General features: G+C 38.7%; 2 protein-coding genes across 2 annotated transcripts; one reads left to right on the top strand and one right to left on the bottom strand.

Moving 5' to 3' along the window:
* Window positions 1–33,092: 33,092 nt before the first annotated feature.
* On the top strand, window positions 33,093–35,038 carry serf2 (small EDRK-rich factor 2). The gene is made up of 3 exons (XM_041788570.1): window positions 33,093–33,245; window positions 34,060–34,168; window positions 34,608–35,038. The coding sequence occupies exons 1-3, from the start codon at window positions 33,239–33,241 to the stop codon at window positions 34,678–34,680; spliced, it is 189 nt and encodes a 62-aa protein (XP_041644504.1). The 5' UTR covers window positions 33,093–33,238; the 3' UTR covers window positions 34,681–35,038.
* Window positions 35,039–49,009: 13,971 nt separating this feature from the next.
* On the bottom strand, window positions 49,010–113,977 carry sema4bb (sema domain, immunoglobulin domain (Ig), transmembrane domain (TM) and short cytoplasmic domain, (semaphorin) 4Bb). Its single transcript, XM_041783332.1, has 15 exons — window positions 113,758–113,977; window positions 91,926–92,359; window positions 70,805–70,965; window positions 70,476–70,538; window positions 69,835–69,933; window positions 66,295–66,406; window positions 65,717–65,833; window positions 65,219–65,376; window positions 59,501–59,682; window positions 58,806–58,956; window positions 58,056–58,266; window positions 57,774–57,889; window positions 56,812–56,969; window positions 56,029–56,120; window positions 49,010–53,760 (listed from the first exon to the last, which is right to left on the bottom strand). Exons 2-15 carry the CDS (start codon window positions 92,044–92,046, stop codon window positions 52,988–52,990), a joined length of 2,514 nt encoding a protein of 837 aa, XP_041639266.1. The 5' UTR covers window positions 92,047–92,359; window positions 113,758–113,977; the 3' UTR covers window positions 49,010–52,987.
* Between the last annotated feature and the right edge of the window lie 4,186 nt (window positions 113,978–118,163).

Raw genomic sequence — 118,163 nt, 5'->3', positions numbered from 1 at the left:
TATTTTAACTTCTTTAGTTGGAGCGTGTCTTTGAACTACATATTAACATCAACCAGCTAACTGGCTCGCAGTCACAGCTGGTGGTGTCCAGTAGATACTGTACTGTATTTCCAGCTAACATTTGAAATTTAGTGAAGTGGCCACCTCAGGTGTTGAAAATGAAGCCAATGAGGAAGTGTAAAAATCTGCAGTGCCTTGAGTGTCCACTTGAGACCGGCTGCAACAGCTGCTGAATTCTGACTAACACTTACATTTATTACATTGTCCATTTTCACAGCAGAGAAAAGCATGTTTACTGTCTGAAAATGGTTTTAATCTGAATAGCTCATATATTAAATAATCAACACTGTGCACAGGCGACTTTTTCCTCATAACTCATCACTTTTTAAAACTTTTATTAAGGCTAAGTTTCATGTCGGATAAGAGGCACAGCTGTGTTGACCAACATGCTGTAGCTGTTAGCAAGGAGTCTATAGGCTTTCATTAGCTCCAGCTCTTTGTCTGTTCTTACGCTGACCAAAAGTTAAGGCCATTGCACAAAGAATTCAATTTTTTTGGTCAGATTTTGAATCCATAAACATCACTAACAGAAACCTTGCACAAGGAGTCAGATGTGTTTATTCATGAAAAAAAATTTACAGCGTGAGATAAAATTGAACTATCACTGATGACAACGATTTTGTGGTTCTTTTACTCCTCAAAAAAAAGAGAAAGAGAACACAATATAAAAATGAATGTGAGGGCCAAAGGAGTAGCAAGGAGCCCTGAATGTTTTCTCCAAAGCACTGAATCTTTAGGTTTATCGAAAGTCTGTTGCTTGTGAATGTTAAATGCAAAAAGAAATAAGCGATAAACAATTACATGCTGATCATGACATGGAAATATAATTCTTCAAGCCAAACTTAATAGTAGAAAAAAAAAATTTGGTCCTTTTTACCATTAATAACTCATACACTCACCGAACTATAAAAGTACTTTCAACATTGTTTAAAAATTAAAAATAACAGCATGCTTTTAAATAAATCAATACCTGTAACCCTACCCATGAGTTTATGTTCTTAAACAGTGCATGGTTGTAATTCTAAACTTTACACAACATTTAAATCCAAACCTATGCAATATAACTAAATAAAAGTAAAAATACAACATTTTTTAGGGCAGAAATAAAAATGATTGAACTTCAACACGGTGCATTATGATTTAAGAATGATAAAGACATTTTGAGTTTGAAAAGATTTTAAATATTGATGTAAGCGCTTAAGGACTTGCATGATTTTTGCCCAAAGGATGCATAGATTTTTGATGCTATTGAAACTGCTCAAAATTGTGCATACGTTTACATGGTAAGCACAAAAATTCCAGGGAAGTGAGCCTATGGACCCTCCTTTCTTTAAGCTTAGCTCCAAATAATTAACTCATCTGACTCCACGCCTGATGGGGGACCAACATAAAATAGTGGAATAGTTAGCTTCCTTTCAATTTAAGGGTCCCAACTTAAGACTTTGTGTTGCAATTTCTTTGACATAACATGCTTATAGCTAAAAATGTTGAGTTAGCAGATTTTTTTTCCCAATAGATATACGTATATATTTCAGCTGGATCAACTAAGTAGTTGCGCCAACTATCTAAGTTGCGCCCGCTGAAAATGTTGGCTCAACTTAAATCTATATGTTTGCTTGGTAAATACCTTACATAATTTAAGAAACTAAATCTCAAACTCAACTATTCAAGTTATCAAAAGTGCACCCAATACTTCATAATTTGTTCACTTAACATCAATTAAGTTGGATTGTTCACAGTGCACTTGGTCCATCCGCTCCTGTCAGAGTCCTTCATATATTCAAGATGTTTGTACAGGCTTGTACATCACAGAACTGTGCCAAGCTGGAAAGATAGATGGACATATCTTTTCAATGCAAGTGTTTTTTTTTTTTTTTTTATGGCTGTGAGTAGAAATTTCATCCTTATTGTGTTATCGTCCATGGCTGGAATCATGATGTCAAAGTGAAGTTTCAGTGCAAGGGAGAGAGAGAGAAAGGGAGCTGCAGCTGCTGCTCTGAAAAGTAGGTATGGTTCACACAAATGTAAAAAAACAATCAAATTTAATCTCTTCTGTAAAAAAAAAAAAAGAAAAAAAGTCAAAACTATCTATTTCTTTGCAAGTATGTGGCAATTTCAGACAAATAAAGGGACTTGGAGTGTTAAGGACTTTTCTGTGAGACAGCATTTCCAGTATGGCGCCATTTACCACCATCACTGGGCAGAGACCAAAGGGTCATATCCCCTTTAGTAAATACATTTTGAATGACAAATAAGACATAAGAGAGAAATAAAAGAACATGTTATTTTAACCAAGGTTGGGTCATCAACCAAAGAACTAGCCTTCGTTTAACTCCTGCCTTCATGATGCAGAAGATAAACAGTCTGGGCATCACCAAAGGCATTATGATTCTCTTGATGCAAACCTGGTATGCATGTATGAGAATTTCAATCCACTCAGATCATTTTGGGATGACAGAGGAAAAAAAAGAGGACTGTAAGTATGTGGAAGCACTGAAAACTCTAGGATAGAAAACCAGCATTACACCTGTTTTATTACTAATGCTCACTCAGTGCCCAGTCAAAGTAACGCAATGACAAGTAGAACTTTTTGTTATTAATGTCCAACAGTTGGTCTCCTGTTGACTCCATGATAGAGCTGTCAATATGCAAAACCTGTGAGCAAAGTCTGTAAGGTGAGACAGTTTATTCTTTATGAGCTTGTGTGTATTTTAGGCCAACCCATGAAGCTGTTCCCTTTGAAGCTTGATTAAAGTCATCGGCTTGTCAAGAGCTGTATTATACCACGGGAAGGTAATCACACTTGAAAGTCAAAGGACTAGACACATTCAAAGAGCTGCACAGTGTCTTGTTCCAGAGTTTAATGCTTCTCTCTTTATTGGAACAGCTTCATCCCTGCGTTAAGGATGTCAGTGGATGTGGGAGGGGGTCTTACTTGATGAGTGACTCAAGACCAGACGTCATCTTATTCAGCGCCTTCAAACTGCCTCAGGGGTGAAAAAGAGAAAGGGAAAAAATGCTGGGTTCATTGATAAAGGATGGAAAATCAAAAAAAACAACAAAAAAAAAAACAAATAGATGTGCTTTAAATCCATTTTTCTGTTAATGAGCCATGTGCCACCAAAAATGCTAAACATCATGTAGCAACTAAATAATGAGCTCTCATCCTGATCAAGGGTGAGATGAACTTTCTTCTGTTGTGACTGTAATGTCTATGGGCCATGCCAGGACCTGCAACAAACATTTTCTGTCTTTAAAGCTGATTAGATTAGAGTCAAGCCCAGAAGGTAAGTGTTAGCCAGGAGGCTAGTGCTTATGCCTCTGATCCAGCGTAAAGGTATTGCTTATTGCTGTACATGTTATTAAATGGCATGTGGAGTGGACTTATTTATTTGGCCTTTAAGGGGCCCATCTTTTTATATGGGCAGGCCTTGTCCTTTAGGCACCAACTATTGGTTAATTTTCTTTTTTTAATTACAAGAAATTGCAGGCATACCCATGTGTACTTTATTGCACAAATACAATGACACTATCCAGTATCAATTATTGGTAATGTATTTTTTGCAATTTAGACACTGCTCTGTCTCCTTTTCTTGCTGCAGCTTTTGGTTAAAATATGACAGCAGATCTGCAGCGTTTTAAAGCTTCAGTTCTAAAACAACATGATACAATTGGTATCAAAATTCATCAGAGTTTAAAAAAAGCTGAGAAGCTTACTAACAGGTGGATAACCACAGCATTACGATGCATGTCATTCTTTATCATTTATATTGCTAGTCTTGTTCGGGGTCACAGGGGTTTGGAGCCAATCCCAGCTGTCAATGGGAGAGTCAGGGTACACCATGAACATGTAACAATAAAAATTAAATGTGATGACATATCAGTGTTGTGCTCAGAGCTTGGAGATCATAGTTTCAAAATGAAGTTTCCATTTTCTGCCTTTTTTAAGTAACATTTCACACCAAGTGTGCTTTGGGTACCCTTTAGGTTATTACTGTCATGTTTCTAATCTGCTTGGAAGACATGGTTATGGTTGAAATGGCTCTAAAATAATCCTGTAATGACTCTCACAAGCACAGACTGTGTTAAGTATCCATCATTTTACAGGCTTTTATAGCCTCAGCACCATGGGAGCAGGAGAAACACTAAAGGCACAAAGTACATCTAAACTCAGCCTTCACAATATTTGTCTCTATCTACCCTCCCAGGGAAAAGGCACTGTGGATATTTGTTACACCTCAGTAATGGGCTGCACTGTACTGAGACAGTCCTCTCTGCTGAGGTCTCTGGAGCCCCATGTGGAGATGGGCGAGGGGCTCCCCTGTGTCCTGCCACTCAGCTAATTGAGGCCTGGTAAAGAGAGGTTGCCATGGAGGAGATAGTCGCATATGGGGAGCTACTTTTAGTACCAATCTCTTGGGAACATTTGTAAGTTGGTTTTGAACATTTTAAATATAAATGTTTATTATTTGTGCTTTTTTTTTAATCTTTTATTCTGTTTTACTGCTGGTATGACATGCCATGACTGGTATGCTGGCATAATATACTTTTTAAGTGTACAGGTCAGCTCACGAGTCTTCTGACCTTCACTGTGCAGATATCTTATATCAAAGTGTCCTTTTCTCTTCCTGTGAGAAACTCTTTATCTTTTCCCTCCTCGCAGATTAATTGGAAAACCCCTCCTCCAGAGGAAAAGTAAAGATAATGCAGCAAGGTTTGACGTTTCATGAGTGCCTGTATTGTTTGAACAGAAGGATCTCTGTTTTCAGTTTTTTTTTTCTCTCACTGCTAGCAGGAGAGGAGAAATGAATCTGTACATGTCTGAAGGTTAGGTTAGATAGAAATTCAAAAAACACGCACTTTAATTTCAAATCTCAAAGAAAACATCCAATAACTGTCACTTTACTATTAAATACTGGCTACTCATTACAACCTACTGCTACTGGAGCGGTAAAGTAACACTGTCAGTAGCCTTTGTGACTTTAGAAATGGCACTGTCAGAGCTTTTTGCAGCAATGTCAGGCTGCTGTGTGCTCCTTTGATAGCCCACAAATAAATATTTGATCCAACATTTAACACATTGTCAGAGCCTTTTGCCACTCACCATGTGTTGTACAGTATCTGCAGTGAATTCTGAAGTTTGAGATAAAATATTTGTTGTGAGGGATTCATTAATGAGCTCAGTGCAGTCAGTACCAGCTCATACATACAGAGTGTTTTCAGTGAGTCGGCTCTGCACCTCCTCTGGCACTCTAGGAGATGAAATAATTCTCAGTACTTTAAATGCAGAGCGGAGAGCAGTTGGTTGGATTGTTTGTCGCTGGAACCGACTGAAGATGAGTCAGCCAGGAGACAGTGATGAGCAGGAGGACAAAGAAGAGGAGATGAAAACACAGACATCATTCGTAAATAATGGGATGTTTGTTGAAATAAAAGAGGACGTGGCCCATATTTAGACACTTGAGGATGTCTGTTTGCAAGTATGCTATTTCCAAAAACAATTTGATGGCTGAGCAGGCGAGTCTCTCAGAGACACTTGGTATGATCCTGCACGCTGTCCACTGTTATCCACTCCTCTTTTTATTGTGGTCATCATGCATTTGGTGCAAAATGGCTGTTACCCTGGCAACAATTCCAAAACACATGGTTTGGACAATGTCATTTCATTGTATTACAATGAAGAATATCCTGATGAAAGCTCATGTTGTTCATCTTACTGGGAATGAAAATCCCAAAGCTGTCCCTCTGTGCTTCCCCTCCACCCCCTGAAATGCAGACCTGATTCAGTTCTTTCCTCTTCTGAATACTTTGGACCAAAAAAGTACTTTATTCAAGCTTGGAAAGTCTGTTGCATCTCCTTGAATTAACTCCAACATTATGCCTTCACAAAGACATCCCTGAGTGGTCAGGACTGTCTGTCATCATGTGGCAGCAGAACTCAAAGATGTAGAGGGTCTGGATGCAGACCATACATGTCTTACAGCCACTCTCACAGACTGCACATCTGAGATGCCATATATCTCATAAAGGAAGTGCTGTAATTTCTTAATTTAACTCTTAATTTCTTTAACAGTTTTTATGCAGTTGATGCTGTGAATATTATTCTGCACTCTATTCATTTTGGATCATTACGCATCCACAACCCTCCTCACAGAGATCAGCTGTTGCAGCCTAACCACTGAATGGTGAGCAACACATTTCAAATCATAAATTGTGCATTAAATGTACTGTTAAATAATACTGATATAAGATCAGGAACTTGTAAGAGGAAGAGCTGTGTGTATGAAGAGAGCAGTGGTGTGTGCATGCTCATTTGGACATGAGAGTTTAAATAAATGAGTAAAACAAAGCCATTTTTACACATAAGCTGAAATTAATTGAAAGCAAAGCACTACAGCACCATTAAACCTACATGTGTCAAAATTTTACTAACAATGTTCTTGAAAACCTTTATTGTTTTTTTTTCATCAAAAAAAGAAGCAGAAAAAGCCAAACAGGCTGTAAAAAACAGAATCACCACCTAAATTACAGAGATGACTATTCGTATAGGATCAGAATTACTCGTGCTAAAATATGGTTGGTAATTTTCATCCATCCATTTTACATACTTTTTGCCCCACAAATTCCAGTCATGGTCGAAGTCCTGTGAGATTATTACAAATTACCAGAGGTCCCTAGGTATTACTAGTCTTGTGTGAATAGGACATAAGAAACACTTCAGAAATAAAACAGAGAAAAAGACCAGAGGCCTGATCTAAGATTAAATTATGTATAAACCCTGTTTTGGAAGTACACAAACACTGGCTCGCTTTATCTTTGTTAGTTTTAGCTAAAGCTACCATAACTACAATAGCTACCTAAGTAATGTTACTACATAAGCCAATGTACCTAAGTTACCTTAAGCAACAAGAGCTTTACCCACCGTAAATAAAGCTCATGTGACTATGTAGATAACATACTAACATGACTGCTTTGTGAGCCTTGGCTTAGCTCCATTAGCTCTGTAGCTCAAATAACATGGATACGTAGCTGCTTTGTGATCTTAGCTTTGGCTGCATTAGCTACTTCATTCTGTTAGCTACATAGCTCTATTATCTATGTAGCTACATTATCTACATAGCTATTTTATTTAGGTAGCTTACAAGGCTAATAGTGCCACGTGAGCCACATTGGCAGCATTAGAATGTTTTCATAGAGGATGAGCTTTTTCCTGTTTACACAGCTTGATTCAATGTAATCAGGTTTTGCAGGTCAGGTTTTTGACTTTTAACCTTTGGTATCCTAACTCTTACATTAACCTTTCTCCTAACCCTAAATTGAAGTTTAATACAATTTATTTTTTTCAAAAGTTTTAGCATGTATTTTGTCTCAGTCAAGCTGAAAGAAAGTGCTATCCTGTCAGTATGAAAACTACGGTGGCCGAGAGGTCTCAGACGAATGCAAATTCAAAACGCTTTGCAAAAAGAAAGAACATGACGACATTTGAGAAAAACACAAAAACAAAAGTTCACAACACAAATACAAAAACTTGCTGCAGCGCATGAAAACAAACTCTCAGCGCCACGCATGGATACATAAACTCTGCACAGCGCAGAGGCAAACAGATTCCACAACAGCACAAAAATATAAAAACTTGGTGCAGCAGATGCAAATAAAAAGCCACAACACAATGGAAGTGGGGCCGTTTTTAGGGACGGACCTGCTAGCCTGCTAACGGCTCCATTAGCAATAAAGTTATGTACAACACCACTTCTTAAAATAATTTCCGTACTCACAGTATGTAATTTGTAGTGTGTTTTTCGTGATTTTTAATAACTGTAACCTCCTGTACAGTTTAATATGTATGTAAACAACTATCTAAATCAAATTGATCGAGTCCATTCATTCATTTGACAGCTTACGTCATACATATCAGACCCCAAACGTAGCTGTCCGCGCTGTTTGCTGGTTAAATTACTTATAAAACTTATTGATTACAAAATAAAATGTGCAACAAGTCGAGCTGACGAACGAACAGTGTTTACTTACTTTAATTACTTGATCCAAACGTGTCTTCAGTTAGTTTGCGTTGTGGTACATAACTTAATTGCTAATGGAGCTGTTAGCAGCTTAGCAGGTCCGTCCCTAATAACGGCCCCATTTCTGTTGTGTTGCGACTTGTTATTTGCATCTGCTGCGCCAAGTTGTTGTATTTTTATGCTGTTGTGGAATCTGTTTGCCTCCGTGCTCTGCTGAGTTTATGTATCCATGCGCAGTGCTGAGTGTTTGTATTCATGCGCTGCAGCAAGTTTTTATATTTGTGTTGTGAACTTTTGTTTTTGTGTTTTTCTCAAATGTCGTCGTGTTTTTTCATTTTGCAAAGCGTTTTGTATTTGCATTCGTGTGAGACCTCTCGGCCACCATAGAAAACAGAGCCGATGATAACAAACTCAGAAGAAGCTTAATGACTCTCTTTATAGAAAAGTAGATATTTGATATCTGTTTTATTATTGTTTCAGTTTTACATAGCATAGCTTTAGACATCAACCTCATTTTCTGATGCTTGTGCTCTGGGCGTTTGCTGCTGTTACAGTCCTTGATTGACTTTCAACAGCAGAATTTTACTTATTTATTTCTAAACCTTTAAAAATAACACTGAAGTTTGGATGAAATTTTGGTGCCATGCTCCATAGAGGAACATTCAAATAAGCTCTACATAAGCATCATATTTAGCTTCACATTTCAGTTTAGTTGTCTCAAATCTGCAGACTTTCTTCAGGGAAACTAGATGTGAACCAAATCTGTAGATATGGTTTAATTTATTTATATATATACTTGAACATTGATGTGGATTTCTCTGGAAAAAATGCAACAAGGCTCTTTGTGCATACTCTTGTTCACTTTGAACTTGACCTGTTAACAGCCAACATGACCCATGCATGAACTGATGTAACACTTGTGATAACAAATCCTAAAAGACATTATTTAAAGTGACTAGATCTTCAGTACATCTGAAGATCGACTTGGTTTTGATTAAAGTATATCAGATCCACGACTTCTGCCAGTGTGATTTTTGCATTCTTGTGTTTTCCTGAGAAATCAACATCTCATATTGTTCAACCAATGTCGAAGCTCTCTTGTTGGCATTGTTTTTGTGGGAACGCTGACTCAGAATAACTTTGCAAAGCAGGAGGACTGGCCAGATTCCACGTTCGTCATCAGGCGGATCCATCTTGCAAGGCTTCAGCTTGAATCAAGACCAAACAAGAGAGTGACCAGAACAATCAGCATAGAGGAGAAAGACGTTGTAGCAGTGTGTGTGGTTTAATTGAAGTTACTGTTAACATGGCTGCTGTTGAAGAGGCAAGCATAGATGCAGCTATAGCAGTAGTTTTATCCAAACTGGACAACATTTAAAATATGCTCTAGATTGGTGCTTTCACTCTTTTTCCAGCCAACTTCAGGAAGCGTTTAGTTTTCCTACTGGCTCCACGGTTTGTAAACAATGATAACATCTGCTTGTAGAATTACAAACGATGCACATCCAGTACATCTGTTATGTTTTGTTGCTCTAATGACTGTGACAAACAGATCCAAGCATGTCTTTTTTTTGTTTTTTTAAAATGTCCTGCCATTCCCAAACCCTGTCTATGCCGTTGATATGTGAAACACTCTATCTGGCATGTCAGGTTAGACTCAAAAGAATAAGGTCAAGATTCACACGGACTTCTAAAATTGTCGTTTCTGTCAAAATGAAGAACAGATGTGGGCCTGCTTAAGCAAGTATCAGTGTGACTGATTCACACTGAAGTCACTTTACTACATTCTTGTCAGTGTTGAAACTGGACAAGACCACATATCTTTAACCACCTATGATGCCAGAGACTTTTTACAGGCACCTCTTCAGGTATTTTATAAGATCTGTTTTACCTGACCTGACCCATATAAAATCCAGAATTTATCTCAGTGCTTCCAAAACCTAGGTCCATGGTCCTGTCAGTGAAATTCAACCCTGCCCAATCTCCACCCCTGCTGGATTGTTTTCCATGTTTCCAGTGCAAAGGTTCAACAGGTGCAACATCTGCACTCCAGGAGACTTTATCTTGACACCCACGTGCCTTTTGTCCCCAGATAACTTTAAATCAAGTCATTTCCCTCAGGCAAGGCTGATAAACCTCAGATAAAGGGTGAAACAATCTAAAAAGGCCTTTAAATAAGATGAGACAGGTATAGAATCACTAAAACAGAAAGTCAAAATGTCAATCCAACTATCCACGTTTTTAGTCTGAGCAAGAAAACAGGCACACAATACTGTTCTGTGGGACCAGAGTTTAACATTTTTAACTGATTATTTTGAAATTAAGAACAGAGATTTTTTTCTCTTGTAAGAGAAGAAAAGGAAAGGACTGAGCTTTATGATACCTAAAAACCACATCACAGGATTCTACATGAAGTTAAAGACATGATCGCTATCAGACAATAACATCACAGTCAGGAACCTGCTTGCTTTAGGCTGTGCATCCTGCAACAACTGATCTCTATCTTGTTAAGAATGTCCCTTATTTTGTCAGAGAAGCCAACACCATGTCCTACTTTCCCCATGCAACACATTAACCTATTTTCATGCCCCTTTTCCTGTAAACCGTATTTGTATTGTTGAAGGCTTTTTGTTCAGAGCTGGGTAGGACAAAAGTACAGGTGAAATGAATCACTGCATTGCATAATGTGGAGAACAATCCTCTTGAGAGGTGCAAGTATAGTTCTGTCTATGGCCTTCAATGCGATTTTAAAAAACTTGACAAAATTCAAATTATACAGCATTCTCACTTAACGCAGGGATGTCCAAATTTTTTTTTACCGAGAGCCACATTAAGAAAACTCATTAAGATAAGTGGGCCATTTTGATATTTCTCATCTCTAGTGTATTATAACCAATCTGGTGTAGTTTAATACAGTGCTGATAAAAAGTATTCACCCCCTTGGTTGTTTGGATGGCCAATACAATTTGGCTTTTTTGGACAAAAAAATTTATAAAAATGTTGTAGCTCTCTTCTGCAGACTGAATAAGAGTGTCCTCCAGGATGATCCTTTATTTTGCCACATTCATTTTACCCTCTAACTTTACAAAGCCTTCCAGGGCTGACTGCTGAGAAGCATTCCCCAAACATGATGTTGCCACCACCGTGCTTCACAGTGTGGATCGTGTGTTTGTGGTGATGTGCAGTCTTCGTGTACGCTAAACATAGCACCAAAAAACACAGTTTTTGTCTCATCAAACTAAAAAACTTTCTTCTGGGTGACTGTGAGTCTCCCACATGAATTTTGGCAAACTCTAGTCAAGATTTAATCAGATTTTTCATCAACAGTGGCTTTCTCTTTGCCACTCTTCCATGAAGCTTTGACTGGTGAAGAACCCAGACAACGGTTGTTGTCTCTCCCATCTTAGCTGCTGAAGCTTGTAACTCCTTCAGAGTAGTCATAGTTGTCTTGGTGGACTCTCTCTAGCCTCCTTCTTGCCCAGCCACTCAGTTGAGGATGGCCTGATCTAGGCAGATTTACACGTGACATATTCCTTCCATTTCTTGGTGATGGATTTAACTGAGCTCCAGGGGATGTTCAGTCAGTGCCTTGGAATTGTTTTGTATCCATCCCCTGACTTGTTAACCTTGCAAACCAGATGGATGCGTCCGTTTCCATGTTTCTCACTGGCGAATCCATCTTGCAAAGCTCCCATCTGAACTGTTTGAGCCCGGTTAGAAAGTGATAGGACCAATCAGCGACGAGGGGCGGTATTTTCGGGGGCAGCGGAGTCGTGACGTTTGCAAGCAACAACAAGAGGCAGGTGTAATTATGGCAGAAGACATTAGCGTGGATGCTGCTAAAGTGCCAGTTTTATCAGAACTTGACAACATTTCTTTGTTAAAAGAAGAACAAATAACAGCAGTGAGTTGTTTTCTTTTCAAAAACGACAAAAGTCGTGTACTGACATGTCCACAGTCTCCATGTTTTGCGTTAAGCGGTTATGGAGATCACTCCTTTGGTAGGGGCGCAGCTCGATAGCGGCGACATCCCGTGTTATATTGCTCTGATTGGCCCAGAAAGATGTGACAGACAGAACATTCATCCAATCACCTTCCGAGTTTTTTTTTCAAAAGTTCTGCCCTTTCCCAAACACTGTGTATGAGTGTTTTACCAGATGGATTGTGAAACACATCCATCTGGCATGCCAGCTTACTGACATACTTTTCAATAACCTTTTCTCTGAGTTGCTTGGAGTGTTCTTTTGTCTTCGTGGTGTAATGGTAGTCTTGAATACTGATTAACCAGTGACTGGACCTTTCAGACAGGGGTCTTAATACTACAATCATTTGAGATGCATTCACTGCACTCAGGTGATCACTACAAGCACCAATTGGTTGAACCTCTGTTGAATTAGGCCAATCACTTAAAAGGGGTGAGTATTAATGCAAACACTTATTTTAATTTACATATTTTTGTTTGATCAACATTACTTTTAGTAATGTAAACTATTTTCCTTTTGACATTACAGAGGGTTCTTTCAAAGAAGTTTGTATTTTTTGGTCAAAGCTAAATTATATTGACCATGATTGATTCATAAAATCAATCCAAGTGTAAGACATCCAAGGTGGTGAAAACTTTTTATAGGCACTTCATATGCTTAGTAATTTGATTTGTTTAAAGAATAAAAACATAACATTGCATTTCTTCAAATAGGTAATTAATGGTAAGGACTTTGGGGTGGCCAATCAGATTTCAGGAGGCCCCTGCTACCACTGGAAACAACACTTCATGTAGCAGAAAGAGAAGATGCTGAGAGCTCATCTCTGTTCAGACAAATTACAACTGAACGCAGCTGCCAAACTTTAAATGTGTTTTGGTGCTTGAAGATACTTGGCAAAGTGTACTTTTTAAACTGAACTATAGATTGGAGTAAATTGAGAAAATGAGTGTCATTTGTGATGCTCTTGTCTTTGTTCATTGGGTTATGAATCAATTATTGTTTTGGTTGTCAAAATAATTTTATCAATGAAATGTTCTGTCTTTCTGTTATGCATACATAAGCCATACTTTTTTGGATGGAAATGACTATTATGAATAACAACCTTACACAGCTGCTTGTGGGCCATATTTCAAGTGAACAACTTCTTTACTCAGATGTTTTTCTGTCAGGAAAAAGCTGACATAAACATTCTGCCACTTAGATGATGATATAATTTGCTAAAAAGTAATATTTAATGTTGTAATATGAGACATAAAGATGAAGGGAGACTCCCTTTAAAGTGATGATAGAAGGGAGTCTCCCTTCATCTAAATTGATGTAGGAAGTGCCAGCACTGGCTGTAATTTAAAGTAATAAAGTGTTATTTTAGGTCTGTCAATGTAAAAGCATTACCATATGTGATTCATCTAGAGACCCTGAGGCACTAATCGGAAACTTTCTCACTTTATATGCAAATTTATAATGAACAGCCTTACAAAGGGCTGCACTTGCAATGATGAGCTGGTCATTATGGAACAAAGTGATGGTGTGATAGAAAACTCTGTTTGATTATGAAGCGTGAAGTTCTTTACAGTGCTGCTGATTACCAGTGAAATCTAAAACTTCCCAGCCCTACCTTAAATGGTTAAATCTTGAGAATGCGGCCCCAGGCAATTGTTTACCTATCAACACAAAATGAAAATTTTTCAAAGTGGCTTTAATGATTATTGTATAACGGTAGTCATTTATCATTATTTGATAATGGTATATCCTATAGCAGATGTATTCATCTGCAGATTAAGATTAAAAGGATCCATTGTAATCCAGTAGTTTGGACTGTTTAGTAAATAACCATCTATCAGACATCTGAACCCCCAAAATTTATAATATTGTGATTTATAACCTACTTAGTTAAAATAATAAATCAACAGAAGGAAACAAACAAATCTCAATTTAAACCAAATCTCTTGTTTTTGACACAGTACTTCCTTAACTGTCACACTGATGCTTACACATGCTGCAGGTTAAACTGTTTACTTGCATGTGATCATGTAAAAGGGCGTCTGTCACCAAGTACTTTATATGGAAAAGCGCTAAGAGGTAATGAGAGGACAGGGACTCTTACTGCTAATATAAAATCCCCTTGTTAAATTTAGTTTGAAATTTCCAAATTCCTCCAAATTTATACCATCTGCTGAAAATCTTTTTAACTAAAAAAAAAGTTTGCAAATGGCAAACATTTTGTTTTCTATTTTTGTGTGTGTTTCATGAAACGTTTTTCACTCTGTTAAAAAAAACAAACAAACTGTTTTTGCAATCATAAAATATTTGTGCAGTTGACCTTCAGGGCCACCATACATCACAGATATATTTCTGAAAAAAAGTGAGTATATTACAAGTTTACATGTTACAGTTTGCACAAATATCATTATTTTCAACAGTTCCTGTTTTTTTTTTTTTTTGTCCTGTAAAGAGAATAAAACACATGTTCGTTGGTATGAAATTCAGCATGCATAACATAATAATTTCATCGACTCATGTCAAAATTAGCTCCAACACGAGGGACATTAAGGCAACGCGGAAGATGGAATGAGCAAGTCCCATCAATCATTGCCGACAGCAGGCAGGGCTGTGGCAGCATGATGGATGACAGCGGTGAAATAAGACAGCGAGGAATGCACCATACGTCCAGCTTGTCACACTAAGTTTATACAGCCACACATCAGTGCGCTTACCACTTCATGATCGGCGTTAGCAAAGACGGCTATAAACAGAGCAGTGTAGGCTGTGTGTGGAGATAGGGAGGCAGAAATGAATGGTGATAGCCTTATATTCATATCATATATACACCCACAAACTTTTTGAATAACAAAAAGACTGTTTTACATTATAGGGCAAACAGATGGAGCAGAAAAAAATCCAGATAATACTGGCACAAGAAAATATCAATGGCAAAAGGTAAAATATTAAAGTTTTCAGCAGGTTATGAAATGGACTGATATGTTCACTATATGAGATATTAAAGCAAAGAACATCAGCATTTAAATATGAACATTTCAAAATTTTTATTTTTCGATTTAAAACAAAAACAGTAGGATGCAGCTTTTTCCAAAGAAGGCACCAAGCAGGGGCAGTTTTAGTCATGTGGAAGCCCCAGGCACAGACCAATATAAGGCCCTACCCCATTCAGCCAAAAGAAACCATAGCAAGTCAAATTATTTGAAGGCATCTCCTTTTAGGTGACAAAACCAGAGAACTACAGGACATACCTTAATCTGGGCTGGGTAAACATGGGCCAAAACTCATACCTTGGTTTGTTTGTTTTTGCTATATCGCAAAGCGTACAAATTAAAAATAAATGACTGTCAAAATACCAGAAATACAAACTTTATGACTCCAGTAAATCAAATAATATCAAACCTGTTTGATACTATTGTAACAAATGTAAACGTCCTGGACACCTAATATCGGTAAATCTTTAACTATCAATAATCACAGACTAAAGGTCTTTTACACACTGGGTCTATTATTTTTGGATGCTTTTTTGGGGGGGGGTGGGGCAACTTTTTAATTCTGTCTCTGTTATGACCTGTAAGTAGGCTACAAACAGATGCCTTTATCTGTTATATTCACATGGCTGACATCTACATAATAAATGAACAAACTTTGGTGTTTAAAGTGAGGATCGGTGCAAAAGAGGGATAGAGGAGGAGCCAGGCTGGGGTGAGCGAGCAAGGAGGAAGCATTGGACTGAATCATCAGTTACCCATTTAAAAGACTTGGACTGATGCAAAATTTCACATAAAATCAAACCTGTTCCGAAAAACAAATTATGACAGACAAAAATTTCGGCATCAGTGTGCAAACATGATAAGAACGACATGAGCTTGATTTTCTTTATTTAACGTGAAAAATTTGGACGAAAAACGGATCAAGTGTGCAGAGGCCTTCACCCTTAAATATTGTCTTAATTGTGCAAAAACGTTGGCGACATTTTGATTGATCAAATCTCTATTATTTTCATGATCGACTGCATTAAAAAGTACATAAAATTCCTTTATATTTTTGACTTAGAGAGACAGCATTATCTAAATTACACAGATATGTTGGCAACATTTGGAAAAGTAGGTGGAACTGGTGAAGAGTTAGGGGAAACCCTCACCTTTTGTCAATTCCACCAGCTTTGTGAGGAAGTTTTTCTTAAATTAAAAACAATGAATTTCCCTATGCCCTCTTCAGAAATATATTAATTTGCTTAAAAACTTGATGTATTTCCCAGCCCTATCTCAAATGATTTAATCTTGAGCATGCAGCCCCAGGCAACTGTTTATCAACACAAAATGAAATTTTCTTCAAGTAGCTTTAATGATTATTGTATAAAGGTAATCATTTATCATTATTTGATAATGGTATGTCCTATAGCAGATATATTCATCTGCAGATTAAGATTTGAAGGATCCATTGTAATCCAGTAGTGAAAGTGAAAAATTCTATCAGACATCTTAGTGTCTGAACCCCAAAACTTTGATATTGTCAGTGACATATAACCTTTGTAGTTGAAATAATAAATCAACAGAAGAAAACAAACAAATCTCAACATAAACCAAATCTCTTGTTTTTTTACACAGTACTTCCTCAACTGTCAAACTGATGCTCACACATGCTGCAGGTTAAACTGTTTACTTGCATGTGATCATGTAAAAGGGCGTCTGTCACCAAGTACTTTATATGGAAAAGCGCTGAGAGGTAATGAGAGGACAGGGACTCTTACTGCTAATATAAAATCCCCTTGTTAAATTTAGTTTGAAATGACTGGAAAACAAATTTTTTCTCTCCATCGTGTCCATTTGATTGAGCTGAAGACGTGACATTCAGGCTGCAGCAGCAGTCACACAAGGACAGCACTAACATTTGAGGTTTTGTAAAAGCAGAGGGAGTCCACATTGTCAAAATTACCAGGTGGTGATAATTGCACTGTGAGACTAAAATAGTTTGCGTAAAGCAGGATGCTATCACTGAAAGCAGCTGTGGGGGGAAAACAAGTCTGAGGGAGACATCCTGGGCTGTCCGTGTCGCCACCAGCCCAATAAACTGACCACAGTGTTTGACATGCTGTTCGACACGCTGGTAAAGTCTTCAGGCTGCAGCACGCAACAGTCAGGAAAAAGACAATGCTCTCATCCACTCAGCCCTCTGCAAGTCTAATTTCTCTATTAGATTTACAAGTTTTCAGATGCTGATTATAAGATCTTCATCTACAGAGCCCCATTTTCAGAGAACCACTAAAAAAGAGTTCTGGATACAAGGATGCAAAACCAGATCCTCCCTTTATGTTTATGTCACAAACATTTTTTAATGTCAAGACAATTTTACTACATGTACAACAGACTGAATGGAGATCAGGCCTAACCAGACCCTCTTATGAGTGCCTGAAAATTCAATTTGATACATCAATTTCATGTCATTTATGTGCATGAGTTATTGTTGAATCCATATTAAGATAGACAGACCAACAGCTGCCTGTAAGTGAAGCCAAAAGACTAAGAGCCCTCCCACCAGCTGACCAGCTGTCCTACATATATAAGCCCCGTCTCCTTCATGGAAAATGGGTCAAACCATACATTGTCAAAAATACTTATTAAACCTGAATTCTGTCATGATAGTCCATTCTTACCATACTGATTTATGTCCAATAGCATGCTCATGGTGCGTTACTCTTTTTACATCATGACCGCCCTACCTGACAGGGATATTCTTAATTTCCTGAAAAATGTCTGACCTTGCAAAGCAGATGGATACACCCATTTCCGTGTTTCTCACTGGCGAATCCATCTTGCAAAGCTCCCGTCTGAACAGTTTGGGCCCAGTTAGAAAGTGACAGGACCAATTAGCAACAAGGTGCAGTACTTTCAGGCGCGGCGGAGTCGTGACGTAAGCAAGCAGCAACAAGAGACCAGTGCAATTATGGTGGAAGACATAAGCATGGATGCTGCTAAAGCGCCAGTTTTACTAGAACTTGACAACATTTCTTTGATAAAAGAAGAGCAAAGAACAGCAGTGAGTTTTTTCTTTTCAAAAACAACAAAAGTCGTGTACTGACATGAAGTGCTGCGAACTTTTCTGTAAGGAAAGTAGCTATTGGCTGTCCTAAAAGTCGCTAGAAGTTGCTAAATGATGTCATCACCTAATTTGCATAATCATGGGTATGCATTTAATTATAACGGACGCTGTAGGAGAGAGGAAAAACATCATGAGAGAGACACAAAGTGAGTAAAAAGACCCTTAATATGTGTAGAACTACAAATGAACTTGCTTCTGTCGATTCTTGTTTTTATAATGTCACAATTCCAACCCTCCTCCTTTATCTGGGCTTGGGACTGGCAAAAAAATGACTTGAGAGATACTCTGGCAGAGTTACTTTAATTTTTATTTTTAGTTTATTATTCTATTTATTATTCTATTTTTCTTAGAAGTTTAGCTTTCTTACTTTTAGTTTAGTTTTAAACCTTAAGGTCCACTTAAAAGCCTACACCAAATTCCAGTGAAACGTGAACATTTTTAACCATAACATTTATAATATATATTGTATACAGTCTTCATTAACAATTTCAAATCGACCAAAAAGACACAATAGAAAAAACTGTCAAGGCGTCTTCACAGTGTGGTTAATTTGCAGTCTGACATGGAGGCATGAGCATCTCCTGCTCGACTGCAGCTGAGACAGACTGCTGCACGAGGACTGGGCTGTCTGTGAGTGCTTTGGGATGGGGAGGGGCCCACGGCAGCACCCACTGCTCACTGAAAGGAGTAACAACGATATGTGCTTTCCCATCAGAGTCTCGCTTTTATGAAACAGAGTCACTAGAGGGGTCTGAAAACTTGCTAAATATAGCAACAAAGTTGCTAAGTTAGCAACACTGCTGACATGTCTATAGTTGCCATGGCTTGTGTCATTCCTCGGTAGCTGCGCATGCGCACCTCGGTTGTGGCTATGTCATGTGTTTTGTTGCTCTGATTAGCCCATAAAGATGTGACAGACAGAACATTCATCCAATCACACTCCAAGTTTTTTTCAAAGCCTCTGCCCTTTCCAAAATCCTCAGTATTGAAGGTTTTTAAGATGTATGAGCAAAACAAATCCATCCGGTGTGTCAGGTTAGGAGTTCATATGAAAAAAGTTCCAATGTATATCTTGTAATTTTGTTATGATTTGTTGATCTAAAAACTAGAGATGCAAAGCCATTATTGACAGCTAGTAAACATGGTTCACAGCTTTCCCAACTGGATTGTCAGAATAGATGAGAGACAAGAGAAGACATAACTAAAATAACTCCATGCATGTAGTTTTTCATTAACCTTGAGTTTCTGCACTAAATCAACACAGGAGTCTGTTCTGCTGTTGACTATACCAACCTGAGGAATTTGGCTTTTTTTTTTTAGATCAGCCATCTGCCTTTTGCTCACGTTTTTGATCCAAATTGTTTTTGTGTCATTTCTGATTTTCTGCTGTCTTTAACTAGGGGTAATTGACTTCCTGTTTAGATACAGACCTACTTTTATTGGTAGATCAAAGATTTTAACATTAAGTTAGCTGTGGATAAAGGAACTTGCCATGATTCAAAAAGACATAAACATCAAAAAGGTTCAGATAACTTTGAGTTGTCCACTGAGCTGTCTCTAAATGTTCTTATATTAAGTCAAATGAGACATTAAGGAGTAGTGGTGGACATCACCGTGGCTGCAGAGAGAGGCTGACATGCCTTAACCAAAGTGTGGGACAATAAAGCATGTGATTAAATAAAAAATTGTGGACCATAATTAATCACAATTTTGACAGCCTTAAAAAGCATACAATTTTTGTACACTGGATGTTAGCATTCAGCTCAGAGCTACAAGTCCTAAAAAACAGATTACAAGGGTCCTTTCTCATTGCCTTTTCGAATGACACTACTGCTTTCCACAATTTAGGAAACCTCTGTCAAAATATGATCTTCTCAAATAAGCACAGAAGGTGCTTGGAGCTAAAATTATTGGTTCTCAGGATGTTGAGCTATGGTCTCTCACTGATGAAGAGTAACAAATAATGCTGACTTGTGAATTTTTTTCTGTGGACTATGAGTTTTCCAAATTATGTTAAGATTTTGTGTCGTTGTAAATCTTAATTTAAGCCTAGAATGGCTAAAAAAATAGTTCATATGACTGCCCAGTAGGGATAAAGTGTACAGGGAAGTCATTCCCCCAAACCCCCTCTAAATGCTGAGCCCTGAATATCTGGATATTAGCCCCTCCTAGCTTAGCCACTGGCTGCTAGTCCTCCACTGCATTCCTTCCTTTTGTCAGCAGTGTGAGCTGAACCCTCTTTATTTGTAGCCTAGAGTTTAAGTCATCACAGGAATACGGGTTTATGGTAACTACCCATTTGTGCATTATTGCTGTTAGTGGCGAGTGACCACCTGTAAAGGCTAAGTGAATACTCTTAACTTGAAACTGACACGAAACTTGGACCTCTTTCATGACATTAAAAAGAGATTTCCCTACTTTTTCAAACTTTTAGCCTAAATCATTATCCATACATCTTAAAGATATATGGAGGGCAGCAAACCAGAGCAAATTTAAGACATATAATTCAACTCCACGAAGACCTTCTTCACCTAAATAGACTGCTGGCGAGACATTCACAGCAGTAGTTTGACAGCTCATTGTGTTCAAACAGTAATTATATCCTTAAAATACTGTATTTGTCTTTCAGAGAGAAACCCAGCCCTGTCTTTTTTCTACTCCAACAAGCTCACTTCCACTGCCATACTTACACTTTAAAATTTCCTTTCACCATAAATGATGTGGATGTAAAGTTATTATTATTATCTTGACACCATGACATGTAAAGTTTATAAAATATGAGTTTTTTAAAATATCCTAAAGCAGTTGCCTTACTTTGGTATTATATAAAGCTCAGATCTTGCAGGTTTAGCAGAAATTTGTCCTATTCAGTGTGCCGTCTCAGTGAGTGTGTTCAGTTTTGGGCAGACATGACTCAGTTATTCAGTTTATTCAACTGCCAGACAGTCAATAAAATCACTTTACCAAATCTGCAAGGAAAATATGATGGGACTGTTATTGTATAATCTAAATAAAACTCTTATAAACTATTACACAAATTTAACTTACACTCTAAACCACAGCAGGGCAGAAATTTCACATTATCAGAGGATTCATTCTGTTTTAAAGTCTGACTTAAAAAATGTGTTGATTTACTTTGATGGTTACTTGCTATTTCTGATTTATAATGCTAAAAGCAGTCCCTGTAGTTTGTATTACATATTTAATTTGCCGGATGTACAACAGAACTAGTTTAAATTTATCAGTCAGCTTGCATTTCTAAATTATACATTAGCATAGTCTGCCACCTGCTGGCTATTCCCATACTTGGCTCTGAGTTTGGGACTGTTATCAATAGAACTGTCAAAATAACATAACCTACTAGTTTGCCTTGTTGTCGTTTTTTTGCTACTTAAGGTTCAGACAGGTTTTTAACAAAACAAAGTCCTGTTCGTGTACCTGAATGTGTCATGATCCAGGTTTTGATTTATTATGTTTCTGAGTTTTCCTATGGTTATCCTTTGTGAATTCTGTGATTTCTAGTTTGATCTTGTATTAAATTTTGAGTTTATTAGGAGTTTTCTTTAGCCCTTGTGTTTCTTGTGTAGTATTTTCCTGTTTCTAGTATTTAGTTACTTCTTGTGTTTTATGTTTTATCACTCCTTGTAGTTCATGTCTAGTTATTCTCTGTTGCTTCATGTTTAGGTTTCCCTGTGTTTTATGTTTAGTTACTCCTTGTATTTTATGTCTAGTTATTCCTTGTTTCATGTCTAGTTTTACTCCTCGTGTTTCATGTTTAGTAATTCCCTGCTTCATGTTAGTTTTACATTCCCTGTGTTTCATGTTTGGTTAATTCGTGTTTCTCATGTTTTAGTTTTACTCCCTGTGTTTGAGTTTCACTCCTTGGTTCTTTGTATCCTCCTGTGTTTTCAGTGTTTCTGTAGTTTAGCTTCCTGTGTCCAGTTTTCAGTCCTTGTGTGCTTCTTGTGTTAGGTCCCATGTTTCCTGTTTTATTTTGTAGTTGCCTTCCCTTGTGTGTGATTCCAGTTTTGCTTCCTGCCTGAGTTTCCCTCCACTTTGATTATCCTTCACCAGTTTCACCTGTGTCTGATTGTCCACACCTGTCTGCCATTGTTAATCACTCCCTGTGTATATAAGCTCTGTGTCTCCCTGTGTCTGTGTCGGTTCATTATTGCAAATGTCTTCCTCGTGTCAGTTACTCCTCGTGCTTCCTTGTGCTTCTTTTGGATTTTGTTTAGTTGATTTTGATTCCAGTGTTTTTGTTCAAGTAAGTTCTTTTGTTTCATTAAATCCTTTTTATCTGCATTTGGGTCCTCCATTTTGGGTTTTTCCTGAAATCCGTGACAGAATGGCCCTTACCTGCATATGGTTAAGCTCAGTGGCAGCTGAGTGGCTGTGTGATACTGTAATAGGAGCTGCAGGTAATGTCTGTTTACAGATTTAGTTGTTCTGTAAACAACATGAAAAACAATGAGATGGACAACAAGTGTGTCCTTTCGTTTCTGCCATAGGTGTATTTCTGCTGCACTTACAATCCATCCAACAGGGTGCAGATGGCCTAGTGGTTTAAGGCGCAATGTACACGGGCGGCCCAGGTTTGAATCTGGCCTGCAGCCCTTTCCTACATGTCTCTCCCCAACTCCATCCATTTTATACTGCTTATCCCATTGGGGGTTGCAGGGGGGCTGGAGCCTATCCCAGCTGTCACTGGGCAAGAGGTGGGGTACAGCCATGCTAGTCAATTGCAGGGCTCACATTCACACCTACGGCCAATTTAGAGTGATCAGTTAACCTAATGAGCATGTCTTTGGTTGTGGGAGGAAGCCAGAGTTCCCGGGGAGAACCCACACATGCAAAGGGAGAACAGAAAAGCCCTGACCAGGAAGCGAACCGGGAACCTTCTTTCCGTGAGGCAACAGCGCTAACCCCTGCGTGGTACATCCCCCGAATTAAAAATGCATCTTATTACCTCTGCCAAGAAGGTTATGTGTTCAGCAGGGTTTGTTAGTTAGTTTGTTAGCAACATAACTCAAAAACTTATGGACAGATTTTTATGAAATTTTCAGGAAATGTCAGAAATGGCATAAGGAAGAACTGATTAGATTTTGGGACTGATCTGGGTCACCGTCTGGATCCTGGAATTTTTTAAAGGATTCTTTACTATTGGGATATGGGGCTAATGGTGGAGGTCTTCGCTCTCCGCGTGCTTTTCTAGTTCATTCATTTTTTCTAAATACATTTTTTTTCCCTCTCAGAAACAACTAAACAAACCCATCTGCAAAGTTTTGCAACAGTAAAAATAAAAGTCTTTAGGATCTGCTAACAGAAAAAATAATGAGAAACAATGAAAACATGAAAAGCAATGTTGATAGAGTTGACATAAAACTTCTCAAAACAAAAATAAATACCAAATAAAAAAAATTAACAGTTAATATGAACTTTTAAGCTATGTGAAAGGAGCCTTAAAAAGTTAACAAAAAGCAAAGGTGCTCTAAAACAAGGAACAGTGACCATAAAGTGCTGCTCTAAGTAGCATGCTAGGCTAATACTCATTAGCATCTTGGAACATGGACATTACAACAGGGCTGCAAACTTTCCAGAAAAGTTAGAAGTGAGATTTTAGAGAGAACTGCATGCGCAGAGCTTGCCAAATTCTTTTTGGAGTGTGCCAGTGCATACATCTGTTTATTTGTTCATTTATTAATTTATTTAGCTTGTAAAAAAATCCCCAAATACCAACCTAACACAAAGAGAGCATGGCACAGGGCAGAGCATGGCTCGTTTTGAGCATAATTGTGTTGATTGAAGACGGAAGTTTGAGACAAACTTCCTTTTTGGCAGCTGTCTTGTTTATTAGCTAAAACCCTTGCTCTAGTGCAGGACACATAGGTGTTCAGAGTAAACCCATTAATTACTAAGTCTCGAGTATACTTCCTAATTCTGATGCCATCATGCAGATTTTTGCTGCATTTTGTTCGTAGGATTCCCTGGTTGTTCTGGTGAGAATTTAAAGGAAGGTCAGTCACAGGTCAAATAAAGTGGGTCACACCTTGTAGTCCTATGGCACAGGTGTCAAACTCAAGGCCCAGGGGCCAAATCCGGCCCACAAGATGATCTCATATTTCAGTTATAACTGGCCCATCACTTTGAGGTCTGCAGATTAAAGTATAAATATGTGAACTTGTCCTTGATAATTTAAGATACCCTTGTTAAGTCATAAAATCTGAAAAAGTAAGGAGTAAAAATATTTAGATAAGAAGTCAGGAATGTGGGTAAAGAAATAATTTTTCTTTTAATTTCACATTTTCAATTAAGCATCTCACAACTGGGACTCAAACTAAGGATTTTGACTTTTATTTTCATACTTTGAGCATTTCAACTCATAATTTTGACATCTCATATAATATTTTGAGCTTTAAGATTCATTATTCTAATATTTAAGTGATATTTTGACCTTTTTAACCAATTATTTTGTATTTTACCTCTCATTTTCAACTCCAAACTTTGACTTCATAATCCATAGTTTGACCTTGTAGACTCACAACTTAAAATTTTGAATCATATTTTGACTTTTAATTTCATGATTTTGACTTTCCTTATATATATGTCTTTCAAATAAACATTATTTTTCAATTTCAATGTCATGTTTTGACCTTTTTGAACTAATAAATGTACTTTTCTCAGATTGTCAGCCTTTAAACTTATCTTTTTAACTTTTTAAATGTCAAATTGTTTATCATCAGTGCTACCTTTTTTTTTTCATATTCTATTACTGGTGAAACAAGGTTGATAGTTTATGGTTAAAAAGGTGACCCTATTAGGCCCTCAGGTTAGTCCTGAATCCAGAATCTGGCCCCTGCTGTGATTGAGTTCGACACCCCTGTCCTATGGGATATATAGCAATGGAAAAAGAGCTGGCTGTGCTACATTCTATCAGCTTGATTCCCTCATCAGAATTTCACATTGACCCTTACTCCTCAAAGTCAAGCAGCAGAAGCTGCATGAGCAGTCAATACAAACTGTTTATCCCTTTCTGGATTACTACACTCATTACAAATATATGCTACATAAATCAAGAGCATGCCCACTTCTGCATGCATCACTACACCGCAGTCTTGAACTAACACAAGGGTTGAAATGTTCTCCCAAAAGCAACAAACTGATTGAAATGGATAAATGATGGATTAAATAAATATCACAAACATTACTGTCTCCAAACAATTCATTAAAAATATAACTGAATTATTAACTAGGCCATTTTCTAAGACTCGAGCTTAAAAATAACACACCCAGGAATAAACAGGAATAAACCTGGTATCAAAGTAAAAACATCTTACACATACCAGGATTTATCTACAAAAGTGAGGCAGGGCAAAGTTCCAGAGGTTTTTGTATTGGCACCATGTTTGTCATTTCATATTACTCAGAAACCAGACTGTAAATCTTTTTGAATTCATGCATTTTCGACTATATGATCCCTCTCCATACGTCTCTACCTCTGTATTTAAAAAATTAATAAATCAAGTGTTTGCTTGTTTTCCTGTCAAAAGAAAACTAACACAGCCTATTAGGTTGGCTCCACATGGAGCAGATTTATATCAAATTCCATAAACAGTATAAGATAATTCAGTGTGAGAAATAAAAGAGTACAAATACAAAAAAAGATCCCATAAAAGTCAACTAATATAAACTAGTGGATTGCATGTCAATTATTGTTTGGTAGTAGGGTTGGTTTAAGTGTCTGATTAACAAACCTTTCTCTCCTCTGACATTCAGCACAGTTTTGATCCTCATGGTTTAACAGGGTTTCTTAACCTTTTCAGCCCAGGACCCCCAAAATAAAGGTGCAAGAGACTGGGGACCCCACTGTACCTGAAGGTGGCTGAACACAGCTACAAGACAGTCGGATTTAATTTTTCTCCAATAAAGACAGTGAAATGACGGCTTTGGAGATTCCTGAAAAAGTTTGTATGAGGAATATCAAAGTCATTTTTGATTTGCCCAAATGTCTTAAAGGAGTGAGTGATCAACAGGCTGGTAAAATCTGACGGACCTTTACAGCAGGGGTTTTCAACCTTTTCGGGACTCCCCAAATTGGCCTAAATAATAATCACTCCCTTTAAAGAAATACATATGTCTTTCTTTTCATTTGTGTAGTAAATACTCCTCTAAAAATGAAAATAACTTTTGTTAAACACATATTTAAAATAGGTGAAAAATTGCTTAAATTAGTGAATAATCGCAAAAATTGGTGGAAAAGACATTGAAATTGGATTTTTAAAGAACTTTAATTGGTTATAAGTGGCAAAAATTAGATAAAAGTGGCAAGAATTGGCACAAAAAAGTGGTAAAGGTGGATTGCAAATCATCTGAAATTGCTTTTAAGTGCAAAAAACTGAGGGAAATGAATTGGACTAGGATGGAAAACTGATAAAAACTGGCAAAAATGGGATAACTGGTTAAACTGGGCAAAAAGGGGTGTAAAAAGTGGTTAATAGAGACAATAATGAGGCAAAAAGTGGCAAAAATTGGTTTAGAAGTGGCAAAAACAGGCAGAAAAAAGTGATGGAACAGGTTTAAAATGGACAAAAATGGGTTTTAAGTGGCAAAAATGGATTAAAGTTGGCAAGATTGGTGTTAAAAATTTCTGAAAAAGGGTTACATTTTGGTTAATTTGGTGTGAAGTGGCAACAATGTAATTTAGAAAATTTTCTTAGTTTAGTTTAGTTTAAGGCATCTGGTGACTCCCTCTCAGTGTCTCGCGACCCCCACTGGGGTCCCGACCCCAAGATTGAGAACCACTGGTTTAACAGACAGTCTGGATCTTTATGGTTTAACAGACCTCTTACTGATTGATTAAATTTTGTTATTATGTCACGCATAAACAATATGCCCAGCCCAAATAGACTTACAAGACACCATTATCTTTACAGAAAGACCAGAAACCAAAAGTAGCTGCTCAATAATATAGTAGACTAGTTAAACAAACCATCCTGCCACTTCTTCCAGGCTTTTGCAACGAAAGAGGCCAACATATAAATATTAAAAGTAAAAAAAACATTCGATCCTGTCATCATCATAGCTCCAGAATATTTCAGGATTTTTTTACAGACATTTCAGTCATCAAAGGTAATCTTAAATCATCATAGAAAGGACAGTACAAAAGAAAATGGGATTCATTCTCGACTTCTCCTAAATCACAGAGTTCACACAGTCTCTGCTCCTCAGGGATGTTTTTAAACCTGCCAACTTTGAGAGCCAGAGGGAGGATTTCTGCTTTAAGCTGGGCCACCTGAAGATTTCTGACTTCTTGTTAAGTAAGCTTTAACATAAAATTCAGTAGCATAATCATGCTTGATTTGAATATATGTCCTCAGATTAGGTTTTTCCAAGACATGGTTTAACCATTTATATTCAAATCTAGATAGTAGCTTCTCTCTAACTGTATTAATGCTGCATGGTAAATTATTTCTATACACATATTGTAACTCAGCTTCACCAAAAATAGCATGAAGCTCTGAAACCCATGAAGAATTCTTAACTCTCGTCCAAAGAAAAATTTTCTTATTGATCCCATTATCAGGCATATTAATAAAACGATTCTATAGTCTTATCATATCACATTTCCTCCTAATTGACCCAGGAATCTAACCCATGTCACCCTCAGTGGCCAGGATAGGAGCAAATTTATGAATACCCAGATAACAACAAATAGCTCTGATTTGTATAGAATCTGAAGCTGTGCTTATTTAAATCCCCAAACACCAGAAACATAATTACAAGTTCTCACTAGTTCTGTTCTCTCTGACAGAAAATGGCAGATATGGTGAATGGTTTAGGCTCCAGGTGTATAATCTTGACGATCCTCCTCCTCCCTTCACTTGAGAAACAAGAAAAAGCCGACAGTCTGGGTTGAAATTGACATACTCATACTCTATGCATCATTAAAACTAAAATCAACAAACAGACCACAGTAAACTGTAATGAGACACTGACATGAAATATTATAATCTGCTCATCATACACTGTAAAATATCAGAACGGTGCCTTGAGAGGTTTATAATTAATTGATTTCTCTTGTCATAAAATAATATCAAAAAGTGATGTTTATTTTATCAACAATAAAATTATAGTGCCGTTTTAAACAACTCTTGGCAATTGATCATCTATTAAGACATTAAAATATGTCAGATTGTTATGCTTATCACTCATACTTAAAGAACCAATGTTTTCCACGTCTATATTGAACTGTGAATGCAGCGCAATATCTCGGATAATAATGGTGTCTTTCTCACTGGGGTAACCTGCAGGTGCACAGGTAAGGAATGCTATATTTAGAAGAGGTACAGCGGAAAGTATCCTAAATATCATAATGCTGGGAAATGTTGTAGATTAAATGTGTGCTAAAACAAGCCGTTGTCAGATTTTACCCTCATGATGTCACATAGGGAGTAAGAACCCACTCCCAGGTTTGGATGGATGTTTGGATGGATGGATGGATGGATGGATGGATGTTTGGATGGATGGATGGATGGATGGATGGATGTTTGGATGGATGGATGGATGGCTGACTGACAGACAGACACTTTATCAATCCTGAGGGAAATTCAAAGTATTTAGGAGCTTACAGACACATGACACAAGACCCCCCCCACACACACACACACACACCTACACACACACACACACCATCATCCAACATCAGTAGCAACCCACACTTATTATTTCAGCAGCCAGGCACTTCTGCAGAAAACCGCAAAAAGTGTGAAAATCATACAACATGCTTTGAATGGGAAAAAGTAGCACCGTCTAGTGGACAAACTTCAAACTTAAAATGAAAGTGAGAAGTCCAAAATGAACTCGTAACATACTAGTAAATTAATGCATTAGTTTATGTTCAGATAAATGTGTCATAAAAAGTCTTTTTCAATGGTTTTCAATGGGACATTTTTTGTCCTAAGGAAAAATTTCTCTTTTTTTTCTGTAGCTTAGCCATTTAGGCTGATTTAAGGACCTGGGATGATCATTATAAATAAATAAAAAAATTAAAATGAATATCCTCAGGCAATTTTTTTTTTGCATTTCTTTATTGAAGAGTGCAAGTTTTACAACCATTCACTGTTTACATTTTGGTCGCCTTGACATTGTGAAATACAGAAATGATCAAACACCGTAGAGGAAGAAAAAATAAATAAATATTGCTACTCCCACTATTTATTATTTTCATTTCATTTTTCCCTGTCAACCCCCCCACCCCCCACCCTTCCCATGAACTATGGATGAGCCACATTTCTACACAAAAAAAATAAAACAGATAAATAAATAAAAATATTACACAAAAAACACTAAGATGATTCTGTTAAGGAAATTAACTGTGATGAAAAGGAGAAATAAAATAAACAAATATTATAAAAATTTAAGGAAAAGAAGGAGAATAACGGATAGGAGAGGGATAAAAAAGAGGATGTCAGTTTTTGTTCAGTCTGGTGGTAAAGTCTGTAAGGAGTTCAAAAATGTCAGGAACGGTTGCCATTTTTCCAAAAACACCTCTGAATTGCCCTTACCTTTTCTAGATCCAAGAACAGTATGACATCTTGAAGCCAAAGAAAGATATATGGGACTTAACTAGACTTCCAATGCAGTAGAAGTCTTTGTTTGCTAACAGTGATGTAAAAGCTTAAACAGTCAGTAATTAGAGGTGAAATAGACTGTGTTACTAAGGTGTACTAAATATTGCAATAAAATGAGAGTTTCAAATATTCATGCCTATATTCATTTAACACAGCCAGAATGGCTTGAAATAGACAAGAGTGGCACAAAATGTCCCTAGGATCTCTAAAGGGTTAAAGAAAGAAATTAACAATGAAGGCTCAAACACAATGAGACCAAAAGAGGTTTGAAAACATAAACAACTGAAACTCTGAAAAGAAACCCAAGCTTTGATTAAATCAATAAATGCAATCAGTGAATAAATAAAATCAGTGAAAGGAAAGGAGCTGTAGGCGCTGGCTGAAAGGACCAAAAGAAGAGTGGTGGACGTGTATAATACGTATATAATACATGTCTGAGTTTCTATATTATATTACTACTATTGAAAAAGCTCAGTCACCCCTGAGCTTCAACCTTGACCTTGGGACGGTCAGAAGACCCTGTTCAGAGGATCTGAGAGTCTGAGATAAAATATGGGGTTTTGAAAAGTCAGAAAGGTAAGGAGGAGTCAGCACATCTAGAGACTTAGCCGATAAGTTAATAACAAAATTTTACAATCAATCCTAAAATGCACAGGAAGCCAGTGAAGAGAGGCTAAAATGGGAGAAATATGGTCATATTTACGTTGACCAGTTAAAAGACGAGTCGTGGCATTTTGGACAAGCTGTAAATGATTAAGAGAGGTTTGGCTGGTACCAAAATAAAGGGCATCACAATAATCAAGACGAGTTGTGATAAAAGCATGCATAACCTTCTCAAAATCATTTAAACATAAAAAGGACTTGACCTTGGTTAAAAGACGAAGATGATAAAAACTGGCTTTCACAGCGGCATTTATCTGTAGATCCATTTTAAAATCTCTGTCCATTATCACCCCCAAATTTTTTGCAGAGTCTTTGAGAAAGAGATCAAAAGAGAACAGATCTACACTGGTGATTGATTGATGGATTCAACTCCAGGCATAAAACTACCACTTCCTGAAGTCTTAACCAATCAGATCAGACAATTTTACACTCCCCAGACTTGTGTGTCGGTGCCAGTCAGTCTGATTGTGTCGAAGACTAAAACTAAGGATATTTTATCTCTATTTTTATTTTATTTTAGTTTTGTAAGCACACTATAAAGTTTTAGTTAGTTTTCATTTTTTGGTAAAGCTTAGTTTTTATTTAGTTTCAGTTAACTAAAATGATTTTTGAATTTTAGTTATTTAGTTAGTTTTAATTAACTATAACAACCTTGGTCACACAGTGAAAAGTGTTTATGTCGAGGTCTGTTTGTGCTACGTTTAGTGTTAGCAACTTAGCTAAACTTTAGCACAGCCGTCTCAACAGGTGAGATTTATGAGCCGAAGTTCTTAATCGCTTTTCTCCAAAGTGTACAGATGTAGGGATTTATTTAAGCTATTAGGCAAGATTTAAGGATCCTGTTCACACAGCAGATTGTGAAAAAGCACCCCCAACTAATAATATTTCTCAAACTTGCAACAACCAAACATCTTGTCCTTACACAGTTTTAATTCTTCCAGCTTGTATAGGTTTTGAATTCACATGCAGACACACAAACACTTGGTCAGTCCTCTTCCACAGACAAGTGCTTCCACTGCTCTGCAGTCAGTGTTCAGGAAAGACATGAAGGAGAACAACAGAATTACAGTACCAACAGTGACTTCCAATGTTCGCTCAGACCATGTCTCAGTAAAGCTGTGTGCAGTTTGAGAAAGGGGCTCCCTCTCCTTTGTCTGGTGCCTGCCTGGGAAACACACAAGGCTACACCTAAATGGCTTGCATTTGGAAAATTCCCTCAGTGTTGTTTGGGCCTGTCAGACATCATTGAATTAAGCTCCTCAACCGCTTTTTATATCTCTCATCAAAAGTAGTTAAGCTCTGGTCCAAAAGTTCTTCAACCCCCCAATACATGCTCCTGCCAGTCAACTGCATACTCTAACACATCATGTACCTATTAATGAAACTACAGCACTCCCTCCCATCTACATTCTCAAAGGCCCTCAGTTAGTAAAGTTGATTAATTTCTCTCTTTTTCAGTCTTTTATTGTTCATTCTCTGTGCCTCTTTTGTTTCACAAGTCTTTGCAGAATTGTTTAACTTCCTCTATTACAATGACTTGATGGTTTCTGTTTTTAAACAGTTCTCTCCATAGTCCTCCAACACCAGGTTTTCATCTGTGCTGTTTTCACACCTTGCACAGTTTTTGTTTATGCATTTGTTGATATTCAACCTTTATTTAAGCAGGAGTGTTATCACTGAGATCCAAAACTCTCTTTTACAAGTGAGTCCTGGCCAAAGTAAAAAATTCAATAGATCAGCATACTTAACCCTGCTCAACCAAAGAGCCAAATTGTTGAAAAATGCCTTCGCAAGAGCCACAATGTAAGTGGTGAAAAGTGGCAAAAATGGATTTAAGTGGCAATAAAAATAAGTTAAAGGTGGCAAATAATGGTCAAACAGTGGCAATAAAGGCAAAGTAGGCATAAAATGGCAAAAAGTGGGTGATAAGGGAAAAAACAGAGAGAAAAAGTGGCAAAAATGGGTGAGAAGTTACCAAAAATGAGTGACAGGCTAAAAAAAAGTGGCCATAAATCAGCAAAAACATGGCAAAAAAACAAACTTGAAAGTGACTAAAGTGGACAAAAATGTGAGAAAAATGGTCAAAAAGCAGCAGTGTCATGAATGCTGAAAACAATGGCATTTAATGGCAAAATGTGGCTTAAATGGGCAAAAAAGGAAAAATTGCTAATAGCAAAAAAGCAGGATAATGAAGGCAAAAAACTTGTGGCAAAAATGGCATAGAAGTAGTAAACACTGGCAAAAAGTGGCAAAAAGAAATGGCAACGTGGGTTTAAAACTGTAAAAGTGGATTATAGTGGCAAAAAATGCAAATATGGGCAATGGAAATGTACAGACCAAAACTAAAGGTTGAAAATTAAAGCCAACTGTGTTAATGTGCGGATCCAAACTGATTAATGTGACTTGCAATGGATAAATTTTGAGGTCATAGTTTCCCTTTATAAAGGTTTTCTGGGGGAATAAAATTTCAGACACAAAAGAGCCACATGTGGTTCAAGAGCCACGCGTTGAGTGTCACTGCAATAGATGTTATTCAATTGTTTCATCTTATCTTAATCTTAGCTGTATTTCCTCTGTTGTTTTTAAACATTTGCTCTGCACATGCGCAGTACAATCTGGGGAGATAAAGAATGTTCTGGTTCTCGTGCTGAAGTCTCGCGCATATCTGGCAGCCACAGTGAGGCGCAACGAAAACTGAAGCAGCGACTGGAGAGACGAGAGGGGAACCAACGGCCCTTCGGCTGAGCATATTTGGATTTGGGCGAAAGAAGCGTCGATTAATAAAATGACCAGTGGGTATCGACATATATTTGGGCTGTAAGGCATTTATGAACTCAATTTGATTGCATGGTAATTATTTTGGACGCCTTTTAGCTTCGGCCGCCGCCGACCTCGGGTCCCGTCTATGTGCTGAAACAAGCCTTCCGTAATGGATTTTGTCTCAAACAATTATCAGGGTTGTCGCGTTGGATTTAAACCCCGCACATCACTGAATGTTTTGTTTACCACCAAGGGTTGTAAACGAAAAAACAAACGCAGACAAGCAACCGTTCTTGAGTGTATTTCATTGTCTTCAAAATACGTTAATCGACAGCGATAGGCCAGTGGTGTGGTCCAGCTATTAGCCCAGTCCTCGACTAGATCTGGTTAGCAGTTTTTAAAGGACATTACATTGATATATTGGTTGCCAATCCCATATCCGTCTAATTTCATGCTAGATTGGCTCATGTGGTTGTAGTTTGTTGCATTATCTGCGGTCTTTCTTTGTTGCTTGTCTCCGTACAACAACGGAGGAGCGTTTGTTGCTCTCTGTGCTGCTGCTTGGGGTTTGAAGCTGCTCCGGAGCGCATATCTGCCACGTCGGCTGCCTCCATCGTCTGCCTCTGTTTTATTTATACTTTAATACAGCAGCTATCCCAAAAACGAGAAGACTTCCTTCGTTTTAAAATGTAATTAAGACTATCATTAGGGTAGATGCTTCCTGTGTTTTTGAAGCATTAAGAAACATAGGTGTGCTAAGGGTGCAGCTCACATAGTTTAAGTGTTGCTCATCAAGTCTTATTATTATTATTGACATATTGTTTTCTTCTTCTGTATGACTTGCAGGAGGAAACCAACGTGAGCTTGCACGCCAAAAGCATGCCAAGAAACAGAATGAAATGGGGAAAGGGAAAAGGAATGAAGATGGGCTGTCTGCTGCTGCTCGGAAGCAAAGGTAGGATGCAGTCTGTTCATGGTGGCCTAATGCTCGATCTTTATGAATAATATAGCAAAGACATTCTCTTTACAAAGTGCCTTTTGCTATCCTTGGTTATTAATTATTGCCAAATAAATACAGGTCGATTTGTTGAGTCAGGAATAAAGGACAAATTATTTGAGTCTTTTTGAAGCAACAAATGTTTTCATATTGGATAGTGATGCGGTCATGTATTTTAGGTAATTAAAACGCAATCCTTTGCTCTAGTAAGAATGCATCCAGCCTCCATTAAGATTTTATTACACTAGTTTCAGCCAAATGAAGACTTGAAATATGTTTACGTTAAAAACTAGGGGCATATTTGATGCACCTATGTAAATTTTATTGAGATACTCTAGGAACAACAGTTGTTTGTCCTCACAGCCGTTTCATGTTTGTTTGTTCCCATGTTTTGCAGGGATGCTGAGATAATGCAACAGAAGCAGAAGAAGGCGGAAGAAGGAGGGAAGGGAAACTCTAAGTCCAAGTAAAGAAAGATGTCTGAGGCTCATTCAACTCAGTGTTTCAGAAACATCCCATGTTCAGCATTCTTCCTGATATTTATGAGAATGGATCGTCATTTTTGTCCAGACTCAAGAATCTAGGATCCTACATTCTTCCCTATGGCAAATGACATTGCTTGTTGGATTTGTTATTTTACTTGGTAAAATTATGTCTGAGCAAGGTAGTGATTGTCCCACGTTGGTGCTGCATGCTAAGGAGCATCAGTGGTGTAGGCAGCAGGAGAAAGATGAACAATTTTTGACACAAACATCTGTGTAACAATTGTGTATTTTTGTACAAAAACGTCCCCTGCTGGTTTCAAATAAAGTGTATCTTTTTAGTTCATGCTTGCCTGAGTTGTTCTAAATGTTACTTTGAAACACAGCTTGTGTGATGTTTTCACATAATTCAAACTTTAAGGGAAAATTAAAGGGTAAAGTTTATTTTACATAACAGTTCCTGCATTTTTCAAACAGTTTTGTTATGTGGATCTACCTCAGTTTGTCATAGATGTACATATTCCTTAGAAGGAACCCTGCTTATTGACCTCAGATTAAGTGTTTTTTTTTTTTTAAATGTGTGGTATAAAGAAACGCATTTGGTTTCTACATTTTGGTTGAATTTAAAAAAGGTTCATATAAAGGATGCAGTTTTTGTGCAATACACTGGGTGTTGATGGCTGCATTGTGAAAGTTAATTTAACACATCATTGTTGATATGAAGGGTTCCTTTCTCTGTTAAAGTATGCTGTTATAACTTTCTCTTTTCAAATGATTGCAAACCAAAGAATAATCACAGTGGTGCAATATAAAGTATGCTTTCTCCTAGACTTCTGCCAACATTTTAACTTTGCTGTCATATCAGTAACAAGTTGAGTCTATAAATAGCATTTTTATGAACAGACAACCTGGATAATGATTGATAGCTATTTTGAAACAAGATGAATTCTGATGAAGTATCAATGGCCACTTGGTTGACTCTATTATCAAAGTGTCCATCAATTAACAGGCCAGATTTTGTTCAGTCAGTTTCAGCATCTGCTTGATCCTTACTTATTTGATAAGAGAGATGTTAAACTAGAAGTTAGCCTACAACCTGTGTGATACATTACCTTTCACAATACGTTTGATGTGGCTAACTAAGGCAAAACAAATAGAAAACGTACTTTAGTCTTGGATCTGCCCTGCAGTTACAGGACAGTCATTTGTAGATAATAAAGATCATGCAAAAATCATAAACAGCATTCCACTGAATGTAATAATTTTTAAACATCAACACCCTCTGACAGAAGTGGCATATAGACATTTTGCACAATCCCCTTTGCACATCCTACATCACCTGTATTTCAGAGCCATGGTTGATGTGCAGACGACTGTTTTAAGCAGTCTTACCTGGTCTCAGGAGACTTAATTCTTTCTGGGGGTTAAAGGTGAGACTCAGACTTATGTCTGTACCTGTCTAAGAACAGACTGCTCATTGAGGGTAGAAAGAGATGGGTATTTTTTCACATTATTTTCATTGCAGACTGCACAAGTTGAATTATATGTAATCTCAACTGCAAAGACAAGGGACCAAAACACTTTCTAAAAATACTGTTAACATAGAACTGTGTTCTATGTTCTCTCTGTGTTAAAAAAAAAAAAAAAAAAAAACATTGCTGTTTTAATCCAGAGCAGAAACTCCCATGGGTCCTCCAGCACAGTGTGGTGTCCATGTGAACCCTGAGGTACTTGTACATCTGCTTGATAGGTTCACTGTGGACGCCCAGTGATCACCCACTCCCCTAGGCTGGAGTATGCGTTCATCAGTGTTTTTTACATTGTAGAATCGTGTCACCACTGCACTTAAAAACAATCATGAGTAATTCAGAGTGCCCCTCTCATTTCGTCTCCCTGAAATTCCATAAGAGAACTGCAGCGTACAGATTCACATCAAACTCCTACACAACAGTGGAAAATTCATTTAAAATTCTCAGTTTTCCTGATGCAGACTCAGTCAAAACACGTCGACATCTTCATTTAATAACGGATTGCCTTGTGCCTTGGATCTTCAATTTTGACTGCCATCTCTACCATGGACTCTATTTGCTAATAATCTGGCAAGTCATTCATTTATATGTGTTTGACCCTGTGTCGCACTTAACCTCCTCTTTCTAGAACATTTGATTCATCCAGTTTTAGGAGACAACAGATGTGAGACAAACTGTCTCAGCAACAGTGCTTGGCTAACAAAAAAGTATTCAGCAGGTGAACCACTGGCTCACCAATTCATTTTATATAATACAAGTAAATCCAGTGTCTTTCACTAGGATTTTTACTAGAGAAAACATTTTTATTTATTTTACCCAATGCCAAGTTCAATGCAATCTCAATTTTTTAGTCTAAACTGCAAGTTAAATATCCAAAAAATGTTTTAACACATACCTCGAGTAGACAAAGCCACATTCATAAGGGTCACATATATCATTCAAATATTGATTTAAAAGAAGTATATTTTTCCTGATGCAACTTTTAGTCACTTACTAGATGTCTATCCTGCAACTTCATTAAATTTTAAAAGACAAAAAACAAATAGTGACTTTTTCATGGCCTTTACCTTTTAATAGCCTATATATGTTTTTAAACTGTAGCTTTGAATGAATATGAACTCCCTTGTATCTGTTTTGGTTTACTAAATCTTTTCAGGGCTTTATAAATTCAGATCAGATCAGACATTGTGGTGTATCCTTGGTTGTCTTGCAATATTTCAGTCATTATGAGTCATGTGCTTCATGTCATATCATGACCCTGCCACATCTCAACTCTACCCTAAATGGTTAATTCCTGTCGACAGATACAATCAGAGTAGCTCTCAATAGAATTACTATCATCAAACATAGCACTAGATAGCAACCTGCCCACATAGTTTGTGGATAAGAAAAAGATCAACATCTGTGTTATACGCTTGTGTTGTGTAACACTCAAGTCTGCCAGATCGATTTAAATTAAACAAAGTGCCAGCAGAGAGAGACGTGCTCCAATCTCAGTTTGACCACTAGGTGGCAGCATTAACTAAATTATTATTTTGGACTTTACTCTTAGTGGTGAGCACTGGATTTTTCAGCAAGAAGGGCAGACACATCAGGCTGATTTGGCTTTTATGTATTGTATGGTCTTTTCTCATACTCACCAAAATAAAACACACAGTTTAAGAGGTAGAAGTCAATCTTTTTTTTGACTAAGGATAAAAGTACTATTACAAACATGGTTATTCATGAGGCAAAAAATCCTATCATGACACTCCTTAATAGCATATTTTGATTTTATCAGTAGCTCGTGGATACATCTCAGCCTATTTATAGCCATTAAGCTCTGTGTCTTCATCTCTCTGAAATCCGGTGAGTTTGTGTCTTCACTTCTCAGATTACACGGCGTGTAATTAAGCCACCAGTTTAGCTTTTTCTCCCCCCATCTCAGATAGCAGGAGAGGCAGCTGAACAGCTGAATAGTGATGAGGAACAAACGCAAAGTCAGCAGCATGCTTAAATTTGAGAAAATCCAAACCATATCCACTATCATCCACACTATTCTGCTCACAGCTTTGGGTAGATCTTACTTAAATTCGAGCATAAGGCCCGACAGACTGACTGTGGGTTTTGGCAAGTTATTCTTTAAACAGAGCTAAAGAGAGGGAGCTCAGTGGTAATAAAAGATGCAAAATGCAAAGAAAACACACAGTCAGCTCAGCTAATTAAACTCAGAGCAAAGGCTTCATGTCTTTGTAGCTTCTATTCTCCATTTGTAGAGATAGGAGAGTACTGGGTGAGGTGTATTGTTATGCCCTGTGGCACTGAAGATACTGAATAGGACAGTGTCAAAGAACTAATTCAGGATGCAAATGGAAAAATATACTGTACCTGCTTTTAGCTTTATATTTTTTATTTTAGTCTTAAGTTTCATACATCAGGGATGGCTATAGATACTTAATGAAAGTAAGGCAAAACTTTATTTACACAGCTGCAACTCAGAAACCTTGAAGCTTCAGCTTTAACTTTATAGCAGCTGGAAAGGCTCAGTGACATTATATTTATGTAAAGGTTTGAGTTTATGTCCAAATGTTAGATGTCCCACTGGCTAGCTGTATTTCTGCTAAGTGACACACAGGATTGGGAGCATGAAAAATTATTTCATTTCAGTCATCATCTCACAGGTCTCTCTAAGCTACATATTTTAACTTCTGCACATTTCCTTACCGCAGAGTCGCAAACCATGCTATGATGGTTAGATTGTCAGAATTTGTAATACTTCAATACTTTCCAATACCACGTCATTAAAACAACAAAATTTGTTGTTTTGAAGTTTGAGAGTACCAAAGACCAGATCTTCAGGAGTTTTTTTTTTCCATCAAAAGCAGATGAAAAAGCATGAGCACCATCTCATTTGCATAAATACACTCCCTGACCACTTTATTAGGTACACCTGTTTGGCTACTCATTGATGCAAATACAGCACTGGGACGGCCCTGCTTTAAGTAGTTAATGACATCAGAATAAACCCTTAAAATAATAGCCTTCGGTTCTGGTGCTGCTTGAGCTGAGTGCTTCTTTGATGCTGTTGACCACCAGATTCTTTTAGACAGGTTGAATAAGCATACAAGCCTCTCTGGAACTGTTTTAACCGATTTTCCTCTTATCTGTGACTGAAAATTCTTAGTTTTTATTAAAGACCATTCCTCCAAATACTATGAGGTAACAGCAGGTTGCCACAAGGATCCATTTTAATACCTTTACTTTTTCATTTATACTCTTTTTGCCTTAAACACTGCATGGCAGCACCTGCGTCCAACTGGACCTGAAGCACTTTTGTGGCACTTACTGATATTGTTTCTTCTCGTCTAGATCTTGCTTGTGTTGTTCTTACTCTCAAATGTACGTCGCTTTGGATAAAAGTGTCTGCTAAATGACATTGTAACACTGTAACAATGTAACACGTTACCCTTTGGTGGTGTCATCAAGAGATGTCATGTCTTTTTTTTTTTTTTTTGCAGCTCCACCAGGCTTAAACAGAACTTTTGATAACTGGTTCGAAGGCTCATGGAGAGAAACTGACACTTCAACCCAAGCTGAGAAGCAGGAAACCTTGTGGTTCTCTCTCTGAGCAAACAGAGCCACTAATGCATGCTTTAATAACTGAAAGGTTAGACTACAGTAAAGTTCTTCTATCTGGTCTACCAAAGAATACCATAAGTCATTTCAAATTCTGCAGCACAGGTACTGATAAAGACCAGAAAGAAAGCACACATTACACAGATTTTAGAGTCCTTACACTGATTGCCTGTTAGTTTCTATATTGATTTTATTAGTCCAAACTTAATGCAGTACCTTATAATTTTATGGTGATTATTATTAAAACAATCATAATTTTTATTTCACTTCTATTATACATATCTGTATTTAGGATATGGTTTTTAGTACATGCATATCTACATATTTCATTTTTTAGCTGTTTAATCCTCTTAGATTTTTAATCAATCTTTTATCATTGTTTTATTGAATTGTATTAACTTTTGATGCCTCCTACTTTTATTTCATAATTTTAATTCCTTTGCCTCTTAAGTCTGTCTCCTAAAAGTGTTGTATGTTTCTTCTTTTAATCACGGCTTTTTATAATTATTATATTGATGTTTATTTGTTTCTTAATCCTTTTAACATTCTACTATTTTCTCAATCACTTCTCACTGTGTTGTAAAGCACTTTAAAATGAATTGAATTTGTCTGAAAGGTACTACTGTATTATAAATAAAATATGATTGATTGATTGATCTAAACAGCCAATTGCATGACAGCTCCAGTGCATATATGCATGTAGACATAGTCATCTACATTTAGAAGAAAGGGGATTAAAGTGACTTTAAATGTTCTATGATTGTTTTATAACTCAAGGGCTTACCAAGAATGGTGAGAAAAAGAAAAAAGATCAAGTGAGGCCGTATTGATTGCAGAGGCCAAAGAAGAATGACCGGCCTGGTTTTAACATATAGAAAGGCAGCAGTAACTCACGTAACTGCAGCAACTTCAACTGAAATCTGCAGAAGAGCATCTGTGAAGGCACAGTTGGTTGAGCATTGAAACAGAAGTGCTACAGTAGTGAAAGACCTCACTGGGTGCTGCTCCTGAGCTACGAACAGGAAACCAAGGCTGAAATTTACATGGGATCACTAAAATTAGACAACAAAAGATTGGGAAAACGTTGTCTGGTCTAGTGAGTTTTGATTTCTGGATGATAGGGCCAGGAAATAGCACGAAAGCCTGTCAAACTACCAATAAACATGGCACATTCAAAGTCCCTTAAAACATTGGTATCCCCATTCTGCTTTAGTTGCTTTGAACTTGAGGACATGTCTTGACCATGTCCACATGCTTGCAGTGGTTGCTGCCATGTGATTGACTAATTAGATATATGCACTAATGAGCAGCTGAACAGGTGTACTTAAAGTAGCAGTCAGTGAGTGCATATGTGAGACGAAGTGCCTGCAGATGCTGGTAAACAAAACCCCAGTAGTTTTGTTGCAATGATATTAAAACAGTAATCAATATCATTGGATTTTTACTGGAAAAGTATCAAGTTTAAAACTCTGGCATTGTGACTACACTGATCTAGAGTCCAGGTATAAGTCTGTATGCTCCTTCTCTAACCTGCTGCTGTAAATATCAATTTATCATCTGACTTTTTCACCTTCTAAATCAAATTTTTCTCTGCACATATAAAAAGAAAACCAGCCAAAGGTTATCCAGCACCGTTCAACATGATTTCACATCAACACGAGGAGTACAAAGATTTTCCTTTGAAGCAGTGTGTGATTATCACGCTCATCATGTGGCTGATGAATATAGACGCAGACAGGTACACCCCATGTCTCATTATGCTGAAGGTGAAGGCAGAGCTGAGCTTAAATCATTCCTGTTTCTAGTGCAAATTAACACATTTTGACAACGACAAATGTTTTTTTTTAACAGGTCAGTTGTCACAGGTAATGCTTTATAACAGAGATGTATTTAAGGTTTAAAGAAGGCAGGAGTAATATTTATTTAATCCTTTACTCATTTGTAAATTATATTTATTTAGGTAAAGAAAACAACTTGGACATGTACAGGGCTGGGATAATAAAAAAAAAAATCTGCTTTCTCCACCAACAATGAACTAAACATTTACCATTTAGTAAAAACACTTTATGGAGTGACATTTTGTTTTAATTCTACTGACAAGTGAGCTGAGCTGAGTGGAGCTGAGCATGTTGTCTGCTCTCTACTCTGCCTGAAAATGACTAATGGGCCCAAATCTCTACAGGTGCTAAGAGGGAACATGTTCCATGTTACTGGGGTCAGTATGGGCGATTAAATGCTCAGTCCATGGCAGAGAATTATAATGGTTCATCACAAGTAAGACACTCAAATTATGAATGAGATACAGCAACAGAACAGCAGTGTCTGTTACATCAGCCTTGGTGACAGCCGCTGTGACAAGACTCATCCTGTTACTATAGAAATGAAGAGTTTCTCTGGCTTTAAAAATGGCTGGAAATATTTGAGGCAATCAGATACTCAATTATATATCAAATATCATTATATTCAAAGATTAGTATGAATATTCCAGCGTCAAAATTCTACACGTTGTTCACCCTTTATGGGGCAAGGAACCATATACTGTATGGTTACACAGCGGTTGACTTCCTCAAGGCCTCCCCGCAACTCTCTGTGATACAGTAGAACCAGAATGATTTTCCTCAGCCAATCAGTGGAGATCAGTCAGTATCATAGAAAATAACACCACAGCATTTGACCAGTAAGTTGTGACTTAGAGCATTTCAAACTTCCTGTTTCCTTCAGAACTCACAAAATGCAGTTTTGGATTTTTTTTTTTTTGGTCCCAAACAAATGGCCCTAAAATCATGACTAACCAATAAGTTGATAAAACAAACAAACAGAAAAAAAGAGTAATCCAGCGGTAAATTTGACTAATTTATGGAAATTTTCAAGGAATGATTATTGAAATAGGCATGATTTCTGGTCAGTTTTAAAACCTTATAACACTTTTATTATACTTACGTGGTTTATTTCAATTTTTATTTTTACTTTTAGTCATGTTTCTGCTTAAAGTCATTAAGACATTTAATATTTGGGATGTTTTTAGGTTTTCTGATGGAATTATAAAGACAAATAAATGGTATGATAGTGAAATATATGTGATTCTAGTCAGTTTTACAACAGCATAACATTTTTACTATGCTCAAATGACATAAATCAGTTCTTATTTTTATTGTGAGTCTCATTACTGTTAAAATTCACTCACTAATTCAACATTTCTGATTAGTACAGGTCTAGAGTTGGAATTCTAAGATAAAACTGGTGGTAGCACCATTGCTCATGCAGTATTCTGAAGCCAGCCAGGCTGTGCCAAGGTCAGACTCTGTAAGTCATCTCAGATGACTTACAGTTTGATTTTGCTTTAAAACAATATACAGTCAATCAGAGATCAGACTGTGGATGAGATCAAGGAGTGCTCAGAATGTCATGTCATCAGCTCTAACAGGTAGTTCCATTGTGGTGGAAAAGCTTCTGATGGCAAAACCCTTATCTGTTTAGTTTGACCTGTCTCTGTTCCATGTCCTAAGTTTTATGGAAAAGCACCATGTTGATTAGTTTTTGAATTCATTATGTACCTAAAAATAACAAAAATATATGAAAAAATACTTTTTCTTTGAATATTTTTAAATGTGTAAATATATACTGTACTTATTTTATTTCTTATGTTGTTTTATTTTTTTATGACTAATATTTTAATATGCATATGTATGGAAACCTTTTTTTTAACCATAAACGGGCAAGGAACCATATATGGTCACTTTGTTGACCTTGATTTTCACCACAATAATAGAAAACATACAGAAAAGTGACAAAACATAAATATAGCATAATATTCTAGAGCTGAAATTTGGAATTTGAAAGTATTTCAATGAGTGCATTGTAAAGGGTTAATGACACTTTAAATAGTTAGTTAAACAGTTAAATATTCTTTGAGAGCTTCTGCAATATTTGGAAATCAAATATGCTAAATTTAGTAAAGCTAGGTCAAACTTTTATTCTACAGAGCGTTTAAAACAACCACGGTTGACCAAAGTGCTGCACAGGCTAAAGACACAGAAGGCAATAAAATACATTTCTGATGAAATAGGATGACATCTTGTGTAGCAGGACTTTATATATATATATATATATATATATATATATACATTTTACAGCTTTTAAACCAGATTGACCTCCATCAATTTTCATGACAAAACTTTCCTCATTGGGATGAAACTACTTCACATTTACTGACCTTTTCTCTGCTTCTATTCAAAGCCTGGACACTGTAGAAGTGAGTAGCTATACGCTTAATTAAAAAAAGAAAAAAACAGGCACATATGTCCCTATGAAACAGTGAATGGACATGGCTGCATCTGTTTGAGGTTAAGTTTGCGTTCGATGTGCTGCTAAATTGACTAAATTCTGTCTGGACAGAGCTGGGCTAGCTAATTTCCAAATGTGCATTAAGATAAGCCACTTCTCTATTAATTGAACCTTCACATTTACTTACAGACATAAGAGGAGTAAATCAAGAAGTAGTAAGAAACTGATTTTGTTGAAAGTACAGCTGTTCTTTAATCTTATTTCTTGTGTGACTGTAAACTCTAATGTTCTTATCTGAGTTAATGCTGAACCAGAAAAATGGGATGAAAACTACAACCTGTTACATTTATCTCTGCACGATCTTATGATTTTATAAAGAGATTGTTTTGTTTATTAGCAGATAGGTCCATTTAAAGGAATTAACAATCAAGTTAATATATTCTAAAGACATGACAGTGTGACCTTAGAAGTTGGGTCTGCACTCATTTAAAGAGCTCGGGTCTCTTTCATTGCCTGTGAAAAACTAAATCTGCTTTTCAATTACACCATCAACGAAGCGTTGCCATGAAATATGCAATGCAATCAAAGCTGAAACGCATGCTGACTGTAATTGTTTTCAAGGCTGAGGCAAACAAAAGGCACTTTTCACAGGACAGTGATTTGTTAATAATGAACAGCAAATTACCGTCTTTGCTCTTCATCAAATGGGCGGTGACAGCAGATGAGCGGCTGGTGTTGAAAGTAAATTGAATCTGTCACAGAGCATCAAAGAGAGAGGAGACGTACAGATTTACTTTGAAGCAGAAAGACAGACAGACAAGGGCTAGCAGTTTAGAGAAAAAAGAGCTGAGAGCTGAGCTTTCTTTTGTTGTTTTATTAACCCTGGGACATTCTGAGGAAATATGCTGTATCAGATTCCTGTCACAGCTGACTCTGTCTGTGTGACCACGTTCTTTACCACACACATTGAGTCTGTGAGTGAAGAGACCTGTTATTCCTGCTGGCAGCTGAGCTCTGTCTCTGCAGGGCTGTTTGGACATCAATAAGGTGAGATTTATTTACAGGCACTGTCTTATACGAGCAGAGTTTCCTGTTGAGGATTTAGTCAAGGTTGCTTTATGGCTGAGGCTCTATGACACAAACAAAAATGGCTGCCAGTAGTTTGACCAAGTTGGACCAGAGAAACTCAGAAAGGACGACAAATGACAAAATTATAAGCCAGATTCTGCTTGTCCTTAAAGTTAAAGTAGCTGCAATTTAAAAGCCATAATATAACATTCAGTTGAAGCAAGGTGGTGGCAGCATCATGCTGTGGGGATGCTTCTCTGTAAACATAACTATTGCACCCAGATCGCTGAGCAGTCAAATGACATCTGTCAGTCATGATGATGGAAGAGTAGACATTTTTCTCTCTCCTAGAGGAGACTATCTGTATCAAAGTCTTAATATGATCACTATACGGTAAGTCATTTAAACAAGCTGGATGTTTTCAGGTGTCCTGTTCTTCATTTTCTGTGTACAACTGTGTGGTTAGATTAAAGTTAGCTGCAGTGGCTGTCAATAGTAAAAGAATAAAATCTAATACATGGCTGAAAAAGATATTTAAAGAAGCACTGATGAACTTTGTGTGCTTGTTGCTGAGAAAAATGGGTACAGACAGATGTTAAAAGAGCCTGTCTTTATCCCTCTGCCTTTATATTTTACTAAGGTGAAGCATAGCTGAAGCAAAGAAAAAGAAGACCAGTCCAAATGTGTGCTCTATGATCAGGGAGAGCAGCAGTGAGACTCAGAGTCCCTGTGTCATCATCCGTCCCTTCTGAGTAAACAGCGTTCAATTCTGGCTGGCAGCTACACACAGCGTCCAAAAATAACTGTATGTATTGATTCACAAAGCTGATGTTTATGACAGGGCTGCCCTCTGGAAATGTGTGTATCCATGACCAGAGTGCAAACAAAATAAATCAGGTTATGGTGACCGTTCCGTAACCTTGCTTGAAAATGATTGGATGGTGCAGGTCAGCTGGTATCCCAGCGGCCAGTGATGACTCAGTGATGGAGCTGATGCCAGTCTGCTAATGTAGGAGCAAATTCAGTGCTTAAAAGAGCATAGCCATTAGCTAGTTCAGTGAATTAGTGTTGATGTAACTTCCGTTTCTTTTAGAAGTCAAATATAGTCATTTAGAATCCGATCATTGATTTAAAATGGATGCATAAATTCAGTGATGTGATTATAAATTATACTGCTAAATCATAATACTCCCAATAAGAGTAGGCTATATACTGTGCTTATTTACAACATACGATGCATTCAGAAAGTAGTCAAACCCCCTTTCCTTTTTTGTTTTTCTGAAGTTGCAGCTTGATACTACAGTTTGCTAAAAACTCAAGAAAAACACATGAAAGCCAAGCAGGCTTTCATGTGTTTTGCACTGAGGAGAGGTTTCCATGTAGCCACTCTGTCTGTAAAGGAACCCTGCATGCACAGACAAGTTCATCTTGTTGGATAGATATTTGTATCTCTCAAATGTATATTGAACTAAAAAACTCACTAGATATCTGCATTTTGAGTAAATTTGAGTTTATAAACTCACCCAGAGGCCAACATGTTTTGGTCCGCACTAGTAATGTGATGTCACAGTTCCGCAGCGCTCCCTATGAGCTCTCCGTTCCTACACAATAGCCGCTGTTTCAGACGGTTTTGCTGCTTGCAGCTGTTGCTTCCATAGAAGCTTTCATACCAAGCATGAGTTTGCTGCGTGTTGGTTTTGTCTCTCTGCTGTCAAAGCTCTGTCATTCCACCTAAGTTTTACTTCAATAAAATATCTTACAAGTGACTGGATTCAGTGTATAGAGGAAGTGTGCCGGTTCAAAAATAAAAGCATAATGTACAAATGAAGGGAGTTTCTCCAACAAAATGCGAAAGTGGACTTTTATCTTTAAAAGTATAAACTGGAAGTGATTTCGTACTGTGTTTACCTTTACCTAAACTGTGTGGAAACAGAAAGCTTCATGAGTTGACTTCGGGGAACAACTTTATTAAACAGATGCATTTTAGCTTTTGGCCTTCATCAAGTTCATCAAGAAAAAGATTTCACACATATTCTGCAGATGTGGACATACATGTTTGCTACAAGAAGGTAAATATGCCTCTGTGTTTATAATTTTTCTGTCTAGATGGACAGATAATTGCTCATGGTGCAAATAAAAACTAGAAGAAACCTCAAATTTTTGAATTCTCTGTGCGTAACACATGCTGCATTTCTGAGATGCAGCCCTAACATTGGCTGCCAGTCTGAAACAGTGGTTACTGCAATGGAAAGGCGAGGAGCGCGGCAGAACTGTCACCTCACACCGCCGGTGCGGACCAAAACATGTTGGCCTCCTGGTGAGTATATTATAAACTCAAATATACTTAAAATGCAGATATCTTTTGAGTTTTTTAGTTCAATATACGTACAAGAGATACAAAAACCTATCCAACAAGATGAACTTGTCTGATCATGCAGGGTTCCTTTTAAAGGTCCAATTGGTAAAGTGATTTGTAGGCAAAGGGACAGTCATAATGTGTTCAAATGCAACTTCAGAAATATAAAATTTGTGTTTTGATAAAAGATGTAAATAAATTCAGGTTTTTGGAGTGAAACCTGATTTCTCTAGACAATATAAAATAATTGTGTCAATTGCGTAATTGTCTGATTTATTACCTTTTTTTACTACTTGCACTGTGTTGAATGAGCTTGATGGAACTCAATGGAAGTTCAAGCAGTAAGACTTTCTTACTCATTCATTCTCTTCCCATTCTGGTGATCAGCTGATCATGGGTGTTCACTCTCTTAGGTACAAAGCCATAATTAGATTCTGAAACCCAATTTGTCCAGTCATCATGCACCTGTCATTGTTGCCTGCCTGTGGTTTCAGTGAGGACACTGCAACCCTCCTCCACCCCAGCCACCTCAATTCAGTTCATCAGCATCTAGTCAGATTCCTCACAGGTCTTCTGCTCAGATCAGTCCTACATCCCTCATCAACACCACCACCAGTGTCCAGTTCCTGCTTTGGCTTCACCACCCCCATCCCCATCCCCTTTTAATTAGTTCCCATAAATGAAATGCTCTTAGAACGAGCCATTTCTGTGCCTGTAAATGGTAATTAGCTGTCTGACTCTGCCCCTGACCACACCCCTCTCAGAAAATGGATGGAGTACTCATGATATTACAGACACTTTTTTGATCCCAAGTTTAGACTGGGATTCGAACCATCAATCTCCCAGACTGTAGTCAGCAGGGTAACCCACTGAGCTAGAGGATCAGTAGAGGAGGGTGGAACTTTCCTCCAACTGTGGGAGGGCCAAGTAAACCTGGGGGCGGGTGCTTGGGCCCCTGGTGAGGTCACTAGATATAAAATCTAAGAACGGCTTGTTTCAGCACACATTTTCTGAAAGGTGGAGAAAGAGGACAGCCCAGGGACATATTTGTGTTAGAAAGGCCAGAAAAAGTGATTTTTGCATAATAGGTCCCCTTTAAAGTCCCTCTTCCACTTGTAGGGGGTCTCAATGCACTACAAAGCCAAATAGACTGACCGATCACTAAACCAGTGGGTATATCTGCTGCATGGCAGTACCTTATCTGAATGGACTTGAGGCGCTTTGTGGAACTAACTGATGATATTTCCTCCTCTCTAGATCTTTGCTTATGTTGTACTTCTTCTAATTTGTCATTTAGCAGACATTTTAGTCCAAACTGATGTACAAAGTAACACTGTATATCAAAACTCAAATTATCATTGGTATTGGAATGTATGATTTGCCGATATCACTCATAGATAATCAATTACACAAAAGCTGATCAGGACATCTCTAATTTAAAGCATGAAGTGAACTCACACATCCATGTCTCAAAACATGTATTTTATTCATTTATCTTAAAAAATTAAAATAAAGTGCTTTTATGTACAATATAATAAAACAACAGTCACAATCTCAATGATACAAAAAATACAGTTCACAATGTTATTTTTTACACAACAAATAAAAAAAGAAATCATGCAGGCAAGACCACATTTGTCTAATAGTTATTCAGTCATCTAAGCTGATGGTGTTCAGTATGCTGAGGCAAAGCTGTTGCTGTGTCTCATGGCTGAGCCAGTATGGACGATTCGGAGCTGTGCTGGCGTCTTATTGCAGCACTACATTATTCAGCACAAATGATTAATTACTTCTATTGTGCCGGGTGTTTTTTGTACTATGACTGCACAAAATCCTGAAAAGTTAATGCAATGGATCGCCTACTTAAGCCATTATAGGAAAATAGACTGCTGTAGATGATCTACAAAATATGATATAGTGGCTACATTCATGTTTAGTACAGTATGCTGCATTACTGAGGAGCCACTCAAAATAAAGCATCAGTCACTGTGCTTTTGTTTTCTTTTGAAGAAAAGCACATCATTTATAAATATGCATTTATCACACAGTATCTACCTTTTTAGCATGATGGTATTAAGGTCAAATGAGTTTAATTTTCAAAACTAATGAAATTCATTAGTTGTACTCTTAAATATTCAAAGTTCTGGTAGACATTACCGATGAGCACGGTTTCACACCTAACATAGTCTGCAAGTCTGCAGAATGGTACAAGATTTTGAGCAGCTCCCAGTGTTAAAGTTTGTGGTTAAAGTTTATAGCGGCTTTGTGTGAATCTGTAAATCTACTGACGACCCGTGTTGAGTTTAGCGCGCCCATAGAGGGCTACAATCACCACATTACTGTTGGTGAGGTCACTGCTGGGTAGTGTATGATGTGGCACATGGCTGAAGGCAGATCAACTTGACATCTAAAGGCATTTTAAAAATATGTTGTGGGGTTTTCTCAAGCATCTCAAAGCAGAGCAATCGGCCACCAGAGAGATAGAAAATCTGTCTCAACTGTGGGGGAGACCAGAGCTTTAATAAATCTCATTGCTTGATGATCATTGCTTGTCATATACTAGCTCTGGTTTATTCTGGTTGTTATTTTTAAGAGCTAAAAGGAACAACTAGTACCTCAATCACATCTGCAGTACATGGAGCTCAAGCTGAGTTAGCTTAGCATAAAGCCTGCAAAAACAGGAAAAATGCAGGAAAAATCTGATTCTGTAGAAGAAAATCTGCAAAACCAGCACTTCTAAAGCTCTCTGATTTAAAGGTTTTATCTTGATGCGATAATACAAACAGAATAGTGGCTTGTTTCAGCGCAGGTTATGCCCTTGAATATTTCTTAGCTGGGAGCAGTCACTGCATCAAGTGTGATGATTTCCTCACATCAGATGAAAATAGTGCTTCAAGCTGTCACCATACAAGTTTTGTTTTATTTATCCAAAATCAGATAACAGTTTTAAGTTTGTATGCTAAGCTAAGCTGAAGTAAGTCAAGCCAAGCTGTGGCTGGTGCAGACGTCATATTTCATAGACGTATGTCAGAGTGGTAACAATCTTCTCTATGCATATTTCCTAGCTAGCTGTCCTGCTTTGACATGCTTGTTAGAAAACCAGCCAGAGAAATGTGCACTCGTCTGTGCAGGAGTTAAAATGTTTGCTGAAAAAGGCAGTAAAGAACTATGAAAAAAATATCAGCAGTGTTCACTCTCTAAGTTTCAAGACTATCTCTACAACACATCTTGCACAAGGTCCCTTAAAAACACTCAATATTTAGCACAGATACTTTATATACACAACATAAAAATAAAAACTGAAACACTGACCACTGTTGCGCAGTATTCTGTGCAATTACTTTGTCAACTTGTAGCAGTAACATAGCATTTGTCATCTGCTCAGTGTTTGAAATAGCAAAAGGATCTTTTTCTGTATGATACTGGGATATATACTGTATACTGTAGGCTTACTTGATCAGTACAGTGAGTTGGCGATGTATTCTAAGACATGTGGTGCCATATTGTCCCTATGGCTTTGTAAATGTGTCTCATCGTGGTTTACACAACACTGTCAGCTTCCTACATCTTTGGAAAATTCTGCTTGTTAAGTCTCAAAAGTTGAAGCAGTGTGGGTGCATGGGTGTTTGTAATGGCTGCACTGGTCCCTGTTGTAACTGATTGCTTCAAAGCATCAACACCTTGTGTCTATCAGTAGTTGCATTTCTTTGAATTCGCTCCATTTTTTCTGACATGTGCAAACTTGTAATGACTCAAGACCCTGATTACTTGTGCTTTCACATTAACGTCACCTTGACATCTGAGTTTGGTGAATGCCATGAATGTAAGAAATGAGCCTAGTGGGGGTCAAACTGAGCTTTTAGGCTCTACTCTGTGCATCTACATCACTACATAGGGCAGCTGTTATCTTGGCATGAGACTACTAGATACTATCTCTTCACTACACTGACATAAGTTTGTTGCATTCTGTGAGGGCTTTTAGCATTAAAAAGTTTGAACTTTTAATAGCTTTAAAGTAGTTGTACCTGTGTGACTTAGTATGGATAAATCCAGATGAAAAAAATTACCATATTTTTTCACCTCACAAGCACAACAGTTTTCACATGAAGCCATCTTCATGCCACATCCTTTGGCCCCAGTTCAGATTTTACATTAAAGTCAATTATTTTCCCAATACAGCCTAAAAAAAAGTTCATGATGCGATAACAGTCTTAGAGAAACTCCCAACTTTTGCACTTCACATTTGTTTATTATTAGTGCCTCTTTACTTTTGGAGAAGAAACCCATCTGTGTCTCCATCACCATGTGCTCTTTAACATGATCAATGCAACACAAAACATGCGAGTGGTCATGGCAAGATGGCACTATTGCATTTAGATAAGACAATCAAGTTATTTTGGATCTTTTGGCACAGTGCACATGATGATTCTGGTGCTGCCCTGAACATCGTAGTAGAGTGAATGTCAAAAAAAAAAAAAAAAGTCAGCTCTTTTCTTTATTTGTATCCTTGCCATTTCAGCTTCCACCATGGTATCTGCAGGCCAGTGATGACAAACAGGCTGTCTCAGGTGAGTGGAGATGTAAAGTTTTCCTAAATCGTTCATGGTGCAGTCATGTGTAAATAATACCAACCTTCCTTTAACAACAACGTACATTCAGGAGGTAAATGTCAGTTTCCAGGCCCCTGGAGCTTTCTTTAAGATCATATTTATTGTTCTTTTTTCTTGCAGTCCTTTATCTGTTGTAAGAGAGGGCTCAATTTATCCAGCATGTGCTGGGTTCTTCTGGTCCACCTCATCTTTTATACAGTCAGGACATTTATGCAGGATAAATGTGCTTCTGACTTTCTTGATGTGTGGATCAAAATGAATTCTTAATATTATGTTATACTTAACCTGAAGTCTTGGTCAACATGTATCTTGATTATTGTATGCATAATAACAGAAGTGTAGACTTATCTTCTGCAGAGCATGTAGGGGTCACACACTCAAAAAGGACAGGGCAATAAATCAGTTCATTAATTATTGTCTACTGTTTTAATCATATTATGCGATGGAGATGTTGAATCGAGAGGGATGAATACTGATCAAAACATCTTCTATTTATTGTTATTTTGCCCCATATTGCTGAGCTGCTCATAAGTGGCCTGTGAGAATGGCTCCAACAAAGACCGAGCAGCTGCTTCTCTCTCTTCATGATGCTGGTTGAATCTGAAGTGTTACGCTGCGTCGTCTTTCTGCCTCATGCAGCAAGCCAGACCATCCACTAGCTCTCGGAGTGGAAATGATTAATGAAATGACCTCCAGATCACAGAACAAAGATGGCTAAACTAAAAGATGTGCTGTGATGTAGAAGGATGTTGGGGTTTTCCTCTCCTTCGCTCTGTGGCCTGTATTCTTCGTGGAGATACAGGGTGGCATCTCTCGAAGTGTACATTGTGCTCTCATACGATAGAGTCTTTGATCTCTGAGCCGAGCCTCACTCGAGGCCGCGGGCACGTTGGCGAATATTCCACGTGGCTCTCCTTCAGGTTGAGCGGCCGTCTGTCGGAGGCCTCCGAGAAGCTCTTACTGTTGTCTGGTGAGGACTCGTGGGTAGGCGTGCTGCAGATGTAGTTGTCGTTTAATGTCTGGTAGCCCTTGTGATCAGAAGTGGAAACAGGGATGGTGTTTCCATTTAGGGGCAAGCTCTCTGCAGGTTTTCCCACAATCCTCGGCTTTTTCTGCTGCATGTTGGGGCACTCGTTATGCTTCAGCATAGACTTCATGTGATCTCGGTTCCTGTAGATGACGAACAAGGAGAACACCACCAGGGAGAACGCCAGCAGAGCACACACCACTATCAGCTCGTTCCAGTACGTCTTGGTGTTCACCTGCTCAGATCGAGACTCGCCTGGCAGAATGATGGTCTCCACTGGCTCGATGTGAGGCGTGCGAGAGTGACCCATCATAGTGGTGCTTTCCTGGCGTGGTTCCGCCCTCACACAATAGTTGGCTAACAGCTGGCGGAAACCTTCCTCCTCTGACCAGCACTCGTAGGTCTCCATCCTGTCAGCCTGTGCAACCACGACCAGATTTCCCTCAGGTGTAGCGTAGAGGAACTGACTGGCACTGTCGCTGTAATGCCACCTCCTTTGAGCCAGGTTGGAGCGCAGCTTACAGGGCAACACTCTGAATGTGCTGGCTGGGATTGTTATGAGCTTGCAGTGAGAGCCACCTGTAAAACAAAATATTTGAATTAAAAACAGAAGAACAAGACAGCAGAAATTTAACAGGAATTTTATAGACCTAGTTACAGAGAAAGTCCAACATTTAGGTCTGGTTGTTCAAAAGTAGTCCAACATCAGGTATTTCAAGCTTGGTTTTCTTCTATTTAACCTCCAGTATGTATGGTTAAAACCTTTCAGTAAGATTAGGATTACTCTGATCCAAAATAAATCAAAATCATCCTGATCCAAGCAGAGGGCTGGATTCAGACTGGATTATAGGGTGGAAAACATCTTGCTCTAAAAAGTTGTCTCTGCTTTTGGTGTCAAGTTTATAAAATATACATTAAATTTCTGAAATCAAAGATTTTGCCCTCCTTAAATATATCACCAAATCAGACATTAAATATTTAATCTAAAGTAAATGTGAATATCTTACAGTGTGTGTGAATTTTTTTGACCCCAACACAAAGTCTATGGTGTGAAGTACCACTTAGAGGGAATCTGGATTTGACAATCCTATGAAGTCTGTACCTGGATAAAAGTGAATTAATCAATCCTTGGCAGAATAAAAGTAGATTACTCAATGTGGATCATTTTTATCTGTATGGAAACTTTAGAACAACCAAGTCATGTTCAGGATGTATCACACTTCAGTCAACAGAGGGTTAGTTTGGCACATCTTTAAGACAAGAAACAGAGGGAAACAGTTTTATTGTCTGCAAACAACTTTACCCATCCAAGCTTTCTGACTGTAATGTTAAATCATGTTTGTTTAAAATTGTGTAAATCAGCAGATTAAAAAGGAGAAGTGATAATATTTGACTTTGCAACCAAACTCAAAAAAGTTTTAGCTTTTGATGTGATTAGAAATTATATTACAGCTGTGGGACATAAAAATGTAAAACCTGCATTTATACATTTATTATAGGGGACAGTGCACACTAATCAATGGACATGTAAATGTGCCAGATTGTAGCCATATGCTAATTTCCATCCATAGTCCCCAGCAGGTTGATGGTATACAAATAAAAACATCAAGCATGCACATAATAGAAATAAAAATAAGTACAAAGATAATATAGGAGATAATATAGGATATAGGATAAGATAATAAAGAGTGCAGTATTATACAGGGACCCACATATAACAATACACAGGGGGGGTAGATGACTGACCAGGAATAACTTGACCATGACAGTTAAAGTGCATAAGGCAGATGGTAAAGTGCTATAGTGCCATAATGCTAAAGTGCTGATGTACTGGACATGCTCATAAATGTTCTTGTGGAAATTGCTCATTTGCCCTTGGCCTGTTTAATTAAAGTGCTGATATGATTGCACATGGCCCTATTGCACAGAATTTGCATATACAGATGAGTTTATGCTTGTATCATTGCACAGGGACAGCATATACAAGTCTATGTATGTAATTTTGAACAAAAGATGCATAAATAGTTGTATGTAAGCATGTATGCATAAAGATAATAAGGTGGTTAAACATGGTCACAATTCTGGTTTGTCCTGAGCCATGCTTTCAGATGACCCCTGAAACTTGCAAAGCTGAAGCATTCGCTCACTGAGAGTGGAGAACTGTCCCCTAATGTGCTCCCGTTGAAAGATAACTTTTTGCCTAAAGGTGAAACACCTAAGAAGTATCTCACAGTCACCTCTGACAGTGGCTCTCATCAGTCTGATTGAAGAGTCCCTGATTTCTGTTTAATGTTGTCATTTAGTGAAGGTGGTGTCAGCCCACGTAGGACTTACTATTTATCAGACCGGCAATTCTAAATATTTGAATATTTTCAAAGCTTGCACTTTTGGAGCTTGTCAGCGATGCAAAAGGGTGTCTTGTCTAAAGTTTTTAATGCTCTTTTGTACAGTGATTCTCCTGGAAGTGGCCAACTAGTTATGCAGTATGCAGTATGCATGAATATCATCAAATGTAGGACATAAGGACAGCACTTTCAGTAAAGGATGCCTGGATTTGCTCAAAATGATTCAGGTTAAATTTAACAGTTTATGATACTTTTTTAATGTGGCTCTTCACCATTTCAACTTATGTGGAGAGGGATGAGTTAGGCAAGAAAAATTGTTGTACATGAATATGTAAAGTGCAGAGAAGCCTAAAATTCTTTAATGAAGGGCTGCAAAAGTTTCCAGGCATCTGACTAAACTACAACAATTCATGGAGCTTCTTCTGTGTTCCTTTTGTGTTGTTGTTATTGTGTTTATGAGTGATTTATCAGAAACCATGCCACACAGAGAAATCTAACTCACGAGAAGCTGCTGGTCTGGCAGATCTGGTGCTGGGAAATGTCCGGTTACAAATGGCTGATGTATCGGCCTCCTCCACGTCCTGCTGCCAGTGACTGAGAAAAAAAAACACAAAACAACAGGGTGTGGGTCAGCAGCTATAATGAGAGGCACCTTGTATGGAGGCACCAATTTCTGGATCTAGCCTTTCATTTGAAGCCAGACAAGAGCTTCAATAGCATTACTGAGAGAGGAGTCGTCTTTTTAAAAACTACAAGTTTCAGCATGAGTATGAGCTTTACAGTATGTTTTTGTTTGGGTACATGTTGACGCCTAAAACAGCTAAAAAAAATAAGTCTATTATGGTGAAATAATGAGAGGCGCCATGACCTTCTAACCTAGCTTATTGTCATGTTTTTGTTGCTTGAGAAAATTGGACTTTGAGCAAAAACTCACAGAATCAGTTTCACCAATTTTGTCACATTAGAATTTTCTAAGAGCTGTTAAAATAGAGTTCAGACATTCCTGAGTTGTTTTTAATTATGTGGACATTTAGTTGAGGTAATAAAAAAATATTAATTAGAATTAAGACTGTAGGTATTCAAACAAGAGAGAGGTGTTTGTACCTATAATTTCACAATTTCTACTTGTTCCGGTTCTTCTTCTTCTTTATGGATTTATTCTGATATTTGTAAATCAAATTACCAAATAAAGGTATTTTGATGAATAAATATTAGATTAATGGATTCAAAATCAAATTTTATTTATCATTTTTGGGATGTGGGGACATGTTTGCTGATCTCTCACCTGTCAGGTGGAGCCATCCTGACGTCCCGACACAGCCGCCCGGTCCAGGCACAGTAAGGGTCTCTGGACAGCACACACTCTCCACAGCTCAGGTAGTTGGAGCAGTTAGCCACGGGAACCTCCACCAGGCCCGAGTTGGACGACACAAACAAAAGACCCTGCAGGAGAGGAGAACCATTGGTGAGTTGGTATAATAATAAAAGGTGAACAAAGGGCACAGCCGCTTTTTGTTACTTCATACTGATTTTTGGAAGGGGAACGTGCTTTAACTATTACTTAAGATAAACAGAGGGATTTAACCTAAACAAAGGGCTAACCCTAACCAGATGTGTTCTTACGTGATGCCAGTCTCTTTGTAAACATATGGTGAACATGCTTAAGCTGTGCTTGCACAGATTATACTTGATTTAATCATACAGATGTACAAACCCACATTTTGAAGGAGTATGACTGTGACATTTATTCTGACTTACAGCACATCCTTGTTTTCCCAAAAGATCAGTCTATATTTAGACCATCCTATCCACAGTTCATTGAGTAGACATTATGTCTGTCTTTAATATCCCTATTTGGAGCTGAGAATCTACTCACAATACGTACCCTGGTCTATATTAACATTACATAATCTTAGATAAGGTTGCTGTTTGGCTTCCTTCGCTTGGGTAGAGGCCATTATGTAATAAAGAGCGAAAGGTAATGAAATTTAGCTTGGGGTAAAATGCCAGAGAGGATAATAAAATCAGTTCCAGACGGAGCTATAACTTACAGGAAACTCAATGGAATGGCCACTACTGAAAGAAAATACTGAATCCACTGTATGAGCTCTGCTAAAATTGGTCATTCTTGTTTTTATCCCTTGAAAATTAATTTTGGCATGAAATGAGTAAACATGATGACACATGGCAAAGAAACACAAAAAAACGGTGAAGCAATCATCATTAAAATGATAGATTACTATTTACCCTCTGAGGATCGAGTTCAATGTGCTGCACAGGCTGAGGCTCTGGAAACAGAACCATCTCCTCTATGATGTGCATCTTATCGTTGGCATTGATGGCTTTATGGAGCTTTCCATCATCTTTGAGAAACAAAAGGGGAGAGGAAGACTTAAACTGATGAAAGGGGAAAGTTTATGAGGGGAAGAATCAACATCATCATCATCATCTTTAATCTGTTTATTTCTAAAGATTATCTTCCAAAATGGTTAAAATATAGGAAAAACCTTCTTTTGCTGCATAATATACCTGTTCCAATGAAGAGGACATCATAAGCTCTCTCCATGCCTTCAATCTTGTGCACAGCAATCTGTGTATAACGCACGCTGCGTTTCAGGAGCAGGGGAGAGCTGCGGATCACGCTGTCCATCAGGAAATGGTCCTTGACAAAGTTGAGCACTTTATCAGGCATGTGCAGAGACGACTGGATCCCCATTTGCCTGGCATGGTTGGTCACACACTGTGGGAGTAAATTAGCAATAAAAAATGAAACTCGTGTACATTTACGTAGCTATCAAATGCAAGCATATGATGACAATGTGTGTGAATGTTTAAGCCTGACTTGTTCATAAAAAGAATAAAATTTGTGTTTATTGGAAACAGAGAGTGACTGTAAAGGCTATTCAATGGTTGATGAAGTCTTGACCACATTAAGACTAAGATTTAGGCCAAATATCAACAGGACAGTGCTTCGTAATAAAAAGAAAACAAAGAAAAAAGACTAATTAAAAAAACATCTGTTCTACAATAGTCTCACTTACAGTTTACAGGTAGAATTACATCCAGTCGGTTAAACTCTGTATAAATTGCTCCTAATTGTGAATCTGAATATTCAGGTTTGCAAAAGACATCTCTATAATTCTCTTTTTCATCCCTTCTGAGAACCTACATCAGTTTGACTAAAAAGTCTCTGATACTACCTGTTGGACAAGCTGCACAGGCGAATCAAAACATGTTGACTTGTTTTGTTTATCAAAGGATCCTGTGTGATTCACTCACCGCCCCGGGCCGAGGTTCTGGCACAGGGTGGTTGTAGGTGTACCACTGCTGTGTCTCTCTGTTGACCTCTCTGTAGCGCCCGCTGAAGGCTCTTTCCACCTGAGCCATGGTGAAAGCACAAACTGCTGAACTGCCTGATGCTCCCTTATACCTGTGGAAACATAAACAGTTCATATACTTTTCATAATTTAATTTATTATATATCTTTTCTGTCTAAAAATGAAGCCATTGAGAGATTTTGTCTCATATTTGAACCTGTTTTCTTACAGCATGTACTCATATTTTACTCATCCTGACTTTTCTGCAGTGCATCTTATTTATTCATGAAACTGGAGCAGCAACTTCTCACTGGAGAACAGTTGTAGAGTGGGTGCTTGAATGATTTCCATATTAAATCCTTTATTTTGTTGATACAATAATTAGCCATTGGGGTTGCATGTGCTTGTGTTAGTGTTTAAGCTCATTACAGCTGCTCTAAATTCAGAGCAGCCAAGTAACAAAATGCTACTTGCCAAGTCTGAGCGCTGATATCAAATAAAAACTGGCTCAAGATGGTGCGTGAGAGCTTTGTAGATTCAAGAGTCTGTGTGTTTGTGCATAAACATAAACTGTAACCGTGCCATAAATTAGAATCATTAAAGTGCTGGTGTGTCTTTGAAACGTGATCAGAGCAAACAGCTTCATCCTTGTCTTACCACTGAGAGGTGAAGACGCCATAGAAGACGGTGCTCTCCCAGCTGTCTCCCATGGGCTTCAGGACAAACATGTCCTGAATGATGTTAAAGGGGAAGCCATCGTCAGGAAGGGAACACAGCAGCTGGGCCTTCAGGAAGGTTGTCCATTTCTTCTGCAGCACTCGTTCACCACCTTTATCCCCCTGCAAACAGTATGTTTCATTATGTTACTACAGATGACTATGCCTTATACACCCACTATTTATACAGGCTTGATTATCAGAATGTACACACTTGTTCCCCATATTTGTTCTTCTAGATTTTTTTAAAGCCTTTACAGCACTTTAGCCAACAGAGGTGGTTTAAAAAGTGCTATATAAATAAATTCATTTCTTTAGAGCAATGTTATAGAAATAAAAGAAAAGAAAATGTCTAAAACAGCGTGAAGTTTGGCGACCAGATGTGATGGACATCTGATAAAGACTTCAACATCACTGTTTTCTGTTATAATGTGGCAGAGCTGTAAAAATACATGATCAAAATTTAGACACAAAGAGGAGAGAATTACTGAATAGACGAGCATGCAGAGACCACTAACAGAAAGCCTATATGTTATTGGTGAAGGCTGTGGCTCATTACAGCTAATAATTCAGTCATTAAAGTAGGAGTATCAGAGATCAGAGTGAGCTCTGGACAACAGACCCGGAGTGCCAGAAAATAGAAGAGTTGGGAATCCAGCTGACAAATAATGATAATGCAGAAATCTGATGGCCAATATCTAAGACAGTCTTTAGCAGACACACAGCTAGGCATTTTATCTTATTCATTTATAAAGGGGAGCAGTTGACAGAATCAGAAACATGGATGAGGTAGTGAGGTAGAAACATCTAGGAAAGGAGCCACAAGCTGGACTTGAACCCTGGCCGCCTGCATACATGGGGCATGGCCTAGCCACTAGGCAATCTGAGTGCCCCCTAAATCTAATTTTTGATAGTATTTTGAGAGAACAACAATGTTTTCTTCTGTGATAACATGAATTTCTTAAGATTAAGAAAAAAACAGAAACTGACTCATTATATTAGATGAACCAGAGCTGTATTCTTGAGATAGACCAGTCCAGATCTCAAGAAAACAACCAAAATTTGTGTATCCCTCACAGGACAGTTAAGTAAAAATTGAAAGCAAGTCCTCTGAGAGCTTTTGCACTGACCAAACCAACACAAAAGCAAAAAAAGCTTAAAGATAAAGACTGCTAGTAACCTTGCAAAGCAGATGGATATACCCCTTTCCTTGTTTTTCACTGGCGAATCCATATTGCAAAGCTCCCGTCTGAACTGTTTGGGCCCGGTTAGAAAGTGACAGGACCAATCAGCGATGAGGAGCAGTACTCTCAGGTGCAGCGGAGTCGTGACGTATGCAAGCAGCAACAAGAGGCCGGTGCAATTATAGTGGAAGACATAAGCATGGATGCTGCTAAAGCGCCAGTTTTATCAGAACTTGACAACATTTCTTCGTTAAAAGAAGAAGAAAGAACAGCAGTGAGTTGTTTTCTTTTCTAAAATGACAAAAGTCGTGTACTGTCATGTCTATAGCTGCCATGGTTCGCGTTATTCCTTGGTAGCTGCACACGCGCACCTCGATAGCGGCTACATCACGTGTTTTGTTGCTCTGATTGGCCCGTAAAGATGTGACAGACAGAACGTTCATCCAATCACACTCCTGAGTTTTTTCCAAATCCTCTGCCCTTTCCTAAATGCTTAGTATTGAAGGTTTTCCAGGTGGATGTGTGAAACAAATCCATCTGGTGTGTCAGGTTAGACTGCTAGATAATTCCTGTGTAATTTAGCTATTTAAAACCGCTGTGTTCTTTATGTCTTATTGTTCAATGTAAAGTCAATCCTATCAAATTCCTGTAAACTGCATATAAACAATCACCCACTTCCAAATCCCTGTCATTAAATCAGGCTGTTCGAGTGACAGATTCTCTGGACAGATACTCTCAAGCATATGATAGAAGTTAAAGCATAGCACAGCTATGTGTGGAAGGGGTCTTAAAATATGCTGCAATAGAGCAGCTGTTACATGTCGAGTCCTTGTGTTGTTTTAAACTGCAGTCCCTTCTGTTAGCTGTGGAGGATGCTGTTGAAGCCAGAAAATCTGAAAGTGGTTATCACCTGCTTTTTTAGGATAGAAGCTGGGCAAATAATAACAACATATCCAGATTTTAATGTTCTGATTAATCCAAAGTGTTAAAGCCCTTTCTTGTAGGATTTTATTCATAATTTTAAAGGATATTTTGACAAAAAAAGACATTAAAAAACTCACATAAAAAGAAAGCAGAGCAAAAATATCAGCTGCTCTTTGAAGGAGAGGAGACAGTGAAATTGGAAACATACAGTTGCTAGTTATTAATTACCACTTTGAAGATTAAATCAGCAATTCAGGCCTCACTTCTTTTAGACAGAGAAGTGTTTTTAACTTATTTTGAGCTGTCTGGAAATGTTCAGGTAAACAGTTATCAGACGACTTCACGATGGCTAGCAATTATCAAAAGGCTTGTAAACACACACCAAAAGACACTCCTTAAAAAAACAGCGCGCAAGGAGAAAAACACGGGAGGAGTAGGAGAAGGACAAGGAGGAGGAGGAGGAAGAAAAGACCAAAACAAGTGGTCTCGCCCAATCTCAAGACAGCTCTCCGGCCTCACATCCAAACGATCCCATCAACAACACGGCCTCCAAAACCCTAAACAACTCCTACATAAGAGCACCAGGAGAGATAATAAAATGCACAACTATAACTACCTCTGTTTCCTCCTCTGTGTGGGTTTACACACAAACAATCATGTAGCTCAGCAGAGAGGTAAATCTCGTGGGACTAATGCCCGGTCTGGGAGCCAATTACTAGGCTGTGGTGGTAGCCTGTCCACATAATGAGGAGCCCACATTCCTGCTCTCTCAGCTGTCCACGCTGTTGTTACTGAGCTCTGCTGTGCAGCTTGTATTTTCAATCACATCAACCACTCCCCCTGATAACTGCTCTCCACAAATATATTCTCCTCCTTGTGCCATGTTGCAGTGCTCTGATTTTATCTCAACATCATATTTTAGATTCCTTATGTTGATGAGGAAGTAAAAAAGTGGTGCCACACAATGTTTATGATCTGCCTGCTTCCCTCAGTCCCTCAGTGTGCACACCTGAATAAACAAAAGAAAAAGGGAGTGGAAGGAGGGAGGGGGACAGTTGGGAAAAAGGGGAAGAGAAAACAAACTCGGAAGCAGATTTACTTGGCAAACCCAAGTAAAACAGTAGTCACAAGAGCACGAATACGCTGAAGAGGCTTTGAATTATCTTATCTAACATGAAATGTGTCATCTTTATAAGGGTTATAAAATGTCAGCCAAGCTCAACATCTGAAATATTTTAGATATTGATATAAACCACATTCACACATATTTGGCCTTGCTCTGTTACACAGAGAGAAAAGGGAGTGCTGCTTTCTGTCAGTGGTTACAAATACTGAGGCTGCTAACAGGGAGGGGTCTTCATACCTCAGTGTTACCTAACTCTGATCTGAGTTCAGCACTTTCTGCTCCATGAGGGAGTCAAAAGGGTGAGTGCTCAAAATTTACACACTATTCAGAGAAATTAAATGAGTATGCTGAGAAATTAGGATCTGCAACTGCAAAAATCCAGGGACCAGTTTCTTGAAGACATCCTAGACAGTCTGTAAGGGTGGGCTGAGTTTACTTTTGCTTTTAGCCAGAGGTTGAAAAAATACACGACCATTGTACTCAAGTATAACTACAGTTCCTCTGGTTAAAATTTGCTTTGGTAAAGAAAAAGTACTGGTATGAAAATCTACAATTTTGACTGCAATTGACTGGCAACCAGTCCAGGGTGTTCCCCACCTCTCGCCCAATAAAAGCTGGGATGGGCTACAGCCCCCAGCGACCCCCATCCATCCATCCATCCATCCAAAATGGATGGATGTTGCTGGGTTTTTGAAATCACTTTCAATTTGACAAGCAACATATCAAACAAAGTTCTGGTATCTTTATAAATCTAATGCGCACTGAACACGAACATCCATAAATCAAGCATAAGGCATTAGTTCAGACAAGCCATGGAGTTGAGTGCTGCCATATAAGATCACCTCTCATGCAAGGCTTCATCAGCTGATGGCCAACTGATTTGCTCTAAGCATGCTATTGCACTCATGCTGGCATATGCTTTGCTGCTCCATCTGCAAGTTGCTTTTTGTAACCCTCCTCCACCCCAGTTCCTCCTTTATTCTGCTTCTGACTTAATCAATTTTATTCTGTTTTTATTGATAAATGCTTTGTTCTGGGTTTATTGCTGTTTCTCCCCCTGCTCTAGGCTCTTCTTGTAGGCACAGGAAGTGCAGGAACTTGCTTGATGCTTTCCACATAGCTTGTGGAAGGGCAAGAGGATCCCAGAACAGCTACACTGCCAAATGTAAATGACAGCGATAAGAGCAAATTAAAAACTGCTAATAAAGAAAAAAAATTACAATGGTCATGACTAGACTAGACTAGACTTGACTAGAGAGGCTCTGTAAAACAGCTGAAATGCAACATCTTTCCAAAGTTTGATTTAAGCATTTCTTTTGGTAACTGAATGGCAGGATAAAACTTGTGTTCTGTCAATGTACTTATTTGTAAATGTTCTCAGTATTTGACCCAGTACACTGGAGAATAAACCACCTGCATCAGACTCTGAAAAGAAAACCGTCAGGAGAACGAGGGCTGCTGCATTCCTCTGAAATAAAAGCGCTTTATAGAGCAGAGAAAGCCATTCTTCTGTCTCTATTGCACAGTTCATCTGCAGTGAGTTGCCACAGTCTAGGGGCCTTTCTGTCAATGATTTCCATATATAGAACTCAGGAGGTGCTCCGCTGGCTTCCAGAGGTGTTGCAGCACCGAGTGGCAGAGCCTAGCAGGACTAAGTCATTATGCTGTCACTTAAGATTACATGCTGTCCCTACGATTACTCACATTAATGCCTCCATGAACAAGAGCATCAGTCAGGGAGGATGCTGAGTGTGTGTATATCAGACGGCTTCATAGCGCTTTAATTGATCCAATGACAGGTGAAAAGGGATAAAATCTGCTGTTGATTTTTCAGGGTGATCAAGCAAAGTAAACTCAGAGAGAGGGAGGGGAGGTGACGTCAGCAGTTTAAATGACGCGAGTAAATTCTGCAGTTGCTACAGTTTGCCTGCAACAAAAACGGGCCATAGAGTAGAGTGGAAAAAAGCATTTCATATTGCTGCGAAGCCCCCTTGAATACTAATAATGCCTGCAAAGCTCAAAGTGCTGGTGGAGAAAGGCAAAGAGCTGGAGGGATGGACGAGTGCAGCTGACATTGTGAGGGAGATGGAAGGAGAGGGGGAGATGACATTGCAGAGGAAAAGGGAGGGAGGGCGACATGGCGAAGAGGAGAGGATGATTCAGACGAGGGGAAACCGAATCTGTTGAAAACATGTTTTGCATGGTCAAATAGAGAAAGCTTTAATGCACCAGTGACAGGTTTCCAATGCCAGTGCTCGTACTCGTACAGTTAAATGCTACCAAACGTGCTTTGACATGGGAGCATCTCGCCTTGTTCTGAGGTAATTGTATCAGGATTAAGGGGAGAAAGCTTAAAGCCTGCTGTGCCTCTTTTTTTGCCTGAGCGTCTCATGTAAAGACCTCAGCCTAACCCCAGGTGTCTTACCTTACACACACGAGCAATCCTTGACACAATGGTGTTGTCAAAGAAGTCAAATTCCTTTCCTGCCTCGCTAAAGAAGAAGTAAATTTTGTCATCGTCCCCCACAGGGTTTCCTATTGGCTGGCTCTCCTCAATGTAAGCCGAGCCAACAAAGACGGGATCTGTTAAAAACAAAAAAACACAAAGGAAAATATGTGTTTAAAGGCAGATGTTATAACTTTATAATATACACAAGGGAACTATTTTTTTCAGCCCTTTAACCATTTTGGTACCATCGTACCTTTGGAGAGAGCTTACAAAGAAGTGTGTGTGGTGGTTTTGAAGCACATGTGCTATGACTGATACAGCTCGTCTTTGCTCAGTCTGCATGCATTAGCGACTAATGATCACTACTTTCGGAGCTTATCTGCTCTGTTGAGTACATAATGGAAGATATGTGGAGGGAAAGCACAGTTTATCGTTTGAGTTTAAATATAAGCGTTTCTTTTTTTGTTTTTTTACCTTGCAGCCACTTTAAAGAGTTTTCTGTCTTAAGAGCTGTTCCCTGACCCAAACTCTTATAAATGACAGGTTCATTCCCTTGGAAGTTGCTGACAGTACCGGTGTACAGTTCACCATCTGGAAGAAGAATGGAGGGAGAATGCAAGACTGTAAATATGGAGCCTGATTTGTTGTTAATTAAACATCATAAGATATAAAGATATAATGTGATGGGGTTTTTTGACTGAAGCAGAAGAAGTAGTTTGGAGAAAATTGAGAGCAGTCTGAGAAAAGGGCTTGGACAAATCATTTCTTCCACTTAAATCCTGCTCAATTACTCACTAATTGCTTGTTACAGAAGTTGAACACAAACAGAGTCTGCTGGTGTCCGGCTATTTATCAGAAAGACTGACACAGACAGACCACATTAGCAGGCTGATTACGACTCTCATTACACAATCAAAAGTGGTGGCTAGCATTAGAGTCACTCCAGAAAGCAGTGTAGCCTGTTTTCAGACAGAAATGATACCTTTTAGTTCTCATGCTTAATATTCAGAGTAACATGGAAAGAAAAGGTACATCTTTGTGTAACTACATACCAACGATGATGGCAGTGGATTTGTACTCTGGATTAAAGGGGCAGCGGCTGCGTCCATCCTCCATCACAACCTCGCCCTCTTCGTCTTTCTCCAGTGTGAATGTTGATGTGTTCTGGAGACACACAGAGCACACATGTCCCTCAGGCACAGTCCAATTAAAGTCTACTAACAGTAAAGAGTGAGCTCACAACCTCCCACTTATTCCTTATATTCATTCACTGTAATCAGAACACTAATGTTTATTCATTACTAGGAACTGTAAACTAGTTCTCACTGGTAAATAAGACAAATATCAGACGAGTCATCATTTCTATGGGGTGAAAATTTAAGCTCACGGCCGATCTTAGACTGCTGTTTTGGGCCTATTACAATGACTGTACTTGCTGATCTCAAGCCCCATGATGCATGATACACTTTTAATGACAACAAATCCCATGAATATGACCAAAATCTGAGCACCAATTTAAAACACACATACCTATTACTTACCCATACCTTAAACAGTCCCTGAAAGGCAAACTTTATGTTTAAATAATGGTTGCTAAAAAGGCACACAGCTGCTTCAGGAAAATAGTAAGCTTTTTAAAAATATATATATGGCCTGTTTTAGGGATTTATGTCAAAAGAAGGAACAGATAGATCCTAGGAGAGAGAAACAGAAAAATATTAGGGAATGGTCTCTAGCGCTCTGGGTTTGTTCTCTGTCATGAGATTTGTTAAGAATAAGAAGCAAATTAAGCTGACATTGCCCTTAAATTCCCATTTAAAGGAATTTCTCAATGGACTGTCTTTAGATAGTGTTTCTGAAACAGAAAGAAGATATACTTAATAGTAGGATTAATAATTTAAAAAGAAAAGCTTCTCTTTTAATCAAAAAACAACCATAGAGGCTATGCAGTGACTGCTTCAAATATGTGAATATCAAAACTGCTCAGACCCTTTAAATTTTTAAATCTTGCTCAAGACTCAATCAATATTGGCTTTTAACACAAGTTGATCTTGACATCCTAACATTTCATTATTGGAAATTAGGGCTGTCAGCAGTTATGAATTAACTGTGACACAATTAAGTTCTAAGATTAGTGCATTAATTTTTTAAAATCGCATTTATGGCATGCTTGATTAGGCCTTTTATCACACTTTGTAAAACAAATCACTGTTCCTGGATGACTCATTTCGCTTCAAAAAACTCATAGACTCCCTTTTTTCCTTTCAGTCCATAGCCATACCTTTTTCCATGGTTAAGTTCATGTAATTATTTTTGATGTAGCCCAAGTGCCTTGTTTTCTTTATATACGGTCATGTTTGATTTGATTAAGAACACATTTCTATATCCAAACAAAAAGTCAACTACCCTTGGTTTAAGACAGTATACAATTAAAAATGAAACAAAACCTTTTTAAATGAAAAACTAAGAAATGTCGAAATGGGTTTTTTATTCATTTAACTCATTAACTGCTAACTAACTGCTGCTGAATAAACAATGGCTTAATTTTATAGACAATTAGTTTGTAAATTTTCTGTTGACTGTTTTTGTGTCATACAGTTTGTTTATATGAGCCAGAAACACTCTCATCATCAATTTAACAGATTTTATTGCAGAACGGATATACAGTTTTGCTTGGCGATGAAAGCTCTACTCAAAAGATGTTCCCTTGGTTAGCCAAGCGGCATGCTTGACTTCCCAGGAAGCACAGTGCTAGAAACTCCCATATAGATAAACATTAAAGACAAACTATGTGAAATACAATGCAGCCAAGTTTAGCAGCAACCCCTTTCTTAGCAGCATAAAAGTGAATGTGAGGGCGCAACAAAAGTGTTAGCCTAGAAAGGAGGAAGCCGGGCTAGTGGAGGTGCAGCTTTGCCAACAGCTGTTCAGGGTGATCAGCAGTGGTAAAGCAGGGGTCATGAGGAATGATGCCATATTTAAATGGACCACCTTGATGAGAGAATGCACTGTGATTGGCTGCATGTGCTCAGAATATTCGATCAGCTGGCAGTCAGCTGACTGCACACACTAACTGCACTTTGGGGGATTTGGGGGATTTTTCTATTACAAAGTATGAAAATAAGCATAGTCACTTTCATTAATTTTAGCTGACAGCATGTAAACAGAAGGCAGGAATGGTGTTAAAAATGCCTTAAAAATATTACACAGCGAGTGTGGGGGACATCTAATACTAATGACATACATTTGTCAGGGTTAATTGTATCTCAAACATCCTATAAAGGTATTCAATGTCAAAATAAAACAAAGGACTATTCCATGCTCCCAACCTTGTGGGAACAGTTTGGGGATGGCCCCCTCCTGTTCCAACATGACTGTGCACCAGTGCACAAAGCAAGGTCCATAAAGACATGGATGAGAGAGTTTGGTGTGGATGAACTTGACTGGCCTGCACAGAGTCCTGACCTCAACCTAATAGAACACCTTTGGGATGAATTAGAGCGGAAACTCACTCCTAAAATATAACAGGTGGTCTAATAAATTTGTTAAGCACTGTATATACTGTAAAACGTCATTACTTTATGCTAAACCTACCATATTTTTTTGACTCATGATCTGTGTGATTCAGTTTGGTAATTTGAATCGTTAAAGCTTTTTGGGACAGAACATGGACAGTAGATCTTTGTCAACCCTCACATGTAATGAAATGTAGGCCTACTGCATTAAAAATAACTTGTTCCATTTAGTTTTAATCAAATCAAACATGACAGTATAAAGTTCCTCTGCTGCTTAGAAAATCTTCCCATGCTCTGTCATGAAGAGTTACTGTTACACTCAGGCCTTGTTTTAATTCATGTCTGTCACTGGATTGTTTACTGGATCTCCTTGGCTTCAGTGTGTCACTGCCTGTAAAACCCTCTAAGACTGTTTTCAGAGCAGCTATGAAAACAAAACATTTATTAACCTTAATATTCTGCATCTTTGAGAGCGTCTGGTGGGTAGGAATGTCCCGGGACACTCACACATGCACACACAGTCCTGGACTCTGTCAACATGATGAGTGTTCATCCAGACTATCCAGGCTCAGAGATGCCTGGAATCCCAGTTCAGGGCCTAAAGTCCTACAAGGTCATCTTCAGTTTGAGATTTCCTGTTATTTTCTGTCTCTCTGACGTCAACGGACAAAGTTTAATACCCCGCTTTAAGAGGCGAGCTGTCGCCAAGCTTGACATCCCTCCTATCGCTGAAATCAATGTCATCTTGCTGCCGGTTGCCTTAGCTCCAGAGTCATTCCTCTGCAACACAAACAGATCTTGCACTTCCCTCTTGCTGGAAATCACACAGCTCATGTACCCCCTGTTGACTTGTCTGGCTAAAGTGCCTCAGAAGCATTTGGTTACGCCTGGATAACTGCAGATCCAATGCTGACATGGTGGATAAAAGAGCCTGATTCCCAAAGAAAGCCAGAAAAAAATATGGAAAGCTTCAAAGCTGTGCTAGTGAGAGAAGTGGAGCAAAACAGAAATCCACACTTGCTTCTGGAAAAGGAGAATAATTAACTGCTGAAGGTTATATTAAGAGGTTAAACTCACTATGTATGCACATATAGGGCTGAAGGCGTAGGTCCCACACACGTAGAGATGAGTGCTGTTCAGCCGCAAGAGGATTTTGATGTAATTGAAGCAATCAGTCTGGATGGGGAACAAATGGAGAGAAATTCACAAGAAATTCTTAGCAGTTCTTTTCTTGAAAAATCCTTAAAAATATGTGCCTGAAAAATACTTCAGACAGTGTCAATACAAATTGTTAGAAACATAAAAATGCTGAGAGGAAAACCTCCCAGCCTCTTGCAGCTTCTCTGTAAATCACAGACATAGCTGAATTCTGCAGTACAAAGAGTACCAAGGTTCGTCGCCAAGGGATACAACAGCTGGCATGACAACACAGTAATAGACAGAGGAGAAGAAGAAGAAGCAGTGAACACACAGAAAAGAAGCAATTCCCTGTCGAGCCAGCGCACTTGATGAATCTATTTGTAAGAAGTGGAAAGGTTTGTCAACACAGAACTCGGTTTATCTTCTCAAAACACAAGTAAAACGATTGAGAGAGCACAGCGAGGGAAGAAAAAACAGCCGGTACGAGTCAAACCCATCCTTTCCATGCTGCCTTTATAGGACTATTTCCTGAGGTGTTTTCATTATTGTGCTGCAGCGGTTTAAGATGCCTCTCTCACCTCTAGGTTCTTCCCTTTGAAGCTGCATTCCTCTCTTTTTCCAGCAGGAGTGCCCCATGTCAGCTGAAGATGAAACAGAAAAACCCTGAATAAGTGATGCTGAATACAGAAAATCAGACTGATTTTGCTGAGAAACGTTTCTGTAACATCAAATTCTACAAAGAACATGGGGTGAGGTGCGTAAATAAACAAAAATCACTTCAAACAACACACAAGAATCAACAAGGCTGCAAGATTTTGTGTTTCACAGGTATTTTACAACTTAAATATGTATTTAGTCCACACTAATTTAATTTTTTCCTCTCATAATCCATTTGATATGCACTCACATTCTTCTGCAGCTTCGTCTTGCTGATGTCTGAGAGGCTGAGGGCAAACAGCGCCTCCCGGGCCCCGACGTACAGCATGTCGTCCTCCTGGCTGAGCAGCAGAGACGTGTAATTGAAGACGCCGTTCACAGAGAATCTCTTGGCCGACCTTTCCTTTGCATCTGGGAAAGACAGCAAAAACACACACGCACTCTTGAAATTATTATCACATAAGTGGAGTGGGAAAAGAGAGGAACAGACTGGTACAGAACATTATCCTGATGCTCAAAGTACAAGAACAAGCTTTAAAGTGCTCACAAGCACAAAAAGAGACCCTCAATTACTATACTTACAATTCAGCCAAACAGTAAAGACAGTCTTCACCTTCTGCAGTGAGAAAAGCAATCAGTGATTTCCATATAAAACTAGAAATAATTAGTAACTTTACACTGAAAATGCTTTCCAAATGGCAAGTAAACTTAATCTCATCATCAGAACTCAAGAGCTGGATAAATTCAAGATATTCAAAAATAATCGGACTGTTTTGCATCTAACGGCAATTGTGTATGTGTGACTGCTGCATTACAGGATGTGCAATGTCAGTAACGTGATCTGAGTACATTCTACTGCCAACTGTTTCTTGATGAAAACCAAAACCGTAACTTTTCTTGTTTCTTTGACCAACTAAGTTCTGTTGCATACTGCCTTAGAGAACTGACCATTGAGCATGCAGACTGTGCATGTCTCCTGCATGTTCAAACGCACAAGCTTCAGGAAATGCACTGGCACGAAGCTCAAGTAGACACTCAAACACAGATCTGACATCTATGTATTCCCACTACTTGAGGCACCTTATTCCACTAATGCTGCGGATGCATACATGGACCATTAATGGAACTGATGTGCACGTAATTGTTGACTTTTAGCAGCTTTGCCAGGACTGCATACCATTACGTGTGATGAATCATGGGCAGGCTGAGATGGTAGGATTTCTTTTGCTAGAAATCAATCCAAGGGTTAGTCATGGAGACTAGATCCAGCTTTTAACTTTGTAAGACATGATCTATGGCAGTGGTCCTCAACTGATTTGGCATCTGGACTAAGGTTGGGCAATTAATTGAAATTCAGATTAAATCACAGTAGGCCCCACTTTCTTTGACCTGAAATGGGTTTCATAATACCAGTTTAATATATGTTTTTTGATGCAGAGATGTTAAGCTACACATCTTGCAAACCTTCAAGTGATTTTTTTTCTAGAATTGAAAAAATACTTTCCTTGTTTTGTCTTAAAATGAGAAAGACATCAAATCACTATTCCCTCCGTTAACAGGACTCATATTGAATTCGCAACGAGTAAAAAAAGTCTCAATTACATTTTTTTCCCAAACTGTTCAGCTCTAGGTAATTCTTTCTAATACTGTGTTGGTTTTGATACAGAATGATTTATTGCTTGTTTGTTGGGGAGTGCATACGATGTAGAACTTAAAAATTATTGCATACTGAATTGCAATCACAATATTGGGGGGAAAAAAATATATAATTTTCCCATATTGTTTAGCCCTAATCTGGTCCACCTCCTCCTTATGAGAAATTGCAAACAAAATTTGAAAAATTTAAACAAAAATTAAAAACGTAACACTTTTAAACTATTAATGGACCAGTTTGGACTCTACACATAACAAAACATGACTGAACAACATGACAGGGTAAAAAAAAATGTACTGAAAAGCACATTGTTACAGAAGGTCATGCATGCTTCTGTATACTCAATTCTGGTCTCATCACAAGAAACTGCCTCAATATATCAGGAAAACACAGTCTGGTTTACCAAGAAAAGGAGACAAATCTGTTGAATTTTGAGAACACAACAAAATTGACTCATTATTAAAGTAAAACTATGTAAAATAAATATATGGTATAAATATATAGATGTATGTCCACTAAGGATTGCTATACAGTTTTAGTCACATTCTTTTTTTCTAAGGGGCACATTCCTGACCCACTGGAAACAACTCTACGGCCCACTTGTGGGTCCCTTCCCACCAGTTAAGAATCACTGGTCTATGGTATAGACCACAAGCAACACAGTCACAGGCCACACGTTTATTCTGTAAAGCTTAAGAAGAAATGTGTCACTCCACCGGCTTTCCCTCAGTATGAGTTTATGTGTTTGTCAGAGCAGCTGCCAGAGGGCTAGACATGGTGTGTGATGAAAGCAGAAGAGGGTTTAGATTTAAAATGAAAAAGTGTGTTAAAGATACAAAAAACAACTGTAAAAAAATCAAATATATATGCTGAAGAATGCATATTGTAGTATTCTTTTGTCTGATTGCATTTAACTAACTATGACTAATTTGTCATAAGTTACCTTCCTTTGGTCAAAGTATGGAAACCTATAGAGGATGTGCAGTCATATATTTTATTTCACTCCACTTTACCCTAACCATAAGTGCCGCCCCCCCCCCCCCGAAAAAAAAAATCCCAATCAATTTTTGTTATGATTGGATGCTTACTGGAAAGTAATACAATCTACAGGATAATTAGCCACAACTCAAATTCTGTTGAAAACTCATCATGCAAGTCAACTGGTCACATTTTTGGTTCATTTAGATAATGACAAAAAGTTGACATATTTTCTAAGAACTCTTTGGTGAAACACGCCCATTATGGAGAAAAAACCTGATTATGAAGTGGAAGCTATGTTGAATTAACCTGACATGCCAGATGGATGTGTTTCACACACCCATCTGGCAAAGCTTCAAAAGGAGGCTTTGAAAAAAACTTGGAGTATGATTGGATGAACGTTTTGTCTGTCACATCTCTACGGGCCAATCAGAGCAACAAAACACGTGACGTAGCCGCTATCAAGCTGAGAATACTGAGAATAACACGAATCATGTCGACTATAGACATGTAAGTACTAAACTTTTGTTGTTTTTGATAAGAAAACAACTCAGTACTGTTATTTGTTCTTCTTTTAACAAAGAAATGTTGTCAAATTCTGACAAAACTGGCGCTTTAGCAGCATCCATGATAATCTCTTCCTCCATAACTGCACCAGCTCTTGCTGCTGCTTGTTTACATCACGACTCTGCTGCACCTGAAAGTACTGCCCTTCATCACTGATTGGTCCTGTCACTTTCTAATCGAGCCCTAACAGTTCAGATGGGAGCTTTGCAAGATGGATTCACCTGTGAAAAACAAGGAAACAGGTGTATCCATCTGCTTTACAAGGTTAATGTTGAATCAAGAAAATAACTAACTTTTGCAGGTCATAAAACACTACTGACTCCTGGTATCAACACAAAATAACCCACAGTCCTACAGTGTTTGATTATTTTTGGTCCTTAAAGGAAATCTGTTTTTCGAGGCTTCACACAGAGCCACAAATTTAGCAGAAAACTACAACAGGTGAACTAACATCACACCACCTCATCTGCAGCCAAACACATAGTGGTAAGTTCCAGTCAATTCAATTTAAGCTACAAAGGAGGGGAAACTGTCACTGAGTGTTTTGTCATCGTTGTATGCCTCAGCTGTCCTCTCTCTGTTTATCCTCTCTCTGGCTGAAGCCACCAGCTCCTGTAGCTCAGTGCAAACATGTCACATGTGTGCCAGCGAGCCACGTCCACACTTTCCTGCGCTGGCCCCACTCTTTGCTCTGTGCTGGCATCGGGGTAAAAGCCTCTTCAACTCAACACCAATCCAAATCTCCTTTATTCTGCTGCGCGCCAACCCCTCTTCAAACGAGTCTCTCTAACATTGGGCCGTAAGTCAAATGAGTTACTTTTTCCCCCACATTACTCCCCTCTCTGCAGAATCAAGTGGTTCTTGTTATTAAGCACAGATTGAACGAACACATTTATAGCATTTCCTTTGGCACTGGTAACAACTCCTGATCCTCTGCAGCAGCAACTTTTTTTTTTTACTATTTTCCTCTGTGAGAGAGCACTTTAGAGAGGTTTGGATTGATTCTACAGCCTTTTAGTATCACAGGTCACACCTCTATTAAGTGTTCACTTTCTGGATCCACTCACCATGTTATAACCTGCCCAAACTAGGAAATGTAGTGACAACAAGTCAGATGAGAGTCATAGAGAAACAGCTGAGTTGTGTTTGTGTGGATCTGGTGGGTGGATGTTTTCCTGGATATCTATCTCTAGGACGATCATTCTTCTACAGGTCACCAAAGACATGGGATATGTGCAGTCAAATATTTGTGCATCCTCTGCTTACATACTTCTCATCCTCTGCAGTTTTCCCCCCATCTTTGTAAATGTTTATCTATTTCCTCTCATTCCAAACATATTAAACACACTCCATATGCTCCCCAAGCCAAAATGCTGGGGGTCACACACTCCATTTGCTTGTCCAAATAAGATTACTGGCTCGTTTCGGGAGTCGTCAACACTAATATTTGCTGCAGTTAAACCATTTACAGCCTTTTCCCCATGTATAACCAGCTAAATGAATTCAAATTTAGACACTTCTGATGGCAGCAAAAAAAAAAAAAAAAAAAAAAAAAGAAAGACACCAGCAGTTGGTTTATCTCCAGCACTCCAGGTGGTTTTGCTGGACCGTAATGCAAATGGAGGCAGTAAACAGCAATAAACGTTTACAACCCACGACTTAAACTTTTCAATGTGCTCACAAACAAATGGTTCAACTAACACTCAAGGCGCTTTGGCAGATGATCGTCTTCCCCTTATGGGAGTGAAAGCCAGCTGCACAAGCCAGATCTTGTCCAAAAATCAAATCTTAGGCTCTCTGCAGATCAACAGCCCTCGTTGTGTCTAAAACGTTTTCACATCTGGAGTCAATGAAGAGAGGGGCCTGTCATTAAAATCAAGGGAGGGGATAGATTAAAAAAAGGCTTCCTATTGTCATGCATAGGTCACCAAAGACAGAGGCTAAGTTCTCCTTTGGGTAAGGAAAAGATAGTTTATTTCAAGGTAAAGTAACTCTGTTAAAATGTCCTAAATGCTCATAAAGTGAGATACACTCAGTCCCAGTGGTCTCTGCTGTTAGCAGACAAAGGAAAGCCAGCTCTCCTCCCAACAGGGGGACATATCATCACTTCACTGTCATGGCTCCCCTGAGTTTTACCCATTCACTGGAACCAAAAACAGCCTTCCCTCAGCATATTAAAACTCTCTGACATGAATCACAGCGACATCCTCTTAGACAGACAGTGAAATAACAAGCAGAGGAGAGCACTCATGAAAGTTTTACTCAGAGAGCAGTCAGGGGCTACTTAGCAGAAGGGCGGGGAAGGTTGGAGATCAGGCTGCTGAGTGGGAGTTGTGGTAACCAGGATCTGCTGGATTAACATGTTGACCCATGAAGAAACGTTTGGAAGGAAATGTTTGAAAACTCTCAGATGGAATTTTGATGCGTTTAAAGGGTCGAGCAGTAGCAAAGCTTAAAGCTGCAGAAGAAACTTAGAGATTCTCTCTCTTTTCATCCACAGGACGATTCATCTGAACTCTCCTATGCAGCACATCAGTTGTGTGTTTTGACATGCATGCAGCAGAATGTAGGGCATCTGCAGGCCATTTCACAGCCAGGCTCCATGTCCATTTATCACAGGCATGTTTAATCAGCTGGCTGTCACCAACTTGGACTTTGACCTCTGCTAATGCTCATCACATCACACCTACCATCTTAATGGCTGCTTTATTGCCAGTGCTGAATTAGTCAGTATCAAACTGTTGTCAAATAATCTTTATTAGCCTCCCATCTCCGGAGATATAAAGGCTGCAGACTATTGAAGTATTTGGTCAGTGCAGCTCAGGAGATGTATTATTGCACAATGTTGTAAACAGCTGTCTCTGTAAAACAAAATTATCATCCAAAAGTCAAGCATTTTCTCTTCATTGAAAAAAATGTCATCCCTAGCAAACAATTCTGTGAAACCTAGTCTAACAATGATATCTTTGTTTTAATTCACTTTGCTGTTTCTTTTTATTAATGGAAGCAAAGATGGCAGAAAAAACATCACTTCATAGATGATTTTAGAGAGCAGCTACTCAACGGTCAAATAAATTCTTGTTTAAAGTGTGAGTAAGAGTAACTCTGTGTACAAGCAATGAAACAGTACCAACATGTGGATCCACACACGATACTAAAAAGGAAGATTAGATCTTTGCTTAAGAATCTCAGATTCCGTGCACATTTCATCCATCATTTGTTGAAATCTTCCTTCATGTGTATAGTTCAAATTAGTTACCTATGCACAATATTGGATTTTTTTCAATATCAGATGTGCTGACATAACCAAATCAGAATCAGAATCAGCTTTATTGGCCAAGTATTGGTTAATTTATTGGTTCACAGGAGATGCCTATAACACCCACCTCTGCATCCTTTACAGTAAGGTTGGGTGGTCATTGCTCTCAGAGAGACGTGACCTGCATACACACGTTTATTTACAAAGCTCTACTTGGGATGCTTCCTTCTTACATCTCCTCCATGTTAGCCTGGTCCTCTGGAGCTCATAAAAACAAAAAATTCCTCAAGGCAAATTATCTGCCTAAATCAGTCATGTATCCATATACGCCCACGCTGTAGCCTGGACATCGCGCGCTGTGTGTTGCACGGCATGCTGTGTTTCACACGGACGGCTATTTGTGCGGCACAATGCACTTGTTTTCACTTTTACTATAATGTAACATGTAGAATATGAGGCGTGAAAATCACGAAGGAAGAGAAGTTGATGCAGTGATGCTTACAGGCACTCGTCCTGCGTTTTGATGCATCCACTGGTCGCAGCTTCATGGTAAATATGGCACCATGTCTGTACCGGTGAACCTACGCAGATCTCCGAGTTGATCTCGCCCGCATGAGTGGCTGCTGTGAGACAGCGCTTAGTTTATTTCTGCAGACTACAGGGAAATTCATAAACTTCTCTGATTGACCTGACGGTTTCACAGAAGACAGCCAGGTGTCACGATTAAAGTCCCGTTTCGGTGCTTTCCCTCACTCACTCTATCCCCTCTCCCTCTCGCATGCGCACGTTATACATTTAATTATAAATTATTTAAAATTCAGCACACTGATGTCTTGATTACAGCGTATTTTTCAAAAAGTTTCAGCACCCTGAATAATTTGATAAGACTTATATTGATAATGAATTGACACCAATTAAATAGAAACATGCTATTACCACAGACATTGACTGAGAATAGTAATAATAATAAATAGGTTAAAGTTCATCATCATCTAGTCAGGATTCAACAGGTCATAGAAGCAGCTTTATCCCTTAAAATGTGTTCTCCATGTCAGTGGATGGTCTTTAAAGGTCATATTATTATGGTGGATGAACTCACAAACAAAAATGTGCAAAAATTAAAAGTGAACACCCTATGAAAAAACAGACCTCATTCCTCTAATCTTAAGGTTCACCTTTCAGACATCATCAGACCGCTGTGTGAAAGATAGAACATTATTCCTGCTAGAATGTGAAATATTACAATTATGCATAAAGTAGAGGATGTTAAAATGGATAAGTGTCCCTTTACTTTAATGACAAATTGGAAAATAAAAATAAATAAAAAAGAAGAAATACAGTTGAAGCACCCAAAATTTCCTGGGAGAGGATCCCCAAAATCCCCAAATATGCCATAATCTTATGTAATTATTTAACTTCCTTTCCTTGTAACTTTAAGAAATGTAAATTATCATCAGAACTTCATTGCACTTTGTAAAATATACTTTTAATACCAATTTTTAATATAGAAGTAGTTCATTTAAGGGACCCAGCTTCTTTTCTCATTTGTCTAGCACTACTTCTCTTGAAAAAGCAAAAGTGACTGATTAAAAAAAATGCAATATTTCTTATCAGAGCACTTGATTAATCGTCAGAAGAACTGATAGAGTACTCGATTACAAAAGTAGTCTATTGCTGCAGCCCTAGCTGTGATTATTAACTCTTTAAGCAAATATCTGCCACATCTGATATCTGTGTGGTTCAAATTATTTTATTATAAGGATGCTCAGTTTCAACAAAGCTGTCTTTGCCCTCTAAACCAAAGGCTGCCATGAGAGAGAGTACTAATTTCAACAACTTAGTTATTAAAAACATTGCCAACATATCTGTAAAGTTTAAACAATGAGGAGGAAGCTGGGTTTTGCATTTTTTGTTAGTCTAAAAAAAATGACCAAATATTGAATGCCAAGACTACTATTTCTGTTGATGTGATACTGAAACAGGTATCATGATCGTTTCATTTTTCTGATTCTTAAAATGTTGAGAGACCAGACCTCCAAAACAGCAAAGTGACATCAATTCAAACTTGCTTGCCTTTGAATCATTCATATCACAGCTGAGCACTGAGCAGCTCAATGTGTGCTTACTCACCATTAGGTAACTAAGATATCATCAGAGGGTGCCAGTTTACAGACACAGTCTGGCCGAGTAATAAAACCCATGCCAGCAGCACTCTGGCAGGCTTCATATTTCAGAGCAAACAGGGCCGGATCAACCTATTTTTCCAAGATTTAATAGTACTCAGAGGGCGTGGCGATTGATCGGCTGCTCGGTAGGTATACGCTTGCCAAGAGACTCCTAAAAGCTCCGACTGTAAACATGCCCCAGATTTACTAAAGCAGCATGAGCCAAGTCACAAGGCGAGGGGGCAACGGGGACAAAGGGGTTCACTTGCAGCCCAGGCAGAGAAAACCCAGAGGAGAGCAGAGAGGAGCAGAGCTGATATTAATCTCACAGCAAGATCTGCTATCTTGCATGCAAGACACAAACATAGAAAAAAAGGAAAGCTCTGCTCTCTGCAAAGCAAAGCTACATCACAGCACACAGCTTCAAGGCTCTCTGTTTGACTTGATTTGACAAAAATCCTCATAGCAGCACCGCAGCACCCAGACAGGAGCCCAAAGAAGTCACTTCAAGGTCATCATAGCGCTGCGTCTCCTGATTTTTGGGCAAAGTGAAGGTTGTTTATTTGCCAGTGTCTACTGTCATCCAAACACAGCTCTGATTTGTGATGCTACTGCAATTTGTTAAGCCAAGCCAGAGCAGAAACACAGCTTGTCTGTGCAGTGAGAGGACACACTTTTGATGAAAACACAGACCAGGTCAAACAGGTTTCACACATTTCTCTACATTTTCAGATGGTTCTTAATACATTCTGACTACCTGAGCTTATTCTGTTGTTTTAAATCTCACCAACCTCATCTTTAAATGTATGTAGTCTACAGCATATGTGCATCTCACAGATGTGCTCTGGTGTTTGTATATCACTCAGAATCATTATGTGGCTCTGCTGCAATTTTGTGTTTTGTGTTGTGTTCAAATTAATGTCTTGTGTGTGAGATTGTGTACACATCATGCTGAGGGACAGCTGCACCTTGCATATAATAACCAGAACCTGACGGTGCATGAGTCCAGTGCTTATTGTGTGAGAGGATTATGCAGTAAAAAAGGTGTAAATTGTGCCACATGATTACACGTGCAGGCTCAGAATCAGGGCAGCAACAGACAAAAAAAAAAAAAATTAAAAACAAAAAAACAACAAAACAAAACAAAAAAAAAAAAAAAAAACTACATAAACAACATATATTTTAGGTACTCTGCCTTAAACTCTACACGGCAGCACTTGCGTCCAATTGAACCTGAAGCACTTGATGGCACTTACTGATGTTGTTTCTTCTTGTCTAGATCATTGCTTGTGTTGTTCTTGCTCTCAAATGTACGTCGCTTTGGAGAAAAGCGTCTGCTAAATGACATTGTAACATTGTAACATTGTAACAACAGAAAACAAACAAAAAAGACTAAATATTTGCTGGATTTGTCAAGCATTTATATGCACTGTACAAACCCTGACATGCCAAAACGCTTGTTCATCCTCTGAAAAAAAAAAAAAAAATCCATCTCCCAGACGTACATATATTGAAGATGAGGTCAGTGAACAACACACCACATGCCTCTTAAAGCAGAGAACAAGTAGCTGACACACACATGATGCTCTGCTCTGTAATTATTGGCTCTTAGGTGTCATCCTGATGCACTCTGCCTTGGCACGCACCCAGCCAGCACTCAGAGCGGCGGAGCGATGGAGCGCAGTGGTCTATCACGGCTGAAAGCTTTCAAAATCTTGGATATTAGCTTGGAGAGACAGAGACACTCTCTGTAGTATTTGTGTGAGTTATTCAAACACACACTGAAACACAGAGACGGTGACAGATAGTTGTGTGATTTCCCCACACAGACACTTCAAAATAGACGTGTCTGTGCTTGCCATGTGTGGCATGCCTCCTTAACATCTTTCTCTCAATCCTCTTTGTACCAGCCTTCTCTAGAAGAAAGACTCAATGGATGTCGAAGGAGTCTGATTCACAAGGATTTAATCAAAACTAAAAGAAGAGCAGAGGGTTTAAGATATCTAATTAAATAATGGACAAAGGGGGTTGGGTATTGTTAGTTTTTTTTTTTGATAACATTGCTAAATCAACACCTTTAAAACAGTACCGGTACCTACACGGTGCCTGAATCAATACTTGTAGGTGAAAAAATACAATAATGGTCAACAACGTTAAAAAATACCTTCATAACTGCAAAGGGAAGTCTTAACTTCAAACTGAGCAATATTTAAAAAATTTAAATAAAGTCCAGGAGGGTCAGGAACAGAGAGGGACACATTAACAACAATGGAGCAGAAAACAGACAAAACTTTCAGTCAGGTAAAAGTCAGACAACCTTTTATTTCTTCTTCATCAATCGAGACGCTGACATGCCTGACTTGCACTGTCTTGCTTTCAGACCATTTAAGACATTTCATGCAGAGTGACAAATCCAAGAAATAAACATAGAAAAGACTGGATGTAGTGCTTAAAGTTCCTGCATGGTCTGATCATGAATAAACCATCTTTTCTGAGACAAGCTCACCAATAGACTGGTGACTTTCTCAGTAAAGGCAATCACTTATCCATAATCTCTCCCCACTATCCACCCATCCACTGATCAATCCATCTATGCATCCACTGATCCATACGTCCATCCTCCAATCCACTGATCCATCCATCCACTGATCCATCCATCCATCCACTGATCAATCCATCCATCCATCCATCCACTGATCCATCCATCCACCCACTGATCCATCCATCCATCCATCCACTGATCCATCCATCCACCCACTGATCCACCCCCTTCATCCACTGATCCATCCATCCACCCACTGATCCATCCATCCATCCACTGATACCAACAACACACATTATACCAACAACAACAATAATAATTGTAAAAAATAAATAAATATATATATATCGGAATCAGTATCAGTATTGGCACATATTTATCGGAATCGGATTGGAACTAAAAAAGGTGGATCAGTGAATCCCTAATTTCAATGTATTTCAATATTATTGTTTCCTACAAGAATTAGCCTTTAAAGCAGTCTCTGGAAATGTCTTTTTCTTACCAAGGTTTGCACAGCAACGATTAACCAAATGGTACAACAGTACAAAAGTTGTTTAGTTGTACCCATGGAAAGTAGCTGCTGTAGACGGTCAAGGAAGCTGTCTTCTCAATTAAAAAAAGAAAAGAAAAAAGAAAAAGAAAAAAAGCCTAGTAGAGTTGAAAAAAGTCATTTAATTTGTTACTGCAAACAGCCAAATGCAGCTGGTCTGCATGTTTACAGCTGGTTTCTGTTACAGCAAGAACCCCATCAAAGAACAGTTTGAAAGTCTCCTCTGCCATTTCTGGCTTGCAAACTTGTCGATTTTTAGGGCAGCAGTAGAGCTGGCGCAGTGTTCTGTGTGAAGGTCGCTGAGTGATATTACGGCATGCAGACACAACTCTAACCTGTGGGGGTGTGTGTGTGTGTGTGTGTGTGTGGGGGTGTGTGTGGGTGTGTGTGTGTGTGTGTGTGTGTGTGTGTGGAAAAGAGAGAGAGAGACTCTGGAGAGCCCCTTTAAAGAGAAAAGCAGGGCTGGAGTCGCAACTGAGCCTCCTCTCTCTAGTCACCGACCACAAAGTAACCAACGACGAGAAGTGGTTGAGCATGGTGGTTTTACGTTCCTTGCTTATATCTCTTATCACACACATCATCCGCACATACACATGCATTAAATAAGCTTTTTTTGCCTCAACACTTTGTCATGAAGGGTTTTTTCTCCTCCAAGGTCTTTAAAATATATTTAAAAAATCAGCGCTGCCTCAGTCAATAGATGTCTTTCATATTCATAAGGACAGTACCTCCTGTTATGCATCCATGAGTGTTTCACCTGCATGTACTTTAGATCTGCTGTCATTACAGATGAAGTCAAATAAAAAATGAAGCCAATAAATTCTAAAATATGATGTCAGATAATATTACTATCATAAAGACCCTTTAAATAGCCCTTCAGCTTAATGTTCATCATATAAAAAGCCACCCAAGCCTCATAAGAACATACAGTTTACTTTCTTTAAACAGACAGCCACATGTAGGAGTAAGAGACATGTGGAGCTTATTAACACACCACCTCAATCAGCAGAGTTCTGACTTTCATTAAAGGACACATGAGACAACACTTAACTGTTAAAGTTCTGCTCCAAATCCAATCTAAAATGTTTCCTGAACACCTGCGAAAGATGATAATGCAGTGTGATAGTAGTGAACTGCTCAGCAAATAAAACCCATTCAGATTCTGAGATGTATTACTCACTGCCTGATTTTAAGCTCATGAAGGATTAAAGGGTGTAAAAAGAGAAACCACCACCAATAAAATTTCTTAAGAAAATAAAACTGGTAATGAGGTCAAAAGCATTTTTCAGAGCTTGTTACTATACACAGGTTCCCTCTACATTTCACATGCTGATTCCTAACATAGTTTCATGGTGGGAGGAGTATAAAGAGAGTACCATTTCCTGGAGAGATGGATGTATTTAAACCTCATCAACCACTGGAGGGGTCTGAGAAATCGGATTTCAATCTGTCTCAGATACACTTAAAAGCAGCTTTTTTGAGTCTGAATAGTGATCCCATCAGCCCACGATGCATTAAGCAACTAAGCAGAAATGGTGCCTCATAGAATCAGAACATCTTTCTTAAAATAAACCATATTTTTGTGTGTGAAATGAAAAAATGTGCATCTTGTAACTTTGTGCTGTGTGACCTCATTGTAATATGAGGCCAGCACATTAGAAACCAAAGACATCCTAAATGCCCGACTCTGCAACAGAGAGTAACCTAAATCAATCATAAAAAGGGTTATTTTCAAAAGAAATGTTATAATATGTAACTCTCCATTTTAAGATGTGAACAGTCATGAATCAAGCCACCTTTCTGTTTTGGAAAAAAAATCCCCCCTGCATCTCAGCAATCCAACAAAAAACCTAATGACTCTCTTTAACCTCACATTCCTCTCTGTCTGTCCTAATTAACAGCTACAACATCATTTCTTGCTGCTTGCCATTTTCTTCAAATCAAACGTTCCTGATTGAAATCTGCGAGGACTGAACTTTTCTGTACATTCCCTGGAGCGTGCAAGTGACAAAGCCATTAAAAGGTCTGAAACAGACGGAGTTGATGTGCTGTAATTATTCTCCATTGTTGTTGCTGTTGTGGTGTTAGAAGCAGGCACTTGTGAGTGCCACCTCTGCTGGATGCCACAAACCGCTTTTCTTTTCAGGATCAGTGGGGTGTGTTAGCTGAGTTTTAGGTGGGCATCGGAGCATGTCATGAGTATTTGGTTTGACCCCCTATCTTGCTGCCCCTCCTGTTTTTCTGCACTGCAATCCACGCAGAGCCAGGGTCACAGGATTAGCATGCATGAGAGAAAAACCACAGTATTCACGAAACATAAACCAAATGTAAACGAAAGGACAGTGTGTACACCGAGCATACATAGCATGATCTTCAGCTCGGCTAAAAGGGCATTTTGATTTGTTTTCTGCTCATAGTCTGTGTGAGTATTCAGACTGTAATTGCTCCTGTGAGATCTGAATACTTTCTTTATTTAATTTAGTGCATTATGTAAAAAAATTGTGTACGAATGAGAACAAAAAGAGTCTCAGGTGCATTTTTGTGACGCTGTGGGTTTAAAATCTGGCCCGTTTGTCATCTTGAATACTTCTCTTTCCATCCCTTGGTGAAGCAATGGAAAAGCATTTACTCATTATTTGAATCTAAAACCAACTCAAAATTTGACAGAGAAAAGAAACTGTGATTGTTTTTAAAGCTCATATTATTCCTATTTTCTCTTCTATGACTGAAAAAGACTAAGTCTTTCAAAATGGCAGCACGGCATCAAGAGGTGATTGCAGAACAGTCATTATTTTCTACCCACAAAACTGTAGTTATAGCCTCTTAATCAGATTAGACATAAAATGTTATAAAATGATTTTAAGATTCGGTTTTGGATATTGATATAGTTTTATTCCTCTATGTGTGAGATGTGTAGTATTTTTATTAAAGTACAAATGTCAAAGTTCAAAAGAAAAAAAGCCAGCAGCCAGTTAGCTTAGCATAAAGAACTGGATCAGAAGGAGCAGCATTTCTGGCTCTTTCCAAGGGTAACAAGGTCTGTGTGATCTGCTGTATCTTCAGTAATGAGAATAAAATTATTAGCCCCCCTATGAAAATAAAAGAAGTTTTTCCCAAGAGCTGTTAAACAGAGCTAGAAATTTTTAATACAGAATTTCCAAACATCTTAGTTTTATTTTGGATGCTCACATTATTTTTCTGTGCACACAGAAACAAAATCATTTCACAAAACCCAAAACTACCAGGCTCAACATTATTATCCTCCCTTATTCTAATAATCAGTTGTCTCTTTTTTGCTTGATAACAGCCTGCTGTTGTTTGTTATAGTTTAAACAAGTCTTAGTCACGTCTCCTGAGGAATCCCAGCCCATTATTCTTTGGTCAATTTCTCAAGCTCCTCCAGATTTAATGGCCTTCTGGCATGGACCTTTCGTCTTCAGTTCACCCCACAGATTTTCAATGGGATTCAAGCCAGGACTTTGTACAGGATAGTTAGTTTTTCTTGGTCTGCAACCTCTCAGTCCATTCCTGTGCAGGGCTCTAGAGATGGTCTTCTCTGAGACTACGATTCCCAACATAGCTAGGACATTCTTGTCAGTTATGCTGGGCTCTTTAGACACATTTCTCACTAGTTTTCTTTCCAGGGTCTTTGAAATCTTCCTCTTCCTACCTCTGCCAGGCTTGTCCTGTACTGTGTGGCTCTCTTCGAATTTCTTGATGATGCTTCTCACTCCAATTCTCAACCACTGGAAACACTTTGATAACTTTGTATATCCTGGGATGTTTGCAAAGATGTGTTAAAAATCCTTGCTCTGTTTAACAGCACTTGGGGAATACTTTTAATAATGACCTTTTAGTAGGGGGCTAATAATGTTGTCTTCATCTGTATGTCTTTTTACAGACTAGACTATGGATTATCATCCCTGCCTCTTTCCAGTCTTTATGCTAAACTACACTGAGCTATGATGTGCTCTAGTTGTATCAACATGAGAGTAGAATGAATCACCTCATCCAGCTCTTGGTACGAGAGATACAACTAAGAACTACTGCTCTAAGTGGAACCAGAATTGAAACAAGAAGAGGCTGACATACAAACAGCTCAAATTTATGCACTAGAGCAAGAGTGTAATAAAAATCTGGCAATTATTAAACAACCTCACCAGCCTGTTAATGTTAACTGTTCTAACTGAGCGCAGAACTTGAATTTCTTCTTCTTGTTCCAATTTAAGGAAAGAACTGCAAGAGCAAAAACAAACATCCACCATCAAGATTTCTGATAGCCAAAAGGGAAACAGTCCACATGCTTCACTCATGCTAACTGCTTTTAGTCCCATGATCCTTTGTGCTATCCCTCTGTACAAGGCCTCGTAATGAAAAACAGACAAGCCCCTCTGCAGCACAGACCACTCTCTGCACATGAGAGATTAGCTTGCTCATTAGGAGAGAAGGAAGGAGCAGGAGGAGAGGGAAGAGGGACAAAAAGGAGAGGGTAGCTTTTCCAGGGAAAAGGCCAAGTCGAGGTCCTTCTCTGAGAAAACTGCCCAGATCCCCCCTTTTCTAAGAGACCAGACTAACGAGAATAAGAGGGGACCTGCATTACATGTTTTCTCTCAGTGGTGATTGTTGAAGTGAGTCAAGTCTATATATTTAAGTTTAGCATGTAGGTAGTGCTGCAGGCCCTGCCAATGCCAAGTGTTCCCCTCATGAATAGGTAACATTAGAGTCAGTGATGTTTAAATGGGATTTGCTAAACTGTGTCCTGTTTTCATGTTATCTCACACCGGTGCTTATGCTCTCCAGTAAAAAGCACGTAAATCACTAACTAGTGGTGTCCAAATACACACATTAGTTGAAGATTATAAACGCAGAGTGGAGTTGAGCAAAGTGGGCAAAAGAAGACACATCAGTGATTTCAAAAACACAGTTGCTGGGAACCAGCGCTGGGCCCATTTAATCCATTTAGAACTAGTTCAATGGCTCAAGTATGGGAAAGGTGCTTCTCGGGAACGAGTGTTGCCAATATGAGAGGGTGCATGTGAATTACAGCATTACGCCTCACTGGGTTGGCTGAAGAGCGAAGAAAACAAGTATCAGATTGTTGATTTTAGAAGCACCAGCTACAGACAGGTAGTATTTTCCAGAGGCAGTGCACCCTCACATCTTTATAAGCCATTACTTAGATTGCTGCTTGATCAGCACACTTTGTCACCGCTGAAAAAGACGAACAAGGCCAGGATCAAAGTATTTTAAGGAACCATAATCTATTAATCAGCATGTTGACTGTGTAGACCTGCCCTTTTAAATAACAGACTATATTCAAGGCACTTTTCTGAAAAAAAAGGTTGATTTTTCTCTTTGAGACAAATTTAAACAAACACTTACGTCTCTTCTACCTTATTTGTCATGAGCAAGTACCTGTAACGGCAAAAAAAAAAGTACCAAGTAAGCTTTTCATTGAATAAACGGTCAAAAACAGCTTGCTGTACAGTTTGCTTAAAAATAACAACAGTGTGCTCATGTGTATGTCTAAAGTAATCAGGTCAGTTGAATAAAGTCTATAGAGGCTACACCTTTTCCATTGGACCACACTCCCTCAGACGAACTGAGCGTCAACAATTCAAAGACACATCTGTCTGCCATATGGTAAATCAATCAAAAGGACTAAAACAGGAAAATACCTGATTTAATTCAGGATAACAGAGATCCTTACTGTTAAATTCAGGCAGAGTGGCCAGTGAACATCGTTATGTGGCCAGACATCCATTCCTTAACAAATACATACCCGGTTTGAATTACACAAACCAGAACCTGAAGGCACACATGAGCATGAGCCCAGTTCAGTCAGTGATGGATGTGAAACTGAATTCACACTGAAGTTTTCAGCTACTATGAAGTTCTTGATCAGTTGTTTGTCAGTATGTCAGTGATCCATTTGCTTATTTTAGCTTTTGTATATCTAAAAAGATTGATTGATTGAGGTTCTCAGTTAAGTCCAGTTGCCCCCTTTAGATCAAGATTTTGATAACCTGAATGAATGAGAACCTACTCAGACATTAGCCGTGTTAATTGACTTTGTAGGGTATTACTGCTCACCTTCTTCTGATTTCTGACACAGCAACCACTCTTACAGTGACTCTGCCTACCATGAAATTACTATTGATGCTCCTCTGCAAACAGTTAAATGCAAATTATAATTGTGTTTAACTGACTAGTCTCAAGTTGAGTAAATATGTTCTGTGAAACAACTTCACACTTACAATGCAAAGTTGTTTACAGCATGTGTCTACGTTTGCAATGTTACGCACTGCCAGCCTTCCATCCTCCTCAGGTTAACGTCCACATTCCTGAGCTGAATATTGGCACTCAATGCTTCGGTTATATGCAAGTATAACCTGACACAGCCTCCGGACAACTTCTAGATATAAGTGCTATACCACAGTGTTCTCACAAGATGCTATCTGTGCGTTCAGTCAGCCATTGTTTACATCGGATCAAAGACCACTGTGGCGGCAAGGCATTAGTCATTAAGAGCAAGCGGCTACTAGTGGCGGGTTGCTGCATCGCAGTTTAGACAGAGTGTTTGACGGGGATTGTGGGCCTTAAATGATAAAAAATTATAATAATTAGTTTAACCAACTTGTAATTTTGGAGCTAATTACAAAGGGATCCGACTGTAAACTGTTCAGTCACCTTATCACTTGCACCCCTAGACATTACAGCATTCCCTTTATTGAACAGGACAGACATTAAACTCCTACTTGTGAGATAAGTTGCTGCATTCACCTGAACTGTACCCAAAGGTTTAACAGAAAGGGATCAGGGGAGGGAAGGTCAAAACCAGTCCCTACATGCTGCAGAACACTTACCGGGCCCCAAATTACTATTCATTTTGTTTTTCCTGAGTAACATGCTGAGGAGTCACACAATATGTCTTACATGTTTCAATCCATTGTTCTTTTCAGGCTTACAGAGAAAAAAAAAACAAACAACCTAAACAGTGAACTCTAGATGTCCTGACATCTTATCTTAAAGAGGGAACAAAAAGGTGCCAACCCTGCCTATTACTGCATGTATTTATGAGAAGCAGAGTGTGTACTTGAGGCCTCTAGGCCTGCAGGCACTTTGCTTCAAAACAGACTTGTGGCAGCACAGTTTGTTGTCTTTGTTCATCACTGACATGAAGGTTGTTTTGCTGTGTGTAACTGATGGATCACTAAGGTCTACCCCCTTGGGTTACTGTTGTTATTCATGTCAAGCTCTCTGTTTTCACACATCAGCATGCTGTTTACAGTTTCAGAGGCACATTTACAATTTTCAAATTATTCATAGATTTTTAAAGAGTTTAAAATGATGAACCCCAGATTTTACACAGACGTAAACAAAGCTGACCCTCCTAATTTGTACTCAAGTGTGATGTCCAAATTTCCAGCAGGTGTAGCTGATTTCTCAGGCCAGTTAAGCTAATGTTAGCTTAATCAGTCTAAGCTGGCAGAAAGCTTCTCATCTCTGGCTTAGTTCATTTTACAAGGTGGCTTTTTTAAGCCAAGAACCCGGTTTAAGGAGTTAAACAGTCTCACTTGATGGCCACACACATGCTATTGGACTAAAGGATTGAGGCCAAGGCAACTTAATGAGACATTCAAATACTATGTTACTAGAATAAAAAGAATGAATGAAAAACAAGACAGCTGGGTCAGACAAAAACCCAAATCCAATAGAGCTGGACTGAGTTGTTAGCATTAGCATCACAATCTGGCATATTAGCATTCAGGACCTGCCCTCAGTGAGCGCAAATATCACAAAGTAGATTTGCCAGGAGGGAGATTAGCTTACTCTTCTCTACATATCCTGTATCCCCTCGAAATAAACTGCTGCTGGCCTTGAAACACTGATGTTTAACACTTTAACTGTGGGTTGTAAGCCTGTTAGCTTGAAGTGAAAATGTTATCATTAAACATGACAGCTACTGGATAAACTGTACATTTTTTTCATTTTAGCTACAGTGATGTAAGAATATTCAAAATCCAGAATCTTTGGTATCTTCAAGTTGTTGCTGTTCTGTTACAGTGGCCTGCAAGGGTCATATATATTAGTGACTGGCGATGATATGGTATTACAGTCATCAGTATGATTTCTACCACAGAATGGATTTTTACAACACCTTCATCACCAGTTTTAACACATGTTGTGATGTAGAACACATGACGTCTTACCAATGCTGCCATTAACAAAACAGAGTGATATGTGAAAGACAAAAGCTCAGTCCAAGTCCTGCCACTCACATGTTTTGCTCCAACTCTGAAGAGCAGCCAGGTAACAAACCAAACTTCACCTGTGTGTCAGTGTTATTGATATGCAGCACAAAGGTGAGGTAAAACATGTGTTTTCTTCTCTCCTAGTCTCGTGTCTGTAATAATAACAACATGAAGCAAGTGTGTTCACTTTCCAGAGCTTCTCTATTGGCCCGTCTGCTGCTTTCACACAGTTCGTGAGCTAAAACTGACTCGGTTTGAGCCTAGCGCTGCAGCGATTTCTATTAGAACAGCTTGAACAACTGTTTGAAGCAGGGATACACCATATTATCAGCCTGATGTCAGTGTTGGCAGATATTAGCTTAAAAAGACATATTGATATCAACATTCACTTCACATTAACACACAGATGGCAGAGGTTGCTATGGAGAACTGGCAATCAGTATTAGCTAATCCTAACTGCATGCATACCCATTTACACACCACAGTCGAAGCAGTGGAACCAAATTGGGATTAAATGTCTTGCCCAAGCACACATCGACATGTGACTTCAGGAGCTGCAGAACGAACCCATGACCCTCCAATTGCGGGAAAAAATGACTTCACCTACTGAACCATGGTTGCAAAGTTCTTTACCATAAAAGTCTGTTGTTGACATTTTGCTGAAATGCTTTTGGTGTGAGCATCCACATCAATAAACACTGTGTTTCAGTAGCAGCTTGACAACTTTAAACCTCAAGTGCATTTACAAAGATATGAACACAGAGACACTTATTAAATAATTATTCTGTGATCTTAAGCTCAGACATGAGTTGAGTATACCATCACGGGTTTGTTTTTGGAGGGGGAGGGGGTCTAAATATAGGCTATGCATTTAAATGTGTTATCTATCTTAATTCTGTAATACCATGATGCAATACCGTTACTCTAAAGGGCAAGAAAAATACTGTGATCTCATATTTAGGCCATATCACGATGGCCTATCGTTACCACATCTGGCAAAAAAGTACTGTTGCATAATTATTAGGCCATAAACCCCAGCCCTATGTAATATATTAGGTAACATCAGTGTTGTCAGAACCTGGCCTCTCATATAAACAGAGCCTTGATTTATTGTTGTGCTGTTTTGGTTAAGGTGACATATGAGAACTGGAAAAGGACATAATTGAGATGAGAGGCTGCTCATCAAGTGCTCATCTTTTATATAACAGCACAGTTATCTCGTGTCATTCCAAATTTCAGACAGTCATTCTCACACCCAGCCCGCGCTCATAGCTTCAGCACATTATTGGCAGATCTCTTGTGTGGGAGGGATTTAGGGAACAATAGACATTCCACTTGTCCATTCATGCTTACAACAATCATGACTGACCACAAGTGTGTCAGGTAATTATGTTGACTTACTATAAGGGAAGCTGATGCGTGGTGTGACATCATCCTCAGTAGCCTTCAGTGACTGCAGACAGCTAACCAATAGCAGCGCAGCAGCTAGAAGACAGTGGATAGTTGAAGCTGATGTCCGCATGGTTGCCTGATCCCCTCACACAGACAAATGCTCAATGTTTGTTTTAAGATTCCTTGGACTTCATTAAGGTCCTCTTGACTCTGCAGAGCTTTATTTTCTCACTCCCATCTTCCTGCAGGCTGAGGGGTAGAGAACGTGTCCTTGACTTGATTCTTGTACTCCCAGAGGTACTTACACACGGTTAGCAGACTCTTAGCAGGAGGGCGAATCCTTTCTGGATTAAAGACTGCTTGTTGTCATCTCCTCATAGTGCTTTTCTAAAGCTCAGCACTAAGACCCAACCAGTGGCCATTTAGTTAAAGTCATTTTGGATCTGTAGAGAGAAGACACAGAAGATGTTTAATTATCTCTGATTCAACAACATTTTAAAGGCAAAATAAGAAATCTGCTGCAGTAGAGATCTATATGAAACCTTAGCATTACATACAACAACAACAAAGGCATAAGAGCGCACACTTTTGGTTGTAGTTTATTTTGGAAGATGGTGTTTAATACTGCAAACAATAAACAAAAAATAAAGAACTATGGTGGTAATAACTTCTAAAAGCATTAAAAAAAATCTCCGACCTCATCCCTCTGTCCTGTAACTTCAGCTCTAGTACACACATGGTGCCAGCTATTGCTTTCATGACAAAAACAAATATTTTTTCTTCTACTGTACACACACACTGCCAAAGAAAAATTCAACCAACAAATCGTTCAGACCACCAGCTAGCTAAGCAAACACTCTTGCATGGATACTGTGGCTGCTTACAGGTTATTTTTCCAAACTTTCATGCCCAAATAAACGTCCAATTTGCAATACAGCCCATGACGTTGACTAAAAGATAAAACACATGTAAGATTTTATTTTCAAACCCCAGTGTGAATTATGCTGTCATCAAAAATCAGTGAAGAGATCTCCAAGAAGATAACATGGCAGCTGAGCTCTAATTTTGAGGCTATGTGGGGAAAACATGAAAGCCTGGTGACTCCCAAGACAGCTCTGTAATTTGTCTCAAGGAGGCAGAATGAACACATCTGCTCTCTGACTTTTATTGGCGTCGATGTGAATGTGGAGATAAGCTGTTTGTTATGTGAATGTATGTATGCTGACATTTGATTTAGCAGGAGGTCAGACTTTCCTGGAAATCACTCGAAGTAAGTGTTGCTACCACCTGCTTCATCATATGTTTTAAAGCTCTATGATTAAAATAAACTGGATTGTGCGTCAGCAGTTTCTTAAAAGGCACTGACACAGTTTGGGATCAGTCTGATGAGGGCAAAGAAGCTGTAACCACATTAAACAGACAGTGACCTTTAAAATTAGTATGGTGAACTTGTTAGTTAACCCTTTATGGGGCAAGGAACCATATATGATCACTTTGGTACACTTACTCGTGGCCTCCCCCCAACTCTCGGTAATACAGTAGCACCAGAATGTTTTCTCAGCCAATCAGTGGATCAGTCAACATCAGAGACAGTGACATCACAGCATCTGACCAATGAGCAGAGGCCAAAAGCTTCTCAAACTTCCTGTTTCCTCTTGCAAAATAGTTTTATGTCTCTTTTGGTCCCAAACAAACGGCCTAACATTATAACTAATGATAAGCTGATGAAACACACACATTATAAAGGAGACTAGTAGTAGGGGTGGGAATCACTAATGGCCCCACGATACAATATTAACACGATACTTAAGCCACGATTCCATATTATTGCAATTTTAAACATTTTGCAATACACAGAGTATTGCGATCCCAGTGACTAAAAACACTGAAGAAGAACACTGAGCTCTTGCCAACCAGGGTGATTTTGGTCAAACAAAAGCTTTTTGACCAAACGATCTACCAGCCAAATGGAAGCTGTCAGCCCTAAATATTTGGCCAGGCTTTCAAAACCTAATCAGGAACCCAAACAGCTTCTTGATGCTTGTGTTTCTCCTGAGAAGAGTAGAAACATTAGGGAGCAGAGGGTGTTCCAGTAATTGAACTCAACTCATAACTTCTTGTTTCTGACAGCTCTGGGTGCCTCCCCTCAAGCTGGGCTCCCACAAAGGTGGTGACGTTTACACAGTAAACACTAGAGTGCACATGGCGCCTCTGGCTGAGAGCTGGCGTCACTGCAACAACTCCCAGGACACGTATTTGAGTTTTTTTTACAGTAGCTAATAAATCCAACAACAGTGGAGGATGGGCAGGGGGTCAGCTGGTTGCCCCTGGTTGTCTGCAGAGACAATTCCCTACTGCAGAGTACCATTTTAAAATCCTGATCAACCCAGACATACTGTGACAAACTACTTTTAAAACCTGTTCTCAAAGCTACCTGCCAAGACTGAACACAAGTTTGTCTCTCCCCTGGGTCTCAACTGGTAGACCAATATGTCTGTTATTCAATGCTTTACTACTGCCTGCTTTGGTTCCTGCTGCTCCACTGAAGCCTACTGGATCACTACAAGCTGAAACATCCATCTATGATCCACTAACATCTCCCTCCTACCCGGCTCATTCATGCTGGGACTGCATCAACAATAAGCAGCAGCCCAGCATGAGTTGCACACCCCAGGTCTTCATGTTCCCAGGGCAAACCCTTATGTAACTGCAGCACTTTAAACTTTAATGAAAAGAGATAGAGAGGGGCGACATTTGGAGGGTTTCCTAGCACTCTGATAAATTAAGACACATTTTGGCTAATTGTGTGACGGGTGAAGCAGAAATACACTCTTGTATTGACCTTTGAGTGTCTGAAGAGGATGCTAATTAATAAATTAATTAATTAATTAATTAATTGGGGGGTCTCAACACCACATAGTGTTCAAATGGTCACCTGATAAAAAGGTGATAATTAGATTTTAAGATGCATTCACTCTGATTGGTTCTGTCCAAATTGTTTTCTCATGCTGAATAATTATTTTCTTTGCGCTTTTACATTTTAGATTTAAATCATACGACTTATAAGAAAACTGGATCCTGGTCTACTTACTCTTTAAAACAACATCAACTCAACTGTACAAACCCCAGTTCCTTATCAACGTAAAATTCTGAGCTATTTAGAGCTTTACTTTTAAATAAGCTTTGCCTTAACTTTGAGAGGCACGTGGCTACATACAGACGCTCATAAAAGCATACGCATTTGGACATCAGTAATCTACGGCCCCACTGAAGACATCCAAGTGACAGTGTACAAGTGGTGATTGTATGAGGCGTTATGCTCCGCCCTCATCTGTTGCCAGCTAACTTTTTTGAATTGAGGTGTCTTTTCATTAAAAACTGATCTCAATAAGTTGAAGATACTAAAGAGTAAACCAACTTTTCATTTTCTTCGATGAATTTCACATATTGAGAGAGAAAAGCTGTTTGAAAAGGGCCAACATATCCAATATCATGCATCACAGTTTTAATACGTTGTACTTGCACAATGAGGTATCAATACATATGGATTTGCAAACACTTTGTCTCAGTACAGTTACAGACACAGCCTTTTCTACTTTGGTCTTCTTTAAGTCTTTAAAAGAGAAAGATTTATGGCTTATAATATTTGATGTAAACTACACTATGACAAGGACTAAGGTGACTGTTTATATGCAACAACCAGATCCTCTGTTATCATAGAATCGTTGGTGAAACTTCTTAAAACTGTTTGTTGTTTAACTTGATAAACTGTGTTAGAAAAGAGAGAAGACAAAAGGAGAGGAAGTGCAGGAGAAGCTGATGTGAGACAGGGGAAATGCAGCCTGAGTGAACTTGTGCACATGTGAAGAGAACTAAAGGTAAGCAAGCAAAGCAGATTAAAGTAGTTTTTGAAAAAGACATGAATAAAAGTCAAACACGCACACACCAGGATTTAAATCTAACCTGATTTAAAGAGCTTTAAAGTGTCTTGAAATCATTTCAACAGACCACTTATCTGGGTTCTTTATGGGCAGAGCACTCATTACAAAAGTCAAGAATCTCTGCCAATCATATTTCTTTCACCATGGAAAAGCCAAAATTGTGATCCTCATTAGAATTCAATAATTGGGCAGCTCTACTCTAAGGTGCCTGCTCACGGAAACATTAAACCATAAAGCTAAGAAGAAGTGGCTGTGTTTACTAATAGATGAAGTATGTCATTATAAAGAGGCCCCTGCAGCATACTCTAAAACTTGGGCTATCTGGGGAATCCAAAATACAGGATGACTCATGGTTATGAAGCCTTAAAATGTTCATAAAACTGTGGCCAGCAACCTGAGAAGGATAAGATGGATGATTAACACTCTGGAGGCAAATCTATTTAGACTTAGCAAGCACAGGGAAGGGCAAGTGAACTAATGTAATGAGGCACTTGTCTTGTTTTCTTTACATATCTTCTTACATTTAAAGTCTGTGTCATAAGTACATGTATTCTGGTGTAATTAATCGTGTAGTGTACTAATCCAGTCTGAAGAACAACGAAGCATGGATCTGAGGAAAAAAGCATTAAAAATTAATAAGCATTTAATCACATTTGACAGCAAGTACTCAAGCAAAGAAAGTTATCTTATTAGAAGCAATGATTATTGGACTTATAGGATTAGAGCTCTATTCAGCTGTGGCTATAACAGTACAGGCAACCCGCTACGTTCTGTGCTAAAGGACCCATCTGCTTGTTGAGAAGAAGGTCTGCTGCTCCTTGTATGTCGAAAGGGTGAATCTGGTGCCATATTGCTTAAGGCAACAGATTCATTAACCTTTCAAACTTTCCCGGAGGCTCCCTATTAATACCTGCATCTGCTGAAAGAGAGAAAGGATGTGGCGGACTTATGGGCCGATCCACTCGGCCAGGTCACGGCAAGTTCACTTTAAGGGGAGCAGCATGGATGCTAACCTTTTGGCTAGCTCTATATAAAAGTGTGGACTTTGCATTCACCAAAAAGCTCCCAATATTTGATCCCAGCAAAGTCACTTGTCTCTCATTTAGTCTTTGGCACAGGCCGAGGCACTTACAGAGATAATCAGCGACCCTGTGATGAAAGCTCCATCACAGAGCTCGACATGAGGCTAGATTAGGCCCCCGTCCAATCCATTAACAGAATCATGAGTACATCTAAGTCCAAAGTGAAAGAGAGCTATAAGAGCATTTGCATTTAATTGGGCAGCTGCAATCAAATTTAAAAGTTAAGTGGTTCAGTTTATGCCAGATTTAAGGGTGACTTTGAAAAACTGAAACTACACCCTAAACAAAAAGATATTTTTAAAAAGTTTTGCATTTTTGTAAAACAAAATATATCTGTCTTGTCAGCAACAGGAGAGCTTGTTTTTTCAGTGTCCAGCCTTAAAATAGCATGACCACTTTGGTGCAGATTACTATTCAGGGAGATTTATGGAGCCTTTATGTTGGGCAGAAAAGGCCTCAGCAGGTGACTGACAAGGCAAAGACTGCTTGCTGTGTCTGTCATTATAAATCTCACTTTAAGCAGTCTGCTTGGTTGAGTGGGCAGAGCATGATCGCTTTAAAGTCAACCAATGGGATGGGAGGAGGAAGGCAAAACATTTTCCTTAAAATATTGACGGTGGTCATTTTACAGCATGTTAAGTGTTACATAAATTATCACAATCATACTAGGCTGAAACCTTGCTGATCTCTTGCTAGCTGTATATTTTGTGGTCTTAATTTCACAGCATTATCTACTCAGGTTTTTAAATGTTGTATTTCTTTACATTCAAGTCAGGATTCATTAGGAAAAACTTCTATGCCGGAATATCATTGGCTAGAAGCATAGACTGAAGAAAGAATTGGACAAACCCGGTGTGACGTCAGTCGTCTGCTTACAATAGGCAGACTCAAACGGCTCTTGAAGCCAATCCGTGGAGGCTTCCATGTTAAAATCGCGGTCTCAACTGAACTTTGGATCAACCTAATGGCCCGCCCACTAAGCGCGGCTTCCTGTCAGCCTGCTAGCTAGCATTCCGGTTGACAGAAACGGAGCCTCTGCCTGTCGAGCTTTCTGTCAATCAAATAAGACGCGCCAATCAGCTTTCATCCTAAATATAATCCAAATGATCGTGGTACAAAAAATTCACCCCCCGTACAGTGGGAGCACAATAAGACACTAGCTAATGAGACACGTTTGGTTGGGGCGGGATTTCCGGCGTTCCTGCAGCAAGCTTCAAGTGGACACTCGCAGTATAGCAATTTTTTGCACTTCTGCATTGGCCTCATTTTTCAGGACCGGAGGTTGCTGCTTGATATATATATATTTTTTTGTCCTTGTTTGTTTTCGTTTTATTACTATTGTTGTTTTACTCATATTAAATGTTTATTTTACTATTACTTGTTTGTATGATTGTTTGTTTTCCTGGCAGGCCACATTGGTGATGGGAGGGTGATTTCAAGTTGTGTGGGTGTTCTTATGTAGGTTACTACCTCCGCCAAGGAGGTTGTGTGATTGGGTGGGTTTGTTCGTTTGTTTGTTAGCCACATAACTCAAAAAGTTGTGGACGGATTTTGATGAAATTTTCAGGAAATGTCAGAAATGGTATAAGGAAGAACTGATTAGATTTTGGGACTGATCCGGATCACCGTCTGGATCCAGGAATTTTTTTTAAGGATTTTGTACTATTGGGAGATAGGGCTAATGGTGGAGGTCTGGGCTGCTACCACTTTACACCAGTAGATGGCGAACATGAGTAACTTCAATCCCAGCATTATTTTGGGTGTGTCCTATTCGAAGTTTTGGAGTTTATAGAGTTTGAAAGATGCCCAGTCGAAGAGACGAGTTGGAGCATAACAGAGAGAAAGACAGCCAATTGTAGCGAGAATACTCACAATGCTGGGAGGAATAGAGGAATATTCACCACCTGTCATGACTTCCAGTTGTCTGGTGAGACAATGGGTGAGACTGTCAGTGCATCTGTTGGTACCAGCAGGCAATGCTTCCACCATGACAGTCCAACCATAGTGAAGCCAATGCTTTGCCTCACCACGTTTCCACCCCACCGGGGAGAGACCGCCCCATCAGCGAATGCTGTGGTGGGAGGCACATGGGGATAGATCCAGGAATTTTTTAAAGGATTCTTCATTATTGGGAGATAGGGCTAATGGCAGAGGTCTGCGCTCTCCGACTGCTTTTCTAGTTCTGTTTGATGTTTGTTCACTGGCTAACACAGCCACCTTGTTAAAAAAAAGGCAAATAAAAAAAACTCGAACGTCTTACATATGATCTCATGAATCTTTGATGTCTGTATCATATGTGAAGTTTAGTCGATAAATATATCTTGCAAAAAACCTTCTATGCTGGAATATCATTGGCTAGAAGCAAGCTATGCCAAACTTTACAGGTCAGACAGAAGTTCTGGGAAATTAAGCTTTGTAGATTATTTTATTTCTCCTATAAATTCAAATCATAAACAGTTTCACTGCATTGCTCTGAGAAGAATAAACTTTGACATTCACACGGACAACTTAACCCAAACATCTTTGCTTTGACTGTCAGGGTTGACTACCGTCACTGTAATCATGTCGGCTCCACTTGAGTGGAAGATACATAAATCAGATGCCAGATTTGTCTGTAGATTGTCAGTATCTACACCATATGCACACATACACAAGCCATGAAGAGGGCAATGCAACAGGACCACCATGGCGACATAACATAACTGTATATCCTTAATATTCACAAACTTGTCCATTTTTTCACACAAGCTGAAACAAATCAAGCACTAGTAAGAAAGTAAAGGCTTAATAAATTTCAGAAGTGCACAGTGGTTCAGTCAGGGTTAAAATGCTGATATTTCCTGTCTGTCTGTGAAGGTAGAGCGCTGTACTTTGATTGAACCAGGGTCCCACATCTCCTCTCTTCTAACCCTCACCATCGAGGAGCCAAGCAGACAGAAAGGCAGGCTCCTAAATAAATCACAACTGGGTTAAAAATAAACTGTAAAAACTTGGGTGCACACACTGGTCATTGCTTTCTTAGGGACACACAGTAGATTATGGATAATAAGTCTATCAGAGACAAATCTCCAGGATATCCTCTCACTGAGGCCTTCAAGTGGAATTTAATATGGGCAAACTCGTCATAACTCAAAACAAGCTTACAAAAACTTATTTCTAAGCAGATAAGGTTTTGTTTGAGGGCCTTCAAGGAAATTCCTATAGAGCAGGAAATTAAATACTGATTAAATGTAAATATTTTAAAGAATACCTTTTGTTAACATCAACAGAACTTAATCAATATGACATGCTTTTCACTACCATTTTACACACTGAGGTAAAAACCTACAGAGACAAGAATGTATTACAGCCAAAGAGATTTTCTTGTGTTTGCTCTCCAATATCATATATACCCTGCAGGTAATGTGGTTTTAACTTTGCTCCAAAGCAACCTCTGTGTTACAACATTAAAGAAAAGACTTTAACCTGGGTTAAAAAAAAGAAGCTCACTCCAACTGCAGAGTCTTTGATATCAGACAGCTGAAAACTGAAGATGTGGGATCTGATGCCTGAGGCAGAATTCAAATGAAAGAGACACATTTGTAGGAATATCACAAAGATCAGATCTGAGGCCAAAAATGATCCAATGATTTAAATGAGCCCTCTCAATTTTCTCTATGTAAATTTGTCTAATGATGACAAGTTACAGCAAAAGCTCAGCGTTAAACTTGGCAAATCCTCTGCAGTTATCATCATTAGTCAGAGAAAATGTAACGATTAGGCTATAAGTGATTAGACAAATGACCAACAATTTCCACTCTCATTTTGAGTATTTGGTGTTTTAACCTGTCTAACAGTAAATATACTTCATATAAAAAAATCATCAATTTCTGACTCTGTATTTTAATGTGAATAAGTTTGTCTGATATTGAACCCTTTGTTTTGTTTCAACAGTAGTCATCTGAATGCAATTTAAATGTTCTTTTTTATTGAAGTTGAGTAACAAAAAGGCTGGAAAACATCCTATCTTACAACATTATTTCCTGGACACAATGTTATCCGCCATCCTAAGTTTATTTTACGGGAACATGAAAGTCTCTGGGAATTGAAACCAACAGCCTTCACTGAATTATTGATTCACATGTGTGATCCCAGAGTGATAATAGTAGGATACTGACATTTCCTGCATGTATTATCAATAATTCAAAGAATCTTCTTTGTATTGATGACAGACTGTAATATATCCTGCTGTGGGACGTCCCTGATGTATTCAAATGCACAAAGACAATGACTTTCAAACAGCAAAATAACAGGAAAAATATGTATAACAAATTGGTATCATACCTAAGAGACAACAAACTTAGCAGAAACTGAAAAGCTTTTAAGATCAAAAATATTTTCCCATAGCCCAAAAATGACTTTGTTTGCTCTTCAAAATAGAAAGCATAGAGTAAACCCAGGCCAGGAATACACGCTTATAAAAGGCTACAGTCATGGATGAAAGTATTGGCACCCCTGGAATTTTTCCAGAAAATACACCATTTCTCCCAGAAATTGTTGCAATTACAAATGTTTTTGATATACACGTGTTTATTTCCTTTATGTGCATTGGAACAACACAAAAAAATCAGAAGAATAAAGCCAAAATTGATGTAATTTTACACAAAACTCAAAAATGGGCCAGATTAAATTACTGGCACCCTTTTAAAACTGTGGGTAAATCATTTTATTTCAAGCATGTGATGCTCATTTAAACTCACCTGTGGCAGTAACAGGTGCTGGCAATATAGAAATCACACCTGAAGCCAGTTAGAATGTATAAAAGTTGACTCAGCCTTTGTGTTGTGTGCCTGTGTGTGTCACACCAAGCATGGAGAAGAGAAAGAAGAGCCAAGAATTGTCTGAGGACTCAAGAAGCAAAATTGTGGAAAAATATGAACAATCTCAAGGTTATAAGACCATCTCCAGAGATCTTGAAATCCCTTTGTGCACTGTGCGTAATATAATCAAGAAGTTTATAACCCATGGAACTGTAGCTAATCTCCCTGGACGTGGACAGAAGAGAAAATTGACAAAAGAATGCAACGCAGGATAGTTGGAATGGTGGATAAACATCCTCAGTCAACCTCCACACAAATTCAGGCTGTCCTGCAGACTCGGGATGCAAAAGTGTCAGCTCGGACCATACGTCATCATCTGAATGATATGAAGTGCTATGGCAGGAGACCGAGGAGAACCCCACTGCCGACAAAGAGACATAAAAAAAGCCAGACTGGACCTGAGTAAGCCTCAGTCCTTCAGGGAGAACATTTTGTGGGCAGATGAGACTAAGGTAGAGCTTTTTGGAAAAGCACTTCATTCTACTGTTTACAGAAAACAGAATGAGGCTGACAAGGAAAAGAACACAGTACCTACAGTCAAACATGGTGGAGGTTCAAGGATGTTTTGGGGTTATTTTGCTGCCTCTGGCACTGGGTGCCTTGACTGTGTGCAAGAAACAATGAAATCTGGAGACTATCAAAAGATTTTGGGTTGCAATGTAGGGCCTAGTGTCAGAAAGCTGGGTCTGCGTCAGAGGTCATGGGTGTTCAAGCAAGACAGTGACCCAAAACAAACCTCAAAAAGCACCAAGAAATTGTTGGAGACAAAGCTGGAGCGTTCTGAAGTGGCCAGCAATGAGTCTGGATCTAAATACTATTGAACACCTATGAAGAGATCTCAAAACTGCTGTTGCAAGAAGCACCTGCAAATCTGAGAGACCTGGAGCAGTTTGCAAAAGAAGAGTGGTCCAAAATTCCAGTTGATAAGTGTAAGAAGCTTGTTGATGGTTATAGGAAGCGATTGGTTTCAGTTATTTTTTCCCAAGGGTGTGCAACTAAATATTAAGTTGAGGGTGCCGACAATTTTGTCTGGTGCCTTTTTTTGAGTTTTGTGTAAAATTATGTCAATTATGGCTTTTTTTCTACTGCCATTTTGTGTTGTTCCAATGCACATAAAGGAAATAAACAAATGTATATCAAAACATTTGTAATTGCAACAATTTCTGGGAGAAACGGTGTATTTTCTGGAAAATTTCCAGGGGTACCAATACTTTCGTCAATGACTGTATTTCATTATCAGACTGTATGCTATTCTGTGTTTTAATTAGGGTAATTAATCACAAATTAGACTGAATCGCAATATGTCCTGCTGCAATTTTCAAATCACAGACAGTGCAGTATTTCCTTAACCTGAAATGTGTCAAAATACCAGTTTAATACTTTTTTTTTGCAGAAGAGATTTTTTGTTCCGCATACTATGCATACATTTAAGTGTTGTTTATAAGAATAGTTTACAAAAATCCTACTTTTCCAGTTCATGTATTTGATTTTCTTAATCAAAACAAGAATACCATCAAAAAATAGCATCCCCTTCATTGATACCAAATTTGAGCCAAAAATGTAATTAGATGTTTTGTCCAAATCATTCATCCTTAGCTTAATTTATCTAATAACATGTTGGTTATAATACAGAACAATTTATTGCTTGTGTTTGTTAAACAATACATAAGATGAGGAACCTAACATACTTGCATATTAAATTGCAATTGCAATATTGAGAAAAAAAGGATGCAATTTGATTGTTTTCGCAAATCGTTCAGCCTTAGTTTTAATCCACATTAGTATCAAAACTTGTAAACTTGTTTGGCATGGCATGGCAAACCTTTGGCCAATGGGCTAAATAGAACTTTAAACAGTAGGACAGCCACTTCATTCATGTGCACAAAATTAACGTTCATACTGAATATGAGTAAGGCTTAGATACATACATACATGCATGCCTGAAAGTTTCTCTAAATCCTCCTGAAATCAGAGATAGAAATGTAACATGAATCTGTCGATGCACCGGCTTTAACGTTAGAGAACGGTTCTCTGGGATCTGCTGCTTCTTACCCTGACAGAGAGGAGCATGCAGCAAGGGGGTTCAGGCAGAGAGAGGGACAAAAGCACAGCAGTGACACAGAATACATTATGATTATCCTTATTATTTCACAGGGGTTACACTTTAAACAATTTAGAAACAACATATGTCCAACTCCACACAAAGATGCAGGATCTTTTTGTATTGAAGTAGCACTACTCCGCCCTCCATCATAGTATCTACTCCTGCATTCTGTTTAATTCATTGGTTGATTTTATTAAACCTCTTGACCACTTATTACAGTGCACACATTAAACTTGATGTCTGTTATATGCAGATTGAGAGCAGAGGAGAGAGACAGTGAGGTCTCCTGATCCTTAAAGGTTTTCCTTTACATCTTGACCTCCAGACTTCTTTTTCACTTCACCTCTGTAAATTTATGCTGCATGCTCTCTGGTATATGCTCTGAAATTACTTGGCTGGAACAAGTAGGCCCTGTTAATGGTTATCTTTAAAATTTAAAACAAAAAACAACTATCTGAAGTATTTCTTTAATATAATTCTGAACAGTTATTTCATTGTGATCACAGAAGTCATTTGAAAACTCTGTGAGTCAGTTTTTATTTCAGTAGTCATAATACAGTATAAATAATGCTGCAAAATCTTTCACTAATATTACTGATGTCAGGAAAATGTGCAGTTTTTTGGGTCCCATGAAAAAACAAAAATAATTTAATCTTCTAAAAAGATGCCTTGTTCAGTGCTTCAGGGCCCCTGCCCGTCATGAGTTCTTTGAATCATCTTAACTTTTCTTCTTGTTTTCCATCAGCGTAATCACATCAGTTCACTCTGACATCATGTGAAAAAATAAAAAAAGTAAAAGGTGTGTTTAGAAATCTGACAAGACTAGGACAACCCTATTAAGTTGTGATATTTAAACAATACACGTGGTTTTTACTCCCTCATTATCAGGCTCAAGGATGGACATGAAGAATACATTTGTTTTACACCGACTACCAGACAGATCTGTGCCTCTTGTTTCACCACAATTTGTGTATTATCAATCATCCAAACATGTGTGACTCTCCAAATGTTTATCTAAATGCAATGATTAAGCTAATGTTGTCACCTGCATTATCTGTAGGTTAGCAACAGGATTTGTTTTTCTAATGAAACCCATCTGAGTATGCTAGACAGACACAACAGCACTAAACAGCATGACAGAACCTCCCTTTGAGTGTGATCTTTCACTTGAATAGGCTCTGAGGAATATCCAGACTCTCTTTTCACATTTGTGCTCAGCTTTTCCATGCAGGAAGGAGCAATTATCATTTCAAACAAATGAGTGAAGCAGAACTGGCAGAGGAGATAAGTGCTCAGAGGAGAGCTGGGGTCACCTTATTCCCTCTGATACAGAGTTGCCCTTGCCTCAAATTATTCGAGCCTGGCGGGGGACAGTAGAAGATCTCTTCTTGAAAAACTCACTAAGCGTCAATAATTAGCTGTGAGAGTCAGTCAGACTGCAGTGTGATAGGAAGCAATATTTCCCACTTGTTCATGGCTCTTCAAGAAACTGTGGCAACCTCTAAGGAAGTATTTTACTGTATTTTTCAGTAAATGCTTTAGACTCAGTGTAAAATACATTTCATTTATCTCATTTCACTCATATGTAATTGAATGTTTAAAAGCTTTTCACACTTCAACCTGATGACCCTTTTAAAGTAGACTAACAAAGAGTGAAAGCAAATCAGGAAATCCTCATCATTAGAGCCAAATATTTCACTTTCAGTGGGAACATTAAAAATGAGGAAAAAGAGGAAGTTCAATTTCCACTTGCTAAAGGCTCTACAGCTCAACGCACTGCAATTTCTATACTGTCCAAAAACATGAGCAGCGAGAGGGTATTGTTCCCCTGCCTGCAGTCTTCTTCAGAGCTCAGCTGTATAAGAAAAACTTAGCATTAAGGCTGCAAATGGCCACAACACAAGACAACATCTCATCCATCTCCTGGGCTGATTATGATGTCAGTCAATTCTGTGAACAAACTCTGTGGCGTGACAAAAGAGAGTCAAAGATTTACAGTCATGTAATCACACAATAGAGGTCTTTGTGAGGTCTGCAGCACGCTGTGTTAGCATCACAGTTCATCTGCTAATTACGCCATCAAATCCATGGACTTGGCTATCCATAGTGGACCGTTCATCTCATGACTTAAACATGGAGCAGGGGGGCACGATTAATCCCTGCAGTTAAACCAATGTGAGGACTCATTTCTTTACTCGCTTTGACAGGCAGGGCAATAGGATTTAAGAGTGTATCAGATGACGATATTCTGCCTCTGGCCCCTGCTTCACCTTGTCAGATTCACCCTGCAATCACAGCACAGTGTTCAGGTACCAACATCAATGATGGTACCGATAAGCCTTGACCACAACAGTGTTCACATTACTCATCCCAAGTGAGACCATGACACAGTGTGTCTGAGTCGTTTGTCTGGTTCACCACCTCCACACTGTTGGTTGTTTACTCTCAGCAAACATGTCAACTACAAAAATACTCATGCTTGTTTACTGTCAGGTCCTCTGTCTTTGTCTCTGAAGTTGTCATCAATAAAGGAAGCCGCAAGTCAACAGTGTGGTCACACCTGACACAAAGCAGCTGATGATAGCTGAGACATGAGATGGATCAGTCATGGGGACACTAATCATTTGTACAACTGTAATTTAAACGCAGTTTTAAATTATTGAAGAAACTGTTGATTTCAAACAAAATATTATGTACAGGGATGTATCAAACTACTTGTCTTGGTAAAGGGCTGATTTTTACGCTTCACATTAAATAAACAAGCCAGTCATTCTCAGCAATATTTGTGTTTTTTAAAGGGACCATTAATCCTTCACATAATATCGCAAAGAAAGCCTGCCTGATGCCACATTTATGTTAACACTCTACAAACAAATCAGGTGTATATGCCAAAGAAAATTTTGCACCAATATGTCATGTATTTATAATGCAGACTAGACTTCAAATTAAATTCACAATCAAGGATGGCAACTATATGTGACAGTTCCACCTTCACTTTGTCATTACAGAGTCAACCTAAGGGAGCGATATCTTTCAACAGTGAGAACGACATCTACTGAGGAACAATGGAGCACTCTGTCACCTGTTTTAAGCACCATGTAACTTTGGCAGCGGGCCGTGGTTCTACTGAGAGAAGTGCAGAAAGCTCTAGTTCACACGTCAGCTTTCAGCTTAAAAGAAGCCAGTTAGTCCATCTTAGCACTGTTTGATGAAATGGCTATGGATAAGAGACAGAAGGGGATAGTGATGGATGAAGCTAAGAGGAGAACGAGAAAAGTGACCAAGCAAGAAGGTGGACAAACAGCACTCCACTGCCTCTGTGTCCCACTGTTCTTGTTTGTTTTCATTCTTGCATTGATATCCAGTTAAGTGAAATTATGTCTAATGTCATGTCAGTGGGCTCAAAGGTGTTGATTATGTCACCAGATCAATCCTTCTTATGACACTTCATGGCTGTGAATACTGTGATAACTGAAGACTTCTATTTTAATATTCAGGCCTATTTGTGCTGCTTGCTAGTGTTAGCATCTTCATTAATCTTTAGCTCTGCCACTCAACAGGTAGGATTTATGTGTTGCTGTACAGTAATTGCCTTTTTCTCCAAAGCAACAGACAGGCAGACATTTCCTGAGTTATCCCTCCTTTACATTAAGTCCACATGACTTGATGTCGCTAATGTCGCTCTCATAAGGTGAGTGAGATTAAAGATGCTGAGCCAAAGCACGGTGGAAGAAGCTAGGGCAAAAAGCAGAAGAGCCCCAGTGAACTAATCTCTAACTTTAAGGCCTGTGCATCGACTAATTCATGGTGCATTTCTATCTAACCAGTGCACCACGGACCAGTGCAGTCCAACCTATTTGACAATACTGATCAAGATTGGTTTATCTTTACACCACCAGTAAGCCTGTATTGTTTTTAATGTCATTCTCATGATTAGCAGCTTTGTCTGGGGCATAAAGTTATCCAACCTAAATTGATTTGTACATAAATAAATACATTTCAGTCAGGAACATCTTCGTCATATATTAATTGCAAAATGGATATTTTTCTTGGTGGAGAAGGCTCTGCTCAAAAGATGCTCCCTGGGTTGGCAAAGAAGCATGATTTGACTTTCAATCAATATTGACAGAAATTGTCACATCAGCCGATACCATTATCATGCAGATAATATCAGGCATCCCTAATAAATGACTCCAACTTACATGAAAAATCTGGCTCTTCTGGTTGATCTCAAAGTTTTCTCATGCATTATCCGAGTACGTAAGGGATGCCTGATATTATCAGCATGATATCTAAAAACTTAAAAAGTTCATTATCATATAGGCAGATCAGATTTTTCTGAAGATATTCATAACCAGTATATTGGCTGTAAATATCAGCCATTATTGGCTGTATGTATGAATAATTTTGGGTGTTTTTTTGGCCAGACCCTTAGACCTACATCATCGTTAGTCTTTTTCTTTGTTCATCCTCATTCCTTAAATTCTAATGTGTTTAAAAGACCAAAGTTTTAGGTCATAACTGCATTTGTATCATTGTCTAAGTTTGTAAAATATCAGCATATCAGATATCAACTAGGGCTGTAAATGTGAACGCCTTAATGCTCGTGATTAATCTTGAAACGGGTTAAAAAAAGAATAACATGAGGAGAGACCCAGGTCTGCTTAATGGCAACTTTGTTTTTAAGCAGGTGGTTAGATAAAAGTTGAGATACAGCCAAAGCTGTGGATACATACTGCAGTGATGAACTGTCTTTACACCGAAGCACAACAAGTCTTAAGTACCACCTTCAGGCAAAGCGCATCTTTGGTAATGTTAGCAAAGACACTAACAACAACATGGGATCAAGCCATGGTCGTCAAGATACACCGGCGGAGTCCAGCAGACCTGGATTTGTCCACAAAACGTCAACATCTAAGCCAACTAATGCGATTGGTGACGGGTCGCCAAAGACTGCAGACCATTAACATCGTTGACAACAAGCAGCTTTGAGATCGCCAGATCACCTTGGGTGACCCATACCAATGACCATCTACAAGGAGAACTTAATCACAAGAATCCATGAACTGTATGGCAGCGAAAAGGCAATGAAAGTGGAGCCGCTGGTCAGAGCTATATTTATTATACTAACAGGAGACATAAGACTGAACATCTGTGAGCAACCACAGCTACCTCGGGGTAACAGCACACCTGACCATTCACTCTGCAGCAGAAGTTATTTTGTACCTGACAGGTTTGTCTGCTGGGCTCACCTGCAGATTACAAATATTATTGCACAGAGAATTAAGACATTCTTACTTACAAATCATTACAACCAAGCTGAGATGTTAAAGTTTAAAAACTATAGTTTGTTAAATATTCATTTATTCAAACACCATACTTTTACTTTTTTTATCTGAAACTAGTGGTGCAAAGATAATCCGATATGGATCGGTCAACCAATCTTGACGTCAATGGTCCGAATGCATCAGTCCGTGGAGTACTAGATCAGTAAAAATGCAGCAGGAATGTATCTAGTGAATTAATTCAAGAATGAAAACAATCAAGAATGGTCAGATACACAGAGAAAGGAAATAACCATGTTTTTGTGACATGTAGACTGAATACTCACATTAAGAGGAATTATGTAAGGAAAATAATGTATAGAAAGCTGTTTTAATTTGACTGTTTTCCATATTATTTTAACCCCTTGTTCACCTGTACCAGCAGACACACAGAGCTCTGTCTATCCAAATCTCCTTGTGACTTTAAACTTGTTTTAATTTGTGCATCTTGGGAAATTTGATATTAAGTTTGTACTGTTATTGGGATTAATAATGCTCAGGAAGTTGCAAGCACAGAAGGACGAACATGTACCAGTAAAAATTCATTTTCATATTTATCTCCCAATTTAATGTGAAAGTAAGACACCTGGGTGTGATGAAAATGCTCTTAAACATAATTTCAGACAGTTAGGACAGGAGGCCTGGCATTTAGTCTGTTTTAAAGAACTTAGATTATTATGAAATTACCTTGTTTTCCCCTTTTTTGCTAATTTTTGTTAAAGCAGAAAGTAATTTTGATTCTATAATCAGATTGTACCGGATCAAAACGAATCGTTTTGTATTTTGATGAATCGTCAGTGAATCGAATTGTAGTAAGTGAATCGAGATTCATATCAAATCGTCTTGAGGAGAGATGCACACCCCTATCTGAAACAAAATGCAAGTAAATGACAGTATTTAGGCCTAATAGGCATAATTTATTAATAGTAATTTTTTTATAAAGCACTTTCAAAGTGCTGTACATAGAATTTAGAGAATGAAAAAAACACGACAATAAGAAAGTTCAAAAATCTTAAAATTTTAAAAATTTATAAAAAAAATACTTAAATTACTTTTTTTTAAAAATGCTGTGATTGATCATGACTTATCCCAGCGTAGTGTTGTGATTTATTTGATTAATTTTTTAAAATCAAGTAACAACACTAATATCAGCAAATATGCAATATCATACATCCCCAAAGTACACTGTCCAAATGTCTTTTTTTTTTTTTTTTTTTTTTTTTGCTTTAAGAACGACCAACTCACTAAAACAGACACACTACAATCCTTTCAACCTAAAACAAAACAATTTATTCAAGAAAACTCTCCCACCACAGGCTACACATAGTTTTCAATCAGTCCCAATAATAAATCACTTTTCTCTGCTGAAGCATGCTTTAATCAATACATGCTCGGAGCTCTGTATCAAATCACAGTAAATCAAATTGGTGTTAAACAAGTTGAAAATCCTAAGAGAAACTGTAGTCTCAAATTTTGGCACTACAATATGAGCTGTCAAAGTTTTCTAAAACAGATAACACAGTCTCAAAGTAATTTAAACTGAAGTGTATCCTGCTGTAAACAGTGTTTAAAAATCTTTGAAGATGTACAGGACTCCTTTTCTTTTATGTAGGAGCCTGATAACCTTTCTTCCTCTTACTTGCCTTGGGATTCTTAGTTGTCAAAGTAAAATGGTTTTCCCATGTGAATACTTAATCTCAAAACTGTTTTGGCACAAAACTGAAAAAAATAATTGAATCCAAAATGTTCCAACTAAAATATTTGCTAACATTATCAGTGATTCATTAGGGAAAAAAACACACTGTTTACAATGAAAGTATGTTTTCCACTATAAACACCCTGCGAATCCTTCTCTCTACAACAAGTGAAGAAGGATAGGGAGGACTTTAATTTCTCTCTGGAGAGGAAAATGTTACATAACATACTTTCCACCCAAAGACAGCTCTGTGAGACCTCACCCAAGTGACCACAGAGACTTAACTCTAACTATCTTTGTAGCACTTGCCAGATGAGACACAATAACAGTGACGGGATATAAAGCTTCCTTTAAACATTTTGTGAATGCCGGTCAACCTGGATTTGCAGGTTAAACAAGGATCTGCTGCTTCTTATTATGGGAAAGGAAACACTCTTTTTCCACCGTTAGATCTCTGTGATTGGATTAAAGCAACACTGGAACAACAACAACAACCAAAGTTTGAGGTTGCAATTCTTCTTCTCTCTTAATTTGATTCAGCGGTCAATCTGAAAGGTACTACATGATAGTAAGACTGTAGAATATTGAATATTCTTTAAATAAAATGAGAAAACACTTGATGGAAATCTGATAAAGGAAAGTGACATGTTGAATCTTCTCTGTAAACAGAGAAGGCATGTTAGCCAAAAAGCAAATATTGATCTGCCTATCAACACTGATGTAAATCTGTGGTTGAAATGGGATATGCATTTAGTTGCAGCTACAGACTCAGCTCCTGTACATTGATGACCGGTTTGATATAAATGGGTCAGACTCAAGTTGAGCACATGTTTTTTGCAATCAAAAGCAGATTTCTATGTGGATGTAATGCCAGAGTGGATGAAGATCATGCAACAGCATAAACTACAGAAAGAGGTTCAACTGTACGCTTCCCAGAGAGACATCACCTGCATTCAGAGCCCTCCTTTGGCCCTCCATCTAAACCCCTGCAGGGCCTGGCCAGCCTTTACACAGGACCTGCAGGTCATGAGTATAAATATGAATGGCCCTACAACCAGTAAACAAAGCTTGGCACAGACACAGCAGAGACAGTGAGCAAATGTGGCGGTAGCCAGGTTTCAGTGAATGCTAATGCAAACCCTTAAACCTTATTGCCAATGTGTAAAAGCGAGGTGTGACTTTTCACAGTTTAAGTTGCAATAATGCTACGAGAATTCTTCTTCTCACCTCTTATGTCAAATGTTCTCCCCACAGGAAAACTTGAGAGAAAACAAAACATGCATGGGATTTAACACACTGCAACAACAACACCTTCCTGAGCCGATCTGCACTAACTCAACTCAGCTGATGAAAAGGCGGCATGCCTGGCTTCATGCCTGCCCCGTCATCCTGGGTGCATTCTGGCTGCAGCCCAATGAAATGACTGTTTTCCCACATCTCAGCCCAGTATGAGAAGCTGTTGCACTAGGGCCCTGAACACGCAAGTTCCCATCAGCCTGTACTGCGTGCTTCCCGTCACCCTGGTCTCAGCTGTGGGGACATCTCTGTAACCTCCTGGGGGATGGAAGCAGAATAGCGTCTTCCCTCCCTGCTTCCCACTTCACATCTAACTCCTCACCACAACTTCTCCACATGCTGACCATTCCTCTGAAGTTGTTACAGTGGGTGGAGGGCTGGGTGGAGTCTCTGTGTTTGTTTTGAGTGTTTGATTGTGTGGGTGGGGGTCTGCATGTGTGCTTCAGCGAGGGAGAAGAAGTCAAAATACTTTACGAGTGCTTCAAAAGAAGAGGTTTCTGCAGCTTTGTTTACGGTGGGAGGCTATCAGTGTTGTTAAAGGCACTGATAAGGTATCATACACGCACAGATGAGCAACAGAGGCCCAGAGGGGAAAAAAGATTGCTTCACCAGCCATTTACTGTCAGATTCCAACAAAGCATATCAGCACCATCTCAACACTAAACTTGCACGCACCACAGCCTCCAGATTTGAACCATCAGTCCGGGCTGAGGAGCACAGCTTAGGCACTTGTGGTTTGGGCCTCATTAGGGTCAAAAAAGGGTGATGCTCTAAGGTTAAGGTCGTGTTTTTTTTTCACAGAAATGCAATGGAGGTATGTCAACACAACAGTGAGGTAGGAGGAGGCAGCTGTTGGGGAGACAAGGACAACAAACTGAATTTAAAAGGTTCCACATGTTGCAGCTGCAATATTTTTCAATCTGTCTTAAATGCTTAAAACGTATCAGAGCCTATGTTGTGTGTAGTAATTTGTAGCCTTTATGTGAATAGCTGTTTACCCATATGAGAAAACAGAGGGCCAGTCCACTAAGCTGTCTTTCCATCTAAATATGCCTACAGCTTTTAAAATAATAATGTAATTAACGCTGCAGCTTTACATGTTTGGATTTAGAAGGCATATGTTTTTTTTGGAGGGTTAAGCTCGGAAGCAGGGAACCTGTGTGTGCAACACATCCTTGACATCCCTGATGGGATAAACTTATCAAAACAGGTATAACAACAATGTGTGCACATGTACGATGGTTTTAGCTCTAATTCGCCAAACACAGGAGTAGAAAACAGCATTAAAATTGCAATAAGACAACGAACAGGACCGCAAACGAGCCTGTGCAGGAGTGCATGAAGACTGTCTTAATGTCGACTACCAATGCAAAACACTCAAAATGTCAGCTCTTTCGATGTAAATGTGTATTTCATAAACTCCGCCCTTAACTAAGATAAATATACTTAGTTGATATTGTTTGTGTCATCCCCGCCCGCTAAAAAAAGGTGTTTAACCTGAAAATGCAAGAGCACCCAACATCCGTGAAAAGACCTTACCGTGCACGCGCTGCAGTGAAAAGGAGAAAAAAAACTCCGCCACAGCTCGGGTCTTCCCCTTCTTTACAAAAATGTGCCGAAAAATTAGACAGAAACTCCTCATAAATCCTGAGCTTGATTTTGTGTGAGCAAGTGTCCGTTTGAAGGCTATGTCCGTGTGGTTGTGTCCATCCTCCGTGCGCCTGCAGACGAGCCTCTACTACGCTGAGAGGGCTGCTCGCTTTGGGCTCGTAAACTTTAGCTCCGCCCCCCGCACGAGCTGCCGGCTGCAGCCACAGACTGCAGGAGGAGTCTGCGACACACATGTGCCACTCATTTCCTCCAGAAATCTCTCCTTACTGGAGCATGCAGGAAAATATTCTGCCCGGTTCCAATCCACGTTTGTAGTTTCCCTTCTCACTTCAAGGATAACAGCCTTAAAGTCTCCGACTAAAGCAGGTTCAGTAGCTACACAGACATGTAGCCTACCGTTCAGACCCCACCACCCGAAAACATGATGATGGGCTTTGCTAAACTTCTTTGGAATCTGATCATTTCTTCCAGGAAGTTGCAAAAGACTTCAAGTGTTTTACAAGGAGTTTTTCTTAAGACCTAATAGGGGACATATGTGCAATCACTAGCTTCTCTCTTTCATTTTTCTTGTGTCATTTATTTCCACAGTATTACGGTCAGGCCTGCCCCCAATTTGGCTGGGCCCCTGAAAACCCCAGTGGGCCCTTCACAGCTTGGTTGATGACAGTGATCAGTAGCATCGGTGCTTACATCCTGGCTAACAGTTGCTTCATTTTGGAGCTGAAAAGTGTGTCCAGCAATCAACAGTTTTGCCTCTTAAAACCCATTTTGTCACTTTCAAACTTCTTTTCACCATCTCATGCCCATTTGTGCCATTTTATGCTATTGTTAACCAATTTTTGCCCCTGTTAGCCCATTTTTGTCACTTTCAACCACATTCACCTGTTTTCGTTGGTAAATTTTTGCCTCATTTTCCCATTTTGCCATTTTTTAATCAGCTTCTCCCATTATTTTTGCCCATTTGAAATTTTTTTTTTTTTTTTTTTTTTTTGCTGTTGTTAACCCATTTTTGGCAGCTTGTATCCTATTTTTGCATCTTTACCAATGTTTGCCACTTTATCCATTTTTCACCTTTAATTGTTGGCTAATTTTTGTAATTTTGTGCTTATCTTCCTTTATGTAATTAATTCAATATTTTTTCCTCCAAGTTTTTTCAGTTCCTTCTTTATTCTCTGGCAACAGAATAGAATTAATGTTTGTTTCTTTCATAAGAGTGGTTGTAATTCAGGTGTAGAATATGATACTGGGTTGGCAGCTAGGCTTGTAAGGGCACATGGCGCACTTTCCTGGGCCTGATATTATACCTCCCCATATACTGGGACCCCAGGACCAGGTGAGCTGGTCTGGGGGTGACCACGTTAGTCGTGGAGGGGGCGACTGGGAGGATATCTGGAGAAATGGGGCATGGGCCTGGGGCAGGCTTGGAGGGTGGCCATCAGTACAGGACTAAGGTTGATGCAGCAAAGTGTGGTATGCTCCCATACCTGACCTCACCTAACCTGAAATATAAGGTATAGTTATCACAGATTACATTGATAATGGTCTATGATTTTCATGATCTCCATGGGCCCCACATTTGGATCAGCCCCAGAAAGCTCTCCCCTTTTTCTATCCTTATGGGCAGCCTTGATCATAGTATTCCTAACACCCCCAAAAACAGGCAGAGGGTCACGTGTCACAAAAAACTCACCCCATTTACATACCAAGGCTTGTCAAAAATGCAGTAAAGCAACAAAATAACAATTACACATCATTATAGGCCTGCAGATTTTCACTAGGCACTAGACAATAAAAATTAACCTTTTTTTTTTTCAAACTTATTCTGGAATATGCATCAAATATATCATGCTGTACCAGAGATGAGAGGTCTAACATGTCATCACACTGTTAGACCTCTCATCCTTCTGAGATATCTGAGATATTTTAGATCTTGGCTTAGAGAAAGTTTTGCTGCTCTGTTGTCTCAGCTATCAGTGCTTCTCTCTCTCTTTTCAAGGCTTCCTCACTGTCTTCAAACAATGACTGACAACTGAGAGCATCCACCACAAAGAGAATTACAGGGGATTATGTGCAAAGGCAAAGACCTGAACACAACCAGACTCAGCCTTGTAATCTTATTTTTGGCCCCAGAAAAGGCTACAAGTGTGGATGTTAGTCCTTAAGTTTTCCTTTTAAAGCTTAAAACAACAGACACAGCCTGCTTTCCATGGGACAACATATCAAAACTATCCTTTTATTGTCTCGGCAAGGAGGGGGCATGAATCAAGTTCATGTGCACAAGAAGACACTCTTCATACCTGCAGGGCAGGAGATAACATCAATAATTAGTCTCTAGTTGCTTTGCTCTCAGTGACATGCGACAATGTGAGAATTTGTCAGATACTGTGAGTGTTAACACTGAGAAAAGTGACGACTGTAAAGCCAAACCATGCTGCAGGCTGCATCCTGACAGAAGCCTGACACTCTTGGAAATGTTGTCGCTCTCTGACTGGTTTTGCGTGACTGTGTCACAGATAAAGCAAAGGCCAACACACACATCCCACACACATGCAGGGAGAAACTGTGGGCAGCTGGGGTTAAACAAAAATCTCTGTTTCTCTTTTGCATTTTGTGCTCATCTCAATTTCTTTGCAGGTCTCTGTCTGTAGGATGTTCAAAGTTGCTCCCCTCTATCGATGGGTCCCTCGGTAATCCCTCAAATTCAATCAAGGATTACTACTGGAGGGATCATAATCAACCAAATTACTCAAAAGGAGCTATCAGCAGTATGATTTTTTGAGAGGGCAGTTATTTTAATACCTTTCTGCTTGCTCTGAAGTGATGTATGGTTAAACAATTTTATCCTATCCTAGTTCATCAAAAAGGGTAAAAAATAATGAATGTGCCAAACAGACAAGTAAATTATTATACAGAGCAGCTAGCTCTCTACTATTTTTTTTCCTACAGTGATCAGTATCCCTGTATTATATTTGAGCATTTGCTCTTGAAGAAATCATCTCTGTCTTTGCGGGATAAAACATACTGATTGTAAGGCAGTATTAACATCCATAAGGTTATATTTTCACAAATGCTTGCCGTTGACCCGATCACCCTCAATCTGCTGCACTCAAATAGTTTTCCTTTGTCAACAGACCTGAACGCACCACAAAGCATTCAGCAGATTATTCATATTAAGGTCACCCCCCTGTGGAGCTTTTATTGGGGTTAAGTATATGACAGACTCTTTCAGTAATGCACGACACTAGATTTGGTGACTTGCTTAAATGTTAAGTGACTTAATCCCCCCAACAAGCTTTAAGCTCACGACAGAGCAAAGATTATGGCAGTGAGATGGACACATCTTTTGTTTGATGAACAGGCAAAGTCACCATAGTGTAAGGTCACCTCTTACACTGTTTCAGAATTTGTGTTAGCTTATAAGAAGTAAACTAAGGGCTTTAAATAAGGCAGGAAAAGGTTTTTAAATATCACACAAACTTATATCCATTCTAGCGTGTGTGGTTAAAAACCAGAGATCCATATCATTCACCAAACATTCCTGTTCCTTACTGACATATCTCTTTATCTTTTAAAGGATAATATTGAAATTCTCTGCTTGTCTTGCATCAACACAAGTCTTTCATTAGCCCGACATATATATTGTTTAACATACCCGTAGCATGAGATTTAAAAGGGTCAATGACATGACATGCATATTTCTGTGTCGATAATCTATTATTTCCTTTCGTAAAGTTCATGGCATATATCAATTTGTTTAAGAAACCTGCTTTGTTAGAATACATTTTCAGTAGCCTTTATTTGAATGATAAAATGTATTTCCCATTTTGGCATTTCAAACCCTTAAAATTTTGGGTGGTGAGGCCACCAAGGGAAAACTTTGGTATGATTTTATGGGTTCAGTCTTTGAAATAAACAAATGTTAAAATATATCATTTTACAGTTAGTAAGATAATCCTTAAGCTTATGTTCTGGAAATTGCAAGGTCTTAAAAGTCAGGGTGGAGCAACCATAATCATGGGGCTTTTATAAAATGGGATTTTAGTACAATTTAGCACTGATTTAACTCCAGCTGGCACTCATGGACAAGTTAAGTGGTTTGTAGGTCCTTATCAAGTAAAGATAAAAACATTTATTTTCGGTCACAGGTTGGCGGTGTACTTTCCATTTCAGATGGTACATCTAGGCTAATGTAAAATTACTAAAAATGTATTTTACCATTAAACTCTTGATTTTACTTTTTAAAAATTGTATGACGTACATTCACACATTGTGACCATGAGAACAAAAGTAACATGTGTCTAAGTATTTGTGTTTCATTTGCAATAAGTTGCAAA

The sequence above is a fragment of the Cheilinus undulatus genome, linkage group 1 (genome assembly GCF_018320785.1).
Source record: "Cheilinus undulatus linkage group 1, ASM1832078v1, whole genome shotgun sequence".
NCBI classification, from domain to species: domain Eukaryota; kingdom Metazoa; phylum Chordata; class Actinopteri; order Labriformes; family Labridae; genus Cheilinus; species Cheilinus undulatus.
The sequence above is the reverse complement of the archived record's forward strand: the minus strand, read 5'-3'. Positions and strand labels throughout refer to the sequence as shown.

Coding starts and splice junctions, on each gene's coding strand:
- serf2 (XM_041788570.1), top strand. Junction 34,169..34,607: donor GCTGCTGCTCGGAAGCAAAG/GTAGGATGCAGT, acceptor CATGTTTTGCAG/GGATGCTGAGATAATGCAAC.
- sema4bb (XM_041783332.1), bottom strand. CDS start 92,046: ATGCGGACATCAGCTTCAACTATCCACTGTCTTCTAGCTGCTGCGCTG. Junction 69,934..70,475: donor TCAAAGGGAAGAACCTAGAG/GTGAGAGAGGCA, acceptor TTCCCCATCCAG/ACTGATTGCTTCAATTACAT. Junction 53,761..56,028: donor TGCCAGACCAGCAGCTTCTC/GTGAGTTAGATT, acceptor TTTGTTTTACAG/GTGGCTCTCACTGCAAGCTC.